We start from the raw sequence: 144179 nt of genomic DNA, 5'->3' as shown, positions 1-144179 counted from the left end.
AGATGGGAAGTGGGGCAACCAGGACACAAACTGGCATTCGTACGGGATCCCCGTGCTTGAAGGAAGAGGATTGGGTAATTGAGCCATTTGCTGGGCTCTGGGTGGCTAGTTTGAATTCAACAGTTCTCCTCTGTTGGTGCCAAGGTTCCTTAGGACAACGAGCTTGGACAGTCATTCAGCAAATACTACAGAGGCTTATTTGTTCATCACTGCATGTCCAGCTACCAACGGTGTGGACCACTTTGTTACGGATACTATCACCTTAACTCTACCAAGCATATGCACCTGCTAGTTCGTATTTCAGTGAAACCTCAACATGATGCATCGTGGGCCCGTGCTAGCTTAGTGGCTGGGGTCCTCGCTTTGCCCACACTGGGATCTCCTATGGGTGCCTGTTCCAATCCTGGCATCTCTGCTTTCCATTCAGCTCCCTGCTTGTGGCATGAAAAAGCAGTCGATGACGGCCCAAAGCCTTGGGCCCCTGCACCTGTGTGGGAGACCCTGAGGAGGCTCCTGGCCATGGGTCAGCTCGGCTCCGACCACTGTGGCTGCTTGGGGCATGAATCAACAGACGGAGGATGTTCCTCTCTGTTCTCCTCTCTGTAGATAAGACTTTGCAATAAAAATAAAATAAATGTTAAAAAAAAAAGTTTTAAACATGGGGCATCTTATTCCAAGCTGGGTGAGTTCAGTCACAGGAAACTGGGCAGCGAGTGTCTTTGCTTGTCATGTGTTGGGTCTGTAGATCGTTCAGGTAGCTCTATGTCCCAGACATCCACTAACTAGTGCTGCCAGACAATCTGTGGGAGTTGGGAATCAAAATCACAACTTTCTGGCTGGGCATTATGCCTGCTGTGATACTCCGAGAACAAGAGGAGTGGAAAGGGTTCCCTGAAGTTTCCAACTCTCACACAGTGAGTTCACACCATCTCCAGCATCTTATCACTTTCTACTAAAGTACTTCAGATACGCTGATGCATACTCTCTGTAGTACTTATGTGTAGCTTGTCCCATGAGCTCAATTCTCCTTTGGATCTAAGAAAAAATATTGTTTTAGCTTGACCAGCTTTCTTCTTGTAAGCATTTAAGACAAACTCTTCACATTTCAGGGTAAAAATCTGAACTCCATATTAATTTTTGAATTTTGAACCATATGCTTATATTCTAGTTCCCTCCCATTTCCCCTACTTTCCCAAACATATAATTTCACTTACAATTGGAAACAAAGGTGACAGTATCGCCTAAAAAAAAAAGGGTAAGATCTACATGATACACAAAGAAATATATTAATGTGGAATATTCACTATTCACTTAATTAGCCTTGAAAAGCAGTTTCTGAAAATATTAGAACAATCAGAAGTTAAATATTCACCCAAGCAATACAACAAATGAGACATTATTCTAGTTTGATCAACTTAAAATATCAATAGCCCAAGTTTTAACATATATTTTAAGATTTCTCTATCTCTAGTGGAAAGGCAGATTTGCAGAGAAGGAAGGATCTTTTGTCCACTGGTTTACTCCTCAAGTGGACACAACAGCCAGAGTTGAGCTGTCTGCAACCAGGAGCAAGAAGCTTCTTCCAGATCTTCCATGTGGGTTCAGGGTCTCAAGGCCTTGGGTGGTCCTTGTCTGTTTTCCCAGGCCAAAAGCAGGGAGATGGATGGAAAGTAGAACAGCTGAGACACGAATTGGTGCCCATATGGGATTCCAGTGTGTGGAAGGCTAACATTTCAGCTACTAGGCTACCGTGCTAGGCCCCAACAACCCAAGTTTTATTCAGCAACTAAAGGATAGCAACAATTCAAGTCACATTTTTAATTAGTCTTTTTAAAGGATATTTGCATGAAATGCCAATCGTCATAAATAAAGGCTGTCTTGCTTTTTTCTGGAAGTGTTTTCACAAGGACAGTTTCAAACATTACTAAGCTACCTCTAGTCCTGATCTTAAACTAACTTGTAATTTTTTTTTAATTTCTTATAAGTAAAGTTTATGATTTTTTTCATTTGTTAACACAAGGAAAAAGATTCCTATTTTGGGATACACAGTACTAAACATTTTTGGATCTTTTTAAAAAAACGTTAGTCTAAAACTTGTATTTCTAAATAAGAACATTACTACAGAAGAAAAATCCTAATTGAGTTGAAAAATCAATGAGGCCTAAGTACTCAGTTTTTTAAAACCTTGCTTGCCGTTAGTGTTCATCAGTGTGTTAGAGTAGCTAGAAATATAAGGCAAGTCTTACATAGTTATTACTAAATCTGACAAACTTTCCACAAGCAATTCTGTGATCCCTCCTAGGAAACAACCAAGTACAATTTCATATTAAACTATGGTAGTCACTCATTGGGAAAGATGTCTAAGAGAAGCCTAAATTGTGAAAAATGCTTCTTTCCATTTCTTCATTGCTTAAGACAGCAACTTAACACAAACAGATTAGATTGGAGAGTAAACCAGATACATCTAGTTTAGTCAGTAAGTTATTTCAGGTACAAACAAGAATAATGCACAGATTTTGCTACTAACACTAACCTGCTGACTCTCTCCTCTCAACGCATTCAGACCTGGAGCTAGCACTTTGGCTCAACAGGCTAATCCTCTACCCCGTGGTGCTGGCGTCCCCTACAGGCAGTGGTAAATGTCCCAGCTGCTCCACTTCTGATCCAGTTATCTGCTGGTTGCCTGGGAAATCAGCAGAGTGCGGACCCAGTCTTTGGGAGCCTGTGTCCACATGGGAAACCTGGAAGGGGTTCCTGGTTCCCAGGTTTGGATCAACTCAGCTCTGGTCACAACAGCCATTTGGGGAGTGAACCAGTGGAAGAAAACTTTCTCTATCTCGCCTTCTCTCTGTAATCCTGGCTTTAAAATTTTAAAAATAAATAAATTTAAAAAGCCACAGAATCTTTACCATTAATTTTACTCTTACAACTTGCTTTAGGTTTAAAGGAAATAAGAAATCAAGAACAAGAGACAACAAAACAGGTTTCCACTACATCTGCCCTTCAAAAAGGCAATAAAAACACTTAAGGCCGACTCTTATTGCATTTTCCTAACAGGCATGAATTAACATTAATTTGCAGAATAAAACTTAAGTTAAGCCAACACTTTCCTGAGGTAGAATCAGAAGTCAAACCTACATGTGGTTACAAAATCCAAATTTTAAACAATGATTTCAGAAAGGTCAAGCAACATTATTCAATATTTTAGAATACAAATAAAAAGCTCACATAACTGTAGTATGAAGCTGCAGTTGCTTCAAATATATATATATATATATGAGAATACTTCAAAACATCTTGAAAATGGAATTAAATGTTAAATTGTACAAAAAAGTTGACAGTTACTGGCTTTTTGAAATACAAGTTTTCCACAAATATTTTTAGAATCTTTGTGTAGATGGATTTAAAATTTTTCCTATGAAGTTAAATTCTGCTTTTCCATGTATTTTTAACAATATTGCATATGTATGACTTATTTCCAATTTTAATAATATTGCAGATATATGATTTATTTCCAATTTTGTGTAATGGCAATGTTAAGAGAGTAAAATTTACAGTTTAAATACTTGCATTTAACAAGTGGCTTAGAATCTTTTCAGTTCTAACACGTTGGTAACTGTGAGAATTACATAAATTGGCTGCTATTAGCATTTATTTGTGTGCAAATGAAAATCCTGCCTAACTGAACAGGAACAGTGTGGTCTTTCCTAGGGCTAATCATGAGCCTTTTGATTTGAGGATTGAGAAAAGGATTAAGTATTCTAACACACTGTATATTTTGGCTTTCTCAGGTAAGTGAAATGAAAAGCATCCATTAGAGTAACAGTACAGATAATGTAATGAAGAGGTAGAATTCTCTTCACTACTAAATCCTTGCCAAATGCCCAGCTACTTACTGGAAAATTAGTTTTTAATAACATAATGACACTGAAACATAATCTACTTTATTGACTCTGAAAATGTAATTCTCTAATCTAGCAGTGGAATCACATTAAAAGCTCTTTGCTATGTATCCTTGGAGCATCTGTCTTGGGATAGCAAGAGCAAACACATGCTGGGTCCCCTGAGGGATGAGGTGACTAAAAAGTGTATTTAAATTTAAGAAGTAAGATGCTTACTTCATCTTCTTCGTATTTAATGACCTTTATGAAAAGCTATTTATATCCAGTAGCGTAAAACAGCTGAGTTTTGAGAATTACACTGGCATTTATTTGTGGTGATTTGATGATTGAGTTTCCTCTAGGGTGTTTTTACAATGTTTAGATGAAAGCAAACATAAATAAGCCAGGTCTCACGGTCTTTGAATGACAGGAAGACAATAAATTAGTTACAAAAAGCAAGCTAGCTACCAAACCAAGAGACTATACAGATTGCAAAGTGATTTGCATTTACAAAAGATCTGTTTGTTTAAACTTCATAATGTTTAACTCTATTTACGTAATACAGAGACATACATACCCAAGTACAGGCTCATTAGCTAGATTTTTAAAAAATCTACTTAGACTCCATACTATATTTTTTAAATTGTGAAAGCCTCAGCCAGTATTAAACCAAATAGAATTTAATAAACAATTTTCAATTTAAAATGTTTAGCTAGAAAAGCAAAACCCAAAGTGTAATAAGCTACAAAATAGGAATTCTCATTTTTGGCTTGTAACAGCATACAAAAAAAAAATTTGAATGCCACAGTGATTCTCAAATATGAATTTTGTATTTGAATACTACCAATGATATAATTAAATCACTTGGGCTGTTATTCTCAAAAGTGTATTATATCATTGTCAAAATGCCCAATTTTCTACCATTAAAATGGAACAGAAGGCCCGGTACAGTAGCCTCGTGGCAAAAGTCCTCACATTGCATGCCCAGGATCCTATATGGGAGCTAATTCTAATCCTGGCAGCCCTACTTCCCATCTAGCCCTGTGTCCTGGGAAAGCTGTTGAGGATGGCCCAACATGTTGGAACCCTGCAATCATGTGGAAGACCCGGAAGAGGTTCCTGGCTCCTCGTTTTGGATCGGCACAGCTCTGGCCATTGTGGTCACTTGGGGAGAGAATCATGTAATGAAAGATCTTACTCTCTGGCTCTCTTCTTCTCTGTAATTCTGCCTTTCCAATAAAAATGAATAACTCTTAAAAAAAGAGGAATAGAAAGCAAACAGAGGAATAACAGTGGATATAAGTGGAAGGGAAACTGGATGTTTCCAGTATCGGTCTAAATGTTACTACTTTTTATTACTACATGCAAATATGAAAATACACTGATGATGCTGAAAACCAGAGATTTTCTGCATAGTTGTTTAAAGCAAAATCTAGAGTATCATTGTAGGGATTAGTTATACACATACACATTCATACAGATACGCACATGCATACGAGTTATGAAGATGAAGAGGACAAATGGATTTATACTGCTGCAAGGTTTCCACGTTATGCTATATTACACAACTTTAAAAAGATTGTGAAAGTATCAAAGTCTAAGTTGTATATATGTTACACATTTCATATGCAAGCACACAGCTTAAGAGTAAAGTATAGGACCTGGAGCCATGGCCTAGCAGCTAAAGTCCTGGCTTAGAATGTGCTGGGATCCCATATGGGCGCCGGTTCTAATCCCAGCAGCCCCCTTCCCTTCCAGCTCCCTGCCTGTGGCCTAGGAAAGCAGTCGGGGACGGCCCAAAGCCTTGGGACCCTGCATCCGTGTGAAACACCCAGAGGAAGCTCCTAGTTCCCAGCTTCGGATTGGCACAGCACCGGCCATTGTGCTCACTTGGGGAGTGAATCATCGGACAGAAGATCTTCCTCTCTGTCTCTCCTCCTTCTGTATATCTGACTTTGTAATAAAAATAAATAAATCTTTAAAAAAAATGAGTAAATTATAGAAAAAAGATACACTAGGCCAACAGAAAATATAAAAAGAGTGCAGCAACTGTATCACTACCAAATAGAACTCTCAGAAAAAAATGACCAGAGACATTTCATGAGATTTAATAGCTAACAGTACAGCTTCCAATGGTATAATAGTTTCAATTGAAGTCATAAATAATTATAAATTACCTATGACTGCCTTTATGCTACAGGTGCAGCTCAGTGGTTGTGACGGACTGCACGTTTCACAAGATCTAAAACAATCTTATTTTGAGACAGATTCTTTTAAATATTTCTCTTTTTTAAAAAGGTTTATTTTTATAGGAATGACACATTTACAGAGAGAAGGAGGGACAAATATCTTCCATCTTTTGGTTCACTCCCCAAGTGGCCACAATGCCTTGAACTGAGCCAATCCAAAGCCAGGCGCTTCCTGCAGCTCTCCCATGTGGGTGCAGGATTACTGCTTTCCCAGATCATAAACAGGGATCTTAACGAAAATGGAGCACCTGGGACATGAACAAGTGCCCATGAGGGATCTGGCGCATGCAAGGTGAGGATTTAGCTACTGAGTCATTGCACCGAGCCTTCTTTTAATTCTTAAAATAGTCTTTAGCATAAATGAGCCTAAAAGGATACAATCTAGTATTTTCCTTCTATGTCACAGTATTGTTTCCATAAGCATCTTTTTCTTACTCTGATGTCAATTTAGAACCTCAACAAAGCAAAAGTTAAGAGAAATTTATGTTTCCTCATGGTCAGTTTATATAGCAAAAGGAAATTTGTTAAAGTACACCTTGAAGAAAAACTCCCTATCTAATTTATGAAGACTTGGGCAATCTCAATGTAATGATTCATTTTCTAGGTTTTTATTTTCTCTACTGTTATAATGAAAATCATTTGTAAAACCCTATGGAGAATTCAAATATGAATTCAATTTTTATAAATATTTATTTATTTTTATTGGAAAGTAAGATATACAGAGAGGAGAGACAAGTGGCCACAACTGCCGGAGCTGAGCTGACCTGAAGCCAGGAGCCAGGAGCTGCTTGTGGGTCTCCCATGCAGGTGCAGGGTCCCAAGGCTTTGGATCGTCCTTTATTGCTTTCCTAGGCCACAAGCAGGGAGCTTGGTCATTCAGTGAAGCAGCCGGGACAAGAACCAGCGCTCATATGGGATGTCTGCACTTGAGGTGGTGGATTAGCCAGTTGAGTCAACATGCTGACACCGAAAAACTAAAAGATTTAAATGCTCACTCAGATGTTTAGTGAGCTAGTGATGTTTAGTGGCTAATGGCAATGGTATTTAATGGTATTTTTTTTTCATTAAATATGACTCCACAAGGTCAGGCTAAAGCAGCTCATCACCTCTTAGTTGTGGTACTGACAGCACAGATAATAGAGCCAACACAGAAGATTCCATAGGGCAGCATTAGGTCAAACACAATGTCTTAATGTTTAAATATTACAGACAATGTGATTGTCCCTACAGGTTTTGTTTCATCACTGATTTACTTATTTCTTTATCTTTAATTTTTATCTTATGAAATCTTTTGCTTATCAGTCGTATCTATTCCAAAAAATTTTTATATTAATTCGAAAATATAGGCAATTTGAAGAGAAATAGTGTGTTTCTACCGAGTAAGTACTTAACTTGCTCTGTTAAATATTATTTAGAAAATTCCTAGAATGGAAAAAATATACAAAAATATATAAAATTTGGTATTACTTTAAGTAATTAGTGAAATACAAAAACATGTTTAACTTCTAAAGAGAAACTCTGGTATACTATGGTTGAAGATTAAAAATCCACCTATATCAGAGATACAAAATAAAGAAAACATTAAATGAATATCTGATTTAAATTCAAAGTACTGAAAACTTCCTTTGTGTTAAAGTAATATAGATATTGGGATATTTAACCCATCTAATAATATGTTAAGTGCAAATCACTTAAAATTAACAATACATGATGCTTCTGAATATGTAGTAATAAAAAAATCCAAATTGCCGCAATGCAAAGCCAATTATGTAAACATAATTTACTGGGTATGAAATAATTGGATCATTTAAAAAAGCATAAAATGGCAACTAAAGCTATCATCAAATATTCTACAATTGTTTCTTGAGACAAACAAGAAGGTCAACTAATAATATCTATTTCTAATTGTTACATAGTATTTCTGAGTACTATTTACTGAATGTAGAACTTATGCCACACATTTCACTTTATCTTAAATGGAAAAATAAACAACAGTTAAAATCACCATTTCTTTCATGCAGGAGAAAAACTTTTGTAGCAGTATCATACTTTCCATCTTTTTACTAATAATTGCAATTTTAATGTACCAATCTTTGTTCTACCAAGAAAGTTTGTATTAAAGTATAAATACAATTATACTGAAGTGTCACAGAACAGCGCTTCAGTTGATAGACTACATATGTGATAATGATCCGGAAGATGCTATCATACAGCTCATGTTGCTATATCCTATAACGATGAATAACACTGATAGTGTAGCGATTGCCTTTTCAGAATGTGCCATATTTTTAAGCCACCCATGACTGCCATCCAAATGAGAATAAATTAGACTAGCCAAAGAACATGGATAGAAACTAAGGAAAGAAGTTTTAAAAATTGAAGAATAATTTCACAATAAGCTAGCTTTAAGCAAAAAAGCTAGAAACATAAACGACATCTTTCAAAAAGAAAATCTGTATTTAAAAAAACAAAAACAAAAACGTGCATCAGATCAGATTCTTTACTAAATTAATAATCAGATAATCACTTCCTATTGCTTTGGGGTCACAAGTTATGTTTCTTACCTACTCTTTTCCAACAGATAAATGAAGAAAAACTCAAGAGATTACACATCTAAATTTAAATACTGAGATTGACAGTTTCTGGATTTATTTTGCCACCACTTAAACTGTGGATCATTGCTATCATGTGAGAGTGTTTGTTCAACTCCTCTTGCTGAAGCTTCACCAAAGATTCTCTCTCTTCCAAGCGACCTTCTAATTGGGCCTTCTGAACCTCAAGGGATGACGCCTAGGGAGGGGAGGGAGTAGAAAGAAAAATTAAGGGAACAGCTGGATATTTTCTTTTCATGGAAATTTTAAGATGCTTTTGATTTCTTATAATCATTTCAAGCCACTATATTTTTGTATATCTGATTAATTAAATTATATGGTAAGTGTAAGGCAAGTAATTAAAACAGTTTAATGTAAATTAGTAAAATACCTTCAACTTATGCTTTTAGATCATGCTAACAACTCAAATTCTGCAAAATAATACCACATACTACTATACAGTTAATAAGATAACCATATCACAGCAGAACTTTAAAAAGTTGTAAATACAGCATGGCATTACATTTTATTTCTCTTTTGTTATTTGTAATCTGAAGTGGTTCAGTTTTTTTCTTTTAGAAAAATAAAAAATAATTTGTCAAATTATTTTCATTTGAATTTAAAGACACAGCAGCAAGGAAAACAGTTCTCCCATCAGCTGGTTCATTCCATAACGCGATGCCCGCACAACTGGGATCAAAGCAGGTGAGCCCAAACCTGCTGTCTTTCAGGTTGGACATTAGCAGGAAGCTAGAACTGGGAAGTGGGACTAGGAAACACAGACATGCTCACAAGGGATCTAGAAGTATGTCTTAACTATTGTGTCGATTCCCCAGCCTTGGTCTGCTTTCTTCTTCCTTATTATGTCTGGTACAGAAAGCACAATTCCTCCCTATCCTTCAGGCTAGGTAGACATAATAAAAGAGAACAGCAGATTAAAATTCAGAATATGTGTATTGTTCCTGTGATGAGCTGTGTGACTTAGCAAATAACCTGCTTCTCCATCTGTAAGTGAATCAGCATATATGAGTAACCCTAAAAGTCTATAAAAATGGCATTAAAACACAAAAAATAAAAAAAAATTTTTAAATTTTTATTGAAAAGACAGGTATACAGAGAGAAGGAAAGAGAGGAATATCATCCATCCACTGATTTACTCCCCAAGTGGCCGCAATAGCTGGAGCTGAGCCGATCTGAACCCAGAAGCTAGAACAGAAGCCTCTTCAGGCCTCTCCAACATAGGTTGCAGAGTCCCAAGGCCTTGGGCCATCCTCCATTGCTTTCCCAGGCCACAAGCAAGCAGCTGGATGGGAAGCAGGGCCGTTGGGACCCGAACCAACACCCATATGGGATCCTGGTACATGCAAGGTGAGGACTTTAGCTACTACGATATCACACCAGGCCCAAGACAAGAATTTTAAAGACACATCCCATAATGCTGACACTGGTGGAAAAACTTGAAACCCATCCATGCAGTGTTTTCATTTTCCATGAACCTTTCAAAGACCTCTTATACTAACATGGCTAAAATGAGAAGTATTAAGAAAAAGTTTCAAAGAATCCTTGGCACATTATACAGCCATGAACAAGTAGGAACTACTACTATTGTCGTTATTCCCTCAAGAAGACAAGGTTGTACACTCAGACAACACCTACATGTGACATGAACAAGAGGGAGCCCGGGGGGTGGGAGGTTGGTGCTGTGGTGCAGTAGGTTAAAGCTATTGTGTACAGTGCTGACATTCCTTATCAGAATGCTGCTTCAAATTCCATCGACTCTGCTCCTGCTCCAACTTCCTGTTAATGTACTTGGAAACGGCCCTAGCATGCGGGCGCCTGAACAATGTGGGAGATGTGGGTGGAATTCCTGGTTCCTGGTTTTAACCTGGTCCAGCTCGAGCCATTGCTGTCATTTGGGAGTGGACCAGCTGAGAGATCTTTCTGTCTTGTGCGCTCTCAATCACTCTTTCACATAAATAAAGCTTAAAAAAAAACAACAACAAAAAAACCCCACAAAACTGGGTAATCTTTCCTATTTCTTCACATACCTGAAAACATCAAGTATACAGTATGTTAGAATCTTAGAAGATATGTTTTCCCATTGTAATAAAGATTTATTCTGTACCTCCTAAAGAAAACTGCCTGAAGAGATAATAATAATTTATCCAAATTCTTTTTCATAAAATAAGACTTATTTTATTGAAAGTGAGAACTCAACATATTCTTACCTTAATGCTCAATTCTTTTCTTATTTGTTCTGTTCTGTTTAATTCTTTTCTAAGGATATCAATGGCTTCTTCCTTATCTTCCTTTTCTTTTTGTAAGATTTTAATCTTTTCTTCTTGTGCTTTTGTTTTTTGATGTAAACCTTAAAACAAACAAGTCAGTCATACGCTCAGCAGTCTCACCATGCCAACAATACCCCGAGAAGGCTTAGTAGCTAGTCTAAGACTAAAAGAAACAAAACTAGAAAAATTAAGAACTCTCTTGTTGGAAATGAAATAATGAAATAATATCTGCTGAGTAAAGAAAACCATGATACTCTCCCTGTGTGCCAGAATACTTGAGAAAAACACTATTTCTGTGGCTCTCCCCCTTTCACTGTTCTCAGTATAATATACTCGTAAGAAAAGAACCCTTAGAGCTTAAGGGCTAGAAGGAAATGGAGGACTGATAACTGTGAAACAGCATATATGAAGATAACTGTCCTGTAAGGTTAGTGAGCCAGGACAGCAATCTTTTGTGGATGGCTTTAGATATTCCCTTAAGCAGCCAGCAACCAAAAGTTACCGAGCACTGCCCCCTGCTGTTCTGTTCCTTAATTTTGCTTTGAATTTTCAAAAGCAGATTTCTCATTACCCTCAGATTTTAAACAATGTGTTGTTCTTTTTCATTTAATCAATGGTGCACAACTTACTTTGGTGAAGGGAGCAGTTTGGTGAAGGGGAAGTTTTTAGCATTAGATTTCAAGTTTTCAAAACGGGAAAAATAGAAAATAATTAAAAAGTAAAAAATAGAAAAATCAGGCTTTGATTTTCCTCCAACACAAGTATGTTAAAAATAGAAAATATGTAAGGGCACTTCAAAAAGTTAATGGAAAAGAATTAAAGTGCAGGTTTATTTTGATAGAAAAATATTTTGAAATCTACACAATTTTTTTTACTCACATTTCCCATAAACTTTTTGAAGGCCTTACATATTAAATAAGAACCCACTTACTTGTTAGTTTACACTCTCTGTCTGCTAACTGGTTCTGTACTTCTTTTCTTTGCTCTTCTTTTTCAATTAATTGGGTGATAGTCCTAAAGTTATTTAAAAAAACAACAACAAAATATCAATGAACTGTATCATTTCAGATTTTCTTCCTGAAATGTATTTAAGAGAAAATTTATAAAAACAGGATACTGTAAAAACACATAATCAGTATAAAAAGCTCACAACTCTATTAATTTTATCAATAAAAATCATTGTATAGAGCGAAAATTGTTTTGAATATCCCCTACATAGACTATTGAACTAGAGATTTTACTTTTCATTTTGTTGCTTGAGTGACTCATTCAATTTTTTCACTGTATCAATTTGCTTATTCAGAGAATCACAAGTGATCTGTAAATCTTTATTCTTCTTCTCAGCAGTTTCATTTCTAAAAAAAAAAAAAAAACAAGAAAATGAACTGGTATTTTCATTGTGAAAAAAATCAGACAAAAGAAACTCAGCATTTTCTTTGTTATTAACTAACATAAATAAGAGACATTAGAAACAAGAACATAAGTAGAATTATCAAACCTAAAAGATTAATAAAGTAAAGTTCTAGCTAGCGGAGGTAGTTAAATAAAAAAAAAAAACTAGTGTGGAGCATTAACTTTGTATTTTTACATACACAGCATTTTACAGTAGATATTGTGTTACACAAATCTGGTAAAAATACATACACAGCCATCTTTCTTAGGCATAAGATGTTATTTTGATTTCACTGACAATAACAGAAGGAAGAAAATGGTAGCACAAAGCACACCAGGCCAGGGTAAGTCTTATTTTATTTCACAATGAGTTTCGGTCAGTTTGAATTTGAACACCTTCAGGCAGTTCTAACTTCTCAGACAGCTTTATTTATTATAAGCATCGGGCCATTCAAGCATTCTCTGTCTCTAATTCACAAACTAGGCCGTAAGCAATTCCTAGAGATCACATATTTCTGAGTCCACTGTCCTCTCTCTTAAGATCACTCTGCTCATTGCCCCAGTTTTTAAATCATTTCACCACTAACAGTGTCTACTTCTAGTATTGCCATATTCAGATTTTGGAAGAAGTTTTTGTTAGGGGAAAATATCTTCTTCAGAAACTAACTTATCATCACAAACTTTTTATATATTTATTTCTTAATAGATTTGACAAAGTTACAAATTTCTAGAATTGTATATTAACAGCAAGGGATAAAATTAAAATATAAATTCAACAATATGCAAGTTTCCCAGAGTGTTTTCACTTTATTTCTAGATAGACAACGTGAAATGTACAATTATTCCTTGTTTTCCTTATAACTCAGAAGTTTAAAAACTGGCCTGAAACAGTCTGATAAAAGGGAGAAAAAAAAAATCAAACTTAGTACATATACAAATTGCTAGGTGCTGGGGTCGGTGCAGTAGGAGTGGGCGACAGGAAGGTGTGAAGAGAACAGCTCCCCTCTTTGGCAGGGCCACGCGGATGTCTCTGCAACCATCTGAATCCACCTCCCTTTGCAAGGACACCTGGCCACCCTGCTAAGAGTTCTGTAATTTATTGAGGCATTGTCTGCCCCTGCGAAATGGTTTTTACTGCCAAAGAGAGCTTGGCAGTTAATGTTACTGGTAACGTCTTGGTGAACAGGTCTTTAATAATGTACGCTGTCTCGGTTGCTCTTATGACCCTTTGGCTGGAAGAGCTCAGCAATGTCTGTGCTAACATCATAACACATGCTTTCCAACTAATTTAGGATTACTGAGTCTATGAGTGTAGTGGGAATCTATATTTAGGGTTTTCTTTCCTTGATCTTTAGGTTTCTCCTTTTGTGATATATTTTCTCCTCCGATAAGTTGTAGAATGAGAATTGTAGTAGGAGTGCATTATTGATTAATATGAGTTGGACACCCACTTGTCCATTGTAGAGTTAAAATCAAAATGGAGTAAACATGGCTCATTGCTAACTGCAATTCTTTTTGCCTTTATAACTCCTGCTTTACTTGGTTAGGTAACAAACTGTGTGAGCTTGCAGGCCTAATGACCAATTAGTGCCATTGGCCCCAATCCCGACAAACCAAGGCCCCAGACTTACTAACCCACAGATGAAGATCGGGGTCTGGTTGTCACAGGTGGCACCAAGGTTAGAGCCCAGACCTGAGGAGAGCAGGCAGGGGCTGGCAAGCCGAGATAAGAAAGGGATGTATAATCCCTCCTCACTCACATGTTATAATTGTGCCCCCCTTGAAGCTGTGTCAAACTGCCCCAAAGAAAACTTTGTCATTGTACTGTTCGTGGACCACACTCTGCGGTCGAGTGGATGAAACACCATGACATAAAGTCTGTGCCAGAGCTTGTGACTGCTTCTGTATAAATACAGGCGCCAGCTTCCGTGCATTGTCCATTACAATCCTGAAATCGTAGTGGTCTGTTTCCTTTCTGTCTACACCTATTTCACGCACCCTTCTTGAGTTCCGAACTCAGCTGGAATTGGCCTCCAGCTGCTAAGACTTTTATGGTTAGAAATCTGGAAATATTTATCAACATTTTATATGCACGTATTCTAACAATTCATGAAAAATAACTTGTTCTACATACAGTCACACATGAAGTAACCATATTTAAAGAAATTAAGAAATGAACCAAAATAACAAATTTCTGCACTATTAGGCTGAATGACATGAAACTGTTAATAATCAACTACACTTAATTTGCAAAAATGACTAGTTCATTGGGTTCAGCTAACAATAATGGCAATAATTAAACTCACGCAAGAAGATTATCCATAGTGTGTTCAACTCTGTACACTAAGCAGTGTTCTAGGTCATAGCTATTTCCGAAGAACTTTGCAGCTAGACTTGTGGCATGATATGTTAAGCCTCTGCCTGACACAAGCACTTCATTTCCATGTCAGTTCCTGTTGCAGTTGTTGTGGGAAGGCAGCAGAGATGCCTGGCCACCAGGAGGGAGATCTCGTAGAGGCTCCTAACTTTTGGCTTTGGCCTGGTGTAGTCCAGGCCACTGAGGTCATTTGGGTAGTGAGGCAGTAGGTGACAAAATCTCTTTCCCTGTGTCTCTGTAACTCTGCCTTTCAACTACATAAATCAATCAATCAAAAAAAAAATCTAAAGAAATGTGTCCTTGACAGAGCTTATAACTTAGATGACTGCCAAGTACAGGAAAAAGGAAAGGAAAGGCAGCTGTATAGAAATCACGTTCTGAAATTTTGGTAATGAGTTAGTTTAAGCAGTGCTTCATTTCACTATGACAAGTTTCTCACTTATTCTTACCCTTATTTTACACTATTAACAGAGTACAAGAAATGGTTCCACATGCGTTTCAGGCTCATGGAAAAGAAATGTGTGTTCCTTCTACGTTTTACCCATGCAATTACCTCTGAAGCAATTCCATGTATGATTTTGTCAATATTTCGTGCTCTTCAGCCACAGATTCCAGCTTCCTGTTGTGTTGAAAGAGATGTTCAATATCACTCTGGGCTCTCTCTGATTCAACCTGCTGTGATTTCAGCAACATATTAAGCTCTTCATTTTTCTTTTCAACTTCTCTCAACATACCAGCAAGTGTACGTGCCTTAAGAGAACACAGGACATAAGATATCTCCATTATCATTTATATAATATATTTAAGTTTCTACAATTTGAAAAATTCACCAAAAAGTTATTAGAGCAGTACCTACTGGGTTTATATTAAGTCTCAGTAAGTAGATATGGCATGCATGCACTTATTGCTTAACTGTTCCTAATAAATCTGGTTCAATGTTGAGTACTGCTTAATCCAATGAATGTGACTAGAAGTATTTTTGTTGGAAAATTTGCAAACACAAGCATATTTTGGACATAGGTTCTAACTCAAAACATGAAATTTACTTATGCTTCATATGTACCCATACATACAGGCTGAAGATTACTCTGCATGTTACCATTAAAAATGTTATTGTGGGCCTGGCATGATAGCACAGTGGTTAAAATCCCCTCCTTGAATGTGCCAGGATCCCATATGGGTGACGGCTCTAAGCCTGGCAGCTCTACTTCCCATCCAGCTCCCTGCTTGTGGCCTGGGAAAGCAGTCGAGGACGGCCCAAAGCCTTGGGACCCCGCACCTCATGAGAGACCTGAAAGAGGCTCCTGGCTTCGGATCAGCTCAGCTCCAGCCGTTGCGACCACTTGGGGAGTGAACTATCAGATGGAAGATCTTCCTTTCTGTCTCTCCTCCTCTCTGTATATCTACCTTTCAAATAAGAATAAGTAAATCTTTTAAAAAATGTTGTATATGAAACAGTTTCACAATACATATATTTTTCACTTGATACATCTTCATAAATCATGTCGGTGCTATTTTGAAGTACTTTAGATTTTCAGATTAGGGATGTTTAACCTGTCAGATTTTATTCAATAGATTGTTCAGGCAAAACTAATCTTACTATGACCAGGTTAATAGAAATGAACAAAATTGTGGTCTTTGTAGCTGACTTTGCCATTAATACTACTCTAATGACTTGGCACAAGTTTCCCCTTCAGGTAAGAAGTAAGAATAAAATCTGAGCTAAAATACAGATGCTTAATCAAACACTTATTATAACCAGGAAATAAGACTTTATTTCACAAGTGACTTGAAACACTAAATAAATGGAAAAGCAAATGGATTCAGATGTGGACTCCTCCCATTCCTTTGGTCATAAAGTACTGCTTAATTTTAACTGCCAAGTGAGAACTTAAGCCCTTCTCTGTTGATGACATCGACTACAAAGATGTAACACTCAATTATTCAGTTTTAGTTTCATATGAAGCTTTCCCAGTAACATGGATGGAATATTAAATTCTCTAACAGAATTGGAGAAATGTCCAGACACAATATAGCATGCTACGAGGAAGGACCAAAAAATGTGGGGGCTGTGGCTGCAGACCACCAACCCAGGTAATGTAGTGTGGCAACAGCATTTTTAATAGATAAATATCAGAGACAATTATGGTGAACTTGCCCCTTTAGGGATAGTTAAGCACAAGCTTTTATAGGAAGCGTTTAGGGGAACAAACCGTACGGTAGTAATAATATTTTTATTGGATATAAGTATTTATTACATATTATAAGCCTAGCCAATTAGTATAACTGTTACTTATTTTCCCTGTAGGTGGCACTGTGTAGCTCACTACAACTTAAGCAACCCGCCGGCATTTTGGAGCTGTTTATTACAAGACTATTACAAGTTTACCATAAGATGGGTATGGGCCAGGGTAGGAGGTGACCAAGCCTTGGGAAAGTAACCAAACTACCAGAAGAGGTTGATGGGGAGGGAAATACCTAGAGGGCCTTGGGCCTTTTGCCAACTGCATGGGTCCACAGGGGTTTAAGGTTCTGTCGAAACAGGAGAAGCGTTTTAAGGCTTTTGCCAAAACCAAGGAGGCGGAGGGGTCTTGAGTCTTTAGACATGCACCGAAACCTTGTTCCTACTCCCTCTTGCACAGGCCAAGTAAGCCAAGACCCAGCGTGGCACTCACTCGGCCACGAAAAAACAACAAAAAAGATTTTAGCATCAGTAATTTTCCTGCTTAAAATTGATGATGCTTTTAACATACTAGAGAAGACAAATGAAACTATATTAAAATAAGAATAACAAAGAATTTCATCTTTGGCAGAATTACTCTGAAATGATTTAAAGATGTTTTGTTACTGATATCAGACTCAGACAACTTCATTATGATTCTCTGGAAATGAAATCAAGTTGTGTATATTCCATTTGTTTTTGCTGGGAATTTCCCATTACTGCAGTAAATTCTTACCTATCAGGTACAGATTAAGTATCTACATGCGCACAGCTCATTGCCAAGCATGCCCAGCTCGAAGCCTATGGTAGGCTCTGCAGGTGCAGGGGCAGCTTCTGGCATCCAGGTGGCAGTGGGAGATAATAGGATCTTCAAATGATATAAGAAATGTAGTAAACACATAAATGCCAGGTGCAGACATCAGGGAAAGACTGTCAAATATATGTGGGGAAGAGAGAAGAGTACTAGGATTCTGGGAATTGGAGGTATTTAAATAGAAATTTTAAGTATTATGAGTAGTTAGCCAGGAAAAGAGGGAAAGGCACAAAGACAGGAAAAAAGAATCTGGGCAGTTCCAGAAAATACAAAGTAACCTAAAATGTTGGCTACAAAACTTGTGTAAGAATATCAGACATGGATTGAGGAATAGCTAGAATCCTAGTATGCCAAACTAAGAAATTTTAATGATATTCTGAAAGCAACGGCAGCTCCTAATAAGCTGCTCAGCACTGACAGAGCAGTATCAAGTTCCTGCTTTAGATTCACGGGGAGGGGATGAGGGAGGAAAGAACCAAATACAGAAGGCAGCATGACTGGCTATGGCACAGAGGGTAACTAACAGGACAGCAAGTGGAAGAAAGCTAATTATAGGCTTGCCTCCTACTTTAATGAAAAGAGAAAAGGTTAAGGTCTATAGCAAAAAACGACAGAAACATAGAGAAGGCATGAAACACTAACACTTAAAAGATATAATCGGGTCCAGCGCACTAGCGTAGTAGCTAAAGTCCTCACCTTGCATGCACCGGGATCCCTTATGGGTGCCAGTTGTGATCCTGGCAGCACCGCCTCCCATCCAGCTCCCGGCTTATGGCCTGGGAAAGCAGTCAAGGACCGACCAAAGCCTTGAGACCCTGCACTCACATGGGAGACCCCGGAAGAGGTGTTGGGCTCCTGGCTTTGGATCGGCTCAGCTCTGGCCATTGTGGCCGCTTGGGGAATGACTCAAGAGATGGAAGATCTTCCTCTCTGAAACTCCTTCTCTCTGTATATCTGATTTTCCAATAAAAACAAAATAAATCTTTAGAAAAAAAAGTACAATCTGTTCAATGTGATAAATAATTATGAAGCAAATCATATAACTTTCATATTTCTAATTTGGAAAAGTTTTAAAGCTGATATGAGGACACAGAAAACCAAACGGGGAATAGTGATTATTTTATTACTAGCGAGGCTGAGTTTGAAGTATTTATATTAAAATAGAGCTAAAGAGAGTCATTTAGTGCTCCAAATATAAAATGAAAAAATTAATATTTTGGCAATTGTGCAACACAAAAATGAAAGAGTTTGAAATATAATCCTTAACCCTGGGGAGTTCCAATACTTAAGAGTGGTTTAGAAATAAAAGATAATGACGGAGAAAATTCAAGATGGTAGAAATTGTCATGTCAAGTGCTGAGGACAATTCCAACTAGTATAACAAACATTTAACTAATACTTCGCATTTTTTTTTTACTCCATTAATCTTTGTTCCAATTAGTTGGTCGCATACCTCTGTCTCGGCTTGAGTTCGCTGACAACGGTACTGGGCAATCAGTCTATCGGCCTGTGCAAGGGCTAGAGCCTTTGCTTCCAAGAGATCTTGGAGCCTGCTCTCTTTGGACTGTAAGAAAAAACACAACACTGATTTTTCTTGCTTAAAGAAAACACCTACAAAAATCTGTTATTAAAACACACCTGTACTCACAGCTAATGTGGACAATTTCATTTCATATATATCCATTATGTCAGATATTCTCACATCATTAATTTGATCTTTTACCTAGTGAAAAATCAAAATATTTAGACAAAATAACATAAATACCTGGCAGCCAAATCAATAAAATTTAACAAGACATTTTAAAAATCACTTAATAAGTTGGGTCACAAATATTTCATTACTCTAGCTACTTAAGAAAAATTTAAGATTTGGTATGCTTGCATCAATTAAAAAATATTTCTAAGATGGATGGATGTAGATGGAAGCGGGAGGGAGGAGGACTAGGGAAAGAACAATTTATGTTTTCTGACTAGTTTTTCTTCTTTTCTTTTTAAACTTTCTAGGCAATTGCTACTTTTTATATAAAAGGTTTCAAAGACCAAGTTTTTACATAAAGTTGTTAAAATGTAAAAAAGCTGAACAGACATAAATCAGTACATGGCAGGGAAACCCACTTATAACTGCTACTTTCACTCACCACCATTCCAGACTGAAGTTTCTCTATTAATTCTTCGATATTCAACCCAGGAACACAGTCTTTCGGAATGGGAGGGGTTACACACTTTTTCGAAGCAGAAACATTGCGATTTAATGACTGCAAAGGCATCCTTCTAGGTATATGCTCTGTTTCTTGCTGTCTGTAGGCATTATTTGCTGCTATACTTTCTCCAAGTCTGGATGGGAATCAAAAGAGTAATAAAAGAAATAGTTACATAAAAATGGAGCCAATAATTAAGATATTTATTAATATCTTAATGATACATAATTAAGATATTCTGGGGTTCGAGCAACAGCTCAACAGGCAAACCCTCGCCATGAACATGCCGAGATCCCATGCAGGTGCTGACTACTCTCATGGTCGCTCCACTTTCTGTCCAGCTCCCTGCCTGTGGACTGGGAAAGCAGCAGATGATGGCCCAAAGCCTTGGGACCCTGCACCGGCATGGGAGCATGCACCAGTATGGGAGCATGGTTCCCAGCTTCAGAGTAGCTCAGCTCCAGCTGTTGTGGCCACTTGGGGACTAAACCAGTGGACAGATCTTTCTCTGTAAATCTGCCTTTCAAATAAATGAAATCTTATTTTAAGAAAACAATTAGAATCTTTCACATATTCTTAAAATAATCTGGGACATCAAGATAAAACATGTTTTGGAAAGTGCAAGGTCTGGGCCTATGATTTGGCCTGTTAGAAAAAGTCCGGGCACCCCTCTGATGGGCTGCAGCTCCCACTGGTGAGCATGGGAGCCAGGGCTGACAGTGGACCTGGCTGTACAGGCAGTAGCACTCACCAGAATGAGTGTAGGATGGATAGCGGTATTGGCAGGCTGAACTATAGGCTTCAAGATCCACTGATACCTACAAGACCCAAATGGGACGCGGGACAGACTGGACCAGTCTGCTGTACACACTGGCATTTGCAGCAACCAGGAATGGGTGGGTCTAGTGGGGGTTATGAGGGCCGCTCCCACTAGGCTGTGGTTCCTGCTGGTGTGTGTAATGGCTGAGTGTATGATGAGCAGAGATGGGCTGGGCTGCAGCATCTATTGTTTTGTGAATGAGATGGGACTGAGGAAAGAATTGACCAGGCAACTGCAACCATTAGTGTAGGCTGATGGGGGTGACAGACTGAGTTGGACCCCACACTGGCTGGCACACACAGGAGTTAGGTCTGGGGTCATTTCGGGTAAGGTTTCTTTGGAGATGCCCCCTGATTGGACCACTAGACTCAGAACTTCAACCATGGGGGAAATCATAGGATATGTAATCTGACTATGGAGTACATCAGAACTGGGTCTCCATGGTTGCTGAGGCCTGTGCAGTGGACAGCATGCCTAGATTTTTAGGAAAAACAAGCTCATTAAGGCCTGCATAGAACATCTAGTAACACAAAGGATAGGACAAATTGGACAACTCTCCTGAAGAAGCTTCAACAATGGATATCTGGGCAAATCGAGACTCTAAGTTAAACTATGTCAACCAGTAGACCTTGGAGCAATGAAATCAACAATCAATAGCATTTCAGAACTATCAAAACCACTCAAGCAGTACCCTTAGAGCATGCTCCACATGGGGGACCACAGGATGACATCATATGGCCATCCTCCATGCCTGGGTGCTGATGCTATAGGACTACTGGGAGCAACCCCTTCCCTTCTTTCCCCAGACACAGGAAGAAAAAAGGAGGTTGGAAAAATCTGTCTCATCTACTTTGCCCCATTCCTCAACCCTCCACACCCTAATCAGTGGCCCACATAGGCAAGCATCCTTTTAATTATATAAACATCATCAAAAATAAAATAAATTTATTTTTAAAAGTTAACTGAAAGAGTACTGATTTTCAATAAAATCTCTAATTATTTCAGGATTACCAGAGAAACAGTGGATACCCCAACAGTTAAAGATATATTACAAACAATCAAACTCACACTAAAGCAGGAAAGTCTGGGAGTGGAGCAGCTTCCAACAGTATTCTCAAGCCAGACTGCACTTGTTCTCTATTATCTGATGTTAAAGCAAAAGCCAAAGGAGTAATCAAACGTGAATCCTAAACAAATCAGAAACCAAACAATAAGCAGAAAGAGTAAATAATATCAGGTTCCTTAGGGAAAGGGAAGTAAACAGAACTAATCATAAAGTAATTCTATGTCAAATTTAAATGGTTTCTAACTGCTGTTTCAATGTCTCTAGACTTTGTTTAATTATAGATATTCATAGTCATAGAACCAATATGAACATAAAAATCTTTTGAGCACGTTCAACTGAGCTTATGTAAATTATATGTTTTTGATGAATTTAAGATTCCATGACTTATGGATTATTGTTTCACTTTTCCCAGTTATCATTTATAAGAAAAACTAAAATTGGATTATCATTTCCATGAAAAGAAAAGGAAAATTCAAGTTAATCAAGCCAGATTTAATGACTGCAAGAACATACTTGAAACATTCCAAGTGTAGGTCAGGTCCTGCATGCCAATATTTTACATTTGTTCCATAAGCTCTACTTACTATGAAGATATATCCTAAGAATTGACATAAATCAAACTGATTTGATTTAACAAAGTAAAGAATTGAAATTAAAATGTCTTGTAAATATTCAAGCAAAATTCATGCTACAAAATTATATAAATTACATGTTTTATATATATATAAAACTTTCACCTTCACATCTCTTCCCATAGAGGAAATTCAGTTTCTAGTAAAGGAAATGGAAATTCAAACAGCTGAAATGACTTCCTCAAGTTTTCATTGCTCAACAACTGGTAGAGTCAATATTTTGACTCAGTTTTTGTTTTTTTTTCTTTCATAAAGATTTACTTACTTTTATTGGGAAGGCAAATGTACAGAGAGGAGAGACAGAAAGAAAGTTCTGAAATGCTGTTCACTCCCCAGGGCGCTGCAACAGCCGAGGCTGAGCCCATCTGAACCTGGCAACCATGGAGTCTCTTCAATGTCTCCCATGTGCGTACAAGCTCCCAAGGTTTTGAACCATTTTTTACTGCTTTCCCAGCCCACGTGCAGGTAGCTGGATGGGGAGTGGAGCAGCGGGGATAGGAACCAGCATCCATAGAGGATGCCAGCACTATCAGGCAAAGGATTAGCCAATTGAGCCATCATGCTGGTCTCTGATTCAGTCTCTTAACCACGATTCTGTCAAGGCCCTCAAGCAGCGACTGCCTAAGGTTTAAGTCTGGGTGTCTACTGTAAGGATATTTTTTGTTATGTTACTGTAATAACTTAATTTACACATTGTTTTTAAACATTTATTATAATCCAGGTGCAGCAGATATTAAGGTGGACATTGTAAAGCAAAATGTACATTAGGCCATGGTTCTGGCTAGGCATCTGTACTGGACCCCAAAAAGCCAGACCAAAACAAAACCAATCATTTGGGTGTCACACAATCAAACTGAGTTTTAAAATGTGTCCATTAAAAAAATGAAGACAAAAACCAAAAAAGGAAGTTCTCTTATTTTAATTCTCTAAGGAAAGTAACTGAAACAGGTAGTCATTTTGTTCCATTATTGCTTTCTTTATTTCTTTTGTGTCTATAAAGGTAACTTCCTTTGCTGAGCTCATGGGAACATACTTACATTACCTGATTCCATAACAGCAAATAAAAGCCAAATATCACAATAAATTGGGTTAGGGTTAGGATTAGGATTAGAGTTTTGTATTTTGCATTTTCAGACCTAGAGTTCTTGTTCAGGTACTACAAATACAAGAATGAAAATCTTAGAATCATAAGTAATTATCTTCAATTTCTGTGAAATTATGTAAAATGTATGTCTAGTAAGAACACCATCACATTGAACACCATTAACTTTAACCTTTCTCTTGATGGAGAATACTAAGAGAAGCATCTTTTCAAGGATTAGAAAACACTTAAGTACAAAGGAACTTCAACATTTAAAGAATTTATACTCACCTGAAGGATTTTGTAGAAGCTTACTTCCATACCAGGAACTAATTGTTTTAGTTTGTTCATCAAATCAAGAGTTTTCAAAATTACATCAGCAGCAAGTTTGCTTTAAAAAAATTACATATTTAAATCAGGTAATTAAAAAATGTCTTAGTGTTTATCCCTGATCATTTCTTCTTAAATGAATGAAAGGAACAATCACTTTTGTTTGTTAAAACTCAACTGTACCTAAGTATTATTTCTACTGTAAAGTACAAATATCACAAAGATCAACACTGTTATAGTTCATAACTGGCATCAATGTCTACAATTTTTTTCCTACTCTTAAATGTCAATATATACTTTAATTTTCTGCTTCAAGTAGTTAGTGCTCTTGGAAATAAAACTCATTCAACTGCAGCTCTGAATACAGGGTAAGCTTAGAAGATAGAGAACACCAGATACCTAGTGAATGATCACAAAGACACGCTCTCTGTTTTGTACTTAAAAAGAGAATTCACAAAACAGTTTTTTCTTCTTGCTGAGCATCAGATTTACTGACATAATCAGTGTCTACCACTTAGTTGTCAATATTTATTAGATGGACTCTGTTAACAAGGCAGAAAGGCATAAAAAATGTCTCATTACTTCTACCAAATCTATCTTTACGTATCACTGGCATTTAATTAATTAATCTATTTGCTTACTTATTATAGTTATTTATTTTTATTGGAAAGGCTGATTTACAGAGATGGAGAGACAGAGAGATCCTCCATCCATTGGTTTACTCCACAAGTGGCTGCAATGGGTCAGAGATGAGATGATCTGAAGTGGGCACAAGGACCCAAGGTCTTGGGCCGTCCTCTACTGCTCTCCCAAGCCACAAGCAGAAAACTGGATGGGAATTGGAGCAGCTGGGAAACGAGTTGGCACGCATAAGGGATTCCAGGTGTGCAATGAGAAGATTCAGCCACTAGGCCATCTGGCTGGGCTCCAATCACTGGTATGTTAGAAAGAATAGTTTAGAAGAATAGTCAGGCTTATTGTTAGGGAATCATCAGTAGTGCCTGCCTTCCTTCAAAAAAATTAATAATCTGCAAATCTTTTCATTTAAAAATATAAAATTAAATGAACAAGTACAATTTAAAGAAGCTCTAGAAAACATGTTGAGAACCTTAGATAATCAAAAAAATTAAACAAGCCATGCAGTGGGCATTCGGTGTAGTACTTAGGGTGCTGCCTGGAACAGCAGTGCCGCATATCAGGGACTGGTTCTAGTAGCAGTTCCTTCACTTCTGATACAGCTTCCTGCTAAGGCACACGTTTGAAGACAACAGACGACAGCATAAAAACTAAGTCCCCATGATCCATAGGAAAGTTCCAGACTTAGCTCCCAGCTCCAGGCTTCAGCTTGCCCCAGTTTCAACAGTTGTAGACATTTAGGAATTGAAATAAACACTGAATTTCTGTGTCTTTTGAAAACAACAACAACAAAAAGCATATGTAAATACCAACATTTCATATACTTACCATAATTCAGAATCGGCTACTTTTGTTCCAAATCCCAAATCAATTTTGCCATATGTAAATTGTTGTTCTATTAGAGTAGTACACTTGATAGTAGTCAGAACTTTTGCAATATGCATTTTCAGGGTATCATCTCCACACAGAGGTAAGTTTTGTTAAGACATACACACAAAACATTCTCAAAATGCTTTGCATAATGCTTAATAACACTTAAGACGACTTTGCGCAAATTGTCTCATCACTGCTATCCAGTATACTTATTACTATATTAACTCCATGGCACATTAGAAAAGCAGAGATCAAAGCCTTTTAAAAGACTGGTAACAGATGGACTGCATCAAACATTTCTGACTCAAATGCAAAACAGAGAGAGGACTTATCCCCACTAGGGATAACAATAGTTTGATAAATATTTGATGAATTAAAAGAAGTTAATGCAACCCGGGAATGCTCATTTCATCACTAAAACATTTATGCTATACATGCTTTTATTTTAAAAAGGTAAGTTACAAAAAAAGCCAAAAAACTCAGACAAAAATCTCAGCAATTCTTTCAATACTCCTATATCTAATATATATTCTCTCAACAAATAAAACAGCCCAAAAATTATCCATGGGCAGCAATTTTTTCAAAAGCAAATGAGGGGACCAGCCCTGCAGCATAACAGATAAATGTACTGGCATGCCATATGGGCACTAGTTTTTGTCCTAGCTGTTCCACTTCTGATCTAGCTCCCTGCCAATGGTCTGAGAAAAGCAGAAGATGGCTCAGATGTCTATAACCTGCCATATATATGGGAGACCTGGAAGATGCTCTCAACTTCCTCTCATCCAGCCCTGGCCATTATGGCTACCTGGGGAGTGAATCAACAGATAGAAGTGTGCTCTTTCTCTCTCTCTGCTCACTTCTCTGTAACTCTTTCAAGTAAATAAATCTCTTGAGGGTAACAAGCAGTAAGGACCAATTAGTTCACAACATACCTCTAGATACCAACTATTCCATGGCATGCTGTTTTATTTGTTGGGAGAATATATATTAGATATAGGAGTATTGAAAGAATTGCTGAGATTTTTGTCTGAGTTTTTTTTGTAACTTACCTTTTTAAAATAAAAGCATTCACAACTATTCCACTCAAGTTTAACGCAATTTGCAAAATGCACTTGTTCAAAACATTTACAAAAACTTAAAAAACTTACAAAACTTAAAAACATTCTCTACAGTTTAAACTTTAGTTCAATGATTCTCAATACATGAGAATAATATGCAGTATCATAGTACAATGAAAAAAATGTTTATTTATGAGAGCAAAGGATATTTAATAAAACTTCAATGGCCTTGACCATCCTTTCACACTTTTTTCGCATTAAGGCCTCATCCATATTTTGTTCTGTGAATTGAAGCTGATCAAGAATTGATGGCAGCAGAAGGGTCACAAAATGGTCAGCCAAGGAACAGTTAGCAGAGTCTATCACATCCTGGAGAATCAGCCACCACGAACAATTAAAATTAAGATGCAATACAGAACACATAAAGAGTCCTCATTAAGTCTGTGTCTTTGAATCACTTGTATTTACTTCAATACTCTATTGTTTCAAGTCTCTTACTAAAATTACCTAAAATTCACCTTTTTAAAATCTTGAGGGAAATTAAGGCTTTTTATAAGACACTTTTAATAATGTTGTGACTTTAAAAACTATTCTACATTTAAAAGCATTTACTGAAAAAAAATCCCAAATATTCTAAATGCAATGTAACATTGAACAACAGATATTTATCTTAAGTCTCCAACTGCAAATAATTTCTATTAAGAATCTCATAAACTGTCCAAAAATCAATATAAAATAATTTGTACATAACCTTTAATGAAAACAGATAAGTTTATTTTGGTGCATACAGATACATTCTTACTAATTTGACAGTAAGGATAAAACATGTTAACCTGAGTAACACTATCACTCAGATTCTACTGATAAAAAGGCTCAGCCACTTCACGCCTTTTAGAAAATGCAATTTCTATGGACTTTCTCAAGTATCCTCATACTTAGTCACTATAAATACATTTGTGCCAACGGACATTAAGGTAGCCTGGACGATAGCAAAAACAGCGCAGAACAGTAAATTCCCCAATAGAATTTACAAGAAGGTAAAAATCGTGGTCTGTATCCTATGCCTAAGTACAGTGGATGCCATCTGCCAATTCTTTTCAATATTATTAAGTCAACTTACTCAACAGTTAATAAAACAGTATATAGTATCTAATGAGATGGAAACAATATGTTCATACAATAATCAATCAGCAGAACCTCATTAATAACTTTGCTTATTATTAAAGAAATGGGTAGGTATATGCTCTTTAGTGAAAACATGCAAAATATTAATAGATGTGACTGTCAGGAACAAAAATCTAATAAGTTACATAGTCTAGCATGATTGCTAACAACTGTAAGATTTTTCCCCAAATCTATCAATACTTAGAAGTTTGCTATGAATGCTTCTAAAAACAAATTGAGTCATGAAAGAAAAAAAATCAGTATCATTCTATTACCTCAAATATCTCCTTGAACAACTCCAAAGCTAAAACAGAACAGGTTTCTGATCCATCCAAAGGTTGGCTTATCCAACGAAGTAAAGCCACATTAGGTTCTAAACATTTAGACCGGCTTCCCAGAACGGAGCTGCCAGATGGTGACTGTTCAAACATCATCTGAGTGAGCACATGGCGAAGCTGAGTCACTGAACAGAAGGCAAGAAGTAATTCTAAAACCTGTGCAATATAAAGTCTTCAGTAAATGTCAACTTAGACTTCAATACACAAAGCAAGCATACAATGAGGCTGAAAACGCCATATTAAACAAAATGCACTCTAAAACGAAAATTAAAAGTAACTTTCAAGTTACTAATTACGTTCCTTTGATATTATTTAAACACAAATTTCTTTTTTAAAGTAACAAAAATGAAACTAAAGTAACAAAATGAGAATTAACAATATGATTAGTGATACTTTCTGGGCCACAAAATTATCAGTTTAAAAAATTAGCCTGTTATAGACATATTGAATTTTGCATCCCATCTGAGGATGCCTTAGCAGGGCCACACTACATTTTGCAGGCTGCAAGAGGTGACCAGACTCCCCCAGCTTGCCTAAAACCTTACTATGTCTGCATACTGCACCATCATCATGCTTATTATCTCCCCTACTGTATGTATCCTTTCCTCTTCGCAGAATAAGTTGGGCCTTTTCCTGTTACGTTTCATATCAACCTACTTAAGCAGTAAGGAAAAATCTTCCCTAACTTTTGAACATTAAAAAAATTTTTCTTTCAAAAAAAGAAAAGGAATCTGTTTGCCTATCAACCAATTTTCTAACTTTATGACTGCTTACTGGAAATTATGATTTGTTACAATCAAATTGGTAGTATCCAGTTTTAACAGGATTCAGCCCAATGGCATCTACTGTGACAAATGATAAACAATATTTGATTTATTCCTTTAAATGTGATAGGTAGTACTTGATTTGTCTCTATTCTCAGAACTTGTTACTATCTTATTTCATATTTCACTACAGGCATATTAACATACAAGCAGATAGCTTTCCATGTATATTAGTTTCATTACATACTAAGAATAAACAAATTGAACATCAGTACAAAGCTAGCTGATTTTTTCCCAGTGTCCGTAACTATGTGTAACTAGCAACCAGACAAACAAATGGAACTCTAATTCCAGGACCCATGTACATCTTCTCCTAAATAATATCTTAAATAGCTAATTCTCTCCACTAGACTCATTAACAGATTAATTTTATCTTTTTATCTTGGTTATTTTGGATCTCACCATTTCCAAATTTAGTTGTCAGTCTGCAAGTTTATGAAGAAAAATTTGTCTATCAATTGACACCTAATGTAATCTTCCACACACACATACATGCACACATACACCCCCTGTCTGGCTTCTATAGCTTAGCATTATGGGAGACTCACCCACATTGTTACATGTAGTGGCATTTTTATTAATTGTCACTGCTATGTAGGATCTTAATGTGAAAATACACAGTGACTTATTCCCCTACTGAAGACATCTGGGCTCTTTACAATTCTAAGGGATTGGAACAGTCTCAGCGAGGGCATCTGAGGAATGAAAGAAGAGGATGGGAACTCTTCTTTCTGTTTCTACCTCGGAAATAAAAGATTAAAAAGAGAAAGATGATGCAATAGATTTTTGGCAGTTACTCTATCAAAGAAAGGAAGTTTTCTTTTATTCCTGGTCTCCTAATCATAAATCAACATAAAATTTATCTCCTGTTTATTTTTTCATTAATGACATGAGAATCTGATTTTCTGCTCTTTTCTATTAATCTGAGAAGGTAATTTATTCTCATATGGTAAGCAATCACTACATTCTTGGGAAAATTCACACTTGGTAATGAAACGTGATGTTTTCATATCATTAGATTTGACTAGATTAGATGTGTAAAACAGTTTGTTCATTCAAGATACTGATCTTGTAGTGTACTTCGTGGGTTTTGCTACTGAGGTTACAACAGACCTCACAATCGAACATGCCTATGCAGTATTAAAAAAAACAAAACAAAACAAAAAAACAAAAAAAAACTACAAGTTTTTCCCCTACAAAAAGAAATTAAGATGAAGACACCATTAAGTGAGTGAAAAGGCAATTCACAAGAGGAAAATTTAGGATGTAATCTACATCCCCAAAAAACTGGTATATATAAATGTGAGAAAGGCAGATAAAGCATTAAAAAAATGAGCAAGAAATTAACAAGCACTTTAACAAAGATACACAAAGGGTAGCAAGTATGTGAATGTATTATTTTACTGATCATTGCCGAAGCACAAATTTAAAAATACAATAAAATTGCTCTACAACTATCAGAAGGATTAAAATGAAAAAGATGGAAAATATAAAGCACTTGAAAGAATGCACAATGACAAAATCTTCATATATGGCTATAACCAAATCCTTTCTATTTCATATTGTCTACTGTATATTTGTATACTCTATGACACAGAAATTTCAGTCCAAGATAAAAAGCTGTTAGATCTGTTCATAAGCCTACTAAAAGCTATACAGAATACGATAAATAATTTATTGAACCCAAATACATAAAAAAGATCAACTATGAAATGCAAATGCATTTTGCAACATAGTATTGAACAAAAATATCTAGATTCAATATTTATTTGTACATATATATTTCTCTATTTACATAACTGCAAAATTAGGAAAAAATATATTATTAATAGTTAATATGCTTCTAACCTTTAGTAAGGGTAAGAGATAGGAAGTGGTAGGGGTTGACTAAACACGATCCCAAGAGGATTATATTATTATATTCCAATTTCCGATCTAGAAGTTACATAACTGCTTCGATTTGTAATAATTCAGACACTGGTGCAGTTCATTTTTTCTATACATAATACTTTTTACAGCTTAAAAAGTCATGTTTTTACCTACCTTTGAAGAAGAATCAGGATCCTTCCCATTGAGAAGACTAAGTACTTGACTAAGACATGAAGAAAAGTGCTCATACCTAGGTTTAAAAGCATATGCCAAATAATCATGTGCCAATTAAATACTAAGAAACTGATGTAGCTAAAGGGATTTATCTATAAGATGAATATAAAATTAAGATTAATTTCTTTTACCCATTTACTTATTTGGGCTCCTAGTACAGAATACCACCTTTAAAGTCCTTATAAAGCTTATACAGATGCCCCTAAATTCATCCAAAGTTAAAAAGGCATTTAATACACCAAAAACTGTGACTTATCAATACAGTTACACTATAAGAGCACCAGCTGTTTACCCACGATTTATGAATGGCAGGCTAATTCTCTGCCTGTAGTGCTGGGATCCCATATGTGCAAAGGAGGATGGCACCACGTCCTTGGGCCCCTGCACCCATGTAGGAAATGTGGAAGATCCTGGTTGACAGTTTTGATCAACTCAACTCTGGCCATTGCAGCCATGTGGAGGGTGAACCAGCAGATGGAAGTCCTCTCTGTTCTCAAGATTAAAACCCAAAAAGAGCAGTGAATTCTACTATATCTATATATATATATATAGATAGATAGATAGATAAAGTTATGAGCATATAGTTCTTGCTCCAATGGAAAGTCAAAAACCATATCTCAAACCATGGTAAGCTTAAGGTCACCTGGACATAAAATGTGGAACATATATTTTATTGCTATTTGGCCCTGCCATTTGAAACACAATGGTTCATATATTAAATAAATCATTGAATTTTTTAAGAACTTGATTGCCTTAAAAATATTATGCTCAGTTAGTGAAATTCAAAGATCAAAGTCATATGCTAATAAGCTAGTAATGTGACCACTTATTTCTAAATAGCACCTAAAATCACCAGGTATTAAAATAAGTTCTAAAGTTAACAGAAATACTGGGCAGCCACCTTGTTATACAACTCTAGGAAATTTCAGACCAGAGAAGAATCATTCATAATCTATGTAACTGAGTACATCCTAGACTAGGGAAAATGATAACCTGTTAAGGAGTTCATGGCCCAAAAATGGAGACAGAAATATTGATTAATAAAGTAATCTAAACTACAGTGGTATGATAAATGTATGTGATTCTATAAACAGAGGGTGGGTAGAAAATCCAGACTTGACAGGACAGTCCTAATCAGGCAAGACTTTCTCAAAAAGAACAAATAAGATATTAGGCAATGCAAGATCTCCCCTTCTATGTCCTCCTCTCTGTACCTCCACCTTTCAAATAAATAAATGGAAAAAATTATCTTAAAGTATTCCAGACTCTCAGTGGAAATACGACACAAAAACTAGCAGTAGACAAATGACATAGCATCTCTAGCCAAGTCAGAGATTCTGTGTACTGGTTGGTATGACCTCACAAAAAAAGCAAATAAAACATTAAGACTATAATAAAATTTTGATGTTCATTTTGAATAGAATATACATCAGAGAGGTAGAAATAGAGATTTTCCACCTGCTGTTTCACTGCCCTAATGGCTATTACAATAAGCCCAGGAGCCAGATGTCAGGAATAGCAAAATGGGGGTAGCTGGCCACTTTCCACTGCATTCCCAGGCGCAGTCCCAGGGAAGTAGAACCGTACTCATCTGGGAAGCCAGCACTGCAAGCAGGATTACTAGCTGTACCACAAGGCAAATTTTAGACACTGCAGATTTTAGGAAGCTTATGTAGTTTAAGGAAAAGTTGCAAGTTGGACATCCTTATATAAACTAAAAAACCAAAATTGGTCAATTATGTGAAAATAGTTGATGCTTCCACACTAAATTCATAGAATAGTAGGACATGATTGAAAGAACGTGAAACAAATTACATTCACAGACAGTTTCTCTTTGGCCAAATTTGTGAAATCCAATCAGCTGGGATTGCTTTTTTTTGGTATTTTGCTGAATAATAGAACAGATAAGCAAAGGACTTGCAAGAATTGGCTGAAATTCTAGGTTAGAGAATGAAACTAAGAGGTTTACAGAATGAGTGATCGACTAACTACTATTTTTCCCTTTTTACAAAAGACTTATTTATTGAACTGACAGATTTACACAAAGAAGGAAAGACAGAGTAAAAGATCTTCCATCCACTGGTTCACTCGCCAAGTGACTGCAACAGCTGGAGCTGAGTAGATCTGAAGCCAAGAGCCAGGAGTTTCTTCTGGGTCTCCCTATGGCCTTCCCAGGTCACAAGCAGGCAAGTAGATGGGAAGTGGAGTAGCTGGTACACGAACCAGTGTTCATATGGGATCCTGGCACATGCAAGGCAAGGATTTGGGCACTGAGCCATCGTGTCAAGCCCTTAACTAACTTCTTAATGATACTAAATCAAATTATCCTTTAGTTTTGCTGATTCTGTTTACCATGAAACTTAAACAAACACTATCCGGCAGGATGACTATGCAGAAGTACTCATTTTTTCCCTACACTTGCACGGTTTCAATTACTTAGGCACAAGCTCAGGTAAAACTACTGAATATAAAATTCCAGAAACAAACAGTACGTAAGTTTTAAATTGCATATTGTTCTAAGTACCATGGAGAAATCCTGTGCCATCCTACTTTGTTCTCCTGGGATATGAATTATCCCTTCGTCCACATTACTTACACTACCCATTTGCAAGTCCTAAACAGGCACATTGTTTATCAAACTGTCACGGAAGGTATCATGATGCTTATGTTAAAAGCAACCCAGTTTACTTAATAATAGCCTCTATGTCCAAAAATAGTGATGTTGGCACTTTGAATTGCTAAGAGAAACTACAAAATGCTTCTTTTTCAGTGATTAGGTTAAAGTTCTCTACCTCTTTAAGAGAGAAAAAATATGTTCTGAGATGGCTAACATTTATAAGAACAAACTTTCTATATGTAAAATTTTTAGGAAAAAAAGTTTGTATTAGTGTTATTGTCACATCTTAAATTGCAAGAGGGACCAGTAACAGTGGCTATGTGAAGCTGCTGCCTGTATACCATCTGCCCAGAGTGGTACTGGATGCGTCCCAGATGCTCCACATCACATTCATGCCAGCTATGCCTGGGAACCTGCCACTGCTCATTTTAAACAGGTCAGTGAAAATGTCTGTATTTTGGACAATGACACAACTGATTTGATTTACACTTCACTTCACTCAGGAAAACAAAAACAATGGGAGTAAATTACAACATTTCAACTTAGTCTTTAACTTGGCCTACACTAAAGTAGAATCCAAGGTTACCACTTCTAAAATGTCACTTTATCAGAAACATGTTGTGGTTAAATAAAACAATAAAGGCCTAAAATTTACTAAATTAAGTCATACCTGGTAAGATAATCAGCAATTTTAGGATTCTTAAGGAGATCCATCAGTAGGTCAACCGAATACTTTCTAGTCAGTGTCCCATCACCATTTATGAGAATATTAAATATTAGTTGAAAAGTCTGATGAATGTTTCGAGCATGGAATAGCTTAAAAACAAATTAAGTAAATAATAGAAACTGTAAGTTGATAACATCATAAAATGCAAAAAGCTTCAAAGACTAAAAATGTTAGAAATTACACACCTCTTAAGTAGAAAAAAAATCGTCTTTACCTTTTCCCCCACTTCTTCATTTAAAGTCAAACTGGACAATATCGAAAGTGCAAATACAACCACAGTTAGACTACTATGCGCCAAGAAGGCTATAAGGGTTCGATAAAGCGATTTCACATTGCTCTGAGGAAAAAAAAAATTAGAATGAAAAAGTTTTTTTGTATTTTCTTTCAAAAAGTATATCTGCTACAGAGTGACAAAACTTGCACATTAGGAAGTTGGGTGGGAAGTGCAATAGTGTAGTCAAACCAACACACCACATCTGCACAAACACTTCTTTCATATTACCTTAAGTAGCTCCCTATAGTACTTAAGATAAGTACATCAGTATTCTAACTCTATATCCCCTTTGAACTCCAAGAATTCATACCCTGATTTACTACCAAGAAATTATTATTTTATTATTATTAAAGATTATTTGGGTTTTCTTTTAAAGATTTTTTTTTCCATTGGAAAGGCGGATATACAGAGAGGAGAGACAGAGAGGAAGATCTTCCATCCTATGATTTACTCCCCAAGTGAGCGCAATGGCTGATGCTATGCCCATCCGAAGCCAGGAGACTCTTCCGGGTCTCCCACGTGGGTGCAGGGTCCCAAAGCTTTGGGCCATCCTCGACTGCTTTCCCGGGCCACAGGCAGGGAGCTGGAAGGGAAGTGGGGCTGCCGGGATAGAACTGGCGCCCATATGGGATCCTGGGCGTGCAAGGCGAGGACTTTAACCACTGCACGATTGCGCCGGGCCTGGTTATTTGTTTTTATTTCAGATATACAGAGGGATGAGAGACAGAGAGAAAGATCTTGTATCTGCTGATTCACTCCCCAAGAGGCCGCAATGGCTAGAGCTGAACTGATCCGAAGCCAGGAGCCAAGAGCTTCTTTCAGGTCTCCCACATGGGTACAGGGTCCCAAGGGTTTGGGCCATCCTCAACTGCTTCCTTAGGCCATAAGTAGGAAGCTGGATGGGAAGTGGTGCCGAGGGGATTAGCACCATTGCCCATGCCCATATGGAATTCCAAAGTGTGCAAGGCAAGGACTTTAGCCGCTAGGCTACCATGCTTAGTCCAGAATCATTTTAGGGAGACAAATACAGCAGAAATTTAATTGCTAGTAGTTTGTACATCTTCACTAATTTTTTTCTTTCTGAAAATGCTGTTTGTTTATATTAAACAACCTCTGAATTTCCATTTATCAGGAATCTAAATTTCTCCTTTACAACAATAATCTTATAAAACTGAAAATCAGTGGTCAGCTCTGCTCCTGATTCCAGCTTTCAACAAACATGGACCCTGGGGAGCTAAAATGACAGCTCAACTGATTGGATCTCTCTTCCACATAAGGGACATGGACTGAGTTCTAAGCACCTTGCTTAGGGCCTTGATGTGGTGGGCATTTGAGCAGTGGGTCAGTGGATGGTGGCCTGCTCACTCTCTTGCTTACTCACTCTATCGCTTACTCTCTCTTTCTCTCTGCCTCTTAAATAATTAAATTTAAAAAAACACAATGAAGGTGATGGCAGTGTGCTTTAAGCTCCATGTCAGCATCTTCCATCTAAGTGACAGTTTTAGTTCTGGCTCCTCCACTCTGATCCGGTTAACTGATAATGTTCCCGAGGAAGCACTGGAAAATGGAGCATGACATGGGCTCCAGCCATCCACATGGGAGATGAGGATGGAGGTTCGAGACTTCTAACTCCGGCCTGGTCCAGCCTGGCTCTCCTGGACATTTGGAGAGGGAACCAGCAGATCTGTTACTCACTCTGTGTATTTAAATAAATTAATCCTTGAAAAAGAAGAGAAAGAGGTACACTCATAATTATGTGAAAAACAAGAAAATACTCAGCAATTTAAATATTTTGTGTTATATAATTTAGGGTAGTAATTAACTGTCAAATTTGCTTATAACCACTCTGACTGAAGACATGATTCTAGGAGTTAGCCACATTTCTTCCTGTATTTATGTACTCACAGGTACAATTGTAGTGAGGCGCTGTTTCTAACTGGAATTATGAATGGTTAGGCTTTATAAAATTTGCCTACTAAAATAGGGAAGTTTTTCTTTCTTGGAAGAGAAACTATGTTGTACACATAAATATTTTCATACTAAGAGCTCTCTACTCCTTCCCTCTTCCTTCTTTATAAAGCTTTCTGAAACACTATCACAGCTCAAAAATAAAACTCTAATTTTAAAAAATAGATCAGATACCAGTACTGTGGCACTGAGGGTTAGGCCACTGCTCGCAACAAGGACATTTCACATCAGAACACTGGTTCCCGCCCTGGCTGTCCACCTGAGATCCACTTCCCTGCTACGATGCCTAGGAAAACAGCAGAGGACGGCCCTAGTGCCAAGCGGTCTCCCAAATTCAGTAATGTGCAGCCATTTGGGTAGTGAACTAGTGAATTAAAGATCTATCTGCGTCTCTCCTTCTATATGAGATATTTAATCTAAGTGCCAAACAACTCTATATATTGTACATGGAAATTTTCTACAAAACATTTTAAACTATAAATTAAATTTCTTGCTTTAATTTATTTCAAAAAGTAGCTCAGTTCATTCACTTCATTTTAGGGTCTTCACTTATTCCAGCCCCAGGCACTTGACACTTCTGCTCACTCAGGATCTTGCTGGTAGAGGTAACACTGACTTTGTGCAAACACAGAGTGAGGTAAATAGGCCTCCTAAGGATATTTTAGCTTTTATTATGATATAGATAACAATTTAGGAATCCATGGGTTCTCAAATGACAAATAAAAGGATACAAGAAGAGGGAAAACTTGTACTCTTCAATACAACATACACAAAAGCTAGAATGCTTCAAGATATTCATGTCAGTTTCTGTTTCCATTGGTTTTGATGGATCATTTATTTGAACAATATTTAAGAATTCTCATTAAATGTTTTAAACAAAAATATGGGTACTATTTTCTCTAAATATATAATCTATTACAAATCAAGTAAAACTTGAAAAAATTCTTACCAAAGTCTTTATGTGTGTTTGAACAGAAAGATTGTGCCGACAAAGATTTGCCAATAATCCCAGACAAGGCATTGTTAATTCATCTTCAGAAGACTGACTGTTGCGTTGCAATATTTTAAATACAAAGAATAAAGACAGTATTAATCCCAAATTAGTCAAATAATAGAGCAATGGAGCATGTAAATTTTTATATGCAAAAAAAACACATCAATGTTAGTTCAGAATAGTACTGACCACTTTTACGCTTTAAAATTAAATTATTCCACTCAGTTTATCAGCATCAGTATTATTATCCTAAGTCCCACATAAACATAAAATTCTTATTTTATGCATTTTTTGGGCAAAAAATTCCTTCCATAAATTCTTTTTGAAAATTATACCCATTTTACAACATTTGATTTGAAGTGATCTAAGGAACAAATTAGACTCACAGTCTCATTCAGTTAAAAGCTAGGAAACTATTATGCAAGAAAAAGTGAGCTGCCATGTGGTTTTAGCTTAAAAACAATAGATTATCTTGTTACATGTTTGGTTACATACTCACATATGATCTATCAGGTACATAATTAATTCATCTATGTTGGCACCAGATTGGAACATTTTGACATTATAAGTTAACCTCTGCAAAAGTTGAATACACTGTAAATAAGAAAAGAGTCATGAATATAAACATAAAAACATACTGCTTCATCATGAGAACATACAGCACCATTTTAGATAGCAGAGGTCGGGGCAAGAACTTTTTTATTTCTTAAAAAATGTATTTTCCTTGAACGCATACAAAATAACAAGACTACTAATAACCTTAGGGTCCCTTTCTTGTTTATACATTTTAATACATTTTTTCTCAAATAGAACATAATCTCCAATTTTGTTCACTTAAATTATCTTTAACTTGAATTTAGATTCTACTGATTCACACACACATCATCATCACCATCATAAATCTCAAGATAATTCTTTTTACACGTTAATACCATTAAAAGTTCATGTTGGTTTAATTGATGTCTTCCTGTCTTACAAGTAATGCCTGTTTAGATCCAATTAAATGTAATGGGAATGAGAACATGGAATCGGTACTAAGACTAAATCTATAGCTTTACTTTTTATAGGATGTTTCCTTAGCAGAATACACTTGAATCTAATTCAGATTACTATTTTAATATGAATAATTTACATTTCAAAATGAAAACATCTGTTTATAATTCAAAGCAGTTATAATGCAGAACTGTATTTCTTCAATAATGATGCAGGATGTGGGAAAGCTGCCCTTCTCTAGAAGTATTTAAGAAGTGATACTTGTGTGTGCAGCTAGCTCTTACTAGCGAGAACTGTGCCTAATCATATAGTATTATTCCAGCAAATACACTCTACATTAGCAATTTACAACAAATACTCTCAATTTTTATCTAAGAATAGGTATGAAAAGATAGTAAACCATGGAGAAGTGCATACCTGTAAAAACACTGAGTCATTGTGGCAGGTGCTGCTGCGACAGATCACTCCTGCCAGGACACTGTTCAGGTTGTACGTACTCTGAAGGCAGTCTCTGGTTTCATTGTCCACAGCTGTGAAGACAGTAAAACACACACTATTTTAAATAAGGTCTTCAGGAATAAAAAAAAAAAAACAATTTTATTTAGCAATCCAATTCAGAGGTTCATATGATTTCTCAATATTAAAAAAAAAAAAAACTAGTGTTACGTGCTTGTAAAAATTTGTTCATTAAAAGGTTATCATTTCAATTCTTCAATGAACCTGAAATATTTCTAAAAAGTGTGTTAACTAAAAAAACTATATAATTTAGAAGTGAAAATATTATCACTGAAAATATTTTTAATATATTTAAATGCTGAAAAACAACTATTCAAACTAAAAGTTGGATTAGCAGTTGCAGTGCTATTTCAAAAAATAATTTAGTAATGGCTATCAAATTTTAAAATAATCTGACACTCTTTTATCCGAAAGCATTATGTGATTGATTTTAATAGAGAAACTTCAAAAAGTACATGTGTCCACTCTTAGGGGGATGGCTGCATAAATTACAGTAGACTTTAATTAAGGCAGTTAGCCATTGAAAAACATCACGTAGGAAGGATTAAGTCACCATCTGCAATGTAGGTTCCTCTCTGGGCACTTCAAGCCCCAGGTGCTCCACTTCTGATCTAGTTCTCTAATGGCCTGGGAAAAGCCGTAAAAAACAGGCCAAGTACCCTGTGACCAGGCCGCCCACATGGGAGACCTGGAAGCAGCTCCAGCCTTCAGTGGACTTCCGCCCCCATGCTATCATGGCCATCTGGGGAGTAAACCATGTAGCTGCATGCTTTTTCTTATTCTTTGTCACTCTGATTTTCAAATTAAAAACTTATTATTTTTTTAAATTTTAAAAAAAGATTTATTTTATTCTTATTGCAAAATCAGATATACAGAGAGGAGGAGAGACAGAGAGGAAGATCTTTTGTCCAATGATTCACCGCCCAAGCGGCTGCAACGGTTGGAGCGGAGATCTGAAGCCAGGAGCCTGAAGCTTCATCTGGGTCTCCCACATGGGTGCAGGAACCCAAGACTTTGGGTTGTCCTCCTTTGCTTTCCCAGACCACAAGCAGGGAGTTGGATGGGAAGCAAGGCTTCCAGGATTAGAACATGGAATCCCGGCGCATGCAAGTGAGGACTTTAGTCATTAGGTTATAGTGCCAGGCCCAAACAGATAAATATTAATAACATACAGTAACATGGGAAATGGTGCTGGGTATCATCATTCATGTTAAAAATGATCAAATAAAGATCTAAAATGATTTATAATAGCATGAGAGATCTAAAAACACACATATTAAACCGTTAAATAAGATTTTATACTCAAAGATAGAAACGATGTGCTATATCTATACTAATTTGATAATCACTAGCTTTTATGTGGCTATTTAAATTTAGAATAATTAAATAGCACTTCATTACTAAAGAAAACTATATTGCACTGTGTTAATGTTAATCAAATATAGATATATACTCCTACCCACAAATTGGGGGTGGGTAAGGAGAGAACAGATTATCACATGAAAGTTAATAACTAAAAATGAGAAAAATAAGGAATGCAACACCCGTATTTTATTTCTTTCTTTCTTTCTTTTTTTTTTTTTTTTTTTTAAGATTTGTTTCTTTGTATTGGAAAGTCGGATTTACATGGAGGGGAAACACACACATATCTTCTACCCACTGGTTCACTCTGCAAGTGGCCACAACAGAGCTGAGCTGATCTGAAGTCAGGCTTTGGGCCATCCTCTACCACTTTCCCATGCCACAAGCAGGGAGCTAGAAGGGAAGTGGAGCAGATGGGATAGGAACCAGTGCTTACATGGGATCCTGGCATCTGCAAGGAGAAGAGTTTAGCTGCTAGGCTAATGTGTCAGGCCCTACATCAGTACTTTCACTCTTAAGTTCAATGATTCCTTAATTGGTACATATTTGCCTTTGAATGGTATAATTAACACTGACATTGAGTATATGTGTGGATCTTTTCATTGGCATTTTTAAACTCACAAGTAGGCCATATCTTCCTAAAGTCCATTCTGTTCAGTAGAACACCTAATTTTTTCTTTCAGGTGTCTTTGCCCAACAATTATAAAAATGCTACATACGAGGACATTCTCCATCTAAGACATGCACAAGGTATAAAAGTTCTGAGAAGCTCTGCATGAAATCTTTAAACGCCAATCATTTCCTAAGAGATTATTCTAACTAAATCTGTACTTTGAAAAGACTGAATTTATGTTTGAAAACAAAACAAAACAAAGAAACAAACAAAACAGAGTAAAATTAAATGCATTACCTAGTTGAGATAGTAGACTGATAATACTTAATATCAACGAAGCACTTATGTTTGGGTCTTCAAGAAGTTCTACCAGGCAACTTAAGCATTCACTTGGTAATATCTGATTTGATGTAAACAGTCGTGTGAGCTTCTGTCCAGAAATTACCTATAAACAGTAACCCAAATGTATTAGTTAAAAGTTGATTCTACTGATTGGATTTTGAATATCATTGGGAGCAGGCCCTCAGAACACATTTCTCATCAGAGTTGTAGAATTAAAGCTTGAAGCATGGCTCTACCCATGTTTCTAATCCATTTTCTGTGACAGTTCACACCTACCAGGGTTCCCACCAAGATGTTTTGTCATTTGCTACTCTTAGTACAAGCAAAACCAAACTGGTCACCTGATCTGAGATTTTAATCCTCCAAAAATACGAAATTATTTACTTCAGGTATTTCATTTTGATGCAAAAAGTAACTAACAGTGAAGGTGACAATTTTCACCTCTTCTGTTTCACATAAAAAAAAAAATTCTTCCAAGGTGTGACTGCCACCTTCCACAATCTAGAAAATTCACACATGATGTTGTATCGGCCTCAAAGATTACTTACACCTTGCATTACTTTTATAATATTAATTATGTCTGTTTCAAGTATTAGTAAGTTTTGATTATCCAGACTGCAACAGAAAAATAAATACACAAATCTGTACTCCAGTATCAATATATTTCATGTATAAATAAATTCCAAGTTCACTTATTCCATTTATTTTGCGGAAAGAAAATGATGTCCAGTGGGAAATTATGAGATTACTCCAGCCCCTTCCCAAAGGCAACACATGAGCTCAGAAATTAAGACTACGGGGAACTCTGAGAGAAACTTTTTCAAGCAAACAGAAAGGCACTGAGAAATTTCATTTTCAATCATTCCATTTTTATTATGTTGTTAAGGCCTAGAAATTACATGGAAAGAAGGAAGAGTAGGAAAGACAGGTAAGGCAAGGGAGAACAGGGGTGCTGGAAGGGAGGTAAAGTTGAGATTTAAACACTAAAATGAGTTGTCAAAAAGCATAAAATGTCCCACAAATGTATTCATCACTTTTTTCCCATAATAATAATAAAAAAAAGGGCATTGGTTAGTTTGTAGCTCACTAAATTAACCTGCAGCCTGCAGTGGTGGCTTCCCTTAAGGGCACAGGTTTTAGTGTCAGCTGATTCACTTAAATATTTTAAAGATTTACCTGTTTTTATTTGAAAGGCAGATTCACAAAGAGAAAAGAGAGAGAGATCCTCCATCTGCTGGGTCATTCTCCAAACAACTGCAAAGGCCAGGGCTAAGCTGATCTGAATGCAGGAGCCAGGAGCCTTGTTCAGGTCTCCCAGATGGGACTCAAGGACCTGAGCCATTCTCCACTGTCCTCCTAGTACATAGGCAGGGAGCTGGATTGAAAGTGGAACAGCTGGGACTAGAATCAGTACCCATATGGGGTGCCAGCACTACCAGGTAGAGGATTAGCCTGTTGAGACACCACGCTGGCCCCAGCTCTACTCTGCATCCTGCTTCCTACTAATGCACTCGGAAAGCAGCAGGCATCAGAGACCTGCAAGAAGCTCTGGGCTCCTGGCTTCAAACTGGCGCAGTCCCAACCTTGATACCTCTCTGAGAAGTGAACCAGCAGATGGATGATCTGTGTCTCCCCCTCTCTCTGTTAACTCTGGTTTTGAAATAGATGTTTCAAACAAACGAAGAAATACACAAGCTGGAAAAACAAGTCAAATATGAAATATCTGAAAATAGGTATTCTGAAAATGTTTCTTTTCCCTATTTATGAATCAGGCCCTCCAAAAGGCTAAGACATTTTCTATTTGAAATAATGCTAAAAAGAAATTATACTTGTATTAAAACATATACAGTTGTTATTCTTTTCTTTTGGCATTAGCTCTTTTCAGTTTGCTGTGACAAGCTAAAACAGCAGACACTGCCAGCCATGCAGGTTTCACTCCATCAGGGAAGATAGCCCTGGGGATGGGAGCGGAGACAGAGAAAGAGAGAGAAAGAGACAGAGGGAGAGAGAGAAGTGAAGGGGGGGGGGGGGGCGGTCTTCTGCCATAGTGGCAGGAAGGGGCTCCAAGGGAATGCAGAGGAGGAGAGCAAGAACAGCATGCATGCTCATGGGGAGTGTACCTTTATGGCGGGGTGGGTATCACTGGCCCTGACTGGTGGAGAGGGCCAAGGGAGGGCTGTGAGGGATTGGCAGATGCAGCGCTAGCTGGGTACTGTTAACAGATTAGTGTATGGATAGGGCAGTCACATAGGGTACCATGAGGTTAAAGTGGAGCAGTGGGAACAGTTATAAAATTTCAGCAGACTGGTGGAGAACAGGGTTGCAAGATTACAGCAGATTGGCAAACAACAAAATTCGAACCTAAAAGGTGGCAAATATTAAGAAGCTGAGACCTAGGGGAAGCAGATATGTTAAAAGGTAACAAGTCCAAAATGGCAGGGTTTTAAGGGCAGATGCTTCCGTCACTCCTCACAAACTGGAAAAATGTATAAAATAAGTTCTTATGTTTTAAATTTAAATAATTGGTGATTTCCCCTCTTTTTTTAAAAAAAACCAGGGCTGAGCTGGGCCAAAGCCAGGAGCCAGGAGTTTCTCCCAGGTCCCCCATGTCTGTGCAGTGGTCCATGTACTGGAGGATCGAATGCTGATTCCACAGGCATATTAACAGTGAGCTGGATCAGAAGTGGAGTAGCCAGGACAGGAATCAGCACCCATGTGGTATCACAGGTGATGGTTCATTTGCTACAATGCTACCCCAATGTTACTGATATAGGTCCGAACCCAGGGAAAATCATACTTCAAACAGAGTATTTGGCAGGCCTGATTTATAAATACAGAGCCGAACAAAAACCCATTTAATATACTCTAGTACCTGAACTACTCATAATCACACTCTATAACAATGTTCCTAATCTTAGGAACATTGGCCTTTTGTCACAGAATTAACATGAAGTTATTATTATTTAAAAATTATGTTCAACTGTAGGTTAACAAAGGAAAGCTGTGACTGTGTTAGTGATAATGTGAATGCCTTGAATGCATCATCTAGGACAGCAGATTAACAGGTTAAAGCCAACAGATCTACATAGAAAGCAATGAGAATAGGAAAAAGCCAAAACAACTCATCGCTTTTGGATTACAAACTATGAGCAATACATTTTAGTAAAGAAAATGAATTATGATTACTATTAAGGATGAACTGCTTGCTAAAGAGCACTGAAATACACAGCCTTGACAGCAACATGCGTGGTTGGACATGCAAGCCATTATGCTGAGTGAGATAAAGGAAGCACAGAAAGCATTTCGTGATCACCTTCAGGTCTAAGGACGCTTCTACTGTAGGTCAACCCCAGTGTACTGCATTACATGCGTCTATTAGAAAAAAGATTCAGGCAGGAATTTGAACGTTTTCACCACAAAAAAAAGTGCTAAATGCGTAAGGATATTGACATATTCAAAGTGCACAACACATGTAAATACATGTATCAAAGCATTCGTTTTGTAAGTCTGTTATAAAAACATTCAATAACTTTAAAAACCACAATCGAAGGTCATTTTTTAAAGTCGGAGTTCAAATAAAAACAGTAAGCAATGCATTCAGAGCATAAACCACGCAGCTAGATTGAACAAATTTTAAAATCCTAGCACCTTGACATGTCTGTCCCAAGAAGATCGGTTAACCGGGAGATCTTGGTTTCAGCGGAAAAAACGAAAACAAGGGAGCAAAGGAACATGGGCCCAAGCCCGAACTTTGTTCAGTGCCTAAGCGGTCAGCCTCCATTTCCAACCCTATGTCCCACACCTCTGCTTCCCAGGGCCTTCAACAGGCGCTCATTCCTCGCCCTCTCTCCGTTTGGAACTGTCTTATTCCACGAAGCAGATTTAAGCAGAGAGGTTCAGCCCTCCTCTTCCTCTAGCCCCATCATCCCCTCCCACTGTTCTTCCCCCCCCCAGTTCTCTCTCAAGCGAGCTGAACTCCAGTAGTTGTCGGCAGCACCGAGGGTCACCTGGATGGGGGGTCTCGCTTCCCTGGCCGGTGCTCGCACCCCTGGATGGGGTCTCGTTTCCTTGGCCGGTGCTCGCACCCCTGGATGGGGTCTCGTTTCCCAGGCCGGTGCTCGCACCCCTGGATGGGGGTCTCGTTTCCCTGGCCGGTGCTCGCACCCCTGGATGGGGGTCTCGTTTCCCAGGCCGGTGCTCGCACCCCCAGAACGCGCGGCTAACTAAGGATCACAGGGCTGGAAGGCCCTGCGCGTCCCCCAGCCCGCGGTGCCTCACCTCCAGGTGCCGCAGGAGCTGGGTGGCGTTGGCCTCGGACTTAACGGCTTTGTACTGACTGATGGTCAGGAGCAGGGACTTGAGGCAGGCGGTGGAGTCCATGGTGACCGAGGTCCAGCCGGGGAGCCGGCCGAGGGTCCACCACCGGGGGGCTCCAGACGCTAGGAGCTCGCCGCGCTTTTTTTGACTTTCGGCACCGCCCACCCTCCCGGTCCCGGCGGCTTCCGGTTCCGGGCGGACGGCAGGGCCCGCGGCGGCTCGCGGGTGTCATGGCGGGTGGAGGGCGGGAGGCGGTGTTGGGCTCTGCTGGACGGTGAAGGTGTGCGGCGCCCACCCCAAGCTTCTCTCCCAGAGTCCGCGAGGTTTCAGATCCCGTGAAGGCGACAAGTCTCGCGAGAAATGTGACTGCGGCTGGAGCCGCGGAGGGGCGGTTAAGCGCTAGGGGGTCGTGGTGGCTCTGTGCCTTGGTGTCTGAGCTTCCTCCGCCTGCCGGGCGGATGGCCGGGTGTCCCCTTTAGCCGTCCTGCTGTGCCAGACACAGGATGGCTTTGCCCTAGTCTGCACGCGGTGAGGAGCTCGGAGGAGAAGCCTGAGGCCCTGGGCGTGGGGGCGGGCGGAGAGGGGCTCCGTGTCGGCGTCCGGCCGGGCTGACCAGGCCAGCGGCCACTCGGCCTGAGGTCGCCGGGGTCGGGCGCCGAGCTGACCACGCCTTCACCCTGGCGATCAGACAGGGCATTCCCGGGCCGGGCGCTGCTCCGGAGGGCGTTCTCCTTAGCGTCAGTGGTGTAAGTGAATGCGTCTTCTGTGTGGATTGATTGTTTATTCCTAAATCCTCAGTGGCTACGAAAATGAAAATGGCTCTGTGTGTGTGTGTGTGTGTGTGTGTGTGTGTGTGTGGTTTTGACCAAAGAGAATATTGTGCATGAGTTATATCAGTGAAGTGAGTCTGCAACTGGTTCTGTCTGGGCTTAAGTGCTTAATGACAAAGCCTTAAAAACCAGCTTATAGAAAACTGTAATAGTATAACATATCCATTTAATTAAATCTCCCATTATAAATCACGTTTTGTCAATCTGAAGGACTTTTGGGGGGGCATGGCAACATTTTTAAATGCAGGGTTTATTTTTATATTAAAATTAATTATATATATGAAAGCTTGCAATAGTTTGTCTAGGGCAGAAGCTCAGATTTTTTTTTTCACATAGCCGATCGCTTCATTTGCACACCCATTCATTCTGCAGTTTTGAGTTTGTGACATACATGGGCTACAAGTTGACAGGGAGCAAAATACTCCCTTGGTCTCAAGGAATGAATAAGGGACACTTTTCAAAATAGTAACTTTTGCCATTTAGCACATATGAGATACCACAGATGAGTAATAGTAAGGAAGAGAGCCAGGTTGCTCCTAAACGCAAGCTCTGCCTTTAACTGTGTTACTGCAGGTCAGTTCTCAGTGCTTCAGCGTCTGTAAGGTCATCTCTGCCAAAAGTAGATAATCTGTTTCACAGTATCATTCATGCAATAACTAATGCATTGAGAGCTCACCAAGTTCTGGGTACTATTCACGGATGAAGGGTATAAAATAAAAGTCCTTTTGGGATGAGACAGATTCTTGGAGGAAAACAAGAAAGAAGATGATATGGAGAAGTGAAATAGAGGGATTGCTCTAATGTTGGAGGGTCACAAGGAAAGCGGGGAAGTCAGGAGAGGCCTCTGGAGGAAGCTGCCACCGAAAGAAGCTTAAACAAGAGAAGCATTGTGTCTGCAGAACATTTGTAGATGCAGGGGGTATAAAAGACAGAGGTCCTGAAGTATCAGTGTGACAACGTGTGCAAACAAGGAGGCCAAGTGAGTTACACGTTAAAAAACATGAGAGGATGTGAGGGTGAAATCATGTAAGATCTTGGAGGCCATTATTCGTGTTACCTAATGTAAGTTCACCACTGGCAGTTAACTATGGCTGCTGGCAAATTCACTGAATCGGGTTTGGCAGTGTTGTTTTTCCGGAAGAACAGATGCATCATCTTTCCCAGCTTGAGCCTTGGGAGAAAAGCTGCCTACTGTTCAGTGCCATCGCATTTTTAACTGCAGTCACAGAGATTTTGCATTCTCTATTCATTTTCTTCCACAATTACTTACGTGATGTTACTGTCTTTCCATTTTTATATGAAATGTAAAGACAGCTCTTCCATGTGCTGGCTCCCAGAGCTTGACTGGGCAGAAGCTAAGGGTCTGGCCCTCAGCCCTGGTCTGCCAGGAGCGTGACAGGGACCCAAGGTCTTGACCTGTGGTCTGTCGCTTTCCAGAGTGTGCATCAGAAGGAAGCTGGAGCGTGAGCAGCTGAGCCAGCACAGGAAACACACACCTAATAGGCTACATGTTCCTGTCCAGGATTGTAACTGCTGTGCCACACACTTGTTGCTATAGTCATTTTAATATCAGTGTTACAGATTTAGTAAGAATGTGCTCTTTTTGTAGTTATAGGAGACCTTGGCATTTGTGGGCAGAAATGCTTGCCTCGCCTAAATGTTAAGAACACAGAGCCATGTTTGGTCTCCAAAAGGGGGAAGAGGGTGGAGGGGACATGTTCGGGCTGGACAACTTAAGGACTCTTCACCCTGGAGCTTGATTGGACTGTATTCTGAATTCTTCTGGTAATCTAGTTCCACACTGGGACTGTCTGGTCAGATTTGTATTTCAGATGATTATTCTGAGTGCTGGATGAGCTATGATTTAGAAGGGATAAACACTAAATATAGGGAAATGATTCATTGCCTTGTGTCCCTGAGCTTGCTTGGGGGACTTAATAGAAGCTTGGTGCTGGCTTTGGCCTGGCCCAGCTCTGGCCGTTGCACTTACTGGAGATGGAAACGTTTGGTGACTTCTGAGAAATGTGGCCTTTAGAGATTATTTACACAGGCATAAATTATTAATCATTTCAGTGCCATGAGCAGTCTCTTGTATGCTATTCTGAATTGCTTTATTGAATGGAAAAATTCTCAGCAAAAACTAATGTAGCATTAAAGTGATTATGACTCCTTTTATATACTGTACAGTATTGTTGACTAGTAAGATCATATAAATAGTTCTATGTCTAACTGTATTTTTAATATCTGGCCCAACTCATAGTTGTTGTTTTTTTAAGGCTTATTTATTTTTATTGGAAAAGCAAATTTACAGAGAGAGGATACAGAAAGATCTTCTGTCCACTGGTTCACTCCCCAAGTGGCCGCAACAGCCGAAGCTGAGGCCAGAGAGCTCTCTGAACTTCTTTTGTTTTGTTTGGTCTCTGAACCGTTTTATTTCTCCCGATTTGGGAGCGGTGGGGGGCGGGGGGGCGGACAGTGGGCTGGGAACACTGCTGATGAAGGGTGCAGGGCAGCGGCAAAGCTGGGATGGCCCTCAGGCGAAGGTAGAGCAGTTTCAGCCCACATTGGCCGCACTCATATCATGGTAGTGATGCAGATCCTGTCTGAGCTGACCCGCAGGCGCTTGGCCAGCAGGCCACAAAGCAGCTTGCTGTAGGTGCAATTCTGCAAGCCACCTGTTTTGCTGATGTTGTGCAGACTGCAGAATGTGCACAGCTCACTGGAGCCTCCGAATGCCATGAGCTGGTCCGGGACCACATGCACTGCGATGTACTGTGCCGGCTTGCCCGTGGCCTGCGCCAGCTGCTGGGTGAGCTAGGACAGGAGCCCGTCGGCATTGAGGCAGGGGGCACGTTGGTGTTCACAACGAACATCAGCATGTTGGCTCTTGCACTGCAGGGCTGCAACGACGAACTGAGCCTCTCTGAACTTCTTTATGGCATATGCTGTTAAGTCAACAGTTGCAATCTAGAAGAGGTCCTACTGACCCTGCTGGCACCTTGATTTCAGACTTTCCCTTACACCACTTTTAAAACAGGTTGTCTAGCAGAAATAATCAGGTTAACATTAGTTAAAATTTTGATTCTAAGGAATCTGATTATAAAATATCTTGATAGGGCTAGTCCCGGGGGTGGACTCCCAGGAGGAAGGGCTCAGGCCATGTGTCTCAGGCCCCTCGGCCAGCCACGGGCTTGGAGCCAGGTATGTTGCTCTCTCCCTGGACTGGGCTCAGGTCTGGAGGATTGGCCCATTGGCTTGCCATGTACTCAGAGCCAGGTGGATTGGTTTGTCTCAGGGGTGGGGCTTGAGTCCGAAGGCCTGAACTCATCAACTTGAGGCCTGAGCTCATCAGTTTGTTGGGTGCTTGGAACCAGAGGGGCTGGCTAGCCCCAGAGGTGGGCTCCCACATGGCAAGGCTTGGGGCACATGGCCAAATGGCTTTGCCCAGTACCATTGGTTCCTGGGCCAGCTGGCTGTGAGATCTTCAGAGGGGTACACCAGGACCTTTAAGGCTCAGACTGAAACACCAGCCCTAGTGGGATAACAGAGCTGGGGTAGTTAGTACTGACCAATGTGGAATACCACTCAGTGGTATACACTAAAGCTAGGGCTGGGGGCTTACTTGGCAAGGCTAGATCAGTATTCGCCAATAAGAGTTGCAACAGGGGACCAGTAATGGTAGGCTTGGCCTTAGCACTAAACAGCATGCAAGAGAACTAGGTCTGGGGCCAGATTTTGTGGGGGATGTGTGGGCAACCCATATGAAACTGATTTCTGCTGGTTTGCTTGTAGCTGGGGGTGGTGACAGGCTGAGTTAGGCATGACCATGGAACACCACCCTCCTCCCCATACTCATGGGTCGTGGGGTTAGGTACAGGCCAGGTTGGTCAAGGCTACAGCTCCCACCGACACACCCAAGAATATGGTGTGGGGGAGGCTGGGCCTCAACATCCACCACTCATACATATGCAGGGTGGAGGGGATAGCCAATGACGGGTAAGGGCCTGACACCTACTGCAACATGTGAAATCTGGGTCTGGGAGTGGGTCTGGTGGGGGAATTAGGGAAACTACCCTGATAGACTGTTGCTCCTGCTGGTGAGCAGAGTATTTGTCAGATCAGGCAGGGTAACTCCACCTGTATGCACATGCGTGGGGTAGTTTTGGAAGGGGGTGAACCAGGCAGGGCCATGCCAATGTTATCTCACTGGCAAGTGCAGAGCCTGGCTTGAATGTGGGGCATGCCCAGCTAGGCTATCTCATCTGCTGGTTTGCATGAGTCAGGGATGGGAGCAGATTGGGTAGGGCCAGGCTGTAGCACTTGCAAAAATTAGGACTGGAGGATGCCGGGTCAGGCTAGGCTGCAGCATCCAGTGGCAAACGTCAGGAGGGGATGGGTTATGTAGAACTGATTCAGAGCAACCACGGGCATGTACAAAATCTGTGACTGGGAACAGGCCTGATTGGGGAGCTTAGGGAATGCCCTGGCCAAGTTATGATTCCCACTGGTGAATGCAAGAGCCAGAATTGTGGTAGTCTGGGCTGGACATAGCTGCAGCATCCCTTGGCATGGGAGTGGACAGGCTCTGGAGTGTGCCAGACTGGGTTGGACTCCAGCATCCACTGGTGCTTGTGAAAGCCAGAGTGGGTGTAGGACTAGTTGGGCTAGGTTTCCATTCCCACTGACCACATGAGAGATGTGTTAGGCGTGGACTTGGCGTGGATGGGCTGTGATACCCAACAGTAAGAATTGAGTTGAGTATAGGCCATTTGGGCAAGGCTACTGTCCCTGCCACAATGGCAGGTGGACCAAGTCAGCCCAGGCCAAGGACCCTCTGGTGTCTGAAATATCTGCCACTGAGAGGAGACCTGGTGGAGGAACCTGGCAAACTCTTTTGTCAGGGCATAGTCCCTGCAGGTGAGGGCAAGAGCCAAGGCAAGGAGCAGCCCAGATCAGACCAGGTTACAGTACCTGCAGGCATATGTGTGGCTCAAGTATAGGAGCAGGTCAAGCTGGACCAGTTTATAACACCCACTTGCAGATCTGAGAACCAGGATGAGGTGCAGGATGGGCTGGGTCTGGCCACATTACCAGTCAGCTCACATTAAGTCCAAGAATGGGGGCTTTCTGCACCAGGTTGGGTAGCAGCTCCAACCAAGACCAGGTCAGGCCAGGCTATAGCACCCGCCAACAAATGCTGAGACGCCATACCAGACTGGTCTGCCACAGCACCCATCAGCATTCACAAGATCGGGACAGTGGGTGAGTCTGGTAAGGGAGTAGTAGGGACTCCACTGCTAGGTCATTACTCATGCTGGTGAACCTGAGAGCTGGAACTGGGGGCAGATCATGCTGGGCAGGGCTACAACACCTGTTAGCTTCCATGTAAACTGAGTTAGGGGTAAAGCCAGGATGGGGTAGCCTATTTTTGAATCAACAGGTACAAGCATGAGCCAGCATAAGAGCAGGTGTGTTGGGCTTTGCTGCAGCGTCAGCTGGCAAGTGCTAGAACTGGGAGCAAGTCCTGTCAAACTAGACCATAGAACCATCTGGAGAGTACAAGATCCAGGGCAGGGAGTGGATGCAGTGGGGAGGTTATGGGCTTGTTTCTGTTGGGCTGTGACTCTCACTGGTGAGCATGAGAACCAGGACTGGAGGCGGGCCTAACGATGTAAATGAGTTCTCAATGAGATGTGGGGCAGACCAGACCAGGCCACTGCACATGCTCACAGGAACCAGAGCTGGGGGACCAATCCAGTGATGGTTATTGGGGGGTCACAGATTGGGCTGCAGTTCCTCCTCTGGCATGTGAGGGCAGGGCAGGGCTGAGCTGCAGCACCCATTGGTTTGTTGAGGATGGGGGACAGAGCAAATTGATCAACTACCCCAGTAAAACTTGACAGCAGATTTCTGGGCAAATGGAGACTCCGAGGCAGACTGACAACCATTCTATCTCAGAAGGATTTTCTCATTCTTGGAGCAGCGCTATCAGCAGCATCTCAGAACTATCAAAAACACATGAACAGAACCGTCAGAAAATGCTCCATAATGGGAACCCTGGGATAATATTAGGTGGCAGTTTCCCATCCCCTGGGTAATGCAGTGTTTGGGAGGCTAGGCGTGGCTTCTCCTCTTCTTTTCTTGTAAGAAGAAAAACAAAATGTGTAAACAATGGTCTCACCCACTATCCTAATCCTTGACCTTTCCTACCCTGATCAACTATGTAAACATCATCAATAATAAAATTTAAAAAAATTTTAAAAAGTCTTTTGATGTATTCCTAAATTTTGTTCTTTTTTATGTCTTGAAATAGTCATAACATCTAATATTTCAATTTGAAGACAGCTTTGCGATTTTTGGTAAAACACAAAGGGTGCTTATTAACACATTTATAAACTTTTAGTGTACATTTAATCCAGTGCTACTGTAATAAATTTAGCTTTTAAATTAGCTATCAGAATGTTACCTAACTGGGGCCAGTAAGAGGGCACAGTGAATAAATCCTTGCCTTGCAACTGCCAGTTTCCCGTTTTGCAATACTTACAAGTTGTTTAAATTGTCTTTTGAGCTCAGAATTTTACTTCTGAAAAACTTATTATGAGGAAATAAATAGAGGAACAGCTTTATGGACACTAGAATTTATCATGGGACTAATTATTAATGGTAATGAACATAAGAAATGTCCAGTTATATGGAAACAACAAAGGAATCCTCAACTTTCTGTAGTCTTGAGAATATTTTACAATAAGATAAAATAACATGAAAGACATTTAAAATATAACAGAATGATGGAAAAAGTGGAATAGACCATTTCCTCTTCAATTATAAATTTATAAAATGTGGGGCCCGGTGCAGTAACCTAGCAGCTAAAGTCCCTTCCTTGCACACATTGGGATCCCATATGGGCACCAGATACAATTCTGGCAGCCCCACTTCCCATCCAGCTCCCTGCTTGTGACCTGGGAAAGCAGTGGAGGATGATGGCCCAAAGTCTTGGGACCCTGCCCCTCCCCCCCACGTGGGAGGCCCAGAAGAAATGGCTAGCTCCCAGGCTTCAGCTTGGCTCAGCTCCAGCCATTGAAGTCACTTAGGGAGTGAATCAGTGGGTGGAAGATCTTCCTCTTTGGCTCTCCTTCTCTCTGTATATGTAACTTTCCAGTAAAAATAAATAAATCTTTAAAAATTAGTAAAATGTACTTTTGCTTGGAATAAACTCAGTATATGAGAATATAGACAGCTGTTAGTTTTGGGTGGTGAAACCATGGGATGTTTTTTCTTTATAACATTCTCAAAATTTTGTTTAATGATCATATATTATTTGTATATTACAGATAAACAATTTAACTCTTTTGTCTTCTCATTAAAATGTTAACAGCCATAAAAAAATCAATTTTCAATCATTGAAATAAGTCTTTTGTAAAGGAACATTGTCCAGCATGGATTCTCTCTCAGAAGAATTGTTTGTGAGGTAAGGGGTTGTTGGGTAACTCCAGCTACATCTGCTGTATCCCAAAGATGAAGCATTTGCTTATATATACTCTTGGGAACCTAGTGTGAGTGACATGCTTTTATGCTTCAAGACAATTTAGCAACTTTGCTTGGTAGGGAATGTAGGTTAACTAAAACTTACTTTTACATAAAAGGTTTTTAAGGATCACATCTGGCTAAAGAGCCAAAAATTGAAAAATATATCACACCTTGCTGTCCTTGGGCATTCTTACTGAAATATATTGTTGTTTAAGAATCATTTCCATAGACTTATTATGTGTGAACCATGTTTAATGCTGTTATAAGTGCTTATTCATATGAGGTTCAAAACAACTCTATGAAGTAAGTTCTCTTGCTATCCCCATTTTACACAGAATAATGTGAGCATAATGCAAACCTCAGTGAAGGTTCACTTAGGTCCGAAACAGAAGGCAGTCTGTCCTACACAACCAGGATGCATTCAGACTCTTTCTATGTCTCATATATAACAGTAAAAAATAGGTTAGTGCTGAACATTTTTTCCTGTCCTTGATGTGGTTTATATGGTAGGAAATAAAGATTGACAAAATTTGCACTTAAAGCTTATGAGGTTGTGAAAACACATATAAAATTGATTATATGTTTAGGTAGAGTCAGTAAGTCTTATGTTAGAGATAGTAGGAAAAGGAGTGAGTGGTGAGTGATTATGAAATGGAGTAAGTGAGAAGTTATATTTGAGGACACTACTTTTTTTAAAACTTGAAAGCTTTCAGCATACTGCTGCAGTATTTTTCATTCCTTGATTGCACAAGATCATTTGGTTCCACTTTGGGTTGAAATTTAGAAGTAAAGAAAAAGATAATTAATAGATTTCTATTTACAGTGAGAATCATATTGCCAAATGTCTCTGTTTGTGAAATAGCTCATTGAAACTTTCATTAGGAATTTGAAAGCACATTACACTATTTATTCACTGCAGTTTTCCCTAACACAATTTGTTGATGTATAGCAGATGATAAATTACTGTAAAGAAATATGTAAATGTGAAATATGATAATATATGTAGAGTTCTGAGTAAATTAATTGATATGAATTATCTCTGCTTTATCCTTACAGTTATACAGAATGAAGAAGATTGCATAAAACATACATGATTATAACTTATGATTCCTATTTCATGATTTTGTATGAAGGCAAAAGCAATTTTATAGTTTTTAAAATTCAGAATATAACGTGAAAATTTTCACATTTCAAAGCAATGTTAAAGCAAAACCTGTCACTATTCCTTTTTGTAGTCAAAAATGCTTTGTAATTATGGTATTCTACCTCAGCTAAAAACATGTTGGAAAAATGAACCGGTTTTAAATCTGAAAACACAAGAGATGAAATAAAATGTCTATGGTTTACTTTTATGATGTTCGTACAGATAAAACATCAAAGAGAAACATCAGCCTTTTCAAGGATGTTTGTCCTGTTCATTGAAACACTGCTACTCTAAAAATAACTTCTCTCTCTCTTTTTTTAATCTATTGCACATATTAGTGTAAGATGCAAATAGTCTTATACCAGTTTGCTGGGGGTTTTTTGTCACGACTCAGTAAAGACATTGTGTAGTTTCTTTAACCTGGCTTGTTAAAGCGTTACCGACTTCCATTGTTATGGGTCTTTGAAACACATAACCCAATGATTAGCCTTCTAAAAATTTCAGACAAAATTCAGTTAGTTATTAGATTATTTGCCATTTTAATTGTGTTTTATTGTGAGAAGACATATTGCATATGCTTTTTCATTTTATACTAGGGAACCTGCTATGGAGGAACCTGAGACTACAATAGGAATGTCAACTGGCCAATTGGTAAGAAAATTTAATTTTTGTTAACTCTTAGATAATTAATAATGGCTAATTGTATAAGAGAATGTATTGATAAATCCAGTCAGTTCAATAATCTGTTAAAAATTGTTGCTAGCGTGCATTCTTACCTGAGTAATGAAAGGACTGAAAATATCTCTGTCTTTGGTAGTTAATACTATTCTAAAGCTTTCATTCTAAGGCTTTCACTCATCTTCACCATTGGTAAAATTAGAAGATTGAATTGGTTGATTCAAAAACACCTCAACAATCCATTTGAAAAAGATACCTCATCCTCATTTGTCTTTTGGAGGGTACGAACAAAAATGAAAACTATATAAATGTACCAAGAAAACACACTTACATACAGATTTTTCCACTTAATTTTTCTTAAAGTTAATTTTTTCCTTGCTTGAAAAATTCATTGTTAAAACCTTTAGGTCAAAATGAAAGGAAATGATTCTGCTACGTGTTTGCTATGAGATTTTGTTTTATCAATGACAATTCAGTTTTATTTGAGTATCATGTGCTAAAATATGGTGGATGATTGGCGGTGGATGGTTGTTTCTTAGGTTCATAGTGATTAATACTCACTATTAAAAAATTTGTAAAGATTATCCAGTAATGTAGGAATAAAAATATATAAGCATAAAATAATAATATTAACTTGGCATTAGACTATCACAAAAAAAGTTGCCAAGGAAATACAATATATGTAAATGTGCATAGAAGTATTTCAACTGAGATGTTTTCAGTTGAATAGAAGCAAGGAATAAGGAAATCAGAGCTAGAAAAAAGCATTTCTAGATATAAAATTGCAAAGATGATAATACACAGTGAAAGTAGTAGACATATTGACCTGAATTTGGTTTTGCTAATAAATCAGTTGTGTAAAAATGGATCAAATACTAAATATTTTGCTGATATATAAAACAGCATATTTGTAAGAAGATTGAAAGATTACACTGACATGGAAGCTTATGGTCTTTTTTATCAAATAATTTTTTTGCATGCCATAATATTCCATGTGTGCAAATTTTTCAATTATTATGATGATTCTGTAGTTACCTGTGGCTGCAGAATTGACTATCAATTTTAAATATTTATAATACTGAAAACTTTATAAGAGCTTTTCTAGTTACTTTATGAGGTATCTCTTTTTAGTCTTTCTGAAATTCTCAAACCTGTACAAAACTTGCCAAGAACAGTACAGTAGTCAACCCTATGCCTTTACAGAGACTAAGCAACCTGCTCTCACTTTCTTAAATTTTTGGATATAGTTTTATGTATAAAGTATACTATAAAATATAAGATGTATGCATGAGACTAGATGAATATTGATTCATATGCAAACACTCAAGAGGGAAGTAAAGAATCCTATAATGATCCTAGTCAAGTTCTCTGTCACAGTCACCTCACACTGGGCACTTTAAGGGAATCAATCTTTATACTGCTTCTGAAATGAGAAGCTCTTGGGTTTTGGTTCTTCCTGGTCAACAGCAATGTAATCACATTTTTTTAAAGAAGGGTTTAGGAACTGTAATATCTTGTTATGTTTTGAAGGAAGACCATCATAAATGTACTCCCAGATCTCTTTCCATCTCTACTGCCTACCTTTCTTCACACTAATGTTAATACACAATCCAACAGGACTTAACTGTGTAATTATCAAGGATGCATGGTGCCATTAATAAGTCTACTCAAGATTCTTACTATTAACTAGCTGAGACTGAATTGAGTCACTGTTTTATTTACAATTTAAACTATTACAACTGTTCATTTCAAATTTATGTGTAATTTAAGCATTAGTTGCTTATGTAAAATGTACTCGTAGATGTAGCTTTAATATTGTTATATATGGGATAATCTCTAATATTATAAGTTCCTTGAGAGAGTTGAATGTCTTATTCTTAATTGGATTTGTTCCTTTTTTGAAAAAAAACTCTTTGGCTTGTTCTGGTCATTAGTGTAAATAAGAATATGCATAATTGTGTAAATTTTTAATGGATAATGTTTTCTAGAATAAACAGGAAAAAGACATACCGACTGATCTTGTCCCTGTTAACCTACTATTAGAAGTGAAAAAGTTACTAAATATAATTCACAGTCTACCAAAAGGTGTTGTTCCTCATATTAAGAAATTCATGCAAGAAGATTTTTCCTTCCAAACTATGCAGGTAACATTGTAATTTATTTTTGTCTCTGAAATGCAGCTCTGTGTATATGCCCCTTCTACCTGTAATTCATACAATGTAGTTAAGGTCAGTCTTAGTAATGAAAGGAATGTAAATATTCTATCTTGTTACACTTTTTTTTTTTTTTTAGATTTAGCTGTTCATTTGAAAAGCACAGCTACAGAGAGAGAGAGGAGAAGACAGAGGGAGAGAGATGGTCCATTTGCTGGCTCACACCCCAGATTCCCTCAGTATTCAGACCAGGCACAGCCTAGAGACAGGGGCCAGGAGCTTCCTCCAGGTTGTGGGTACGGGGGCCCAAGCACAGAGACCATCCTCCATTGTATTCTCAGACACATTAGCAGGGAGCTGAATCAAAGTGGAACAGCTATAAGTAGATGCAAAAATTGTTAGCAAAGTACTTCTGAATTAATCCAGCAACACATAGAAAGATCATTTATCATGAACAAGTGATATTTCGCCCAGGAATAATGGGTAGTTTAGTAGGCATATCAATATTTAAGCTATTTCATAAGCAAAAAGGACACAGAAAAGTGTAAGATCTTATGACCATCCATGATTAAAAAAAAATAAATAAACCTTGAACAAGCTAGGTTTAGAGGTAATCCACTTCAACAAATCAAAGGCTGTATTTGAGAAACTTATTCTTATGTTGAATGGGAATAAGTTAAAAGCTTTTATTTTAAGAGCTAAAACCAGAAAAGGGATGTCTGCTCCTATGGCTGTTTTCTTAACTAGAACCACTAGGCAGGGGAAATAAGAGGAATTCAAATAAATATGGAAGAAGTTTAATTATCCTTATTTGTTTATAACATGATTCACGTATAATGAAATCTAAAAGACTCTACCTGCAGGCTCTCAGAACTGAACTGAGTTACCAGCTTTCCTGCTTACCATGGATTCATAAAGATTTGATTATTGCATTGTGCCACAGAATAGATAATGAAGTGGTGTTACCACCATCCTGTCAAGGAGTGAATGTTGCCATTCCCTTGCTTCGCGGTCACAGGAAATGCTTTGTAGTACTCTGAGGGAACAGCTATGCAAGAGATTCACCAGAGTATTTAAAAAATATGGAAGAACAATGTCTGTAGGTAGTATGGACTTCTTAAAAACATGTTTATCTTAATTTTCCAAATTTTCTGAAATGAGCCTTATATTATTTGCATAATAGAAGAATATATATTTTTTCTAACTTAAAAAATTTTCAGCTCAATTATTTTCCACAGCGAGAAGTTACAGCTGACAGCCAGAGCAAGGAGGAAATTGTTCCTGTTTTAACTTTACATTTCCTAATAACACAACTCGAAACAGCACTTAAGAATATTCAAGCTACAAATTACACAGTGAGTATTTTCTTTTTGAAAATTTGAAGTGCTGAACTTGGACAGAATTTTTAATGAGAGAAGAATCAGTGCATGCTTATTATAAAATAGCATCCAGCATATACCAAATCCTGCTTTTTCAGTTATCTACAAGGAGTTGGTGGTGGTGGTTGGGGAATGTGTATTCTGGACCCTAGGGACAGAGTTTCAAAGTGTAATAGACATCAAACTAAAGACAGTCCTCAAGCAATTCAAAAGAAGAAAGAGGAATCGAGCCTTGCATTCTGCAATTCCAGGAACTCTAGGATGCCCATTCTGCTGTTGCCCCCTCCCCCCCCCCGCCCGTTGAGCCAATTGACAGTAAGTAAATAAATCAGTATGAATTAAACCCTAGCAACTTCTCTTTGCTTAACCTTCTCTACTGAGGCATTACTTCGTTGGTGAGTCTGACTAGGAATTAAAGAGTTCTTTCTCTTGGAAGCATTTGGAATTGGTAGTGTGATTGGTAGCACAATTGGAACTGCCATGGTCAAAGCCGGGATGTCTCCTCTGGATGGCTTTCTCGGTCCCTCAGGGCCATCAAGGAAAGGCAGGATGTCTCCTAGGAGACATCAGTTTGTTGGTGGTGTACGATTGGAAGTAACATCTCTACATTCATCTGACTCAGTACTTGGAATAATCTTACTGATGGGAACATGTAGGGTAGGAGTTTTACATTAGAAACACACCTCTTGCAACTTTAAATTACAAATTTCTTGCCTTCTAATTCCATCATTGCCACAATTCTATCTCATATTTCTTTAAAAAGATTTATTTTTATTGGAAAGGCAGAGTTACAGAGAGAAGGAGAGACAGAGAAAGGTCTTCATCCACTAGTTCTTTCTGATATGAAACCAGGAGCCAGGAACATCTCCCAGACTTCCCACACGGGTGCAGGGTCCAAGGCCTTGGGCCATCCTCTGCCACTTTCTCAGTCCACAAGCAGGGAGCTGGATGGAAAGTGGAGCAGTGGGCACATGAACTGGTACCCATGTGGGATCCCAGCATTTACAAGGCGAGCATTTAGCCACTGAACCATTGCTCCCATTCCTTTATCTTATTTTTGAAAACAAAGCTTTTCTTTAAATCTATATGAGCCGTAGAGTCTGTTGTATTATTTATGAAACTTCTCTTTAAATTTTAAAATAATATCCTTACTTTTTTTAGTGTTTGTTATATGACATCCATTTTTTAAAATACTTCATAAGATTAATTCATTTACTCTTCATAGCATCCTCATAATTCCCTTTTTATAGGCTTAGAATCTGAGACATATGGTTAAGTAAGTAAATGTAACAACAGTGGGTATGCTATATGACACTTGTATGTTGGATGGGAAAATAAAGCTGCATCAGCATAAGAAGAAATAACATATCCTGTTATTCATGCGTATGAACCTAGAAAAGTCTTTACTGGCCATAGTGCAGTCAGATACTACCATCTATGGTTCTCTCACCAAATGAATATAGCAACTGGAACTGAAAAGATCTGAAGCCAGGAGCCAGGAACCAGGAGCTTCTTCTGGGCCTCCCACATGGGTGCAGGGTCCAAGGCTTTAGGCCGTCTTCAGCTACATTCCAGTCCATAAGCAGAGAGTTGAATGGGAAGCGGAGATGCTGGGACATGAACCAGCACCTATATGGAATGCTGGCACTTGCAAAGGGAAAATTACCCAATTGAGCCATTGTGGTGGACCCCAGGTAACATTATTAAAGGAAGGAAGTATCCATGTGTTTTAATTTTTTATTGAAAAAGTTATTAGGTTTGTTGATCCAGTTATAAAAATGCTTCAGAAAGTTCATGGAAAGTGGAATTGAAAGATAAGGTTTTTTTTTTTTTTTGGTACAAAAAGTGTTGGAATCCATGCGTTTTTTTCTAATATAATGCATATTTTCATGAACAAGTTATAGAGCCCCTTAAGATTTCATTATATGCATGGGTTTCAACATTTTTATATATAAATAAACATATATTTTAATTCTATTTCCAAACATTTTTAAAATACTCTTTTGCCTGTGATGTCATTATAGTTATATTTATAATGTTCTTTAAAATATTTATTATTTAAAAGGCAGAACAACAGAGAGGGAGAAACAGATTGAAATTTCCCATCTACTGGTTCACTCATTAAATGGCTGCACATGCCAGGTCTAGGGCAGGCTGAAGTCAGGAATCAGGAACTTCATTTTATTCCACAGCATGAATGGAAGGAGCCCAAGTGTCAGGCCCTCATTACCTGCTTTCCAGATGCAGTAGATTGACGTAGGTCAGAAACAGAACAACTGGACTTCAAACAGAGCAGCTGGGATTCAAACCACCACTATGAAATAGGATGCTGGCATCACAAGTTGCAGCTTAAGCTACTGAACCACAGTTCCAGTCTCCTAGATGTTTTCATACCTAAAATATTATGTGTAAGAAGAGAAGTGTATGTGAGTTTTATTTTAATCTAGCAAGGGCATCTTTTTCTTTTTTAACCTCAGACTCAGTTCACGCTAGATCCCTACAACAGCTAGAGTTAGGCTAAGATCAAGTCAGGAGTCTAGCATTCCTTCTGGGTATGTCACATGTGTAGAAAACACTAAGTACATCTAAATTATTCTAGGGAGATTAATAAGTTAATAAATTTCATTCTTAATCATTATTAAATAAGCCTGAATATTGCATTAAGTTTGCTGTACTGAAAGGTAACTTAGCTTTAATTATCAAGTGACTGCTTTTTTTTTTTTTCTTTCTAGGCACACCAGATTAATGTTGATTATTACTTGACTTTACTATTTTTATATGGAGTGGCACTTACTGAAAGAGGAAAGAAAGAGGTATGTAGCATATGTAATTTTTTTGATCCTTATTTAATTTTTAATTTGTGAGAGAGTTCTTTTTCAGTGACTTACTTCCTAAATGCCTACAGTGTCTGCACTGAGCTGGGCTGATGTGGATGTTGGGAACTTCAGATTTATTCCAGGTCTGCCTTGCTGGTAGTAGGGACCCATCACTTGAGCCATCACTGCTGCCTTCCACAATCTTCATTAGCAGAAAACTAGAGTCAAGAACCACAGCCAACAGTTGAACCAGATACTCCAAGGTGCAAGCACAGATGTCTTCACTGGCATTTTAACTGCTAGACTGAATGTCCACTCCTGGGCCACATTATTTACTCATTGTAAATCTTTGTAATATGAAATCATTTTACCAAATTAAAATGTTGGTTTTTTTTTATTTATGTAAGATTTACTTTTATTGGAAAGGCAAATTTACTCAAATAAGAAGAGACAGAGAGAAAGATCTTTGATCTGCTGGTTCACTCCCCAAATGGCCACAGTGGCTGGAGCTGAGGTGACTCAAAGCCAGAAAGCATGAGTTTCTCCTGATTTTTCCACCATGGCTCAGCATCCCAGGTCCCAAGGCTTTGGGCCATCCTCTGCTGCTTTCCCAGGCCATAAGCAGGGAACTGGATGGGAATAGCCAAGACATAAATTGGTACCCATATGGGATGCCAATAGTTAGAGGTGGAGGATTGTTCATAAAATATTAAAACCATTTGGTGGCTTTTCTAATGTGTTTTAAAATTCAGTGTGAATATTTCAAAGATTGTATTGTTGATATTAAGTTTTAGGAGGATTATAACCAGATAAATAACCAGGTGATTAGGGTTTTTATTTAGGTCATTCTTAATGCTGTCTTAATTTCTCTAGTTTGGGAACCAATTATTTATTATAATGTTTTTCCATGATGCAAACCTAGTTTTATTTCACTACAGGATTTTACAGAGGCTGAAAATAAATTTCTGGTGATGAAGATGGTGATCCAAGAAAATGAAATTTGTGAAAACTTTATGCCTTTAGTTTATTTTGGACGTGGTTTACTTCGATGTGCTCAGAAACGGTAAGAATTTGATTCATACATCTTTATTGTCAATTCTCAGTGTTGTGAAATGGGAAAAAAAATTTGTGCTGTGTAACCAAGAATCATGATCATATAAGTTTTGGTGATTTTCTTCACTAATTTTATATGCAGTAGTTTTGTGAATATACTTCTGAATAATTTTGTTAACTTGAAATATCAATTTTAGTAGACCATAGCAATATTGAACAGTCTATTATTGATACTGGAAACAGATTCTAGTAGGCCTAGGTTCAGACTTTGGGAGCATAATGTTAAACTTCACTTTTCCCCTTTATCTCCAAAACAAAATTGATGATGTCTACTCCATAAGAATCTTGCAGGTAACCAATGCAATGTGCTGGATGTAATAAAGAAATGGTGATTGTAATAGTGTCGTTGACTTAAAGAATTTTGAATGTATAAACGAGCTTATAATTAGTTTAAAGTGTCTTTATTCTGAGTTTGGGGAGTTCTAGTAGTACCTCTTTTAACAAAGTGAAGTTTTACAATGGAGCCGATATGGATGATTTGTTTGCTTATTAGATGGAGATTCTAAGTCACTGCTGACATCATCCATTCATTTTAATAAGTAAGCATCTGTCATGTTCCAGAGATTACATGATGTGATAGTTTCACAGTACTTCCCTATAATAGACAGAATAATGAAGGTTTTACCCCTTCACCAAGGAATTAGGCATGAAGTCTTCAGTTATCAAATGTGATAAACAGCAGTGAAGGTAAATACAGTCAACAATAAAAAGCCTTTATTGGAGCCCCAGTTTGGGTCTGGGAATCAAAAGTCTCCTCAGAGAAATTAAGTCTGGCAGAGATCTGATGAATGAATTAGGGAAGGTTTACTTGAACAAACTGTTGAAGGATTACTTCTAGTCAAACCATTGAAATCATGAAAGCATAGCCTGTGCAGTATTGCTGATTCTTTGCACTATCTGTGTCCCATTCACTGGCGTGTCAGATTTTGCTAGGATGTCCATGAGATTTCTCCCTTCCTGCTTACTAAGCGGATCTTAATTCACATGATGTCATCAGTATGTAGGCTAGCATGATATTTTTATGAATGTCAAGATGATCAAAATCCCTTCAGTTTATATAGTGATAAAGTAGAATTAACATAGCCTGAGGCAAGACAAGTCCAAACTACTTTTTTATTCTTTTTAATTATGGGCAATGTAATGAATTTATTTTCCAGATCATTGATATAGCAAATCCAGGATGTATGGTAGCATCGTTACTTACATCCCCACCCTATAGAGAACAAATACCAATTAGCTTCTTATTTTGTTTCTGAATGGATAAAAATTGTCTTGAGCTTTTCCATTACCATTGTCTAGAGGATTCTACATTCTTAAGTAGTAACCCTCGTCTGGCATTCTCACCTCCTTGGTCCTTCTGACTCCTTTTAACTTTGGCAATACATTTCCAGGATTTCTACTTCTGTAGGCCATCATTATGTTCAAATTCAAGAAGCTTTCTCAGCAGCATGTAAGAACTTGCTTCAGGTGTCTTTGGTGTTTTTGGTGGAAAAGTAAATTTGGAGTGATAAAGCGTGCAGTGGTCCAGTATCAATATACACTGTCCACATTCTTGTGTAGCATGTATGTGCCATTGGTTCAGTGTTAGCTCTAAGTTCCTCTCCCGCCATTTTCCTGCTAGTTACATAGGTAGAGTGTTCTTTGGTTCTAATGATTAATATACTTATTCTTTTCAGGCATTGTTCTTGGGCTTTCTTATACCTGACTTTAGCTTTATTGATTTGAAGGCAGTGAGGGGAAAATGTTGAAAGGAAAGAGCATGGTCTTTTGAGACATCTCAGATGATATGATTGCATGACCAATGCAGTCAGCCAGCAGATTCACAGGAAATTAGAAATGCATTATTTCTAGACCAGTCACCTATACATCTCTAATTAAGATCCCCAAGTTTTCTCTTTCTCTATAAAAGTCTGGATTTAGCATGTTAGTTCTGTTGAGGTGGTGCTTTTGATCTCATTGGCATTTGTTCTGTTCTTAAGTCCTGAGCTTCATTTTAAATAAGCATGGTCTGCCTTTTTGTGCGGAGTTGGTGAGGGTTTTTAAAATGTTACCATAGAGATCAGGCCTGTACTGTGGTATATAAGCTAAGCCTCTGCCTGTGGTCCTGGCATCCCATATTGTTTAGGCTGCCCCTCTTCCAATCCTGCTTTCTGCTTATGGCTTGGCAAAACATCAGAGAATAGCTGCTCAGGTCCTTGGATGCCTGCATCCGTGTGGGTGACCCAGAGAAAGCTCCTGGCCCCAGGCTCAGCTCTGGCCATTACAGTCATTTGGGAGTGAACGAGTGGCTGTGAAGTCCCTCTCTCCCTTTCTGTGTATCCACATTTCTAATAAAGATAATGTAAATCTTAAAAAAAAAATACCATATAGGCCTGGTTTTCTGATTGTCTTGAGCTGATAGTAATAGACCTGTTTAGGCTATGTGTTTGGCCTTATTTGCAAATTTCTCTACCTTATTAAGTCTGGACCTTAGTTTCAGCACAGATTAGCTTCCTGACTATAAGAAATAAGGATCTCTTTCTTGGCTGCCATAGAGGCCTTCTAGTTTTCACAGTGTATCCAGAGCCAATAGTTGGCTGATCTGTGTCTGCCATTCTGTTTCCTCAAGGCCTCCAAGACAGTTAACAAACGCCAAATAAGTATACAATCCCTTTGTTTACCTTCCATAGTGTTCAAGCTTGAGTTACTACCCAATCTAGTGCCTCCCTTCCACCAGTAATTCATCCTAATCTGCCACAGGAGAGTCCTAGTGTTTGTATTTCCATGGCATTCCAGAGGTTATCATCACCCTGTTGTCACAAATTGCAAAATTCTTTTGCAGATTCTGTCCAATTAGTAAACTCTAGTTTTATAGTCTTATTCAGACTAACCTGATTACAAATGTTTTGCAGGTATAATGGTGGACTGCTAGAATTCCATAAAAGCTCTCAAGAAATAGAAGATACAGATGATGATTGGTTTGACATAGATCCTACAGAAGATGAAGATTTACTTATAACTTTTAAAGTAAGAAAATATTTAAGAGTAACATTTCATTTATTACTAATTAAAAACATCTCTGATGAGGTACAGTTTATATCATCTATTTTGCGTTCTAAAACAAGCATATTTTTATTGTGTTTTAGTTTTTTGTGTGAGAAGCAACCTTGATATCACTATTAAGCAGAATGTTGGTATAACTCGTCATGCAGGTGAAAGGAAGGTCTAAAGTGAGCATTTTCAAACAAGACATTGGATAACCATGCTCATCCAGTACTTTGCATGTTTACAGTCAGATGTAATTTATGTATGCCTGGAAATGTGCGTTAAAATATTGAGACAACAAGTGACAGAGTTGAAAGCGAAAATTAAAAAAAAAAAATCACCACAATGCAATATTACTTCTGACAGCAATCAATAAAATATGCAGTTTTTGGCATTGTAAAAATAATCTTACGATCTTCAGTTTTACTTATTAGGGTAATAATTTTATACTTTTTAAAAGATTTATTTATTTTTATTGCAAATTCAGATATATACAGAGAGGAGGAGAGATGGAGAGAAATATCTTCCGTCCAATCATTCACTCCTCAAGTGAGCACAACAGCTAGTGCTGTGCCAATTCGAAGCCAGGAGCCAGGAGCCTCCACCAGGTCTCCCCAAATGGGTGCAGGGTCAAGGCTTTGGGCCATCCTCGACTGCTTTCCCAGGCCACAAGCAGGGAGCTGGATGGGAAGTGGGGCTGTCAGGATTAGAACCGGCACCCGTATGGGATCCCAGTGCGTTAAGGTGAGGACTTGAGCCACTAGGCCTCGGCTCCGGACCCATAGAATAATAATTTTATACTTAAGAAAAAACTTGTCTGACTTTTAAGTCTACCTAAAACAACTCCTACTAGTATAGTTTCTTCCCTTGGATATTTTACTCTTTCTTCTTCCTATTAAAATAGATACTTTTTAGGGTGAATTTCCACTTTATACAAAATTGTACACATGTGCAGTTCAGATATAACATTAAAGAATTTAAAAATTACAAGTCCCTGCACACTACAACTAAGTTTGTCTAATTCTCTGCAATTTTAAAAATTTATTTCCATATTTTTAAAAATATACACTGCTTTTTAAAAGGTCTCTATTTTAATGGTTTTATCTTTCGACTTCCCAGTCTGGAAAATGAATGATCACCTATTTTATTCATTGCGTCATACATGCCTTGCATCTTCCATCCTTCTAGTTTTTAACAGTTGTCCTCAGAGGTTTTTTTTTTGTTTGTTTGTTGTTTTTCTGTTTTATGATTCACTTATTTAGTTGAAAGTCAAAGTGACAGGAGAAGAGGCGACACAATGAAAGAGAGAGATCCTGTCTCAGCTGTCAGTCCACAGTAGTCAGGGCTGGGTGAGAACAAAGCCGTGAGCCAGGACCTCCTGGACTTCTCACATGGGGCAGGGGCCCAAGGGCCTGGAACACTGTGGTCTGCCTTACCAGCACATGATAAGGCTTAAGCCATTGTGCCATATGCCAGACAATGCCTCAGGATTTTCCTTTGGCTTTTATCCTTCACCTGTTTCCTTTGTAGAATCTATTTCTCAGAACTCAAACTGCCTTCTTTCTAGTTTTGCTTTCTTCTTTTGGTGGTACAACTCCAGCAGCGTCTCATAAAAGCATGTGCTTATCAAGATCATTTTTAAAAATATCTTTCAAGTGTTAAAATGACTTATTTTTTGTGTACTTGATTCATCTTTTGCCTTGAAATAGAATGATAAATCTTATTTTCTTTTTGTTTTGTTTTGTTTATTTGTTCTGGGAGACTTTCTACTTAATCTTCTTAAAATCACTCAGTGATTTCTTCATATGTTGTGTATCTTCAGTGTACTAGTATTAACACTGTTTGCAGTCTGGCAATACTATCCAATAGTATTCTTTTAAAGGGTGAGTATTGGAAACCTTATCTGGTTCCCTAGCTTAGATTCCATAATGTATTTCATCTACACATAATTAACATTTTAAAAGTAGACATGTTGTAACTGTGGACATTGGAAACATTTCTGTGCCATTCTTTTGCCCATTATGACAGTGAGTGTTTTATTATACCTCAATAGGAATTAAGTGCCAAATTGATATCCTAGAGCCTGGTTACAATAAATCATGTCTCTCTTGAAACTCAGTGTTTCATATCATACAAGTAACTCCTGATGGGAATATGCCACACACTAAGTTATGGACTAGTATAATGAAGAGAAGTGTAGCTTCAAGCATACAGCTCATGTCACTCAGTAACAAATCTAGTGTTTTCCACGTTTGTATCATTCAATCAGCAATACGGTATTTGCTATTTGGGACCATTCTGCTTATTGTTTATTTTGAATGAGAGAAATATGTTCTGTTAATTTATTTTAAAATATAAATCCTTCAAAAGGAGATTTGCATGTATGTATTTAAGTAAAATATTGGCAGTGCATTTTTTATTATTCATAATTCATGGGGTTATTTTTATTTTTAAAATCTAGGATGTTCTTACTAATCTTATCAAGACAACTGAAGAGGATATAATGAAGCATACCATTTGTAGTTATCTTGACTGTGAGAGGTCTTGTGAAGCTGACATTTTAAAGAACACCAATTACAAGGTATTTTAATTTCAATAACTTGAATATTCTTTTATATATTTTTTAAATCTTCTTTTTGCTAATTTACTATCCAGGGCAGGTCCAGAGCCTGGAGCCAGGAACCAGGAGCTTCTTCCAGTTCTCCCACATGGGTACAGGGACCTGAGGATTTGATCTGTCTTCCACTGCTTTCCCAAGCCGTTTGCAGGGAGTTGGGTTGGAAGTGGAGCAGCTGGTTCCCAGATGGGATTTTGGTTCTGAACCTGAATGCTTTATTGGCTATGCTACAGTATTGGTCCTTATTATCAGTTTTTAAAAGATTTATTTGCTTGGGCCTGGCATGATGGCTCAGTGGCTAAATCCTTATCTTTTAAGTGCCAGGATCCCAGATGGATGTCGGTTCCTGTTGCAGCTGCTCCACTTCCCATTCTGCTCCTACCTGTGGCCTAGGAAAGCAGTGGAGGATGGCCCAATGCCTTGGGACCCTGCACCTGCTTGGGTGACTTGGAAGAAGTTGCCGGCTCTGTACTTTGAATTGATTCATCTCTGGCCATTGCATCTGCTTGGGGAGTGACTCAGCAGATGGGAAGATTTTTCTCTCTCCTTTTTATAAATCTGCCTTTCCAGTAAAAATAAATAAATAATTATATAAGTCTTTTAAAAAACCCAGATTTATTTGTTTGCAAAGCAGCATCACAGAAGGAAGGAGAGACAGAGATATTCTGGTTTTTTTTTGGTGTGTGTGTGTGTGTGTGCTTGTTCAAGCCTCAAATGACCCCGATAGGCAGGCCTGAGTCAGGCCAAATGTAGGTACCCGGACCTTAGTCCCTATTTCCCATGTTGGTGACGATACTTGGGCTATCTTCCCCTGCCTTCCAAGTTCATTAGCAGGGAGCTAGATTAGGAGTAGAGTACTTGGAACTCAAACTTGAACTTTTATATGGGAGGCAGGCATTGCAAACAATAACTTAATTTAGTGTACCCTTAAATGCTGTTTACTCATGGTGTTTTTATTTCTGTCCTTATTCTTTTTTATTTTGAATTATGTGGTACAATTTCATATAGACCGGGATTTCCCCCCAAACTCCCACCCTCAGTAATCTGAATATTAAATTCTTAAAAGTATAATTGTAAAATTAAAATTAGATTCTATTATTATATTGTGCATCAAAATATTATTTAAGAAGCATAGTTAATTGCAAGGTTAATGCAGTCAAGAAGTTTTTGACTGTCAATGAGAACATAAATTCAAAATGAGCACGTGTTCTATTGAGAGTAAATTTTAACACATTTGCCTCTGAAGTTACAGCTGTTATCTTTGCAATACAATGAAGTGGTATAAAATTTTTTTTCTTACTTCCTAGTTAGGAACAATATAGGTTAGGAACAGACACATTTTACTGGAGAGATACACTGCCATTCCTATGTGATAATGTATTTAAATAATGAATCTTACCTATTTTTTTTTTGGACCTTAGCAAGTTGGGAAAGAATATAACTAGCTTCAACATATAGACATTCAATTAATCAAAATGAATCAATAGATTGCTCAGAATCTAATAGACTAAAACTGTGAAATCAGAAAGGATGATGATGACAGTGTATATGAGAAATATCAGTTGAAAGTGTGATTAGCACAGGCATTGGGAAGCCCCCTGGTAAGATACAGTGTTCACTGCCAAGCAGGTTCAGTAATGGTTTATGTGATGTGGTAAAATGGTTCTAAAGTCCTCAGAAAAGCTTCAGGGTTCCAATCATATGAACAGAATATGAGAGGAAGATATTCTGAGCACACAATTTGGAGTTGTCAACCAATTCAAATTCTTTTTTAAAACAGGATGGGGCTGTAGTTCCACAGATCATGGTTGGAAGGATAAATAATCTGTGTTCTATGAAAACACCATAGCTCACTGTCCAGCTGTCACCAAAGCAGCCAATCTGAGTTTTCCTGTTGGTAACAGGTAGCAGAAGGGGCTTGGGGAAACAGTGTTAGAGAGCTGAGGGTGAAGGAAAACACAACTGTAAAATGGAGATGAAGAGTAGTAGGCAGTGTGTTCCTTTTAAAAAGTTGCTCACTGAGTTTCAGATATTTTGTTTTACAGGTATATAAAAATCTGATACTGAATTTCCCGTTTTTTTTCTTTCATAATTCTTCTGCACTTGGGGAGATGAGAACAGAACTGTAAAGTTATGATCTCTATTGAAAAATTTAAAAGGCTATGTAATACCAAGTTACAGGAAAATTTTGAAAGTAGCTTGAAGTAATATTTTTATGGCTACATAAATTACTGTTTTGTATAAAGAGTCTACTTTCACTTCCTTGCAGGGATTTTTCCAATTAATGTGCAGTAAAAGCTGTTGTGTTTATTTTCATAAAATTTGCTGGAAAAGGTTTAAGAATTTAAAATATCCTGGAGAAGATGATCAGGTATTTATATTTGCCTTTCTTTCTAAAACACAACATTTTTTCCTCTCCCCTTACCTCTTTTTACTCTCCTCCAGTTCATTTCTGCTTATTCATATTTTCCCCTTTCTTTTCTGCCTCCTTTGTTTTCTTTCTCTGGTCTCCCTGATGCGTGTTTTCCTACCATTCTTCATCCATTTTCGTTGTTGACTGTATAGCCCTTACTTCTGTAAGAGTTCTGCTACATTCCATTTCCTTCTGATTTCTGTGCATTTGCTTTCCTACAACTCTAGAAAATAGAAATAATATAATAGATATTTATGTGAAAGACACAGACTCAATCAAATTGCTTAATAAACGCACAAAATAATTATCCAGTTTTAAGGATATTTCTGTTTTGGAGAGAAACATAGGAATTTTATAGTTTTCAACAGGCGTTTGGAATTATTTATGTTTTGCATACCATACATTGAGTTCTTTGTCACAAAAATCAAGTGAAAATCCACAGTGCATAGTGAACTGATGAAGCTGGGTTGAATCTTTACTTTTTGTTTCTACAGTGCTTATACTTTGTGAACAATAGAAAATATTTGCAAAAGAATTGTGTATCAAAAAGCGTATCAGGTATGAAATTAGGGGATGTAGGTTGAAGTTTAGATTGAGGCAAATACTTGCTACGCTAAACTGATAATTTACCAGCTGGGACTAATTTTTTAAAACTCTTAAGTTAAAATAAGCTTGCTTCATGGGATTGTGGATAAACAGATCAAGTGCACGTTCATTTGTAATCTCTAAAAATCACTGTGTTAGGCATCACTGTTTCCTGTAAATGCTATAGAAATACCTTTAGTTCATTTTATTGTTAAGGAAATTATTATTAACCAATTGTAGAAAGACAACTAAAAGACATTAATAAATTTAACCAGAGGAAATAGTGAGGTCAGAATGAGAAAAAGGACTCAATATATATTTTGGAACACAATTTTTAAAAAACAATTTATTGGCCCAATGTGGTAGCCTAATGGCTAATGTCTTTGCTTTGCTTGTGCTGGGGTCTCATACGGGCACCAATTCCCATCCAGTTCCCTGCCTGTGACCTGGGAAGGCAGTTGAGGATAGCCCAAAGCCTTGGGACCCTGCACCCATGTGGGAGACCCAGAAGAGGCTCTGGGCTCCTGGTTTCAGATTGGCACAGCTCTGGCTGTTGCAGCTGCTTGGGGAGTGAATCATTGGACAAAAGATCTTTCCGTCTCTCTCCTCCTCTCTGTTTATCTACCTTCCCAACAGAAATGGATAAATCTTCTTTAAAAAGATGTATTTATTTTAATGGAAAGTCAGATATACAGAAGAGAGGAGGAGATACAGAGAAAAAAATCTGCTGATTCATTCCCCACGTGGCCGCAACAGCTGGAGCTGAGCCAATCCGAAGCCAGGAGCTTTCTTTGGGTTTTCCATGTAGGTGCAGGGTTCCAAGGCTTCAGGCTGTCCTCCACTGCTTTCCCAGGCCACAAACCAGAAGCTGAATGGGAAGCGAAGCATCTGGGACACAAACTGGTGCTCAGATGGGGTCCTGGAGCATGTACAGTGAGGATTTAGCAAATAGGCCATCGTTCCAGGTCCAGGACTCAATATGTCTACCATATCCTTTTCCCTCTCATCTTACTGGATAGATATTCAGTATTCCTTTTTTAGGCTCATATAATTAGTAAGTTTTATTTGAAGTTGCTTTTTCTGGGATTGCAAATGTATTTTAGGCTATGATATAGCTGCATGCAGATTTTGAAGTAGAGACATTTGGAGGAAAAAAGCAACACTGCTTATTGTAAATACACCATCCTTTAATGCTATCTTTTTGAACAGTAACACCTTTGAAGTCTTAAATTTTTATTTATACATCTCAGTTTAGTACCTAGCACCATATGCTTCAAACTATTTTAGTGCAATTAGATGGTTATCTCACTGATTTTTTTCCCCCTGTTTTACTATTTTGCTCTTCTAACTTTAGAGTTTTAGTGGAAAAAAGTGTTTAAAGGAAGGATGCACAGGTGACATGGTCAGGATGCTGCTCTGTGACATGCCTGGGATCGTTAAGATTTTGGTAAGTGCTTTACATTTCTTGCTTTCCTTCCTTATGATATTCTGTACTTGATACAGATGTGGGGATCACAGGCTTCTACTGTATTATGTCATAGCAGCTAACCTCTCTGCCCTTTCAACTAAGGAATCCCTCTTTAAGTCCAGAAGCATCTTCCTATAAAAATATCTACATACTATCACATTGAGTAACTGTTAATAGTACATTTAGATGAACTATTTTGTTCAATTTTCAGTTTACAATTAGGCAAATGGTAAGAATAAAGATGTATATTAATTCTTTATTTTAGATATGCTCTGTGTCTATTTCTACTTTAGCTTTTAAATCCTATAGTGAAGAAAGTAGAACTGCTTTTGAAGGTTAAGTATAAATTTTTATTTGATTAGGAGTGTAAATTATTCACCTTGTAACTTATGTTTTATTTGTTCCATATTATGAGTTCATCTTAGTTTTTTTTTCAAGTGTTAACTGTCAGAACTAATATTAAAGAATTTTGAAAATTGAACTATTTTAGAACTAACTAACTTCTTTTCTGTCATACACAGTTTGAAGTTGTAAGGAAGGATGAATATATAACCATTGAAAATTTAGGAGCAAGGTAATCTTGAAATACTCTATTTTTTCCTGAATATTACATATGTATTTTTTTACATTTTAGACTAGACTTGCTTCTTACATTTTCTGTGCTTCTGTGAACTGGGGATGCTCTGTTGAACCTTAATTTCTGTTAAGTATGGGAAATATCCTATTTTATGGCTCTTTCACTATTGTAGACATTTACTTTCTAAAGGAAAGGAGAAATTATGTGGGTGCTTTTCCTTTAAGTGTGACAATGATCCTTTCCTGTAAGCAAAGTGTAATTTTCTTAAATTATTTAATTTAGATTGTTATAATATAAAAACTATCTTCCATCTTTCAGAACTTACCCAGAACGCAATAGGTTGTCAGAAAATGAGGATTTTTCTAGAAGTAATTGCATAGTATTGTGTATTTTAAGCTAGGAATTCATAGAGGTACAGAGTGGTCTTACTGAAATCAGAAGTTTCAATTAAAATAGAAAGTATAAATGTCTACCATATTTCAGTCTGTCAGGAGCACTGCATTGGTTTTAATTTGTGTAACTTCTATATTACAAGTTAATGAAACTAGAATTTTTATCTCTGCGCTGATTGCTAGTCTAAAACTTTGACCCGTGTATCTACTTGCAGTTAATAGTTCTACTTATGTTTTTCATAAATATCTATAGTTCAGCAAGTCCAAAACTGGACTTGTGATCTCTCTTTCTGTCATGACACTAACATCCCTGAAGTCAGATTTCCCCCTTTGTCTGCTCCTTCACCATCCCTTTCTGTCTGTAGGTTTAGCTTTAGCCAGTTGTATTATTTAAATAGCTGTTTACAGGACTTTTCTAAAGTAAAAATTGAGACAGCGCTTGTGTCCTGAAGGGGACCCTTCTGTGGCAGGATCTTCACTGCATTTAACATTGAGTTGAGGTTTCTTTAGCTTATCTCTCGTTATCTTAGACCGTAGTGAACTCACCGGCGTCATCTCTGCTGTGCTGTTCTTACCGTGTACCATCAAATACTCAGAGCTTCTCGTAGTTTCTTCATTGTACCATCAAGACGTTTCCTGTCTTACTAGTTTGTCTGCAGTAATGTTTTTGATGGGGAGTTATCTAGTCTGGGTGCAGTTATTCCTGTGAGGCACTTTTTGGGGGTGGCGATTGCAGTCTCATCCAGATCTTTTGCTTTCGGCCAGACCGCATTGGTCCGTTTCACACCTGTATTAGGCAATGATCAGATGAGACCAGAAAGAATTTAAGGATCGCTTTTTCTCTTTCATTTCTGGGATTCTCTACTGTTTTCAATGACCTTGGCTTCCTGGCTTCAACTTTCCTGTTTCTTGAGTGGAAGAGGTCATGAACCTAGTGTTATATCATCCTTTTCATTCCTGACATAGACAATAAATGTCTTTTTCTTTATCTGTGTAATATTTCTGGCTAGAAGTTTATCACTTTTCTTTATTATTTCAAATAGATTTTGATTATATGTAGTTTTCTCTAGTGTTTTGTTTTTGATTGAATTTCTTTGTTATTTCCTTGTTTCTGCTAGGTTTGAGTTTAAGTTTGCCTTTTTCTGTTTTCTTAGGCTGAAACCTTTGATCATCAATTTTTTTTTTTTACAAACTTCTCATTAAACATCAAAGAGCTTTAGCCATGTCCTATTTTTAATATGTAACAATTTATATTTTCACTTAATACAGTATGTTTCCAGGTTTGTGTGCATCAGTGTGTTTACATGGGCTATTCGGAAATAAGTTTTTTAATTGCCAGAAACTTCATGATATTTCAGCTTTGTTTTCAGAATATATACCTAGCAGTGCAGTTACAAGAAAGTTTTAACATATTTTCAGTTTTGCTGGATTTTGCAAGAAATTTTTAGCACATTTTCAGTTTTGCTGGGTTTTGCTGAATTGTTTTCTGCAGTGGTTTTAACAATGGACTCTCCCTCCCAGCAGCGTGGAAGAATTCCTTTGACTGAGTGTCTTTGTTAATAGTTTTAAGATTTCCCAATGTGGTGGCTGGTGGACGCTGTTACAGTGGTCCTGAGGATGAGGTCAGTCAACAGTAGCCAAACGAGAGTAACTATGACCAAATCCTCAAAAAACTGACACTCTATCTTATCCAATACTTACTTTCCTTTTTTGTTGGAGAGTTCATGTCAAAATTAGCTGAGAGGTTTTTCCTTTTCTTTGTTAACAGCATTTGCCTAGTGCTTAACTGATTTAACTGCTTTGCCACTCTGTCCATCTCTCCTTTATTATTATTATTATTATTATTATTACTTATTTATTTTATTTTAGGGCCCAGCACAAAAGTCTTGTGCCTAAAGTCCTCACTTGCAAGCACCAGGGTCCCATTTGGGCTGCGATTCTAATCCCGGCTGCCTGCTTCCCATCCAGCTCCCAGCTTGTGACCTGGAAAAGCAGAGGAGGACAGCCCAAACCTTGGGAACCTGCACCCACATGGGAGATTCTGAAGAAGTTCAATAGCTTCTGGCTTTGGACTTTCTCAGCATCGGCTGTTGTGGCCACTTGGGGAGTGAACCAGTAAGATCTGCATTAAAGAAAGTCAGGTTTAAAAAGAGAAAGAGAGATAGAAAGAAATATCTTCCATCTAATAGTTCACTATTGAATGGCCAGAACAGCCAGAGCTGAGTCACTCTGATGCCAAGAGCCAGGAACTTCTTCCACATTTCCCAAGTGAGTGCAGGGTCTCAAGGCTTTGGACCATCCTCTACTGCTTTCCCAGGCCACAAGCAGGGAGCTGGATCAAAAGTGGAGCAGCCAGGACAAAAACCAGCATTCATATAGGATCCTGGTGGTTACATGGGGAAGATTTAGCCACTGAGCCATCACACCAGACCCTGTCCCTCTCTTTGTAAAATTATTTTAAAACTATGCTAGTTCCTTTGTTTATATTTTTTAATCACTGGGCATTGAGTGAATTGGGTCTTTGTGAAGTAGTTATTGCCAAAAAAAAATCTGTTTTTCTTTCTTACTCTTATTCTTTATAGCAAATACTACTTACCTCTCAACCTCTCAATTTCAATGAAAATGGCAATGAGGAGTTGTCATTGTTGGTGTTTTCTTAGTCTTCTAGCTTCATATTTTTTCTACTTATTTTCAGGAGGAGAAAATACTCACTTAGCGTGCTTATATCCCAAATCTGGAATGACTTTGGTATTATTTTAACAAAATGTATTTTTCTATTTGCAGCTATAAAACGTTGATGTCTCTGAAAATAGCAGACACTGATATAAGACCGAAGATCGGTTTAAAATTTAATACAAAAGGTATTCATTAGTTTACTTGAATATGGCTCTTGTTGAAAAGTATGTTAACATTTAACTTGATTTATAAAGTGTTCTGTCTTGATTTATAAAGTCATATCTTCACTTGCTTTTTTATTCACTGTACCTGTGTTTACTGCAGCCAGAAACACTTAGTGTAGCCTAGAGGTCATACCAAATTTGCAGGGTTATGGTCTCATTCTACTTTGTAGGGGAAGCATTGTAGGGCTGAACAAAGCAGTGACGACATGATGAGGTGTCTTCTGATGGAGGTTTCTGTCAAACGCTGCTTCCTTGTTGCATTCCCTCTTGATCACAAGTGGGAAAGCAGCCCTACCTGTAAGTAATGCCATTTTGGACTGAGGGCCAAGAGTTTAAACTTATATTCAGCTGTTTTAGAAATGTGTTTTTATGTCCTCTGCCAGCTCTTGGAGCCCTCGTTTATCCCACAGAAGAAAATTTAGTGGTAGTACTTTTTGCTAGGAAAAACTTATGTCTCTCATCCCAGCTAGGTCCTCATGTGGCAGTCCAGAGAAATACTCCAGAGGTTTTTTTTTTTTAATTTTTTTTAAATTTTATTGCCTTCACAGTGTAAGTCAATTATGTCAAACAAACATATTAATATAAAAATCTCTTGAAACATAAAATGGTGAAGGATAAAATAATAATGATGAGTATCAACAGTAAATGTATATTTTGCTGTTTATAAAAATGAAATACTGTTATATACCAAATTCTTTTCTTTATAATTCACCTCATTCTGCTTTCCTTCTGTGGGAATTTTATTGACTGGAAAAATATCAAATAATTAATTTTCTGCCTTATTACATTCTGTTAATGAAATAACTATTAGCAGTTTATCCTTTGGGGAAATAGGGACATGAAATTTATTAAATCAGTGTTTGTCCCTTTTCAGCTTTTTGGCTAAATCAAGTGTAGTTTTGTATTTCTCAGACTCTGTATGTGTTTATGTCACCTGGTAAATTTTTAAAAATTTGGGTGGCAATTCATCATGTGAAAAGGGAATTAAGATCCCATATTTTTAAAAAGTTCCCAACTGAGTGCTGATGCTGGTGGTGTGCGCACCGTAGTCTGAGGGGAAAAGCATTATTAGATCACTTTATGTATATTGATATGGATCTGAGTTATCTGATGTGATAGCTGGTAGCCATATATATCTGTTTAAACTGAAGCTAATTAAATGAAATAAAAATTAGACACTCTTCCTTAATGAAGCAAGCAGCATTTCCAGTGCCCAGTGAGCAGCGTACATGCAAATGTAAAATAGTTTCATCATGGAAGGTTCTGTTAGATAGTGATGATTAGGATTAAATTGTCTAAGTATAACTAAACCTTAGCAATTAAAACTTAGAAAGTTTCAGAATTTAGAAAGCCCGATAGTCTGATGTCTTTTGGTTGTGATAACTCACTTAGTTTTAACAAGAACTTAAAAGCATGAAAGGCTTCTGTGATGTTTAGTCCCTGTGATGGCTTCTGCTTGGTAGCATTGTGTACTGACCTTGACTCTAAGAAAGCATGATTCTGTTTTTCCTTCTTTTGGAATAGTTCCTTCCTACAGAAACTTATGATGTAACACAGTAAAAGATCACATACAAAGCAGTTATTAATGTGAAATGTCTTGACTTCTCAACATTCATTTTCAGATGAAATGCCTGTCTTCAAACTTGATTATAATTATTTCTACCACCTGCTTCATATAATTATTATTTCTGGTACTGACATTGTTCGGAAAATATTTGATGAGGCTATGCCACCCCCTCTTTTGAAAAAAGAGTTACTCATACACAAGAACGTGTTGGAGTCCTACTACAACCATCTTTGGACCAATCATCCTTTGGGTGGATCATGGCATCTACTTTTTCCCCCAAACAAGGAGCTACCACAGTCCAAACAGTTTGACTTATGCCTCCTGTTAGCTCTCATAAAACATTTGAATGTATTCCCTGCACCCAAAAAAGGCTGGAATATGGAGCCATCATCTTCTGATCTCTCTAAGTCTGCAGACATTCTGAGGCTGTGCAAATACCGGGATATCCTCCTCAGTGAGATTTTGATGAATGGTCTCACTGAGTCACAGTTCAATTCAATTTGGAAAAAAGTTTCAGATATTCTTCTACGTCTTGGCATGAAACAAGAGGATATTGACAAAGTGAAAGAGAATCCCATTGAGAATATCTCACTTGATTACCATCAGCTATCCATCTACCTAGGCATACCAGTACCAGAAATCATCCAGAGGATGTTATCCTGCTATCAACAAGGTACCAAATAATTACTTCCTGTGGCCAGTAAAGCCTCCCCTGAGTGTCAGCTCTGCAGCAGCACAGTACAAAGGACCTGGCAATTCAAGGACTTCACATTCTTGGGAGAATAGTCTCACAAACGAAGTAATAGAAATCACAGAGTTAGAGATTTTCCCAGATTACTACAGTAGATCTTAGTTTAAAGGGAAAAAAAAGCTTTCTGGAGAATATAATAATATCTAAAGAACTCTTAAGTGATATGTAGAAGTTAAGTGGGAAGATGAAGAAATGATGTTTCAGAGGCAAAAAAAAAAACGGTTAGAAATACAAATGTATTAAAATGTAGGGAACTGAAAAAAGGACATTATAATTAGAAAAGAATTTATAGAAAGAAAATGTTTGAAAAAAATGTTTGTTGTCTTCCTGAGAAGTTTATGTATTAAGAAAAGAATTGTGAAGATTTTAATATAGATGAGTTTTATCACTTGTACAAAATGAGGGATGACTTGATCTAAAACCCTGAAAACAATGTGTGTTTTCAGTGAGGCCCATGTTAGATACAGTGGGTATAAATTTCTTCTCCTTTTTAGCAAGTCCCTGATGATTAAAATGTTAGCAGCTAGTCATTGACCAGATAATTTTAAGAATCAGGTAGCATTCATGCAGCTATCTGCTTTTACTTGCAGCCATTCCTGGACCTAAATGCTCATTTAAAAAATAATAATAATAAGAGAAAAGAGAAAGAAAAGACTTAAAGACCTCCCATTCTGTACCCCAGGGACCACCTCTGAGCCCTCTGGTTAGTAATCACAGTTCATTGTAGGACAGCTTCACTTGAAACCCTTGTTGTGCTGTTCTAGATAACATTTTCTGGTCCCAATTAGTAGTTCTGTTCTATAATGAATCATTGGTGATCACAACATCCCATTAAACTGGCTCACCTTCAAAGATGATTGCCATGTCCCAATCCTGGTTCTTTTATTAATGTCCTGGAATAGCTTTGTTTCCCTGATTAATTATTATTAATATGTAATAATAATTTTAAAACTTTAAAAAGCCAATACTGAGTTTGATGATAGTTTTTTTTTAATTAGGCAATAATCTTTAGTCTGAAATAATGCCTTGTAAGCATATTTATTATAGCTTTAGATTGCAACAACTCATGAGGATATGGTAATATTTGAGAAAGGGCACTCAGTACTAATTCAAATCGAGACATTTCAAACAGCTTTCTTATTGGTCAGGTCCCTTTAGAGAAGACTTTCTCATATATTTTTTCCTTGGTTATTCCAGTTGCAATTTTTATTTATCTCACTATTTTAATTAACATCCACATCGCAGTAAATCTCCATGAAGATTTTTTTTTTTTTTGGAAAGTGAAATATATAGAGAGGAGGAGAGAGAGGAAGCTCTTCTATCCATTGATTCACTCCCCAAGTGGCCACAGTAGCCAGAGCTGTACTGATCCAAAGCCAGGAGCCAGGAGCCTCTTCTGGGTCTCCTACACAGGTGCAGAGTCCTAAGACTTTGGACCTTCCTTGACTGCTTTCCCAGGCCATAAAAAGGTAGCCTGATGGGAAGTGGGGTCTCCAAGTTTAGAACCAGTGCCCATATGTGATCCCTGCATATGCAAGGTGAGGGCTTTAGCCACTAGGCTACAATGCCAGGCTCATCATTTACTCTTTGGAACAGGGTATAACCTGATACACATTTAAGGTGTTCAAGAAATATCAGTGGGCAAGAAAAGGTAGTATTATTCAGAATGGTTCAGATTGCTGAGAAAGACTCAAATTCATGGATAAGTTTGCTTAATAGTTGGCTATTATTTATGTAGCTTTCCACTATAAAAATATAAGAATTATTGCTTACTTTAAAGTATTTATATTGTAGACTTTGAATATAATGCAGTATTGATTTTTGTTTACTTTGTCCAATTCTGAATTTGTAGCTTTTAAAAATCAAAAATGTGCCTTGGCTAAATAAGATTGGTGAGCATAGATGGTTATATTTTACAATTACCTATATTTTCAATTGAGACAATATAAAAATACCATGGATTTTTCTCAGTGCCAGATATTTATTGGTTGTGTTTGCAGTTGTAAACCTAAATTTTTTCTTTGTACATCACAGGAATTGCTCTACAATCAATAACGGGTAGTCAACGTAAGTACTTTAGAAGCAAAATACCTAAGTGATCTTTTAATTAGAAATTCCTATGGGACATTTATACCTAGTCAAGTGATAAGCTAACTTAAAAGTTTAGGAAATCATGGTATCTATTCAAGCCTAGTGGTCAGTTGAATGTAGTTTGAGCCTCACTGCGCCTGGGTCTGAGTGCATGTGTCCCAGTGTTTATCTACGCAGGACATTGTTGAAGGATATAAAATGACTGCCTGTTTGCTCTGCTCTTGTATGTGTTGATTAGCATATGTAGTGCTTTGTAGTAAATTATCTATTGCTTGTTATCTACTATTGGCTTTTGATTAGCATATGTAGTGCTATATAGTAAATTATCTATTGTTTATAGTTATCTGCTTTTTTGCTAGATGATGAGTTGCTATTTAATTATCATTTTTGTGAAGTTTTTTTTTTTAATTCTTACTCTGCATTTAAAATTGTCCTTAAGAAAACATCTGGGATTGTTTGTAGTTCATTATTGGACTATCTGTGACCCATTAATCAAAGTCTGTAAGTTTTAACATTAAAAGTCTGACACATTATTGAGGAGTGTGGTTTTAAAACAGAGTCATGTAATACAAGGTTAAAGAAAAAATATAGGCCTTATAGCAGTCTCTGATTTTCATGCTTCAGATTTATGTCCTAAATGTTATCAGTTATAATATTAATAGCATCAGTATTAGGGCACTCAAAGACTTAATATTTAAATACTATTTTAATTCCAGACTATCTTATATCTGGAGTATTCTTAAGATAACAGAAGGATCTTATAGCGTTTGTGTTCATACTCCATAATTCCAGGCTGTTTTATATGTGCAATTATACTTGATAAATTGACTTTAAATTTTCAACTAGTAATTTAAAGAAGTAAGGTGTGCTCTACTTCTGGAATTTTTAATTGACAAGCATAATATTGACAATGAGCCGAAACCGTTTACACTCAGATTTTGAGTATTTTTTCTTTAATATTTAGGTATTGAACTAGAAGAGTCACAGAACGAGGAAGAAGAACTGAGTCCACCTCTTATTGAGTACAATATTAATGTGAAATCACTTTCTGAAATACAGTTAGCAGAAATAAATAAAGATGGTGCCTCAATACCCAGCGAATCATCAACAGAATCCATTAAAGATCCTCAAGAAGTATAAGCTTTCATTAATTTACTATTGTAGATTTTTATCCTATGCCTTTAATTTTTTGCATGTGCTGAACTTGAAGTATTCCAGTGTAAATTATTTTGCTTATCACATTGTTCATATACCTTTTTAAAAAAGATTTATTTATTTTTATTGGTAAGTCAGATTTACAGAGAGAAGGAGAGGCAGAGAGAAAGCTCTCCCATCTGCTGGTTTACTCTCCAAGTGGCCGCAACAACCAGAGCCGAGCTGATCATAAGCTAGGAGCTTCTTCTGGATCTCCCATGCGGGTGCAGGGTCTCAAAGTATTGGGCCGTCCTCGACTGTTTTCCCAGGCCCAAGCAGGGAGCTGGAAGGGAAGTGGAGCAACTTGGATACAAACTAGCATCCATATGAGATCCTGGCATGTACAAGGCAAGAACTTCAGTCACTGTTCTACTGTGCTGGGTCCTGTTCATACAGCATTTAAATTGCTTTGGTTGTCAGTACTTTCTTGCATAATCATTCCAGCCATGACCATTTGTTTTGCCAACAATGATTGAATACATATACATAGCTACTATGCTAATTTTAAAAAATTATTTATTAATTTGAAAGAGAAACAAAAAGAAAGAGAGATCTGTCTGCTGGCTTACTGCCAAACTGGTTATGTTTGTTTTAGATTCATTTATTTTTATTGGAAAGTCAGAAGTACAGAGAAGGAGAGACAGAGAAAGATCTTCCATCTGGTGATTTACTCCCCGAGTAGCCACAACAACTGGAGCTGAGCCAATCTAAAGCCAGAATCCAGAGCCTCTTCTGGGTCTCCCACGCGGGCACAGGGTCCCAAGGTTTGGGCCATCCTCGACTGCTTTCCCAGGCCACAAGCAGGGAGCTGGATGGGAAGTGGAGCAGTTGGAACAAGAACCAGCGCCCATATGAGGTCCTGGTGCATGCAAGGCAAGGACTTTAGCCCCAAGGCCTGTCCAAATGGTTTTACCAAGCCTGCTATACCATGTTGAAGTCATCAGCCAGGAAATCTATCTGGGTTTCCCATGTAGGTGACAGGGACTCAAGTAACTTTAACCATTATCTTCTCATTCCTAAGCACATTAGTAAGGGTGGGGATCAAAGATGGATAAAAATTCAACCAGCATTCCAATATGTGAAATAAGCATCCCGAGTGGCAGTACCTTAACATGCTGTAGTACAATGCTGGACTTTCTGCTAGATTTTTAAATGCATTAATTTATCCTGATTAATGGAAGTATATGTGAGCTGGTAATAGGAAGTATATTAGGGAATGAAGGAGAGAGACAGGTAGAAAAGAATTTGGAGTATGTCGATGTTAGTTACACAGAGATAAAATTAAGATTATATAAGGTGGAATCTATACTTCTTAACAGATAAAACTATTATAGTCAACTAAATCATTTTGATGCTTAATTTTTCATCTTGTGGACATAAATATTTTGGTTTTTGAAAATAAGTACCTGTAGGGGCTGACTCTATGGCTCAATAGACTAATCCTCAACCTTGATGGGCTGGGATCCCATATGGGTGCTGGTTTTCATGCTCCATTTCCATCCAGCTCCCTGCTTATGGCCTGGAAAAGCAGCAGAGGATGACCCAAGACGTTGAGACTCTACACCCATGTGGGAGACCTGGAAAAAGCTCCTGGCTCATGGCCTTGGATCGGCTCAGCTCTGACCATTGCAGCAATTTGAGGAGTGAAGCAGTGGATGGAAGATATTTCTCTCTGTGTGTCTCTCCTCTGTGTAAATCTGCCATTTAAATAAAAATAAATCTTTCAGGTACCTACCTCCTTTATTATTCACATGCTCAGAATATCAGAATCTGTTTTTTTTTAAGTGTTCTTTTCTGTTTTGTTTTTCTTTGAAAGGCAGAGTGATACAGTGAGACAGAGATCTTCCATCCACTGATCCACTCCTCAAATTCCCACAGTAACTGAAGCTAGGCCAGGCCAAAGATAGGAACTCCAAATCCTGTCTGGGTCTCCAACATTGTTGGCAAAGACACAGGCGCCGGAGGATTTTGTATCTGAAGCAGAGAAACCTGTAATCCGACTGGCACCCTGATGCTGGAAGCAGGCAGCACAAGCCCCAGCTTAACTGTGCCACAATGCCCACCCCAAATTAACCCATATGTTGACATTATATATCACTTTTGAAGATGAAATAAATATAATGAAACTAAATGTAACTCAAATTCACTGAACTCACAATGTAGAAAAATATGTGTGATGTATTATACTTAAAAAAAAGAACTCTGAGTGATTAGAGGAAATAATAATTTGAAGAATAGCCTATTGTGAAGTTTGAAATACATATTAAATAAATGATTTGTTTCCTCCCTATTAGGTTAAAGGTAAATCAAAGAAAAAGAAAAAGACTAAGAATAAAAAGGTAAGAGGTTTATGAGCTTGTAATAGGAGGATGTCTAATTATGACAAAATTTAATGCTTGAATTCAATATTAAAATATTAATTTGCCCAGATAGAAATAAAACAGACAAGTCAATACTTTAGTGAATTTGTAAGTATAAAGAAATCTGCATATGCAGGTGATCTAACAAGTAAGTCCTGAAATAATAATTTACACATCTTAATATACAGTAGACAAATTAATCCCTTGGAAGTATTATGACTTTTACCAACTTCACTATTTAAAGTGCCTACTTATTGCTTCAAAAACAGCTTTTTGTCATTTTTACCAATATGTTCAGATACATTTTTCAGAATCAGAAGCAATCTTAGTTTTCTTCTTTATATCTAGAAGTATGCCAGCAGTGCAATAAATTATCTTAAAGGGCCCAGCATGGTAGCCTAGTGGATAAATCCTTACCTTGCACACGCCGGGATCCCATGTCGGCACTGGTTCGTTTCCCAGCTGCCTTGCTTCCCATCTAGCTAGCTTCCTGCTTGTGGCCTGGGAAGGCAATGAGGACGGCCCAAAGCTTGGGACCCTGCACCCATGTGGGAGACCCAGGAGAAGCCCCAGGCTCCTGGCTTCAGATTGGCTCAGCTCTGGCCATTGTGGCCACTTGGACAGTGAATCAGTGGATGGAAGATCTTCCTCTTTGTTTCCCTTCCTCTCTGTTTATCTGACTTTCCAAAAAAAAAAAAATCTTAAAAATATTGTCTTAAAAATTATTCAAATCACACTTTTTCATTGCTTTCTTGGTTTTTGCTAGATGCAGAATGAATATATCACTATCTAGAACAGTTTTTTTTAAAAAGAGATTTATTATTAATCTAAAATAATATTTATTTTTATTTAAAAGATACCAAAGGAGAAGTAGAGAGAATCTTTCATCCACTGGTTCACTCCCCAAAGAGCCATAACCGATGAAGCCAAGCCATCTTGCAGCCAGGAGGCAGGAGTTTGTTCAGAGTCTGCGATGTGGTTTCAGGGTTCTAAGGATTTTAGTTCTCTTCCTCTGCCTTCCCATTCCCAGGCCATTAGCAGGAAGCTGGATTGAAAGTGGAACCACTGGGACTTGAACCAGAGCCAAAATGTGATTCTGATGATGTAAGCAGAGACTTAGCCTGCTTTGCCATGACGTTGCCTGCTAGAATAATTTTGTTATTTTTCAGAAGTGTATTTGAAAATCTGAAGAGAGCTCCCATCTTCTGCTTAACTCCCTAAATGAGAGCAGTGATGGTGGCTGTTCTGAGGCTTGAGCTCGGAGCCAGGCACACTATCCATAATATATGCAGAAGGAATCCATTTATTTGAGCTACAATCACCAGCTTTGAGTGTGTGTTGGTAGGAATCTTGAGTCAGAAAACAGAGTGAGGAATTGAACCCAGAAACTTGGAGTATGAGACAGGAGCATCTTAAATGGCTAATCCCATTCTTGTAATTTTAGAAAAATGTTTCTTAGTTGCTTGGAAATTGAAGAGTAGAGTCAGGAGTATTTGTACCATGTGTGTAGCTAACCACTAATTTATAGAAACTGTGTGGTGAAAAAAAAAAAACTAGTTTTCTGGCTTGAAACTTATCTAAAAATCTTTATATAATCCATATGTTTTAACCAGTGAGAAATTTGCTCAATTACCAATTAGTGAGACAAAAAGCATACAGAGATTTTAATCTTAAATGGAGCTGAGACAATGAAGTGACTCTACAAAATAGTTATTAATGTCAGGAACAAAATAACTTATACTCCAATCTGATAAATGAAGTATCATTTTATATTTTAAACTTGTAATTTTGTTCTTAAAACATGTTTTTGATTTTGCATAGTTCTTACTCGATAATAAATACAGTCTACTTTTTTATGTATTTATTTAAGATTTATTTATTTTATTAGAAAGACAGATGTAGAGAGAGAAGAAGAGACAGAGAAGGATCTTCCCTCTACTGGTTTACTCCCCAAGTGGCTGCAACAGCTGGAACTGAGCTGCTCTGAAGCCAGGAGCCAAGAGCCTCTTTCAAGTCTTCCACGAGGGCGCAGGGTCCCTAGGCTTTCCCAGACCACAAGCAGGGAGCTGGATAGGAAATGGAGCAGCCGGGGCATGAACTGGTATCCATATGGGATCCTGGCGAGTGCAAAGCAAGGACTTTAGCCTCTAGGCTATTGTGCTGGGCCAGTTTAGTTTATTTATTATGATTTTAAAATGTTTTCTAAAGTTTTGCTAAGCTATTGATGTCTCCCAAGTCTAATACCACATAAGCTGGTGAAGTGAAACCATAGCTGTCAAACACAAGGCCAATGACCTAGGGAATGACTACAAATTCCATTCCCTATTTATGCCTGGGAAGGCTGCAGAACATGACCCAAGTCCTTGGACCTCTGTGCCATGTGAAAGATGGAGAAGAAACTCCTGGCTCCCAGCTTCACATTAGCTCTGGTATAGCCATAGCAGCCGTTTGGGGAGGGAACCAGCAGATGGAAGACCTCTCAACTTCTTCTCTTGGTAAACCTTCTTTCAAATAAAAATAAATATTTAAAAATTAAAAATGTATAGCTCATAACATTAAAATTTTCTTATTAAAAGTAAACACATGCATGGTAACTTTTGTTTACTATCCTGAATTTTCTAATTTATTTCATTAAAAGAATTTGAGATACTTTTTGAAAATTAAAGAGTTATCACAGTATAGTTTAGTTATAGGAAGAAAGATCTTCTGTATCTTATATCCTTCACTTAAGTTTTAAAATGTTAAGATCTAAAAAATGTAAAAAAATATATATATACAAGTATTATATATTGAATTAACCTATTTATATCTTTATTTACTCTTAAACTAAAGGTATAAGGACAACTTTGGCTGTGGTATCAGCAACCAGGTATAAAAATTACAATTGAGGGCCCGGCACAATAGTGGTTAAGGTGCTCGCCTTGCACACACTGGGATCCCATATGGGCACCGGTTCTAATCCTGGCAGCCCTGCTTCCCGTCTAGCTCCCTGCTTGTGGCCTGGGAAAAGTAGTTGGGGACGGCCCAAAGCCTTGGGACCCTGCGCCCACGTGGGGGACCCAGAGGAGCTCCTGGCTCCTGGCTTTGGATTGGCTCAGCTCCAGCCATTGTGCTCACTTGGGGAGTGAACCATCAGATGAAGGATCTTCCTCTCTGTCTCTCCTCCTCTCTGTATATCCACCTTTTCAATAAAAATAAATAAACCTTTAAAAAAATTGCAGTTGAAATCTCTGATTATTAGGAGTTCTAAAAATTCTGGCATACAGAATTTCTTTTTATAACACATGATAATATAGTCTCTGTGCCTGGAATTGTGCCTTCTGTTAACTATGAGGGAAATACTGAAAATACCTATTTGAATACATGAATAAGAATTAAAATCAGTACTATAATGAATTGGACAGTACAGATAACATCTATATAGTAGATATGTGGACTTTGTAGCTATGCTATCTGTACGTTCCTTTTAGATATTTACCTTCTAATACATCCAAATTACAAATAACTCTTGAGCGTTAATTAGATACCTTCATCTACCACTCAGTGTGAATGCAGGCAAAAGAACAGTTTTGGTTGTTGTTGTTATTTTTTTTTTAAGTGAAGTCTTGGGGAAATAAATCAAACATAAGAGGAAATAAATGTAGTTCTTCAAACTGGGTGCCCTCACTCCGGGAGGGAAATTGTAGAGAAGAAGATAAGAGACTGATACATGAAATCATGGAAAGACATAAAAAGGAAGTTGAAAAATAATCAACTACACTAGTTATGATCATTGTGAACAAAAACTGAGCACCTTGGCAATGCCAGGTATTCAAGTATATTGGAAGACAGAGTTAGTAATTCTAACCCATAGCATCAATTAAGACTTTGCGTGGAGTACAAAATCAGTGAAACACAAAATCCTCAAAGGATAGATAAGAAAGGAAAACAAATTTGTATATACAACATTGTATCTGTGGCACAGGAAATTGTGAAGTTTGTTGTTAAGAAATCACAGAAATTATTGTGAGTCTAATTTCTTTCACATTTATACTTTCAACAACCCTGACTGTTGCCCCAATCTCTAGGTTTATTAGTAGGTACTCAACTCAGTGCTCAATTTGATCATCTGAATCTGTGATTTTCAAATTACATTTCATTACTTGATAGAGATTATAACGTCAATTTACTGAACTAAGACCACCATTTCAAAAGGGAAATGGAGGCCCAGCAGGGTAGACTAGTGGTTAAAGCCCTAGCCTTACACGTGCCAGGATCCCATATGGGTGCAGGTTCATGCCCTGGCTGTTCCACTTCCCATCCAGCTCCCTGTTTGTGGCCTGGGAAAGCAGTTGAGGACGGCCCAAAGTCTTGGGACCCTGCACCCATGTGGGAGGTCCAGAAGAAGCTCCTGGCTCCTGACTTTGGGTTGACTCAGCACCTACTGCTGTGGTTACTTGGGGAGTGAACCAGCGGATGGAAGATCTTTCTCTTTTTCCTTCTCTCTGTGAATCTGACTTTCCAATAAAAATAAATTTTAAAAGTGGGGAGGGTGTGGAATGATTAAGAATATGTAGTGTCAGAGTCTATCCCCTATCATGTAATTAGGTTTATTTCATGGATCTTAGATTTCAGTGTTAGAAATAAAGGCATTTAAGTAAGTACCTGCAACCTACTACTACTGTTTGTGATCAAACAGGCTGAAATACACTAACAAATATAGCCCTCTCATAATGTTGCAATGACATAACTGACACAGGTTATCTAATTCTTATACCTTTTTTTTTTCCAGACTAAGGAATCAAAAGAAGAAATGTAAGTATTTGCTTATTTAATTTTTAATTTCTTCTTAGTATTTTTAAATTGTGTGTTGCCAATATAACATAGCCTTCCTTTATGAAGTGTTCTTACTAAGAACAGGGGCAGGTGTGGCTAGACAGAAAGGCCCCTGCCTGTATGTGTATGGGCTGGATAGTAGGTTGGTTGGGTTGAACTAGGATTCAATGCCCATTGACAAGTACCAGAGCTAAAAGGGATGTGGGACAGACCGAACAAGCCTGCAGCACATACTGGCATGCATGGGAACCAGGGTATGGAGCAGGCCTGGGGGTGGTTATGGGGAGTCACCCCAGCTAGGCTGCAGCTCCCACTGGTTTGTGTGAGGGCCAAGTATGAAGTGGGTAGGATCGAGCTGGACTACAACACCGATTGGTTCAAGTGGATGACAGGGCTGGAAATAGAACTGACCCAGCAATTGCAACGAACAGCATGTGCATAAGCTGATTGGGGTGACAGCCTGTACCAGACCCTGTACTGGCAAATTCACACAAGAACCAGGTTTGGGATCATCTCAGATGAAGTTTCTTTGGAGATCCCTCCAACTGAACTGCTGATCTCAGAACCCCAACCATGAAGAGACTATGTCAGCCAGTGGATTCTGAATAGGTTTCATTGTGATTGGAATGGCAAGATTGGCAGCAATTCAGACATATTGAACTATGAAAACTGCTTGAGAAGGACCCTAGGAGCATCAGAGGCCTGGGTTGGGTGGGATGCTGAGTGGGTCTTTTCCCTTCGTTTCTCCCTGACCTTTTATACGGAGGGGGGGGGGGGAATGATAGTAGTGTGGAAACAATGGTATTACCTACTTTCTTGTAGCCCTTGACCCTTTGTACTCTAATCAATGAAGTAAGATCTTTTTTAAAAATTAATTAATTTTAAAAAGAAAGAAAAGAAAAGGAATGACCTGGAAAAGCAGTAGAGGATGGCCCAAAGGCTGGAGACCTGGAAGAAGCTACGTGCTCCTGGCTTTAGGCTGGTCAGCTCTAGCCATGGTGGCCATCTGGGAAGTGAAACAGTGGAGGATCTTCCTCTCTGTATCTCCTTTCTGTAAATCTGCCATTCTGATAAAAATAAAATAAATCTTTTATATATATATGTATATATGTATCTTATATATATATATGGTATATATATGTATATATATACATATATATATAAGGAATGTACAAGTTTTATTTGTTACAGGAAGCTGCAAAAATTGAGATAATTTTAGAATAAAATAGAATTTCTCAACACTTTTTATTGAGGCTGTTCAAGAGATACCCAGTGCCGACTGCTTCATTCAAACACCAGAAAATCGTTTTCGGGGCCAGTATAAAATTTATTACAATGTTCTCTTCTTTGTGATTAGCAAAGTTTTGACAAAGTAAGACAAGTTTAAAGAACACATCATTGTTATATTCCAGTAACCTGCTTTTATGAAGCAGTTTGGTTTAGGGTTTTTTATTTATTTATTTAATGTGATTTTTTAAATCATTGTATTGACAATGAATTTTACCTTTTTAAAAATTATTTCATTCATATAAACTGAACAAATTTTACCTGTTTCATTATAAAATTTTAGGAGCATAATGATACCATAATGGAAATATTTCAATGTTAAAAGATCATTAAGGGATACATCGCACAATCATGTGATTGATGCCAGTGTCGCATTCGAAGGAAGGGGAGAAACACAAAGAGAGGCATCATTACTTCTACCAAAATCTGCAAAGTAAAATATTGATAATTTTACAGAACTCTGAGGATATATTTATCTTTAAAATACCAGAAGAACATATTTTAACTTTTTAAAAAATAATTTATTTATTTTTACTGAAAAGTCATACTTACAGAGAGAAGGAGGAGAGACAGAGAAAGATCTTCCGTTTGCTGGTTCACTCCCCAGCTGGCTACAACAGCCGGAGCTGAGCTGATCCAAGGCCAGGAACCAGGAGCTTCTTCCAGGTTTCCCACATGGATACAGGGTCCCAAGGCTTTGGGCCGTCTTCGACTGCTTTCCCAGGCCACAAACAGGGAGCTGGATGGGAAGTGGAGCAGCTAGGACATGAACCTGCATCTATATGGGATCCTGGCACGTATAAGGCTAGGGCTTTAGACAGGAGGCTAATGTGCTGAGCCCATATTTGAACTGTTACCTTGATATTTTCTTGCTGTTATTGGACATGATCCATATGTATCTAAAGCAACTCTACACCATCCAGGATATGTTTATACTTCTTCAAAAAATAGAATGGAATCATCAAATATTTTTTTTAATTTGCTCAGAGCCCCATCTGGAATACAATTAAATCACTGAGGCACTTTATTTGTAACTGAAAATTTTCAATTATAGCAGAAGTAGAGGGAATAATATATATACGATAGCGTTATAAAAGCTACTCGTCTTGGTTCAGCAGTTATTCTCACGTTTGTTTCATATTCCCTTGACATTGTGTTGTTTCATGCCGTCATGTTTCTTTTTGAAATCTTACAAATATGGAACATTTTCCTTGTTATTCCAATACTATCATGGTTAAAAATTTTGGAATAAATTTGGAAAACTTTCCATAATTAGAACTTTGCTTGTGTTTTTATAGTTGTGGAAGTACTTGGAAATACTTTTTAAAAATTATTCACTTAATTCAAAAAAGCAGAGGGTTTGGGAATGAATGATCTTAAACAATTGACTTAATTGAATTTTGAGAAATTTTGAGACCACTCTATGACGCTGAGTGATACGCAGTGACTGTCTCTGTAGTGCTTTGTGAAATATAAACAAAAGATGTCATTTGTTTCTACATTTCAGGGACCTAAAAAAAGTAATAATGTATCTGAGAGTTTTATTCATTAGCAAAATCAAGTCGTTTATATTATGCTGTAAGTAAAAATACTATTCTTGCTGCCACTCAGTAACAGTAGGGAAGAAATTAATGGCTGTTAATTGCTAACCCAGCTAACAAAATAATATGCATTTAAAATTTATACACAAGCATAAAATCAAATAATCCTTCCTTTGTAAGTAGTATTTCCATTTTCTCTTAGTAGTATCTATTAGTTGCTTGCTTTTAGGAATCCATGTTTTATTCATTTTTCAAAGTACTGTTAAACAAAGAAACTTAATTTTACAGTGTGGTTTATGATGCCATTTGTAATCTATTTTTGAAGTACTTCAGACAAAAACATGGAAATTGGTTAAATCAGTTTGTATTAGGTCAACCTATCAGTCAAGGATGTTGGTTTAAGTGGAAAGTAATACTATAATGGAAAATAAAATAAGGTGGATTTGGAAGTACTTGTTACCCAAAGGATTGTTGCCCAGAGTTATAATAATAGTTATGATCTAGAAAATAAGCTCTGGTGTTCTGATTGTTGAAAACATTTGGAAAAACAGAATTAAGTAATACCTAAATATGCTAATATTCTTTGTGAACCGTCAAAAATGATATGTGCTCTGAATACTGTTCAGACTCTTTTTTTGGCTGTGAATCCTGCCAATGCTATGCATCTCATGAGATCGCTACAGTTAGAATTTGAGAAATAATAACTTACATGAAAAGTGCTATACAGTTACCAAAGATTATATTGATTGCATTTCTGCTGTAGCCCATATATGATAGAAAAGGAAGGGGACGTGAAGGATGAACAAGAAAATTCAGATATATTCAGATTTATGAAAGATGATGGAAGTGATATTCAAGAAGATTCTGCAACTGAGGAAAAGTTCTACAGCCTGGATGAACTGCATATTCTGGACATGCTAGAGCAGGTAAGCATGATTTAAACAGGTACAGCCTTGCCTTCCTTCTTCCAGACACACCCTTGTTTTCCCTGTAATATTTTGAATAGTGTTAACTCTTTTAAAAGTTCAGAGTTTTAGGCTATCAGGAGGTGGAAATGTTTCCATTTTCGTCCTGAAAGCACTTGCTGGCCATACCTGTTGAACAGAGCATTATACCTTGCAAAGGCATTTTGAATACTACACATAAAAATACCAACACATTCCACTAGATTAAATATCATGAAAAAATAGTTTTTTTTTTAAAACAAAGCTTCTTTAAATTATTTTTTAATTGAACTAGTGTTATAATGAAATATAAGAAAGAATTCTAATGTATAACATTTTCTTTTCTGGTTACTTTCCTTATAGTACTTACCACTTCAAATGATGTGTGTGAAGAGGGATATTACCATAATCTAAGTATTCAGTGGAATACCTAATAAATCAAAGTAAATAGTAGCATTTTGTCTTTAAAAACAATTTGCTTACCCATGAGAATTATTGATAACATGTTCTGTAGTCCAGATAAAAGTGTGTATGTTTATAGGAGCAGTCACGTTCAAAGATATAGTTACTATGGATGATTCCCTGATAGTATTGCAGTCATAAATTATTATATTAATATTTCTCTTCTCCAATTAAAATATTAGAGGGTGTAGTTTAATTGAAATAAAATAGTCGTAACTTTGGATATAACACTAAAGGTTAAATACTTTACGTATGATTTCCAGTCAGTGGTAATAAATCTTGAGCATAGAAAATATTTAGAAATGTTTTGAAAATGTTTAATCATTTACTGAGTAACCATTTGGATTGTACATTGTGTCAAGACCTCTGCTAAGACCTGGTCCCTGTTAGTAGTAGTGTATACAGTCAGTTAAACTAAGATGAATGTGTTCCCAATATGATAGTGTAGCCATTAACGATGTGGGCTGTTGGGACTGCATGACTTACAATTCAGGCTCTCACCAAGTACCTTGGCTCTTTTGGGGTACTTGTTTTTAACAAACCAAGATTTATTAAAAAGTCAGAAACCTCCACAGCAGGAAGGAGAAGGTCCAATGAGAGGTAGTCCTGAAAATTTCGTCCAAGTGGAGTCTTTGAAGCACAATTTTGGAGAAAGAATAGAAGAGCAGCTAGCAGTCAGAGGGTGGGGACAAAACTCAAACTTAAAACTCAAACGTCATCCTATCTAGGTTGCTCAAAACAAAAATCAAAGGGGTGTGATTGGTAATTTCTTTTTATCCTCATGATAAGCTAAAAACTTAAGGTGGAGGAACTGCCTCCGCTATTCTCTTGACAAAACCATAGACTCAGAAGAAAAGGGTGGTACTTTTGTCTTGTTAAATACACCTTCTGGATAGAAGCAAGCATCTTGTAGACTTTATGGACTCCCCCTTTTTCTCATCCTACAAGCACCTGACTTTAAACACCTGTTAGCTCATCTAACTGTTCCATTTCCAACCCTCAGAAGAACAGGCTCTAACTGATGCGGAGCAGTGACTGGCTGCTTCACGTGAAAAGGGAATGTCCTTGAAGGGCATTCTTCCAAGGGTTGTTCCAAGGGTCCCTGGCATCTACATTTCTTCAGGGACATCTTTTGGAGTACTGCGTGGAGTTTGATGGCTAACACAAAGCTTAAGGCCTTATCTTCTTTTACAGTTGAGAGTCTCATCTTTCAAATTTCAGGGAACCAAATGGAAGCTTCAATATCAAAGACTGAAGAGCCTTAGATGTAAAAGAATTCACAAAGGTTTAAACCAGTTGATCAAAGTTAGACCTGAGCATTTTAACCAGAGCTATAGAGTAGATCTAATCATGGATGTAAAGCTGACTTCTTTAAGACCCAAATTTTGAAAGCAGTTAAACTCAATGAAAGACAGTAGAAAACACATGAGCTACCTATGTAGTTATACTTTACCAAAATGTTGCAATCCTTAGTCTCAGGAAAATGTTTAACCTAGAAGACAGGGTCTCTAAGCATAGAGCCAACAGTGCATCTTTTCAAAGACATACATATTTTTGAGACTCACATGGTTTACGGCAATATTTAAACTAATTATGATTTACAGTAACTCAGACATTTATATTAATTTAGGAAGTACAGCTAGATTTCAGAGGCCTTTATACATTTTAGGAGAGTGACAGAGAGCTCTGTGATTTAACATGGCATATTGATGACCGGAGAATAGAAAAATCTAAATAGGTAGAGAAATTTTTGCAATTTAACAAGTGAGAAAACAAACTCTGAATCAAAGCAGTTAAGGGTCCCCACCCTTGTTTAGAAAAAAACTGAAGATGGAAAATAGCCCTTTGCTGGTCTGGTCAGCAGTTCAAAGAAAAATAGTACTTTAAAATGAACCTGTTGTGTGATGATGTTTTTTTCAAAATGCTGACTAAGGAGTTGGGGTAATGAGACAAATGACCCTTTAGTAGGCAGGGCTGGCTGACACCACATGCTGAGCCTGGGCTGCTCAGTACTCTCTCTCTCTCTCTCTCTCTCACACACACACACTTCCTGATGGTTGAGGTGAAGGAGAGGGGGTAGTGAACAGAACCTGAGCAGATCAGGTCTGAGTTCACACAGAAAGCATGAGTCAGATGGTAACTTTATCCACTAAATCCACTTTGAATAACTCAAATGTCCATGGTTGTCTTTGAAGAAAATACATGGATGATCCTTATGTTCAGCAGGGTGTCAGTGGCAAGGTGTCTGCAGACTATGGAGAAACTGAAAAAGAGAGGCTTGCCCATCAACAGCAGCTGTACAGACTGCATTATCAGTGTGAGGTAAGTATTGCTGCCATTAAGTCTGAAGGAAGTGAGAAGTATTTAGTATGTTAAAATTAATAAAATTTTAATAGCACCTTTATTAATAGAGTGTCTTTTTAAAGAAGACAGTTTGTTCTTTTTTTCATTACTTTCTGATGACTTGAACAGAATTCACTGTGCAAATGTATTCTTTAAACAGGATTTCAAAAGACAGTTGAAAACAGTAACTTTTCGATGGCAAGAAAATCAAATGCAGATTAAAAAGAAGGACAAAATTATTGCGTCTCTTAACCAGCAGGTGGTGTTTGGAGTCAATAAGGTTTCCAAGTAAGTACAAATCTTTTGAGAACTTTTTTTTTTTTTATAATTTTTTTTTTAATTGTTGCTTACATTGTATTATGTAGTACAGTTTTATAGGCGCTGGGGATTCCCCCCACCCCTCCCATACCCCTCCCCCCATGGTGGATTCCTCCACCTTGTTGCATAACCATAGTTCAAGTTCAGTTGAGATTCATTGCTTGCAAACACATGCCTAGCATAAAGTTCAGCGTCTTATTGTCCAGATAAGTCCAGTGGCCTCTTGGGGAGACCTTCTATGGTCTGAAGATAGGTCTAACAGAGTAAAGATCCGGTCAGTTAAAAGCCCCAACAAGGCCTCAGTATCAATATACAACATTATGGAATTAATTGACATAGTATTGGGTAAACAATATGTTAAAAATAATGCAAGTTCCCTTCTTCGAAACATCTGGGTTGAGACAGTATCAAAAGAAGGAAAAATCTGTTTGCTCTGTAATAGTATCTTTAGCAGATAATCTCTCTTTGGCCACTAGGTGGCATTAAGACTACATGACAGAAATGCCAGCCACAGACCTGCACTTGCTAAGGCAGTGTTTTCCTTGCTGTGTGTGTTAAACAAGCAACTGCGCTGTTTGTATATCAAGCTTTTTGTATATTGCCTGTACAAGTATGAAGGTAATAGAATTACATGAGAAATATAATTAACTTTCATGTTATAGTTCTAGTTTGGAAAACTGACTAATGATTGGCTATTTCTTTTTGAAGAATACCTCTTCAAAGACACGTGGGATTTCATTTAGGTCCTTTTTATTTTTATTGTTAGAGTATTTATGTTCTAAGTATGAGAGACTGAAAAGAAATCAAAATTCATGGTGATTCTGTCCATGCCTACTAGGGTCTTTTCTGCTGAGAGCCTTAAACATTTAAATACATAAGATTAAAAAATTAGAAAAAAAATAAGTGAACTGCATTATTCTTTTTAAATTAATCTCTGTCTTCTACTTAACCAGTACCAACTGAAGCAGTAGCATAGTTTGTAATATATTATTTTAGTGAACACTGATGCCACAAGATTCCAGTCTTCCATGAAGTCTTGTTTAAAATCGATTACAGTCATAGATATGTAATATTTGTTTTTAAACACTTTAATTGTGCGTAGTAGAATTAAAGAGATTCTTCAGGTTAAGAAGAGTTAAGAAGGAGGTAAGACCGCAGGAAAATTTGGGCAGATTTAACCGAAGAACTGTAGTTTAGAGTTCAAGACTTTGTATTTTAACCTGGAAAATGATGACCAGTCTAGAATATATCTCACAGCATCCAGATCAGATAGCCATGCCATCAATATAGAGGAATGGCCACTCTCCTTCACCACTGGATGATAGTCCTGCTCAACTCTGACATCTGGCTGCTATACCCTTGTTTGCTGTGCCAATCAGTAGACTTAAGAGAATGTATATGTCTTCGTCAATGAACATTCAGTATTGAATATTTGCTAAATATTTATTCAGTGCCTACTCTGTCAGAATCATTTAAGGCCCAGGGTAAAAGATCTCAAGATTTGTGAGACCTTTGTTATGAGTTAACGGAGTGTAGATATTAACATTTGAGGGTTAAAATTATGAAAAACAGAGCTGAGTTTCTAGGTTCATTAAGCTGTTGTAACTGCATTCATCAAAGCTGGTTTCTTTATAACTCAAACACCTTGTATATGACACAGCAGACAAGAAAAGAACACTCCAAAAGATGAAAGAAAACAATATGCTGACTAAAAACATTGAAAGTTAAGGAACAAAATGATAAGTTCCCCTGTTTCTGCAGAAGCCATGGAACTTCCAATGAGCACAGAAGATAAAAATGAATTAAGGAGGGAAAACTGTTCCTTTTAGGTGAAAAAAATTAAGAAAAGGAAAGTACAATAATAAAAGCGTTATTGACAATCCCTCTCTTACTGCAGCCAAACATCAGCACTCTCCTGAGGATCTCAATGCACTCTGACTCTCCCCGTTCAGTTTAGAAAGCAACCTGTTCTCCTGTTGGGCTATTGTCATTGTACTGACCAAGTAGCTGATCTCCCAGTACTACCATGTCGAAAGAGGTGGCATTCCAGTCCTCCAACAGAACGTGCCAGTACCCAGCACCAATGAGGCTTAACAAGCCATTGTGATCAGGATTAATCAATAGTAGGTTTCATCTCTACTATCCCACACATATGCCATGAGAAGCCAAGACTGTGGCCCTAGGGACTAGTTGGTATTGGCAATCCATGTAGCATGTCAGCTGGTTCCATAGGGACACCACAAAAGTCCATTCTGCAGCAACAAATTTATGAGTCAACCATTCACTCTTTCTGGTGTCATCTAGATCTAGCAGGGAACTAATCTTATGCTCCTCTTAGAGGGAAAAAAGCAGTACGACTTGGTGCTAATGAGAAGGTGGGCCCCAGTGGGAAACGAGTTTCTGTATCTCTGTTGAGGCAGTGTGAGTTGGTCTCTACTTTTGCTGGAACACTGTTAGTTGAGTGTTTAGTGTGACACTGAAAATACACACTGGCTCTACCCTTTTATGTAACAATTCAGAGAACTGCCTGTTAAAACTAGAAAGATTATATTGAACTTAGAGTTTCATGAAGTCCAAAATATGTGGGCCACAATAGAAAACATGCATCATACCAGATTCCAGGAAGACCAGAACATGAACAAGGAATGACTAACAAATTGCAAACTTAGTTATTCAGATGTCAGAACAGCTACAAAGATTTTAAGGCAACAGTCATGAAGGTATTTCAACAGAATTTCTTAACTGAAAAACTAGAAATTATCAGTGAGGGAGTAATGTTTTAATAAATGTGGAAGTTATGACACTTATTAAAATCTAAAAATTATTGAGATAAAAGCTTGCTGGATATAGTCACAAGTTGCAAGTGGCAGAGGTTTGAGTTAATGAACATCAGAATAGAATGTATTCAATCTAAAGCATGAAGAGAAAATACCTTGGAAAACAATTTTAAAAGGCCGTCTCTGAAATCCATGAAGAAATAACAAAAGAGCTGAAATTCTTATTATCAGGTTCCAGAAGGAAAGCAGAAAGGACTCACAAATATCAAAGATTTGACTAAAAGCTTGCTCCAATTCATGAAACACATACATTTACAAATCCAAAAAGCTAAATAGATTCTAATCGTAATCAGTACTGACCCAAATGAACAGTACAAAACCAAACAAAAACAAAGAAAACTTGTGAAAGCAGAAAGACAGAAATATTACTTACGTGGGAGCACTAATTTGAATACCAACAGATTTTTCATCTGAAGACATGGAGAGCAGAATGAAGAGGTGTATTACTTAGTTACTGAAAGAAAATAGAACCATGAATCCTGCGTCCAGCCAAAATAGCTCTTAGCTATTAAGGACAATAAGAGTCTCAGAGAAAGGAGAAGTACAAGAATTGGTCCCTAGCAGATCCGCCCTTAAAGAGAAGCTTTAGTAAGTTCTCTGAACGTAAAGGTATTGATAAAAGAAGCTTGGAACTCCAGAAAGGCAAAGATAGAAATGAGTAGGAGAAGGAAGATTTACAAGCGACTCTTCTGCATCTCAATAACTTCTTAAATAATATTTGATGATTGGAGTGAAGATTGTAACACTAAGTCATGTGAAATTCAGTGTGTGTCAGGAAACTATAACAGTACATTTAAAATCAGAGAATAAAGTAACCTGAATTAGAGTAGGGTTTCTCTGTACTTTAAGCAGAAAAAAGGATAACTGTGCATATGTTTTATACCTAGTGCAACCACTAAGAACACTACTAAAAAGATATACTAAAAACATAGTAAGTCAAGATAGAGAATAAAATGCTCAAATTACCCATTAGAAAGTAAGAATGATCAAATGTCATACTTAAGCCCTAACATATCAACAATACTTTAAATATCAGTATTATAAGTATAGCTGTAAATACTCCAGCAAATAGAATTTTAAAACAAACAGATGATCCAACAATGCGTTTATGACAAGAAACTCACTTTGGGGGGAATCCCCAGTGCCTATAAAACTGTATCACATAATACAATGTTAACAACAATAAAAAAAAATAAAGTAAATAGTATAGACAGATTGAAAGCAAAAGCAGAAGGCCAGACATTGGCCATGTAAAGATGCTCATTACTCAGGGGAGTCCCTGGGACCAAGCTGCAGCTTCTGTCCTGTGAGTCCAGGTTCTTCTTAATGCAGGTGCTGCAGGCAGCATTACCAATTAGTTATGGCCCTGCCGCACACATAGCAGGCTAGAATGAGTTCCTGACTGCTCTTCAGCTTGGCTCAGTAGATGGCAATTCCCTTTCATTTTCGTGATTCTGAAACTGAAAGAAAAACGTAAAAGCAAGATTAAAGGGAAAGACTACCATTCAAACAATCAAAAAACAAAACAAAAATAGGAGTGACTTCTCAGATTATCAGAATAAAGAAAGTTACTGGGCATAAAGAGGAATATTAATAATATTAAAATATCACTCACTAGGAAGAAATAAGAATCTGAACATTTATGGACCAACAAGAGAACCTCAAAATAATGTCATCATTTCATGGTAGCGTGCTGGTTTGAGTGCCAGTTGCTGCACTTTACTACAGCTTCCTGCCGGTTCACTTGGGAGGACAGAAGGCAGCCCAAGTCCTTGGGCTCTTGCCACCTGTGAAAGACACCAAGATGCATTTCCTGCTTCCCGGCTTCAGTCTCACCCAACCCTGACTCTTGCAACCATTTGGAAAGTGAACCAGTGCCTGGATCCTGGCTTCGGATCAGCATAGCATCGGCCGTTGTGCTCACTTGGGGAGTGAATCATCAGACAGAAGATCTTCCTCTCTGCCTCTCCTCCTCTCTGTATATCTGCCTTTCCAATAAATAAATAAATAAATAAATCTTAAAGAAAAGTTCAAACAGAAAGAAAATCATGGCACTTTGTGTATTCTGTTGTAAACATTCAAGCCTTTTATTGTTTAATTCATTTGAAATACATCCCAAGAGTAAATATCCTCTAGCTGTAAATGTTAATTTCTTTTATTTTATAATATGGGGTTTTGTTAGGGAGGAGGAAATTCTTTTTGCGTCTTCCTTATGCCATTACCATACTACCAATAAATGTTTGGCACATACTTATTGATGTTAACTGAATTACTGATAAAGATTATTTAAAAGTGGCCTGTTTTACATAAACTTCATTAAGCATTTAATAAATATCAAGCTACAAACTGTCAAATAAAATCCATATGATAAACTTTATACACGGTTATCTTAGGGATTTTTTTCTTTGAAGAGACACTAATCAGACCCTACTAGAACCGAGATGTTATGATTGCCTGATCATACTTGATACCCTATCTGGATGTAGTTTGCTCCCCAGCTGCAGGTAGGTATGTTCTGAATGTGTTAGTGACCAAAAACCATTCTAACATTTTATGGCTTTTATATTTTCTTAGATTACAGCGTCAAATCCATGCTAAAGATAATGAAATCAAGAACCTTAAGGAACAACTTTCCTTGAAAAGGTACAAACTGCTTTTTCTTTGGTTGGTGCTATTTTTCAAACTGTGTTTTCACTTCAGCAGATTTGCAGTTGTGCGGCCATGTCATTCTGCAATTTTCAGCGTGATATTGAACATATTCATAATCGTGTGAGAACAGTGGATGTAAACCACAAGTGTCTTATCAAAGGTGGGAGGAGTGGTTACCTTAACTCTGGCTCCAGGAAACTGCTGGAACAGATTGAATTACCAAACTCCCCAAAAAAACTTCTGTTAGGGACTCATGCTTGGGGTTATTATTTGTTTATCGCAAAATTATAAGGTATGGCTGCTTTTTCAAACTGGCTGAGTTTTATTCAGATTGACCTGATTTTGTCTGTGGGTGGTTTTTTTCCCCCCTTATAACAGGTTTTTGAGATACAATTAATATAGCATAAAATCCACTTTGTTAACAATATAATTTATTGCTCTTTCGTATAGTCGCAGTGGTATACACACAGCCACAAGCACTATTTTTTTCTAGAACATTTTATCACCTCTCAAAAAAAAACTATACCCATGGAAAGTCTCGCTCTAATTACTGTTCCTAGAACAGTCAGCTTATGGCAGCATGGTTCTACTTTCCATTTATTTGCCTGTTCTAAACGTTTCATGAAGTGAAATCATATGAAATTTGACTTCCTGTGATTGATTTCCTTGATTTCACGTGTGTTCTCAAAAGTCAAATAAAATGTGTCAGTGCTCATTTTTTAAAGACTTATTTTATTTTTTATTAGAAACTCAGATATACAGAGAGGAGGAGAGACAGAGAGGAAGATCTTCCATCCGATGATTCACTCTACAACAGCTAGAGTGCGCTGATCCAAAGCCAGGAGCCCAGAACTTCCTCCAGGTCTCCCGCATGGGTGCTGGGTCCCAAAGCTTTGGGCCATCCTTGACTGCTTTCCCAGGCCACAAGCAGGGAGCTGGATGGGAAGCAGTGCTGCCGGGATTAGAACCAGGACCCACATGGAATCTCAGCGCATGCAAAGCGAGGACTTTAGCTGTTAGGCTACCTGCTGGGCCCATTAGTGCTCATTTTTAATGGACAAATATTATCCCAAAGTTTGGTTATGCCACCTTTCATTTTTAATAAGAGTGAGCATTTCTGTCCACTTCCACATTGTTATTTAGCATGTTTGATATCTTGGGTTTATACCAAAGAATACAATCCCTGGATCATCAGTGTACCTTCTACTTAACTTTTTGAGGAATTGCCAAACTTTTTGAGGAATTGTTTTCAGTAATACAGGCTGGATTATTTGTTTTTGTTGTGTCACATGAAAATAATATGTTGGTTATGATTTATATATTTTTAAGCAATTATATTTAGGATCTTTTCATGTGCATATTGACATATGTGTATATTCTCGGAAAAATACATCTGTTAAAACCTGTACTCATTTTTAAAATTGGCTTTTTCCTTTATTGCTGTTTTGAGAATTTCTGATTTGTTCTGGATACAAATCCCCTATCAGATCAATGACTTTCAGATTTCTTTTGTTCAGTCAGTGAGTTGACTTTTGTTTTCTTCATGATGTCATCTAATGAATGATTTTCAGTTTTATTGAAGTACTATTTCTTTCTCATAAGCAAATTTTACAAAATATTTAATGGCTGAATAAGCCTTCTTATTGTTGAATTAATATATCTGCTTGAATATTTTGGTTTTCCTTTTCTTCCTAAGAATATTGACCTTAATGTTACTTGCAATATGCTGTTATTAAGAATTCTAACTACTGTTGGTTAGCTCCTCCAGTGTTACAGGGGTTTATAATAATAAAACATCGAGGATGCCTTTTATGGTCATCTCTATTACAATGCTGTGTTTTCAAGTCATTGTTTTCCTTAAAGATAGTTTCATTTGTGCTCTAGAATTCTGAGACTCAAAGTGCTTTTGTTCAAAGTGTTTGCTAGAATAAGAAAAGAAACTGTGGATGGCTATTTTCCATACTACCCTGCGGAACCACTACCCTTACTACATCGTCTTCTTTATCCATCCTCAGGCTCTAAAATATGTTTTCATTCTAAGGGATTAAGTGTGAGCTTTGAAATAAGCAGTAAAATATTTTAATGCAGTGACTCCACTTTATGACAAAACCAGTAAAACCTACATAAGTGCTATTGTTGAGGTTGTTAAAAAGACTTTTATGTAAAATGCATTAATCATAAAAATATCTAACATGTAGTACATATATGGCAGAAATAAAATGCCTTGTATGTATTACCTGAATGGAATTTCATAACACATCTTTTAAGATAAGCAGTAAAACTCTCTCTTCTTTTACTTGCTGTCTTAAGTTAGGCTGCTAGAACAAATTGTCATTGTGTGGTTTACGAACAACAACTTTATTTCTCATATTTTTGAAGGTTGGAAAGTTCAAAATCATAGCACTACAGATTCAGCATCTGGTGAAAATCCATTTCCTTCTAGATTACCATTTTCGCTGCATTGTCACATAATAGAAAGGATAAGATTACAAAGATTGGCTGTCCTTAGTATAGTGTTGCTATTTCTTTAATGATCATATGTTTGTTTCAGATCTCAGTGGGAAATAGAGAAGCATAATTTGGAAAGCACAATGAAGACATATGTAAACAAACTGAATGCAGAAACCAGCAGAGCCCTGACAGCTGAGGTAATAAGGAAGGTTTGGAGGGAGGTGAGAGGAGGAATCTGTACTTGAATTCTTATATACCAAAATACTGGGAAAAAAATTTTTTTAAAGTGAAACAAGCCATCCTAGGACCAACTAAGAAAACAAGGGTAGTGGCTAAAGGAGCATCAGTAATGGTGTGGAAAGAATACTTTTTGTTAGAGCTGTTGCACCTTATGATCTCCATGGACACGCTTAAACTATTTTTTCATATCTTCTGATTATGTTTTATTAGCTCTTCAGTGATGGAGGGACAGAGGAAGAAGTTGATATAATATTTGTGTACTTATATGCTTCTATTTATGTGTTGCATATGTATCACAGTACTTCCTTTGAGTGTTCTCAAACTTGGCTGCATACCTGAGGATTTTTAAAAATTGAAGTGCCGGACTATATCCAGTATCAATTAAGTTAGAATCTGTGAGACTGAGGGACCAAGGCATTATTTCAGTTTCCAAGATGATCCTGTATCTGTGTGTGTATATATATATCTGTGCGTATATTTGTGTATATATACATGCACACATTTAGAAAAATAATGTTCTAGAATGTTTGTGAAGCCAATAGCCATTGAATACTAGATTACCAGAATTGCGCTGGGGAAAAAAAAATTTGTATTGTGTCAGGAATGACCAAAAAATGAAAGTGCTATTTAAAGGAATTGAAAGCTTAGAATTTAATTGAAATGATTAAGAAGAGTATATTCATTTGCAAGAAGGATACTTTCAACTTCATTTTCTCATTCTAAAAACATCTGTAGGTGTATTTTTTACAGTGTCGAAGAGATTTTGGCTTGCTTCATCTAGAGCAGACTGAAAAGGAGTGTCTCAGTCAGCTGGCCAGGGTGACTCACATGGCGGCCAGGTGAGCCTAAGCTTCATTTTGTTAAATTTCCAAAGTCATTTAGTTACTTTGATGTTTATATTTTATTGCTTACACCAAATCTCTGAAGTCTACTGAGAACTGTAACAGCAATGTATGAAAAAAAGTTACGTATGTGAGACAGATCAAAAGTCACATTTCATGAACACAAAAACTTCATAAACCAGATGGATTCTAACTGGAAAACTTTTCTATTTGTCTTCTCTGATAATTCTTGATTTTAAACACATCTGAAATAATTTTAGATAAAAATAAGGGCTAACATTAAAATTTACTCCTTAGAATTCACTCCTTAGAGCTTCCTGTTTTGCTATAGAAGAGTAATTTTCAAACATAAATTATAAAATAAATGTGACATACTGTGAGCGTAAGTATTTGCTCTTAGAAATTGTTATATGTTGCCAGTCTTTAGTAATTTCTATGTATCTTTGTCCTCATTTGAGGTAATTGTTGGCATGGAGGTACTTATATTGTTTTGTATTATTTGCGTATGTCAGGCCATATAGCAGAAATCTGTGGATACCTTTGGGTTACATAAAATCAAAGAGATTGATCATGCATCTCCTTTTCCACACCAGCAACCTAGAATCACTTCAATTAAAGGCTGCAGTGGATAGTTGGAACGCCATCGTGGCTGATGTTAGGAACAAGATTGCATTCCTTCGGGTAAGTCCTGAAATACATTTAGGATAAAATGGTGAAATGTTATGGGTGGTGTATTCTTAAGGAAGACATCTAAAATTAAAAACAGTCAATAGAGGAATGTAAGGGAGAAAATTTTCATGTATCAAAGTTGATGCTTTACAATTGAGATTTATTACTTCTTATGCTTGTTGATTATAGAGACCTTTTCGATCCTTATTCCAGAAAATGATTAACTCAAAGGCCGTGATTCATGCCTTCTTTTCCTTGAATTTCAAGACTAGCTGCCTTAATGAAAAATAAGTATTTTGAGATCTATGTTGTGATGCAACAATTAAGCTGTTACTGGAGTTTCCAGCATTTTATGTTAGAGTGTAGTTCTAGTCTTGCCTGCTTCGCTTCCAATCCAGCTTCCTACTAACGTACCTGGAAGGCAGTACACAATAACCCAAATGCTTGAACCACTGCCACTCATGTAAGAGACCCAGATAGTGTTTCCGGCTCCCAGCTGCAGCCTGGACCAACATTGGCTCTTGCAGCCATTTGTGGGATAAAGTAGCAAGTACAAGATCACTCTGATTACTTCCGTAGAGAGGACACGTGAATGGAAAAAGAAGGATAGAGAATAATTGCAAGTCTTTTTTTCAAAGATTTATTTATTTATTGGAAAGTCAGATATACAGAGAGGAGGAGAGACAGAGAGGAAGATCTTCTATCCGATGATTCACTCCCCAAGTGAGCGCAACGGCCCGTGCTATGCCAATCTGAAGCCAGGATCCAGGAACTTCTTCCGGTATCCCACATGGGTGCAGGGTCCCAAAGCTTTGGGCCAACCTTGACTTCTTTCCCAGGCCACTAGCAGGGAGCTGGATGGGAAATGGAGCTGCCAGGATTGGAACCTGCGCCCATATGGGATCGCGGCACGTTCAAGGCGAGGACTTTAGCCGCTAGGCCACTGTACTGGGCCCAAAGTGCAAATCTTTAAAGACCGAAAACTTGAATGAACCAGCAGAAATTTCTTTTCAAACAAATGAACCAATATTTAAGAAGTCTTACATTGGTCTTGCTAAGGATATATTTATAAAAGTGAAAGGAAAATCAGTCAGGTTTGTAGTAGTTTTTAGTCCTAACTTATTTCATGTAACTTCCATTATGCAAAAGAATTAATTGTTAATTTAGTAGAATTAGGACCATTTAACAAGTTAAAGATTATCTAACATTTAATCCACTGACTTAATGTTAATGTTAATTAATTTAGTTTAGAGCCTTTTTTGGAAAAGATTTATTTATTTTTATTTCAAATGTAGATTTACAGAACAGAGAGAAGGAAAGAAAGAGATCTCTCATGGACTGGTTCACTCCCCAAATGACTGCACAGGCTGGAGCTGAGGCTGTTTGGAGCTAAGAGCTCTCTTTGGGTCTCTCACATGGGCACAGGGGCCCACGGACTGCTTTCCCAGACTAGGGAGCCGAATTGGAAGCAAGCAGCCTGATATGAACTGGTGCCCATATGGGAGGCTGGCACTACAGGAAATGATTAACCTGTTGAGCCACCACTCAACCTCTAGTTTGGAGTGTTTTATATTTATAAGTTAAGGTTGATATATAGTGTAGGTTGTCCTGTGATCTCAAAACACTACCAGCAAAAAATCATGATTCAGTTTTGAATAGCCACTTTGAAGCGCTGCAGACTTGTCCAGTTTCCTCCTTGTGGTTTTTGTTGTTTCCCTCGAGTCTTATTCAGTCTGCTGTAGTGATGCTTATCATCTCTGCTGGGTTATTTAAGTTTTGGCCTCCAAAGATCTACCACTTATTCTCTATCCCGGTCTTCTTTCATGCACATGTCCTCTGTATGGAAGTCTCTAAATTGATTTTTTTGTAAGACTATTTTTTCACAACCTGGTATTTGCAAATGATATAGTAAAGTGAAGATGGGATAAATGCCAAAAAGGTTTTCATGTTTTAAGATTTATTTTGTTTATTGAAATTTGTTTACTTGGAGAGGCATTGAAGAGGTACAGAACAAGGGAGAGGACAGGAGGAAAGGAGAGCGTGAGAGTGAGAGATACCTTCCATCCACTAGTTCTCTTTCCACATGGCTGCAGCAGGCAAGGCTGAGCCTGGCTGAAGCCGGAGGTTTCATCGGCATCTTCCATGAGTGGGAAGGGGTGCAAGCACTCAGGCTGTCTCCTGCTGCTTTTCCAGTCTCCGTAGCAGGGAGCTGGATCAGAGGTGGGAGAGCTGGGACTCAAACCTATGCCCGTGCAAGATACTGGTATCGCAGGAGTTAGCCTTACCTGTTCCACCACAGCACCAGCATGCTAAAACTGGTCAAAACATGTTGTTGAGCTTCCAGGATGTTCATCTTATTTATAGCAAAATTCAAGGTATTAAAACATATGGAGCTGGAGACACTGAGAGGTATATAGCCTTTGAGATAAGCACAGCATATTTGTTTAATAAGTATTCTCAAAAGTCAGAAGTTTCTTTTGGGATTTTTCTTTGTGTGTATTTGTACAATGTAAAGAAATACTTGATTTTTTTTTACTTTTTTGATAATAGAGATTCCGATTGAAGTATGTGGTCTTTCATTGTGGTTTTGATTTTCATTTCTTTAATGCTTAGTGATTTTGAACATATTTTCAAATATTTGTTGGTCGTTAGTATTTTTTGAAGTGTGTGTTTTGGTCATTTTTGCATCTTTAATCAGATTATTTTGTTGTTGAATGAACATGTGCATCTAGTTTGTCTCTCTGTTTTAAATAATTGTTTTCAGATTTATTGGCCAATATATAATGTGTGGCATCTAGAATCCCGTATCTCAGTGGTTCCTGATTTGGAACTGATTTCTAAAATAGGTTAGGCATGATTAAAAACTTTTTATGTTGTTTCTAAAACATAGTAAGGATCATTGCTCTGATGTATTATTCAAAGCTATAATAAGTATTCTCATATGCTGTTTCTTTAAATTTGATTGGACTCTAATACATTTCCTCTTCTTCTACAAGACACAGTACAATGAACAAATCAACAAGGTGAAGCAAGGATTTGCACTAAGTACTTTGCCTCCAGTCCAGCTTCCACCACCACCACCCAGTCCTGAGATACTGGTAAGATAACTTTTAAACAGTGGCCATCTTCATTTTGGTAAAACACTTAGGGCTCTAAAACTGAACATAATGTAAGTGTGTTTTCCAAATGGGACAGACACATGTTGTAAATACCAGTGGTTATTTTGTCTACACTTACTGGTCACCAAAGGATGTACTTAGTTGGCTGGGTCAGCAAACGTAATACCCTAGGTTATATCACTGGATTTTAGTTATTCATTTGTTCTTACGCATTGTATCAGTTTTACCTACATTGAAAGATACAACTGGTAAATATACAGAATTTCCAATGTTTTCATGTCACCAATAGATGACCAGAAGTTCTCAGGAGAAAATTCATACTTCCTCTTCTACTTGAGACTTTTTCCTTTGCTTTTATGTACTAGCTTATCTCCAACAATTCAGACAACTTCTACTGGCAAGTGCATCATACTCAGGTAAACCAATCTGTCACTTATCACAGTAATGCCATCTAACAAAGTAACTGGATAAACTTATAATCACACACACACACACACACACACACACACACACACAATGTTTCTTTGTTCTCTTGATTTTTCTGGAATCAGACCGACCTGCATTCACCACAGCCGTCTATTATCAGTGATACAGCTAGAAAACGACTGCCCCTCCAGCCCTTTAGCCCTGTGGATAAAGGGGTGTGACCCACCCAAGCTGGATTAAGTATGGAAACTGACAACTAGACTCTGTGGTAGTTCATAAAAATGCTCTTGCAATAGTCAGAGGGATATATATATATATACATATATATATATATATATATATATCTTTTATGCTTCCTATTGATTTTCACTGCATGGTTGGTCAAGCTAATAGTTGTGTTCAATTCTAAACATCAGCGACCATTGAACATCCATAGAACAATTTGAGAGAACAAATGCTAGAATTGTTAACTGTGGTATTTGTTGTAAACTGAAGAAATATAGCTGAAGGGAGGACTGCCTACACCTGAGGGAGGATTGTATATGTGACTGTAGTTGGTTTTGGAAACACTGGCCATTCTACACTTTGATTTTTCCATCAGTCATTAGAAGTCACAGTGATCTAAAATAACTCTGATCTATCTCTGAGGAGTGGTCACTGGAGTTTAAGTATGTGGTAGCCCAACTTGACTAGTCTGGATAAAGTGAATTCTTCCCAGTTTAATGCAGTATTTTATATTTCATTGTGTCTTGATTTTTGGACCCTGCCTGCTTAATTCACAATGTACTGTCAGGAGTTTGTGATTCTCAAAGAGACAGTGCTATTGAGTCAGTACCCACCATTCATCAATTAATTTAAAAACTTTAGAACATATAGGTTTTGAAATTCATTTAGAAGTAGTTCAACACACCTCTGAAAACCCAAGAACAAGCCTCAACATTATCAACATTTAGTCAGACTTGTTTTCAACTTTTTCCTTTTAATTGAAATATTTTTAAGCAAATTCCAGGTATCATATAATTTCACAAATTTATTCTTCAGGATGTATCCTGAGAATGAAACTCATTATGTATGATGTCAGCAATTGTGTTACTTAGATCATTAACATTTTTTAGTATCTAATGTTCACTTAGAGTCAATATTTTAGTTGTCACAAAAAGTATGTTTTTCTTGCCTAGAAGACATAGATTTTTCCCTTAGTACTATTAGCACTCAGATGACATGCCAACTTATTGTCAAGTGTTCCATTGACTCTGTACCTTGTTGCTTTTGTAATCATTACTTAGTAATATGTTCATTTTTTTTCTTATAATTTCAACAAACTGTTCTTTAATTCTTACTGCTTTAAGTTTAATGCCAGTGTTAAGTCTGGCATTGGTAGATGTTCAATAAATCTGTCCCCTCCTGTACTCCGTCCAATAAGGTATATCTACTACTGATAACAACTAGAAAGGCCTGGTTTTCCAAAGTACAGTAGTAAATCATAGCAGTGGTTTACTGTGGGAAAATCTTACTTCATCTTTCTGCTGTCCTGTGACCTAAACATAAATTTGGGATGTCATCAAATATAATGCAGAAAGCAGTATTTTTCTGGTATATCATGATATAATTTTTGAGCATCAGTATTGTCCACCAACACAGAAATTCATTGAGAATCTCCTTGCACGGTGCATTGTTATAAGAACTGGAACAGAACCTGAAGCCAATAAAGCTAACCCTTCAATTTTATGGGTTAGGAACTCAGTACCTAGGGCCACCAATTATGTGCAGAGAAAGTAGGATCAGAGTCTAATTGCTTTCTCTGCTTTGCGATACTCTTTTGCTATCCCACACCCCTTTGCTTTCAGATATTCATATATTCAATTAATATTCTTTATGTATGAGGTACTTCAGCAAGTTTATAGAAAACTAGAATTAAAGACAAGCTTGTTTTGATATAGAAATGCTTTGAAATCCTTAAGTTTTTTTTTCATAAAATACAGTTTTGATTTCTGAAGGCCTCTTATACTTTGTTCTTGATGTGGTTTGTGTGTGGATTTCAAGTCCTTCCGTATGTTGTTCTATGAGTTTAAAACTTTGCCTGTATGAGAATATAAGTGTGTGTTAATTTGGGGTTCTCTTTTTTACCTTTTCTGTTTTAGATGCAGCAATTCTTAGGAAGACCCCTTGTGAAAGACTCCTTCTTCAGACCCATACTTACTGTTCCCCAAATGCCTGCTGTTTGCCCTGGAGTCATCACGGCAGTGGGCCAGCCTAGAGCTCCTCTGGTAGTAACAGCCTTTCTTGGTGAAATAGATATTAGCTGTTTATCATTAGAGTGGGCTTCCTGAATATCTTTTCTTCATTTGTTTTTGTGATAATCATGGTGATGATGATGGATTGATTGATTCCTGTGAGGCACTACACTAAGAAAGAGTATTATGTATTTTGTTTGTCTCTTCATGAACTGTTAGCTTACCTTTTTACTTTAAGTGTGCTTGTGCCACAGAGTCCTTCATTATAGTTTTGCTTCTATAATAGGTAACCGTCTAAGATAGTGTGATTTTTAACTATTTCCAGCATTATTGTTGCATATGCTGGAAAGTGAAAAAGTTGGACCACTAGAAGCTCAGTCATAGCACAAAACCAACAAAATTTTTATTTATGAACACGTGTACATAGATACTCACAAAGATCAATGCTTCAACTCTATCTATAAACAGACCATATAGATAACATCATAATGGAATATTTACCATAAACTTGAAAATTTTCCTAGTTACAAATGACCAGATAAGATTTCTCCAAACCTGAAAAGGAATAAGGAATAAGGATATTTTAAATGACAGGAGTTATTATTTGTAATCTTGAATCTTAACCAAGGTAGAATTTTTTTCAAGAGAGAATATTTTTTTCTGCCAGAATTATGTTAGCTAGAATTAATGAAAAATTTTCTAACACATGTTTGCCTAAAAGTACATTCTAGGCAGTTCTTATTTTGTTTTGTTTGTTTGTTTTGAAGGAGAGACAGGGAGAAAGGATTTTCCATCCACTGCTTCATTCCCCAAATGGCCGGAACTGAGCAGATCCAAGGCTTCTTCCCTGTCTCCTGTGTGGTTGCAGTGGTCCAAACACTTGAGCCATCCTCTGCTGCTTTCCTAGGTCATAAGCAGGGAGCTCTGTTGGAATTGGAGCAGCCAGACTAGACCCAGTGCCTATGTAGGATGCTGGTGCTGCAAGGTGGAAGATTAGCCTGTTAAGCCACTGCACCAGCCCCTATCTTATTTTTTTAAGTGTAAAACCCATATATTGCTAATTGGTACTTCTTGAAATTTATAGTCAAATGAATTCTACTTATTTTCTAGAAGCTACCTATCTACAAAAAACCTGTTTATAAATCTCAGTATGTTAAATAAGTAGCATTTCATATCACTAGATTATTATGTTGCTCATCTAGCTTGCTTACACAAAACTTTAAAATAAACCAAGATAAAATTGTATTGAAAACATTAAAGTGCCTTATAATTTGAATATGATAACTGATAAAAAAATTACAAGAAAAACTTAATACTGGAACAGATCCAGTTTCTTCTGGGCAGTGTTCTTGTTCTTCATAAACATGTTTTAACACATAAAAACATATTTTTTAGCTAAACATATTTGATGGCTATTTCATGCTTAACCGTATATATCTACTTGTATTTTGTGTGCTTCTCTGCAGTTACTAAAGCAAACTCAGCAAACAAGTTAAAATAGTTGTAAATGTTAACATACATGTCAGTCAAATTGTTGAGACGGAAAGTAACTTCTTAATAATTGAGGCTGATGGGCTCTAACTGTGCTTCTTATAGATGACTGGCATAGCCTGGAGTATGCCAACACCTGTGGGAGAAAATGTACCTACTGGTGCAAGTCCAGGAGGTGATCCTTCGGTGATGAATTTGGAGAGGCTCATGGATAGGCTGAAAACTGCCTTCCCACAGCAGACCAGGTACCAGTGTGCGCTGTGTAGTTATGAGTACATCTCACTATCTGCAGCCGCCATGGCTGTACTTACTCCAAGATCCTTTCACAGCACATAAAAACCTGCAGATAACTCCACACCATTGCCTGAGCAAGTTAATATATCATGGAAAATAATAAAATGATTTTGTTAAAGTACAACTAGTCATAAACACATCCCATTGTAAAGTTATTGGCTACAATAATTACCTTAATAACCTAATTCCATAGCAAACTGTAGGTTGCTTGTGTACTATATAAGCCCAAAAACCACTGGTTTTCAGTTTCTTCAGTTTTACTGAGGGTCCTTGAAACGTCTTCGTTAGGAAACTTAGTTAAATGCAAGAAAGAATGGTTTCGCAGTCTGACTTTAGCAGATTCCTCCTACACAAATAAAAAGTCTTTTAAATAATTGCACTCTTACATCCAAAGAAATGCTTCAGTTTTCATTGTCAGTATTCTAATCCAAATACCAAGATGTTGGTTTATTAAATATATATTCCATTATACTTCAGGATTAATTTATGAGTTGAAAATTTACAGTGTAGTGAATACATAAAACTATAGCTATTATAAATAGATAAGCACTAATGATGAGATCATGGAGCAAGATAATTGTTTACAGTTGATGACATGACATTTTATTCAGGGAATAAGAATATACATGCAGGCCTTAAATCAGGAAACCTTAAGAACTGGACAAGGGCGTATATATTAACATAATGTAGGCTCTTTGTCATGTAAATCCTGTATCTTTTAAGCTTTTTTCCTTTCCTGTTTGAGTTTTATAAAAGTTAGACTACTAACATGTACAGAAAAGATAAACCAAAAAGGAATATTTTAGTCCTGCATGAATAACCATTTGAGGAATAAAGGATTCTGTGTTTTAATATGTAGATTAACTAATTATTTTTATAGTCAGCTCTCAAAAACAAGAAAATCTCTTTTTGAAAAGAAAGCACAGAGTAAACGTTATCTCTTATGAACACATTAAGTATCATTAATATACACAATTGGGAGTTCTCATTTGCTTTACAATAAGTGCAGATGAATCTGTGTTTGTGTTTTAAAACGTTTATTTGAGAGTAACAGAAAGAGAGCTCAGTGCCCTTGGAGCTGGGAACTAAATCCAGGGCTCCCATATGGAGTGTAGAAGCCCAGTTACTTGAGCATCACTACTGCCTCCCAGGGTCTGTGTTCAGGAAGATGGAGATGGATACCAGAGCCAGGAATCAGGCATAGGTGCTCTGCCATGGCGTGCATGCATCTTAATTACTATGCTGACCGCTTCCTTGTCACCATGCTTTTAGATCAAAGATGTAAGAGTCATGTCTGTAAACTACACAATAATCGTATAATATCTCATTTGGAAAGCACGTATTCAAGGTAATAGGGAAAAATCACCACTACTCTTTGTTCTCTTTCAGAAAAGACCTTGCAGATTTCCTACAAAAATTGAAAGATGCTCATGGGAAGTCATTATCTGCGTTAACATTTGATGAAATTGTTTTTAAGATTTCACAATTCATTGACCCTAAAAGATCACAGGTAATGACAAAAACATCAACAAAATAAAATAAAACAAACTATCTACTGTTATATCTAATAGATATTTAATTATCTCCATAACAATTTCAGAAAATCAATAACTTCCATTCTTATTAAGTTACTAATTAATATTTAGTAACTTCAACTTGAGATATGATGCTGGAAATCATTTTGAAAGACCTATCACTTATCACTTAATTATTGTTGAATAGAACAGATGTCCTCGGAACTTAATCTAAGTTCTTTGAAGGCTTCCAGACATTGTTTCTAATTTTCTGGAAAGAGTTGTTTTAATTAAAAGGACATTTGGTATGATTTTCATCTTTATCTAATTCTAGTTGTATAAGTATTGCCAGCATTTTGTTTCTAGGTTTTTCATGAATCTTATTACTTGACCTCTTACTGATTCTTGCTATATCCCATTCTGTGCTACTATTTTAGAATAATTCTTTTTAAAAGTACAGTTTTCTGTTTTTCAGAGTCAAGGAAAATCAGCACCAAACACTAGCTGTGTTTCGCCCAGTCATTCTCCATCACAAGCTAACACTGCCCAGGCCCCCAAATCACCCTGGAGACCCCTCAGTTCACAAGGCTCTGCCAAATGGGAAGGAGCCAATAATTTGGTAAGACTAGAAAAACTGACTCTGAGCACACTCAAAACTTTTTACAAAACAAACCAACTTAAGGTTGCATTTGTCTTCCCTAGGAGACAGAGGAAGAAGAGGAGGAACCTTGTGTGATCTGTCATGAGAATCTATCTCCAGAAAACCTTTCAGTTTTGCCTTGTGCTCACAAATTTCATTCTCAGGTGACTATACCTGTGCTCTGTGAATCAGCCAAGGAAGAGTCAGGCACATGGACCTGTCATCATCCACGGCCTTGTCATGTGTTCCACTAGAATAATTCTGTACTCCTGTGTATAACACAGAAACATTCCCAACTCCCCTCGGCAGCATAGAGGCATCAATTGGATTGTACTAGGCTCTCTCAAATTTCTATAATGTAAGAGAACAATGGAAGGCAACTTAAGATTAAAATAGTACACAGTAGGCACAATTTTCTCGACTAGAACTGGGAAAAATGTTGGTTGGTATGGCTTTTTACTTACAAAGCAAACAACGATACTATTTCAACGTGACATAATATGAATTTTGCATAGGATCCTTCGTTCTTTATGATGACTCCATATTATTATGAAACAAGAGCAACCTTCAACAGTCTTTTGTATTTGTAGGTTTGAGTTTTGATGCTGGATAAATAGGAGGCTGGTTTAGCTTTTGTGATTCTTGGTGTTTATTGTATAGAGTAACTCCAGATGTTGCTGCTCTACTATTGCTAAATGAAATACAATTTATGATATAAATCCTCTCTAGATATCTGTATCAATATATCTGTCGTAGAGATATCAACTGAGGAAAAAAGATAATGCCCAGGAAAGTCTTCTCAGGAATGTGAACTGGGCTTATTCAAGCCATATTTCTAAAACATCGATTCAAAGATATAGCATGTAATACCTAGTACAGAATTATATTTTACACATACTCTGATATGAAGAGATGTACAGAAAATAGATAATCACACAATAGCTCCAGGATAGCTATTTAGCCACCTGACTTTCCCGTTTTGAAGTTTTAAAAATTTCAGCAATTTAGAAAATAAAGGTTCAACAAATTTCATGCAATTTATTACCATTGCCTTTGAACAGCAAGCATATAATTCATGCAGATTATCTTTTTAGAGTTAGTGAATCTTCCCTATATTACTTAATCATCTGTCTTCTGATCTGGCCCTCTTATTCATACAGATAAAAATGATTTGTTCTTAGTATGCAAGCTAATGGCTCAACAAATTGTTCATAGCTACCATATTCATTGAAGAAAACAGCTGGTGCAGTATAGCCACCATTTAAGGATTTTTAGCTTTAGAACACTAGAAACCTTTATGCCATGTATTAGTATCTCTTATGTGTTTAATTATAACTGCTTCTGGATTGTAATGTATATTTTAATTTATATATTATAACCAAGCAAAAACAGTATAACAAACCTCCTTAATCTGCTTATCAGGAAGAATTGCTAGCCATCCTATAAAATAGGATGAAAGAAAGACTGTCAATAGAACTGGCTGGAAAATGCACTGCAGAGAGGGTATTACATTCATAGAAGTTAGCTCAGCAAATCACAGGGTGAGGCTTTAAGATCCTTTGGACAGCACAAGCCTAGTTGATAATCTTGATACAGTTACAGCTGCCTCCTTTAGGCTAAATCTGGTAGACTGACATTAATCTTTTTATTCCTTAGTGCATCAGACCATGGTTGATGCAACGGGGGACGTGCCCAACCTGCAGACTCCATGTTATGCTACCGGAAGAGTTCCCTGGTCGCCCTGGCCAGCAGTTGCCCAAGATCTGATACAAAGTAGATGACTATGCAGAGAAAGCTCAGTGTTACTATTCCAAAATCTAGTTCTATGTGAGTGGTGTGGAACAGTGTGCTGTTCAGCAACATACTAAAGAGGTTTGTTAATCTCATCAAAATGGCAGCCAAAAATGCCAGGACAAATCTTCAGGACTTGTAAACTGAAGTGAAGGATCTTAAAGATAAAATTGTAGTGATTACACATGCTGTTGTCATAGTAAGCTTTTTCTTCCATTGTGAACACAATAGCGTAGTGTATTTCTTCATGACTTTTTCCCTTCTTTTTCTACTCATCCCTTACTTTACCTCAATTAAAATACATCTTTGTTTCCTGAAATATAAAAAAAAATGGAGGAAAAGAGAAGTAGGAAAATTCTACTGATTTTGTTTTTCTTTATAATTTTTAAAACCAGCTATAACAAATAGAGTTGTTTAAATTCCATGTCTCTTTTGCCCATTCTTTTCGAATCTATAATATGTATGGTCTGATGAGATTATAAACTACTTACAGCTAGAAGCCAGACCATATTTCAGAGCTGGATTATAGTGGCTTATGAAAGACGATTGATAAAGTTAAAAAATTTGTGAGCTGCTTGTGAAACTGTTAGTAGTTTGAATTCTACCACAGTAGGAGTATTTATACCATAGGAATTGTCAAATGAGATAAACAAAGATTTATCTGTTTGCCAGCACACACTGGAACATGCCTGATCTTTCTTCATATTCTTAATGTCTTATACAACAGAAGCAAAATAAATATTCCCAGAATTAGAAATCAGGAACTATTTGAAGTATTATACAGGGCTGGAATCATTTTAAAATGTCTATTAAGTTACTTATTCAACTGATAATTAAAAAGTTATAGTCTCTGTAAATATTATCTTTGGAGCTTAACATTTGTGTTTTGGAGAGATTTTATTTTCCATTTTCAGAATATCTGGTTTCATGTCCTGGGCAAGGGGTAAGGGGGAAGAAGCTTTGTATATTGCTTGTGACAGTGTGATACCCACTGAAGTAAGTTGTACCAGAAAAATTTTATTGTTAGGAGGTAAAAATATATTTTGAAAATAGTATTGTATAAATGTTGTATTGTACATGTGTTTAAAATTTTAACAAGTCAGATGTACCTTGTGAAACAAAAGTTTCTTGGTTGAATTCACAGTCTCAATTTCATTGTTTTGGGAAAGAATAAACGTTTTCTGACTTAGCAATTACTTTATCTATGAATTTCAGTGTAAATATATTTTGGAGTTTCTTAGAATCTCTATTTAAAACCTCTTTTTCCATAATTACAGGCTGATTGTTTTCTTTCATAATGAAACTAAACTAGTAGGTGTAAGAAGAAACATTCTAAAAAGATAGCCGTTATCTGGACATGTAAAATGCCAGGAATGTCTCAGAATTCAAAGTTTTAATCATCATCTTGTCTGATATCTGGGAGGTATAATTCGTTAGCAAGTTACCTTGTCAAACAAATATTTCTTAGTTCAAGTTTACAACTACAACTTCATTTTCATGTCAAAACTAATAAAGGTTTTGGGCCAGCGTGTTGGCTGTTCTGGCTAACCCTGCACCTACAAGTGCTCATCCATATGGGCGCCAGTTCTTATCGTGGCTGCTCCACTTCCCATCCAGCTCCCTGCTTGTGGTCTGGGAAAGAGGTGGAGGATGGCTCAGAGCCTTAAGAATCTGCACCAGCATGAAAGATGCAGAAAGGGCTCCTGGCTGCAGATCTCCGCTCAGCTGTGACCATTGTGGCTATTTGGGGAGCGAACTGGTGGATAGAGGATCTTTCTGTCTGTCTCTTCTTCTCTCTGCCTTTATAATAAAAATAAATATAAATGTTTTTAAAAATTAAGGTTTCTTTATTTAACAACTATTTTATCTGTGTATTTTAGCTTTCGTATATCCTGAAACTACTTTAAATCTCTAATATAAATGTCTGTTTCTATTTTATTGCACATTTATTTTGAAAAATGTCCAGTAATTATCCAAAAAGAAATCAGACATTAAAAAGTACCAGGAATCATGTTTTAGAGTCACAGAAATTAAGAGCGTATCAAGCTTCCAACAACCATCTAGTCTATCCTCTCAATATACAGTTGTATTTTGGTTAATTTCATGACTAGATACTGGCTGAGTCAGTCTTATTACTTTAGTGCAGTATGCCCATAAACTCATACTTATGAAATATTTTTGGCACTGACATGCGATTCTTCACTCCAAAGATGAAGTCAGAAGACTTACCACAGCACCTGGTATATAGTAAAAAATTAGGAGGACAGTCATAGTTCTGTAGGTAACGTCTAGTTCTCTATGTATTCAGGTACTAGGACTCAATTTATTTTTTTGAGTGTGTGTTTTAATAATAAAGATAATTGTAGGTGTCATTCTACCTCAACCAGTGACACAATCCACAGCACTTAACCACTTTATCCTGAAGTCCAGGTAGGCCCAGCTTAAGTGGCAATATTTACATAAAATTGTCCTGAAGTATACTTCGCAACTGATGTTAAAGGAAATACAGCATGTTACTTTGTATTATCCACATGCATAACATTTTGCAGCTTTCATTGAATGCCATTGAAAGTGCTTAGTACTTCATATGACCTACTACTAGCTTTGTATTTCACAAATGCAACTGAAATTCAAGTAAGAGGTAAATAATTTCTTCAAAGTCGTAGCTGCAACATGGCACTCTCAGATTTTTGTCTTTCTATTTATTTAAATAGTTCACTTTTACATTTACTAAATAGGGTTTCTGTTTTACCTTAAAAATTTTAAAGATACAAGCCTATTTTCATTTACTTCTTTTCAGACTTAACTGTTTGACATTTTGCCTTTTCTCCCCTTTTAAAAATGTATTGTTTTTCATGACACAGTTCCATAGCCTCAGGATTTTCCTTCCTACCCACACTATTCCTTCCTGCTCCCTGCTCTGATTTCCTCAATGTTATTACAATAGTCCTTCAACAACAGTCACAAGTCCAACATTCTGCTATTTAAGTGTATAGTGACATTATAGGTAGAGACAACGACAGAAAGTCCAGCATCCTATTGTCAAGGTACACTAGACAGTTCCTCTAGATAAATATATGTTTACCTATATATCCATTAATCTTGTATTTTACATGAAGTTTGCTTTATATCAGAGGAAAACATGATATTTGTCCTTTGGGGATTGGCTTATTTCACAGCACTATCTATACTAGGGAAGGCATGGAAACAACCCAGATGTCCATTGAAAGAAGGATGGATAAAGAAACTGGTACATCTGCTATGGAACACTACTCAGCCACATAAAAATGAAATTGTATGATTTGCAACAAAATGGTCCTAACTAGAGACCAGTAGGCTCAGTGAAATAAGTCCTATTTCCTTTATATATAAACACTGTGTGTCATGGTGGTGACGTGTGTGAATGATACCCATAGACATTTCTTTATGTTTTATTTTTGCTTTTTAAAAAATTTTAGTTTCTTAAAATATACTTGTTTTGTTTTTAACATAGTTGGAAAGGATGTATGTCCATGTGGGCCCCTGATTAAGATTGGGAGACTCTATATGACCTCCACTTTCCAATCTCTAAACCATCTGATTTCAGCTTCCTTTTTTATCTGCAAGTGCAATGGCTTGGTGTTTGGAAGGCCCATAAGTCATTCCAAACCTATAAGTTACTCCCTTGGCATCTCCTACTCTGATGCATCCCCCCAAATCCCTCCCCTAGGCAATCTCTGCCCATCCCCACCCCTGCCAGCATGGACCCTGTAGTCATCTTCCACACATATCTTTTAAAAAAAATGGAATAGGCAACTATAATGGCACACTGGTACACTCAGCACAAATTTGGCATTAACCAGGCCTGAAATGTCCACCAACTATTAGCTGTGTGAAAAATGTTACTTAAAAAAATAAACCACAAAACTTGGCTATCACATACAAGGGAACATGCAATATTGCAGTATTAAGCTTTCTGAGTTTGACTTTTGTCACGTAATGTAATATCCTTCATTTGCAACATTTGTTGCAAATAATAGAATATCATTTTATTTTTATAGCTAAATGATGTTTGCTTGTGCAGATTTACTACATTTTCTTTATCCATTCATCCAATGATGTGCACCTGGGTTATTTCCATAGGTTAGCTCTTGTGAACACTACTGGTATAAACATGGTGATGATGGTATTTGGTTACACACTCAGAGGTGGGATTTCTGGATCCTATGGCAGGCCTGTTGCTGCTGTTCTGAGCTATTGCCACACTGTCTTCCACATGGCTGCACTGATTTACGTTCCCACCAACAGTATATAAGTTTCCCCTTTGGTCCACATCTCAGTTCTTGTTTCTTACTCTGAAGTTTTCCAGTGATGTACTTTCTTTTTTTAATTTTTAGAAGATTTCTTTTTAAAAATTTTATTTTTGATGATGTTTACATAGTTGATCAGGATGGGAAGGGTCAAGGATCAGGGGATGGTGGTCGAGACCATTGTTTACATATTTCTTCTTCCCATATGTTGGGCAGAAGGAGATAAAAGAGGAGAAATCATGCCCAACTGCCCAACCTCCGCGTTACCCAGAGGATGGGGACCTGACACCTGATGTCATCCCAGGGTCCCCATTGTGGAGCATTTTCTGAGGATTCTGCTCATGTGGTTTTGATAGTTTTGGGATGCTGTTGATATTTCCACTCCACAGATGAGGAAATCCTTCTAAGATTGATTGGTTATTAGAGTCTACCTCCAAGTCTCCATTTGCTCAACTATTTGTTGTCAAGCTTCTCTGGGGTAGTTGATCAGTTTGTTCTGCCCTCCATTCTCAGCAATCCAATGGGTGCTGTGGTCCAGCCCAGCCTTGCCCAACATGGGCTCAGCACCCAAACCACATTCAATTTACAATCATGTTTGGCCCACCACTAAATATAAAGAGTTCAACAAGTAGTCACTGGAAAAAAATCTGTCCCTCAATCCATACGCAAGGTTATAAACCATAATCAAATCAAAATCTGACTTTCACTCATATACATTAACATTTTTGTACTATGTAATTAGTTACCATAAAATAGGGAAAACCATTGTCTTTTGGGAACTGGCTTTTTCACTCAGCATATAAATAGACTGTTGAGCTACTTTGCCTACTTTTCATCTAGATTGATATTTTAACTTGCTGTTAGATTTTGCATATTAGTCCACTGTTAAATAGGTACCTTGCAATTTTTTCCCCATTTTGTTGAATGTCTCTTAGTTCTATTGAATAGTCCCTTTATGTGCAGGATTTCTGAGTTTGATATAATTCCATTTGTTTACTTTTGCTTTCGTTTTCTGTGCTTTTTCAGGGACAAGGAGGATTTCAAGAAGTTATTACATACTCCATTGGCTTTGGAGTGTTTCTCCTACATTTGCTTCCAATTTCTGTCTTAAATTTAAGTCTTTGATCTACCTTGTAAATGGTTGGGGGTGTGGATGTAATTTCATTCTGCAATCGTTCTGTGTCCAGTTTTGTCAGCACTGCTTGTTGAAGAAATTATTTGTATTCCAATGTATAACCTGAACACTTTTTTAAAAAAAAGATTTATTTACTTTTATTGCAAAGTCAGATATACAGAGAGGAGGAGAGACAGAAAGGAAGATCTTCCATCCAATGATTCACTCTCCAAGTGTCCGCAATGGCCGGTGCTGTGGCAATGTGAAGCCAGGAGCCAGGAACTTCCTCCAAGTCTCCCAAGCAGGTGCAGTGTCCCAAGGTTTTGGGCTGTCCTTGACTGCTTTCCCAGGCCACAAGCAGGGAGATAGATGGAAAGTGGAGCTGCCAGGATTAAAACCGGTGCCCATATGGGATCTCGGTGCACTCAAGGTGAAGACTTGAGCTGCTAGGCCATCACAGCCTCACCTGAATACTTTTCTGTGAGTTAATATCTGGGCTCTCTATTCTGTTTCATTGGTCTGTGTGTCTGTTTTTATGCCAGTGCCATACCACTTCAATTACTGAAGCTTTGTAGTATGCTTTGAAGTCAATTATTGCAATGTCTCCAGGTCGATGTATATATTGCTTGGAATTGCTCTGTTGTTTGTGGGTCATTTGTGATTCCATCTGGATTTTATGAATTTTTTAAATCTGTAAAAATAATAATCAGTGTTTTTGGCAGAATTAAATCTATAGATTGCTTTAGGTGCTATATATATTTTAATGATCTAATTCTTGCACTTTTAGGATTTTATTATGAGGGAATAGTTAAAAGTTTTTATGATTTGTTTAGAATAGCTACTCTTAATAGAAGGAAAAAGAAAACTCTTGAGTAACTAGCCAGAATAACACTGTTTCAGGAAGTGATGATATGGCCAGACTGAATTTAACCCTTCTGCCTAGTAGAAAAACACAAAACAGACAGAGCAGATTGAATAGCATTTCTTAGTTTATTGAAAACTTTAGGCCTTAAGAGAACTTCTAGGCTATTTTGTGGGAGCAAAGCACATGGTTGGATTCTGCAAAACTCCCTTCCTGAATTAATGGAGATGAGTTTTCTTCTGAAATTGAAATGCAGCCAGATTTTGCTGAACAGAATCCTGGCAAGGTGACAGACACATAGAGGACTTCAGAGACTACCAAAAGTCTCCATAGAGTATCCCTTAGATGGGTCTCTAGCCACTGAACTCCATTGGCATTCTAGCCAGATGAGTCTGATGCGCTTCTTAGAAAGAGAAATATGGATCTAGCCTGACCTTTTACATGTGAGGATGCTATATCCAGAACAGACTGGGTGACCTTTACTGTTGTTATGTTTCATGCCCTGAAAAGTTCATTAATGAACAAAATGAAGTTTCACGGGGAACATTTTCTGGTATGGAGGTCCCAATGTTGATTAGGGGTGACAATCTGTAGAGTACCCAATAACAGGTTCATTAGCACACAACTCAGAACCTAGCAGTACAGCAGCCTGTGTGATGAATGTGGTCTCAGGTTCTACTTGAAGCATTATCACATCATATATCAGTTTTATGTCAAATGAGCTGATGGTTTTATGGTCTTTCCATTCAATTTGATAGGTCCCTTGTCACAGGCTCTTTTTAATATGACTAGAGGGCATTAGTGGTGGTGATGACTTAGTGATTTATAAAATCCACTTCATGCATCAGCCACGCATATGTAAATCAGAAACATTTCTTTCTGTGAAGAACTGTCATTGCCATCGTGTGACAAATGGGTGCATATGCAATTTGAGGCACTCATTAAGATACCAACTTGAATTCACATTTCTATGTATCATTTTGATCAAGCAGTTATCATGTCTCCAAAAAATAGTCTTATTTGGCAAGATTCTCACAGCGGTCTTGCAGCTGGGCTAGTTCAGTGCCAACTTGACCCTCACAAGGGGCACAGTGCCTGGGTCCTCAGTGGTGATACCAGAGCATCATCAACCTGGAATGTGGAAGAGAGAAGTATGCTCAAAGAAAGCAAGTAAAGGATGTGCTTTTCATCTGTATGCTCCAGTACTTCTAAATTACTTTTATTATTATTTAGTATTCAAAATAATCTACAAAGGTGAATTGTTGTCCAAATCTTAACTAAATCTGAACTGAAGATACCTAAGTCAACTTAAGACAGTTAGTAGTAACTGAGTCACTTGAGACAGAGTGACTCCAATGTTCATATTCTTTCAGCCCAGGACAGTGTAAGTGAATTATGTACCTGTGATGCTGGCTTTGCTAGGCCAGACAGCAGGTCTTGGCAACTCTAGCCACCATCTGCTTCCTGGTTCCAGCCTTGTATCCATCCATAGTGACACGCCATCACAAAGGCCAGCATCATACCTTGAAATGCTGAAGAGAAAAGTGAAACAAAAACTAATCGACTTTTGAAATCAAAGTATCAGATATTGCTTATACTTAGTATTGCTATGCTGCTAAATCTGTGTAGTGAAATCTGTGAAATTTCTCCACTTTATATAAATTAAAAATTAACACTCAATGAAAAATAACATAATGGTTCTCATCACATTCCTGTGATGTTAACAGGTATCATTTTATTTATTTTTGATTAGGAAATCAAGGCTCAAAGAGTCAGAAGTTTGGTTCCAACTTTCAGAAATATTTACACAGCCAGTAATCAGGTGATAATTCCTACAGCATAAACTCCACATTCCTCACTGCTCTTCTCAAAAAGCAAAAAGAGTATTAACATCAAAAGATGCATGTTAAAAGTATGCTTTTTTTCATTTACATGAAGGTAAGAAACTTACTGACACAAAACTCTGGTTGAGGATTTGTATGATTTGGGGCCAAAATGTTATTCTAAAATACATACAGTTTTCTTTCATCATTCTATCCATTTAATTAAATATAAAAATTGCAGATGAGCATTCACAGAAAAAAGCAGGGGAATGTGATGTCTACGTATTGTTAAAGAAAACATGTTACTTGGCTACCCCACAAATCAAAAAATAATAGAAATGAAGAAGAGAGAATATGGGTCTGGATTCTGCTGTCCCAGGAGAGAGGGATCAACAGGAGTGTGTCAATGAGAAGTTGGGTTTGGGGAAGGGACTCTGGGACTTCCCCGGTATCAAGAATGAATGCATCCTTAATTAGCGTGCAAACCAGACAGACACAACAAGCAGTAATCAAACACAGTAGGTTCTTCAGAGAAGACAGAACAGAGGCAAAAGCCCTTCATGCAGTGCAGTGGCTTCTCCAGGTGGTGGGAGTAATGCACGCATTTCAGGTGTTCTGGGAACAATCTGAAGGCACCTGATTAACTGGAACCCAACATGGAGAAATTGTAGGAAACATTGAATTTCCATCTCTGTTACTTCCCACCACTTTTAGCCAAGTGGCGTAGCTCTCTGCTTATGGCCTTGGAAGGCAACAGAGGATGGCCCAAGTCCTTGGGCCCTGATCCACACCAGAGATCCAGAAGAAATTCCTGGCTCCTGGCTTTGGATCGGCTCAGCTCTGGACATTGCAGCTGTTTGGGGCGTGAACCAGTGGATGGATGATCCTATTCTCTGTTTCTCTCCTTCTCTTTCTGAAAATCTGCCTTTAAAATAAAAGTATGTAAATCTTTAAAATTTATTTAGTAATTTCTACTATATATTTATATATTTTTTACTGTCTTAAATAGTGCTGCAGGAATAATCTTGTAAATATTTTGAGACTCTCGTCCAATTTCCCCCTGAGGAGATAGTTCTGCAAATGAGATTGTTGGCTTAAAGAATATGTGTTTATTGGACTTTTTAAAACCTTGTAATCAAATTGTCATTGTGGAAAAAGTGGAATCAGTTCTACAGCAAACAGTATTTTGTGAAAGTGCCTATTTCCTTACACATCTACATTAATACTGAATCATACCATTATTTAATGCTTACAAATAGAATAAAAATATGATAAAGAGATGTTGTATAATTTTAAATTGTATTTGAGTGGCAACGAGGCCCAATGCCTTCTGTTAAGGAAGCTACTTTCTCTTTTATACTCACTCCTATGTTATCTTTCCACATACCTCCATGAAAACAGAATTCATGGTGAATGTATCTGCATGAAATCCAGAATTAAATTCAAAATTGTTGAGCACATGCCACATGCTCAAGTTACCAAGGTTTTTCTTCTCCACCTGAAAACATACTCTTAGAAAGCGATTTTACTTGATTTACTGGGAATCTCAATTTCTTCTGGATCTTTCTCTCTCATATGAATCTCTTACATTACATCAAGTATGAAAAGAAAATCACCTGGCATTACAGGAATAAATCTTTTTTCTTAGCTTTTCCTCATACTTTCATTCTCCTGCTGATTACTCCTCTGTGGCTGAGACCCAAAGCCCAGGAAGTTTGAACAGCTCATTCAGAAACACAAGATATATAGTTGTAGAGTCAAGACTGGAATTCATGCCTTCTCTCGTCTTGTCACTTGACCCCTGTAACTCATGTTGCCTCAAATCTGAACAGAAATGATTGCTTTTATATCTAAACTTTCTCTGATCTCCTTTAACTTCCTATCTTTGGCTGATTATAGTTTTCTAAGTAGATTTTTCAACAGTCCTGAAAAGTGAGTTCAATTATGTTGACCCTTTTCTCCACAGTGTATAATAGGGTCTGGATGGAAGAAGCAAGCTGACAAATACATGGTTGAGGAGGTTTTGTCTACAGCAACAACTCTGCTACGGGGCTTTCTCTTTCAAGAGTAAAAACACACACAAATTGCTTTTCCAGTATCCAAACCTAAGGCACATTTTTAGATTGTGTTAGACTTTCTATATTTTATTGACATATAGCATCTTTTAAATTGGAATGTTAGACATTTTTCTGTTATATGCCGTCATCTATTTTGAATTTTTAAATCTATTTATTTTCATTGGAAAGGCAGATTTACTGAGAGGAGAGAAAGATCTGCCTTCCACTCGTTCATGCCCCAAAGGGTGTCTGGAGCTGAGCAGTTCTAAAGCCAGGAGCCAGTTTCCTACTGGTCTTCCACTCAGCTGTAATGTGTCAACAATCTGGATCATCCTCCTCTGCCTTCCCAAGCCATAAACAGGGTGTTGGATGTGAAGTTAAGCAGCTGGGACACTGACCATCGCTCATATGTGATGATGGTGCTTGCAGGTGTAGGATAACCAATTGAGTCAATGGCCCTTTACCTTGATTTAAGCAGAAAATTTTTTTTTCTACTGAGGTAATTTGTTAAGTTACTAGTTGGTTTGGAATGTGCTCCATTTTCTCTGATCTTCATTTGGTGTTTTTTTCCCCTCTTAAAATCATTAGAATTTATAGCATTTCATTTACAAAAGCAAGTTATTAAAACAACCACATATCATTTGTTCCAACCAGTAGCTAGACTGTTTAATAAAAAAAATGGGATACAATTCTTAATTGATGTTAGCAATTCCAGTTTCTTTTCACCACTACAGAAAGTACATTTAAACCAACATGGTATATTAAATTATTTGAAAAGGACAGATGGAGTTAAATAACACCAATGAATACTTTTTTAAAAATCCTCTAACACAACTGTTTTTCTGGCAGGGAAAAAAGAAATGCTTCTGTTTCAGAATCTCCTAAAGCCAGAAAAGGAAACCATGACAAGAGAATTAGCTGTTAATGGTATTCTCATTTCCTGTCTGAATTACTAGAGAGTTTGTCATCAGAGAGGAAACCTGGAATTGATTTAGAGTAGGCAGTGTCTCTTCGGCAACAGTGATTGTCAATGTTAATTCTGGGATCTCTGCCATACCCGGAGCGTCAGCAGATAAATAACACCATTACTCTTGCATGCTCAAGTATGTCTCACTCAAGGGGAACTTAGATTTATAGGTGATGTAATTCAGAATTCTAAGCCCATAAGTTAATATTTCAGAAATGTCTTCTTTATCTATTAGGGATGATAAATGAACAGATCCTTGGCACTGCTTCCCATCTTCCTCTTTGGTCTCTTTACTTTTGATAAAGCCTTTGTTCTGCCAGATTCACTACTGTTTTCAGTAGAAAAAACTGTGATTTGGTGTAGATGAGAAAGATAAGATTAATGTCAATGACAGGGCAATGTTTTTGAAATGTTATCACTGGTGAGATAAATAACACCATAGAGCCCTTACTAGGTAGCAGACTCTGCAATGGTGCTTTATAAACGGATACTTCAAATATGTCAGTCGCATAAACAAAGAAAGCTAATATTTAAGTGATCTTTTACATATCTTCATCTGCTAATTAGTCTAATCTTTAACAATCTTATAAGATATTTTTTAGTTTTCTAATTATATAGATGAGAAAAAATGAAGCATAAATAAATGATGCATGCAAATGAAAGGAGTAACTGACAAATAGGACTAAAAGTTGATCTACTTGTATCCAGAAACAATGCTTTACTTACCACTCTCTAGGAAAGAATTAAGCTTACAAGAGAGCAGAATTCCTATTTGATCAAATTCCAAATGTGCTCCTTTCAATCATGTTTTCTGAACAAGTACATAAAAATATTTGTTTTTTAAAATAAAAAAAATCATTTTTTTTCTGGAGGTAGAATACATTTTATTAAATTTTATACAAGGCTATCATATGGGATTTAAAAATGAAATTGAGAAAAATAAGCACAAAACAAGTGTTATTAACATAAACATCCTATTTAGAGCCCTTTCTCCCAGTTTTCAAGCTATAGAAGCATAGTTATCCAAGCTATTGATTTTTGGCCTTTGAGTTCTCCTTTCTCATTTCCTGAAGATCAATGTGTCACACTGAACAGCCTTCCAAATTTTCTTACTAGCACATTCCTTATTGCATGGGACTTCTTCATTTCTTCCTATTTTTTGTTTTTTTTCTGCAATTTTTACTGTTTAGATTTTACAGAGAAAAAGAATAAGTTAAAATAATGAAAGAAAAGAAAAAATCTATTCATTAGATTGTTGAAAAAAATTCATTTTATTTTTACTTGAGAGGCAGTTACAGAGAGAAGGGAAAATGAGAGAGGGACAAAGAGTCTTCCATTCATTGGTCCGCTCTCCAAATGGCCACAAATGGCTCCCCAAAGGGCTACAATGGCTGAAGCTTAGCCCATCTAAGGAGCCCATCCAGGAGCCAGGAGCTTCTTCCAGGTCTCCCACATGGGTGCAGTAGAGTCATCCTCTGCTTTCCCAGGCCATAAACAGGAAGCTGGATTGGAAGTGAAGCAGCTGGGACACTAACTGTAATGTTGGTACCATAGGCAGAGGCATAGCCTACTATGCCAGAGCACCAGCTCCATGCCCCTCTTGTATTTTAATTATTTCTTCTTCACATAATCATTATACTCCTCTCATGCATTATTATTAGCTAACTTCCTTGAGTTGCTTATTTTATTAGGGTTTGCTTTGGTTATTTAGTTACTTGGTTTTCCATGTTTCGTATTAGATCTTTTCTGTGTAGTGACAGAGTGAGTCCCTGGGTAGTTCCATAGTTGTTGAGTGTGTGGAGGTATGATGATTTTTGAAGTGGTGGAATTCTCTACCAGTTGATTTGCCGTGATACAACTCAGCACTGTAGGTTCAGCATGTGGTCGGTGCCCATCATCTGGATCATGGCCTCTATGGTTTTAATTTTTTGCCCCCCAAGTGTTCATACATTGAGAGTTTGGCCTTCATGTTGTTAGGAAAGATGATAAATTCTTTAAGAAGCAAAGGCTAGTGAGAAATCCTTAGGTTGATTGCCGGTGTGCCTACATAAGCAAATATGGGCTTAGTATCTCTCTGGTTTTCTGTTTTGTTCTTTCCCTCATACAAGTTCCCACCATTTCCATTTACTATGAAATGATACAGTCAAATGAGGATCTCCCTAGAGCCTGCACAATGCTGTCTGGACTTTAAACATGTAAAACCCTGAACTACGTAGATTTCTCTTTATAAAGTTATTCTAACTTATGTATTTCATTATAGTAAGAAAAGTAGATGGACTGAGGCAGTGACTTACCTACGTCCAAGTATTAGTGGTTATGGTGCCTGTTTTCCTAAATTTCAAGAATTACCATAAAAACTTGCAGTAAAAGTTTATAGATTAAAAAAAATTGCTTCACTTTTTTTCCATACAAGTATGTAACTATAAATAATCACAAACAGACTTTTTAGTAATTTTTGGTAATTATTAAACTTTTTCAAAAGATTGATTTATTTTACTAGAAGGGGAAAGCAAGAGATAGAAAGAGAGAGAAAAAGAGAAAGAGAGAGAAAGAGATTTTATCTACTGGTTTACTTCCCAATGACCACAGTGGGTGGGACCGTATCATACTGAAGCCAGGATCCAAAAAATCTGCCTGGGTTTCCCACAAGGATGGAAAGGGCCAAGACAGTTGGGCCAGATTTTACTGCTTTCCTGGGCACTTTACTGAAAACTTCCTCAAAAGTAGAGCTGCTGAAGCTTGAAGCAATGCTCATATGGGATGTTAACATCACAGATAGCATCTTAACCTGCTATGGGGCAACACCAGCTTCTGCCTCGTGTTATTTAACTTTTACAAATTATATTCATCTTATTATAAAAATGGGAAATTCTCTCACAGAACTGAAGTGAGAAATAGTAACACAATAAGTAAAAGCCAATTTACTATGTTTTTCATATGCTTATGTAATTTAATTCTACAATTACCACATTAGTTAGTGTGTTATATGGAGATTCTTCACAAAATTTCATGGAAATGTTTATTATTAAAAAACTATGACTCATTGCAACCATTATTGAAGGCACTGTAGAGATTCCTTAGAAGCCTGAAAATAGTACTACTATACAACCCAGCCATCCCACTTCTGAGAAAGTTGTCCTGTACTCCCACATTAATAGCTCCAATTCACAAAAGTTAAGGTATGGAATCAATGCAGATGTTCACCAACTGATGACTGGATAAAAAAATACAGAACATGCACACATTGGAACACTACTACACAATAAAGAAAGAATGAAATCCCATCTTCTTCAGGAAAATGGATGGAACTAAATAAGTCATTATTCTCAGTGAAATAAATAATAAATGAACCAATCCCCAAAAGACAAATATTGTGTACATTCTCTGACCTGTGGTGCCTAAAGCAAAAAGGTATTTATGTGAGTGAAATTAACATTTTGAGGTTGTTTTTATAACTTTTGACTGTATTAATGAAGAACAATATTTTTGCTTTCCTATTAATTTTTTTAATTCTTTACCTAATGGAGCGTGTAGCCTGTGATTGTGAATGCGTATGTCATTGTAAGTCATTGTTTAAAAAATCAAGGAGACAGGAGAGTGACAAATGTGGGCAGAGGGTGAGCAAGGCGGGAAGATTCACTATGCTTCTAAATCTGTGCTGGGAATTACATGAAACTTGTTCAGGTTAGATAAGAAAAAAATTTAATACAAAAGAAAAAAAGAAAGATATGGAATAAGAGTCTCCACTCACATTGGGGAAAGGGAATTAATCAAACATGTGGGGTAAAACTAAAGCATTTTGGAGAACAGATGGACAGAGAACTCTTGAAAGAGGTGACTTGAAGTCACAAAGATGGTAATTATTTATTTGTAGTTAATTTTATGTTTAGCAGAAATATAATTAAAAGCACTAATAGTAGTAAGTAGGTGGAAAAATTGTCCAAAGGTAGGTTTAAATACAAATGCTAATATATATGTAATTTTAATATATGCTAAAGATGCTGTCTTAACCAGTGAGAAACAGTAGGATGTTGAATAAATAATCTCAAGACAATAAAACAGGCTTCTAGAAACAAAGTTTTGTGGTAGTATTGTGGAACACCAGGCTATATAAGTCACCACATGGAACATCTGGCATCTCATATCAGCAACAGATTTTGAGTCCCGGCCACTTCATTTCCTACATAGTTCCACGCAAATGTCCCTTGGAAATGAGCAGAAGATGGTTCAAGTTGGGGTCCATGTTGGGAAATGCAGATAAAGTTCTGGGCTCCTGTCTCCTTGAAGCCCAAATTCAGTCATTCTAGCCATTTGGGGGAATGAATCAGTGGATGAAAGCTCTTTTTATCTCCTCATCTCTCTTCTCTCCATCCTTTCCTTTATGTCATTTCTTCTCTTTTTTATCTTTCAAATAAAAACTCTTTTAAGAAGAAAAAAATGTTAGAAATCAATTGGATTTTTTCTGCATCAAAATAACTTATTCCATTTTCCATGAATCTTTGAAATACCTTCATATATTCGTTTATGTAAAAGCAAACTAAAACTTGAAGAGTTAATGACTTGCCCCATATTATTTTATAATTAGTGTAGCCTCTTCAATCTTGCATGAGAGCTCAATACAACTATGAAGTACAGAGTATTCCCTGTCCCTTGGGTCATAATGTATTCTGTATGCACTAGAATTCATTTTGATCATCCAACATATATTTCTTTCAAGCCTGTTTATAAGCCTCCAATTATCTCTAACATATAACTTTACTTCTATTTTATATCAGAGTAGCCAATGGAAAATGATCCCTTGGCCATGGTATAGCAGTAGAATTCTACGAACAAAGCCTAAGGCAAAAAAACCTTATAATATCACAAACAATTAAATTATATAATAAAGAATTCATAAAATGCATGAAACTAGAGTCACATATCCGAAGTTAATGTCCAAAGGATACTTTATCAGGGTTTCACCTGAGTACAGGGCTTTTTGTTTGCTGTGATTCTTTATTATTGCCAGATAGTATCAATTATATTCCATGGTCATTCACATTGCTCTGATCTGACTCAAGGTCTTGTCATTGAACTCAGAGTTGTTCAGGGGAGAAAGGCTTAATATTTGATTTCACAGTGGTATTGGTTGTGTTGTTTATAACATTTTAGGTGTGAGGTATATCTCAATCAGAGAGTTTTGCTTAAGATCTCATTTTCATCCAAAAGTTTAGACTTAGCTGTTTTTTAAAACCAGGTGAATCACAGTTTGCTGGTTTCACCTATTTAAGCATTTGGGTAATGGTAGACCTTTATGCTCATCAGTTACCTCTAAGCTAAACATTCTTCTGAGGCAACTGGAATTTAGTTCAAAATCCACTATTCATGTGCAAGTTCGAAATCAAGACAGAGAGCTCAACACCAAGTCCCCCTATTGTTGAGAGCAGTACAAGTTTATGTCCTTTGACATTATTCCTCTAGTAAAAATAACTTCATATTAATTCTACTGTACACTTAAAGATAACATTTAGGAAATCAGATTCCAGATGATTACATTATTTTGCCTTAGTTTTCAAGTCTCATGGCAAACTATCTAGTCTACTTGATGATAAATTAAAGCATTCAAGATACCAGGTCAATGCCCAGTCAACACAGACATTGATAAATGAAGCACAAGATTTAGACATATTTGAGCCCAAATGATCTCAAGTTCAACTGAATTCTGTCATCTAATCATGTGTGCTTTCCTTTGCTTTGGCAAGAAAATGGTACCAACCCAGTTTCACTTAGGCAGCTATCATAATCATGTTTCTTATGGCATGGAAGGGTTTATGACTATAGCCAATAGTGGTGAAGGTTATAAAAAAAAGTCCTTCAATGAAAACAGGTGCATATGTATTGTGTCTTACAAATATTATTACTTTATAGGTTAGATAGGGTGCTATTCAGCTGCCTCATGTCTATTTTCATTTTAGTATTTAGCAGTTTATGGTGTTGAAGCACAATTTTGCTGAACTTGGCAGATTTTAGGATAGTCTAAACTGGGTTATAACTCTAACGAGGCATTTATCTCATGCAATAAGATATTGTGATGTAGCCAATGAACCAACAATCAATGTGAGTCAGACTGCTTACGATCTATATCAAAGAATTGTAAAACTTAATATACTTTTAAAACCCTAAGCTACTTAGAAATGGCACTGGAGAGCAGAGAAATCTTCCATCTCCTTAGAATGTGTGAGGAAGACGTGAAGTATAACCTATCAGGAACATTACAGGTAACTTACAGACAACAGACTCAAATCAGCATTAGGCAATAGTAAAACTACAAAGACATATGGGGGGAATCAAGAGCGAACCTGACAACCTCTAAACAGGAGGTCATATGCACAGAGCAGGAGGGAACTTCAGAGTGGCGCAATGGGACAGGAGGAGGCTTGTATTCCAACCCTGGAGACTCCCAGGTCCTCACCAAGGACTATCAGTATGGGCACCAAGGACTACATCCCAACTGCCCACCTTCAGACCATGGGGAATTGGAGTGCCTTTGGAGGCTGAGAACTCTGAGGTCATTCACTCCCATTTGGATCTACCACATGGGATGGAAGAAGCCCAAATCCTTCCTTACAGGATCCAAGGTCATCGGAACAACAGCCAGGAACCCTCAGCGGTCCTCAGAAACAAAACAGTAAACTTCCTATGGGAATTGGGAGAGGAGCTTTCTCTGGTCCTTACTTAATTCCAACTTTGGACTCCCTTCCTCTCTTGCAATGACCAACAAGGTTGCTCCGGAGCCCCCCCAACACACCAACACACACACACACACACACACACACACACACACACACACACACACCAACACACCAACACACACACACACACACACACACACACACACACACACACACACACACTAGAATAAATAGACAGAGGAAAGCTTAGAACCAGACAGGAAATGGTCAGAGTGGACTCACACATACCTTACTAGGTAGGACACAAAGATTAATTACTCCTCACTAAGGTATTGAAGATTTCTCTGCACACCTCTCCTAAAACTGTTCTGCACCTCAATGGGAGCTAATCTTTAAAAGTGGGGAGAAAAGCAACAAAAACACTGTGTTGAAACCCTGAGTTAAATTCCTTCATGGCTGTTTATGGGGCCATGTATAAACTTTCTGAACTATTAACCCTGAGCAGTCAAGAAACAAGTTATTTCTACACAAGCAATTTTTTTTCTGACTTTAAAGAATCCTGTCCAGGTCAAAACAGAAACGTGCAATGCTGTCCCTCTTATCTGTAGTCAATGCAAGGTTAATATAAGTGATTTATACATTCCTATCCTGAATTGTAATATAAATTTTTTTTCTGGCCAGGGGGCAGGTTTTCAGCTACTACCTAATCATACTTCTGGCAACTTGTGTCAATACCAGGTACTTTTCCTTTCTAGCATCTATAGCGTTTTATATTTTGGTTTAATGGTTTGATTAGTGAAGACATATTTGACCCCTTGCCATTGAAGGTTGCATTTTGTCACATTTTTTTCCATTTATCTTGTAAACCTTTGCCCTTCTTGAAGTGATCGTAGACTGAGCTTTCATAAGTCCCTCCATAATCTGAAGCCTGGTTCTAATCTGTTCCGGTGCTGCTTGGTACACCCAGCCTCAAGGAGCTTGCACCAAACACACTCAACTACGGTCCCTCCACTTCCACTCTTGATTGCATTTTCTTTTCAATTCTGTCTCAGAAACAGTTGGCAGTACATATATTCTGATTCTTTTTCTCCCACTTCCTCCAGGGTTTGACTTCAGGGATAATTGTGACATAAATCTTGGTGATTTTGTTTCCACCTTTGTTTCCACTGCATTTTCATTAATACGTACAATACTATTTGATTTGGTTCAAAGAAGATTTATATTTATTAGAGAACTCAAGAGATTTCTAAACATATTTGATCTGGGATATATAAACACAAGAACATTTGAAGAAAGAATTGTTTTCAGAATCCATCAAATGTTATACCTGGCCATGCAACATTTTCATTGTTCAGAAAAATATTGCCACTATCACCCTGTGGGTTCCTTCACTGATGATCCCAGAGGAAATCCTAGTCATACACGAGGATTCCTCTTCAGTTTCCTTTCTAGAGCCTGAAGGATTGGGCTACGCACTTGACATCTCTCTGCAAGGATTTGCCCAAAGAAGAATAATTCCAATCACTTATTACTTCAACAAAGGGAGACATTTGTCTCACCCTAAAACATTTAGTGCAACAGAAATAATGTGAGTCAATTGAATAGAGCACCAAGCAATCGCTTGTGAACTATCAGTAAACCACCCTTTTTTTGTGGCTATTGCATAATTGCCATTCTTATGGTTCCTAGCATCTAGAAACTAATGAAAATATCATCATAGGCTAGAGCTGACACATACTTCTTTAGTTATTGATATTCTGGAAATTCCATGTAAAGCCTTGTTAGACTTAACGTTCTTGTGGATAATTCTTGCAGAACTGTGTATCTGCTCCTTCAAAAGCCTTCCAGGCACTTTTGTGTCTTCAGTTGAAGTCCATGAAGGAGTGCTCCTCTAATCACTCTGCTAGGAGAAGCAGAGACTAAAATCAGCTATTGCATAAAGTGTCCAAGTGAGATAAACTGTATTGGCAGCTACTCAGACCAATTTATGGCTATCGAAAAAGTTTGCGAGTATTTGTAGTTAAAGTTGTATTGCAGGTAAAAGAATGACAGATGGCAGTATTGCATTGTTTTTTCCTTTCATTAATACACTATTGATTTTGAGAAATGGAGCATGTATCTTGTTAGAGAAGCCCACATATAAACTCAAGAGGCAGAGTAGAAATATTCTCTTTGACTCTTTAAAAGGAAGACATTCACATATGTTGGATAAATACATCGGATTTTGAAAGTTGCCTAAATTTTTCCCTATATTTTGATGTCATGCTTGTGGCTCTTTTGTTTGCTGTATACAAATTTAGTGTGTTCCTGGTAAATTAATCATTTTATCACTATGTAGTATCACTTTTGTCTCTTGTAACTTATTTTTTCTTTGAAATCTAATTTATCTGATACTAATTGAGCCAGGCCTTTTAAAAGCAATATACATGGAGCTAACATCATGGTGTAGTGCGCTAAGCCTCTGCCCATGACACTGGCATCCCATATCAGCACTAGTTCATGTTCCAGCCAGTCCACTTTTGAATAGCTTTCTTGTGGCCATTATACCAAGAATGGGTCTGACAGTGACATAATCTTTTAGTGTCCTTAAAATGAGAATGTCTTTACTTCCCCTTCATTTCAGAAGGAAGTTTTCTCCAGATATGTTTCAGCTGACAATTCTTTTCTTTCAGCATTTAAATAATATGTCATCTCCTTGTGACAGAAATCCTATGTCATTCAAATGATATTTTTTTTGGCAATGTGTCATTTATCCTTGGCTGCTTTAAGAATTTGTTCTTTGATTTAGGTATTCAGAAGATTAGCTTTGATGCATTTTCTCAAGCATTACTTCGGGCATATCCCAATTGTAGTTCACTCAGCGAAACACAGAGAATCCTCTGTTGTCCCCAAGGTGAGAATTTCAGTCATTTGAGAAAATATCTAAACAAGTTAGTCATTCTGGTGAGATTTCTGATAAAAATGAGGGCCATGTTATATCACAGGGTAAAGTCGTACACTGTAACAAAAACAGCAAAGAACTTGCAAAATTGTGTTTGTGTCCTAGTGTTTTATGAAAGGGGATTATAGCATTACTGGAGCAAAATACCAATGATGATTATCTCAAATGTTAAGGTTTTGATATTGGGCATGTTCAAGGTGGTATGGCCAAAGATGAGAACTATATGTTAAGGTTTGAACCAGCTGAGTAACTATAACTCTTTTTGAATTTTCTGTTTTTCCCCGTTGAGCTTGGAATGTCTGTCCTGCGCCTATTCCATTGTTTTGAAAGCATAACATTTTATTTTATTGGATCATGGGGAAAAAGACATTCAGTTTAGGATAAGTCATGCATTAAATTTCACTCACATTTGATTTAGGTGAGATTTTGGGATTTTGACAAATTTTTAAATTTTAGTTTGTTTTTAGGAAATTCAATGTGATTTGCAGTTGCAGTTCTAAGAACAAATTCCCTCCTCCCTTCCTTACTTTTTCTCTCTTTCTCTCTCATTCACTTTCTTTTTCTCTCTCCTTTTACTTTTTTGAGATAACATTTTAAATCCCCATTACAGTAAAAAGGCTTGACAGACTTTTGAGTTGATGAGAGAATAGGTTAAGACTGTGGTGGGGAGGCTATTGAGGTCTGATACATGATTGTGTTTTGTTTGTAAAGATAGGAATTGTGGAATTTTATGATGGAATACAATGGAATCAATACTTCTATCCTCACAAAATTATCTTACTTCTTCTGCTCCTTTGGAGCACAATAGCAATAACATAAGTGTCAAATCTTTTCTTATTGTTTCATAATTTGCATATGGGCTGGGACTTGGGATGGGCTAACTGGGTTAAGCCACAGTAGCTGCTGACAAGTGTGGGTATTGGGTACAACACATATAAGGTTGGACTGCATTATCTCTTTGCAATTGCAATATCTGGGGCTACGAATGGGCCTGACTGGGGACTCCGGGCGCTCCCTTGGTAGGCTCAAGCTCCAGTTTGTGGATATGAAAGACAGCGGCTGGATGGACACAGGGTAGACAATGTGATAGCACCTTCGACACACATGTGGGTCAGGACTGAGGTCTGAAGTTCTGAAGGTCTGAGTGTCTACATAGATGTATTGGGCTGAGCTAAGCCTCAGCATCCATGGGTATGTATGAGAGCCAGGAGAGTTGCAGTCTGGGCTGGGCTAGACTGCATCAGGGCATAGGCAAACACTGGGGCTGGAGGTGAGTGTAGTGGGAGTTAATAGGGGTCATTCCAACTAGGCTGCAGCACCCACTGGTGTTTATAAAAGCCACGTCTGAATTGAGATGGGTTGGGCTAGGCTACAGCAAATGTCAGTTCATAGGAGAGATGGGGCTGTGGGCTGAATTGACCAGTCAGCTGCATTTATTAAGAGGTCACCCTAGGCAAGGTTTCTTGGGGGACTCCCCAGTTAGACTCCTGAACTCAAACTCCAGCCATAGACAAAATCGCTAAGTATGTGGTCTGACCATGGAGTACATGTAGTGGGACTGGGACTCTTCAGTTGCTGATGCCTATGCAGTGGAGACCACACCCAAGTGCACACAGGGTACGTGACAAGCAGCTCAGCTAGGCCATCAGGGGAGATCATGTGTCTCGTCACATGATGGAAAGTACAAGAGATTGGACAACACTTATGACCAAACTTTGTAGTAAGCATCTAGGTCTGTGGATATACTAAGGTAGACTTTGTCAACCTGACTGTGAAAATATTTTATCGACCCTAGAGCAACAAAACTGACAATGTCTCAGAACTATCAAAATGCCTCCAATAACATCTTTGGAACACTCTTCCCTATGTCATTGTTTCTAAAGCATCGTCAAATGGCAGGGCCCTCAACCCCCATCTCAGGGTACTGATGTTGTTTGACAGCAAGGAACAGCCCCTCCCATCCCATCCACTATGCCCCTATCCCATAGGAGATACAAGAGAAGAAGAAGAAGAAAAAAAAAACATTTATCCCACCCACCTTCCTCCATACTTCAACCCCTCCCATCCTAATCAAAGGTCCACATTGGCATGCATCCCTCTCATTTATATCAACAGCATTAAAAACAAAGTACAATAAAGTACAGTGGTAAGATAAAATTCTCAGATTTCAAAAGCAGATATTAAACCTTTCCACACGAACCATTAGAAACACAATTTTCATTCATCTTTAAAAAGATTTATTTATTTATCATAAAGTCAAACATGCAGGGAGGAGGAGAGACAGAGAGGAAGATCTTCCATCCATTGATTCATTCCCCAAGTGGCCACAATGGCTGGAGCTGAGCCAGTCTGAAGCCAAGAGCCTGGAACCTCCTTCAGGTCTCCCATGCGGGTAAAGAATCCATGCGGGTAAAGGCTTTGGGCCATCCTCAACTGCTTTCCCAGGCTATAAGAAGGGAGCTGGATGGGAATTGGAACTGCTGGGATTAGAACCAGCACTCATATGGGATCCTGGCGCCTCCAAGATGAAAACTTTAGCCACTAGGCTGTCTTGGCAGGCCCAATTTTCCTTCATTCTGCAATAGACTATGAGTTGCTATCTAGAAGATATTTTGAGTGGCAGATTTCTAGTTCTTTATAGACCATAACACTAGCCCATATGGAGAGGGAAAATTGAATTACTAGTGTGTCCTGTTTTGTAGGTCTATATAACAATTCCAGTACTTCTATGTGTGCTCTCTGGATATCAGAAGGAAGAGCTGCTGCACATTGATGCAAGTGCAGCAGAATAGGGACCATGTGGGAAGACATTGCCAAGGTCCTTATTTTTAGCTGGCACAGACACTGTTTGTGAGGTCCTTGTGCTATTTTAGCTAATAAATCCCCTTTTACTCGGATGAGTTGAATTTTCTTTTTTTTGAAATGTCAAAGCACCTAGTCAATAGATGAAAGAGTGTGTTAGTACTAAAACAGACCAAAGCACTTGGTTTATGGATTGGAGACAGATACTCCTGTGAAGTCCTAAGTAGACTGAAGAGTCAACAGGAAGACCGTTCAGTTTGATGAAATCTAACACAGCTCCCTTTCTTCAAACATCCTTGTCTTTTTTGTCTCTAGTCCTACCGTTAGATTAATTGTGAAAGTGAAAGTGGCTAGAAACCTGTGTCTTCTGATTGAATGCTCACTCCCATAGGGAGGGTCTTATTTTGAGCCTTACTTTTGTATAATGGGCAGAGCTATAGAAATGACCATTTTACAGGCATTACTGTATTAGCTCTTGAAGTCACTGTTAGAGGGAGAAGGGTGTAGGAGGTAGAGAAACAATTGTTCTCCACTAGTCAGATCTTCCTAAGACAGGGTACCAGAAAACATGGGAAGATGCTAGAGGTGTAAATAACATGAGCATGTGTATGTGGGCAGCGAGGAGAGAAGGCTGAGGATAACCTAAGACTTCAGTGTGCTTCAACATAAAAGATACACTGTGGCTTTTCTACAGAAAATTCCCATAAGTGAATCCCAGGAGATTCACTAATTGTGGAAAAATCTTGAAAAAGTGAATTTATGTACTGCCAATGGCATGTAGTTGGCAAGATTAGAATAAACATCATAGAGGAGGAACTAAGTGTGTGCACACTTATTTGCATGCTTGTATATGCAAAATGTACTAGAGGTTTAACATAAGTAAGATAAGGCCACTAGAGGGTATTTTGGGGTTTTGTTAAGATCTTTCCATGGTGTTGAGTGAGAAAGGATGATGTCTCTCTGATACTAGCACACATCCTAACACAGACTGCCTAGATCATTCATATTTTGTGCAGGATTATTATTTTCTGTGGGGACCACTCATGCACATTTCAGTGTACTATCCAGAGTAACCACTTGATGTCAGTATTGTCCTCCCTGTGCCAAATAAATGCAGGATGCTTCTGGACATTTCTAATCTAAAAAGAAGGAAGCCACACGGCAACATAACGAAGCGTAACTGGGGTTCATTCAGCATGTGAATAAAAATTAAGAATAAGTAAATGAAATTTCGGTCTGATTCAATTTTCTTCTGGTCTCCTGTCTTGAATGCTTGTCCTCCCCAGCCTCATCCCATAAACAACAAATTAGCAAAGACTGACAAATAATGCACGTATTTTCAAAGGTGTCCTTTTCTCTTTTTGCGCTCATGATATTTTAAACACTGTGTGGTAAAAATGAAATAGCTATGAGCATACATTTGGGAAGTTTTTCTGCTACGGCATATTGCTGCCATTTTCACGACGTAAGTGACTACAAAATAAACTTGTCAATCATCCCAGTTGGAAGGAAAAATACCTATATTTATGCAAGTTTCATCCCACACAGGATCCACGAAGATAAGGATACCCGTTTTAGTTATTGGTTGCTTCTTTGTTTTCCTTTTATTGACCACAAGTCCAATGACAAAGAGCCTTGTCTCTCATTGTCAAGTTCTTCCAGGGAATTAAGGTGAATTGTTTATGAATCATGATTGATGAACCAGACAGTTTTGTTTCAGTGGGTGATCTGCACCCCTTTCTTGGCAGAAGCATCGAGAAGTGCTTCACCAGGGGTAAATGATTGTGCATTACCAGGGATGAGTGGTGTGTCCTTGTTCTTCCAGAGTTTGAAGCAAGTGATTTTTCATTTATTCTGGATGCCAGCAGCATCAGAGTGAAGAGTTCTCCTGAAGGCTGGAAAAGCTGCAAACGTGGTCAGTGGATATCCTGACACTGCTCATGAAGGGTCTTTTGTCCAGTCCTTCCACAGGAAAAAAATAGAAAAGGTGTGTTCTAAGGAAAGTGGTTTCCATCTGCTTAGCTAATATATCACCCTTCCCTAATTCTGTCCACAAGGAAGCAGAAAAACATCACAGTTGGCAATTGTAGAGTTATAATGGAGGCTCCATGAAGGTGGTAATCTTACATATTTTGGCTATTATTGCATCCCATTGCCTGCAGGTTATAGGCCTTAGTCAATGTTTGCAATATGAAGATGAATACTTACTTTTTATTTAAAAAGAAAATTAGTTTAGGTAATTCTAGAGTTTGGTCAGTGTTGAAATAACTGATTGTATCCACCAGTGCTTTTTCTCTTTCTATATCACCGTGTTTATAGCTTTGTCTCAAGAGTCAGAAGTTCATTGAATTTACCCTGTGGACGTAAAATAGTTGCTAGAGTTCCAGACATCACACCCTGACATCTACAGCCCAGAACAAAGGATCATGGACAATATTAAGTCTCTATTTTCTATTCAGGAAGCAGTTTTTTTTTTTCTCAGAAGGCCAAGTGAATTCTTCTGTCTTC

At 37.5% G+C, this 144179-nt stretch overlaps 2 protein-coding genes and 1 pseudogene across 2 annotated transcripts; 1 reads left to right on the top strand and 2 right to left on the bottom strand.

Moving 5' to 3' along the window:
- Positions 1-8616: 8616 nt before the first annotated feature.
- Positions 8617-45804, bottom strand: CIP2A (cellular inhibitor of PP2A). The gene is made up of 21 exons (XM_040980515.1): positions 45621-45804; positions 41298-41445; positions 38927-39039; positions 38016-38110; positions 37472-37568; positions 34495-34617; positions 34224-34369; positions 30877-30952; positions 27947-28165; positions 26717-26876; positions 25405-25546; positions 23902-24001; positions 21900-22018; positions 19952-20147; positions 19462-19536; positions 19267-19377; positions 15332-15528; positions 12251-12364; positions 11941-12023; positions 10950-11089; positions 8617-8920 (listed from the first exon to the last, which is right to left on the bottom strand). The coding sequence occupies exons 1-21, from the start codon at positions 45720-45722 to the stop codon at positions 8750-8752; spliced, it is 2727 nt and encodes a 908-aa protein (XP_040836449.1). The 5' UTR covers positions 45723-45804; the 3' UTR covers positions 8617-8749.
- A 3218-nt stretch (positions 45805-49022) lies between these two features.
- Positions 49023-49368, bottom strand: LOC121156699 (annotated as a pseudogene).
- A 4468-nt stretch (positions 49369-53836) lies between these two features.
- DZIP3 (DAZ interacting zinc finger protein 3) lies at positions 53837-119335 on the top strand. Its single transcript, XM_040980513.1, has 31 exons — positions 53837-53957; positions 55757-55811; positions 57827-57982; positions 59230-59346; positions 62103-62183; positions 63125-63249; positions 66191-66305; positions 68785-68904; positions 71210-71311; positions 73293-73385; positions 73928-73980; positions 77160-77236; positions 78898-79515; positions 81628-81660; positions 82649-82818; positions 85173-85217; positions 90010-90032; positions 93645-93807; positions 96514-96609; positions 96791-96918; positions 102360-102428; positions 104986-105082; positions 105861-105964; positions 106561-106648; positions 109633-109734; positions 112323-112448; positions 114012-114151; positions 115590-115710; positions 116190-116333; positions 116417-116518; positions 118011-119335. Exons 1-31 carry the CDS (start codon positions 53926-53928, stop codon positions 118119-118121), a joined length of 3606 nt encoding a protein of 1201 aa, XP_040836447.1. The 5' UTR covers positions 53837-53925; the 3' UTR covers positions 118122-119335.
- Positions 119336-144179: the final 24844 nt, after the last annotated feature.

Source organism: Ochotona curzoniae, unplaced genomic scaffold (genome assembly GCF_017591425.1).
Source record: "Ochotona curzoniae isolate NIBS_2020 unplaced genomic scaffold, NIBS_Ocur_1.0 contig_3498, whole genome shotgun sequence".
NCBI classification, from domain to species: domain Eukaryota; kingdom Metazoa; phylum Chordata; class Mammalia; order Lagomorpha; family Ochotonidae; genus Ochotona; species Ochotona curzoniae.
Note: the sequence above shows the minus strand (reverse complement) of the source record. Positions and strands in the feature narration are given on the sequence as shown.

Excerpts from the sequence above, each read along its gene's own strand:
- CIP2A (XM_040980515.1), bottom strand. The coding sequence starts at position 45,722 with ATGGACTCCACCGCCTGCCTCAAGTCCCTGCTCCTGACCATCAGTCAG. Across the intron at positions 39,040-41,297 it reads CAGTCTACTATCTCAACTAG|CTGTGGACAATGAAACCAGA; the intron begins GTAATGCATTTA and ends CTGTCTTCACAG. Across the intron at positions 24,002-25,404 it reads GTAGCCGATTCTGAATTATG|CAAACTTGCTGCTGATGTAA; the intron begins GTAAGTATATGA and ends ATTTTTTTAAAG.
- DZIP3 (XM_040980513.1), top strand. The coding sequence starts at position 53,926 with ATGGATTCTCTCTCAGAAGAATTGTTTGTGAG. Across the intron at positions 66,306-68,784 it reads ATTTACTTATAACTTTTAAA|GATGTTCTTACTAATCTTAT; the intron begins GTAAGAAAATAT and ends TTTAAAATCTAG. Across the intron at positions 96,919-102,359 it reads GGAGTCAATAAGGTTTCCAA|ATTACAGCGTCAAATCCATG; the intron begins GTAAGTACAAAT and ends ATATTTTCTTAG.